The 142,251-nt window shown below is 45.6% G+C and overlaps 3 protein-coding genes across 6 annotated transcripts in view; 2 read left to right on the plus strand and 1 right to left on the minus strand.

Moving 5' to 3' along the window:
• The first annotated feature begins 4,447 nt into the window (after window positions 1-4,447).
• DCX (doublecortin) lies at window positions 4,448-73,942 on the plus strand. Of its 2 annotated transcripts, none has more exons than XM_066333761.1 (7): window positions 4,448-4,523; window positions 6,063-6,453; window positions 16,185-16,525; window positions 58,742-58,844; window positions 62,907-63,044; window positions 70,256-70,350; window positions 73,662-73,942. In XM_066333761.1, the coding sequence occupies exons 2-7, from the start codon at window positions 6,090-6,092 to the stop codon at window positions 73,716-73,718; spliced, it is 1,098 nt and encodes a 365-aa protein (XP_066189858.1). In that variant the 5' UTR covers window positions 4,448-4,523; window positions 6,063-6,089; the 3' UTR covers window positions 73,719-73,942. The 2 variants fall into 2 exon arrangements, with proteins under 2 accessions (XP_066189858.1, XP_066189859.1); XM_066333762.1 differs by having other exon boundaries at window positions 62,907-63,029.
• A 26,831-nt stretch (window positions 73,943-100,773) lies between these two features.
• On the plus strand, window positions 100,774-139,661 carry LOC136370497 (calpain-5-like). Of its 3 annotated transcripts, XR_010745191.1 has the most exons (13): window positions 100,774-100,938; window positions 120,427-120,558; window positions 120,871-121,079; window positions 121,944-122,136; window positions 125,732-125,925; window positions 128,009-128,086; window positions 129,239-129,434; window positions 132,686-132,808; window positions 134,601-134,803; window positions 135,781-135,902; window positions 136,787-136,923; window positions 137,794-138,760; window positions 139,131-139,661. XR_010745191.1 is itself a non-coding variant. In XM_066333937.1 (12 exons), the coding sequence occupies exons 1-12, from the start codon at window positions 100,774-100,776 to the stop codon at window positions 137,974-137,976; spliced, it is 1,935 nt and encodes a 644-aa protein (XP_066190034.1). In that variant the 3' UTR covers window positions 137,977-139,661. The 3 variants fall into 3 exon arrangements, 2 of the variants coding, with proteins under 2 accessions (XP_066190034.1, XP_066190035.1); XM_066333937.1 differs by having other exon boundaries at window positions 137,794-139,661; XM_066333938.1 differs by lacking the exon at window positions 100,774-100,938 and adding an exon at window positions 120,203-120,327 and having other exon boundaries at window positions 137,794-139,661.
• Window positions 139,662-141,580: 1,919 nt separating this feature from the next.
• The window catches only part of LOC136370394 (serine/threonine-protein kinase PAK 3-like), a 10,559-nt gene continuing 9,888 nt past the window's right edge, over window positions 141,581-142,251 (minus strand). The window contains exon 12 of the mRNA XM_066333763.1: window positions 141,581-141,744. Within this exon, the coding sequence (XP_066189860.1) occupies window positions 141,616-141,744 (129 nt within the window). The 3' untranslated portion in view covers window positions 141,581-141,615. The remainder of the gene's footprint in view (window positions 141,745-142,251) is intronic.

The following is a 142,251-nucleotide window of genomic DNA, read 5'->3' on the forward strand; positions in this document are numbered from 1 at the left end:
TACCTGCTCTCCTACCTCTTAATTCCTACTCTACTACCCTACTCCTATCCAGCTAATCCTGCAGCCTCTGCTGGGTCTGGGATGACATTTACCGAGGGCACTGAGTGAAAGTCTCATGGAAAACATTCTGAAACGGTCTGTTTTTGGGGATTTCTAAGCTTTTAAGATGAGCTGTTTGGGTGTCTTTGACAAATGCTTCTCCCATCACTTCGCTGTCGCTGCCTTCAGAGTGACACAAGAGATCTGTGTCTGAAAGGAAACATCTTGCACTTCCAACCTGAATGTGATGTGATCCCTCGTGATGGCTTTGATGGGGTTTTCCTTTCTATCACTCAGAATTCCATCAGGAAAGTCCTTCAAGCCAATGTTGCCCTCAGCAGGCGTTTTGAGAGAGGCTGGCAATCAGGTATTCGGTTACAGTTACTGTATAAAATGAAATCATCAAGAAGTTATTCAGATCTTGGCCACAAGTCTTCTAAATACAACTCAGCCCGTGGACAACCTTGGAAAAAGGAGCATTTGGATGTTTTGTTGCTCCATTTGTCATGACCTTGGCTGGGGCTCACAGACCATGGATCATCCACAGCTTGGTCAGCAAAAATGCGCTGACAACCTCAGAGAGGTTCTGCACATCCCCTGGGCACAGGCAGGGCACGAGACAGGCATCCCATGGATTCCTGCAAGCTTTGCACTTGGATTTTGAGGGGAACCTGGCTGGTGGAACTCTGGCAGAGTTCACCCAAAACACACAGAGGGTGTGCTGGGGTGGGGTGCTTCACTTCCTGCTGTCAGGGAATTTCTTTTCGGCTGGGAGAGATTCATTAATTGTGGTGGTTTGTTGTAGAAGAGAGGGGATTGAGCCAGAAGAGATCTAGTGCAGAAGTTATTTTTTCTTTTGGATGACTGTTGTGGGGTTTGATGCTTTGTCGTAGCTGGATGTGTTTGGAAATATCTTGAGTTGACTAAGCTGCACAATTCCCAGATCCTCGGCACAGAAAATGGCCTTTTCACTTCCAGCCTGCCTCCTGATGGTCCCCTAGAGGCTGCAAAGGCTCCCAGATTTCAGAAATACCCGAAGCTAAAATCACCTGCTGAGATCGAGGCCATCTGCCAGGGATGTGGGGCTGCCAAGCCCTGAGCCAGCACGGGCTGTGGGATATGGAGGAGTGGCAGGTCCCACCCAGGGGACACACCTGAGGGCTCCCACACCAAGCCCAGCTTCTTCTTCCACCCTCTCCTCCTTCCTGACACTGAAAACTTTGCTCCAGGCTGTGAAGGGTTCAGTCCCTCAGCCTCAAGAGCAGCCCCTGCAGATGTTACCAAGGCTTGCAGAGGGAGAGCAGCTCCGGAGGTGATTGATCCTCCACCCTTCTCTCCCCAGCAGCTGGGCTGACTTTGCCTCTCCAGCACTGGGATTTAAAAGACTTTCAGATGTGTGTGGTCCCTATAAAAATAAATCTCCAAAGGAAACAAATGTTATGTGGTGAAAGTCTGCCAAGTCCCCATTGCTTATTAGCTTGTAGTATTATGTAGGAGGAACTTGATATAGGAGAACTCTTTGATGAACCCTTCAGCTCTTTTGAAGATTCAGATTTAAAGGATGTTGCTCTACAGGGTCAAGGTTGAGCCATTGACTTTTTGGGGTTTCAGCTGGGAGTGCCCTGACACACTTCGTTGTGTGTCAAGACCCCTGGAATAAAAATCTGGCGTTTTAGAGAGGTTTGGTGTTCAAATTACATCAAGCAGAGCTTTGACAGTGGTGATCAGGGATGACAATTTCCCAACGGTCCAGAACAACAGAGGGAAAAATAAGAAAAATATAAGAAAACATGCTTATAAATAGACTTATGAATAGACTGACTCGAGGATGTTGATCCAAGACTTCCTTCAAACCCGGTGATCGCTTGATTTTTCCATGATTCTCTGGAACAGCCAGACCTTGGCTGCTTATCTCCCTAACTTATATCCTGTGCTGTGCTATCAGAGGCAATTTTTATAGAAGTCAGGAAGTTGCACAGCAAAGCAACTGGGCATTGACACAGAGTGTTTGAGACTGCAGCTCCTAGTGATGCCAGAAACTGGATTTTCTAGGTGTTCATGAAGAAGTCAGCACACAGCATCCACACAACCCCTGTCACCTGCAGTCTGTCCCTTCCCAAAGCGGCACAGTTGCTCAGCAATGTCAACAAACACGTATTTATTTATATGGATTTAGTTACACAGGCAAAAGTCTAAATATTTCCTTTTCCTGGAGGAAAAGATGATTCACCTGATTTAAAGTAGATAATTCAATCTGAAGAGCTAAATTTATCTTTCCTTTGCAGCTCGATGAAATTATTGATGGGAAGGAGAATTTTCTTTCCAATTCTCCATCACTCACACTGCCTAAAACTGTTTGGATTGTGATGTCTCAGAGGGTGAGTCTCTTCTGATGTAAATATGTTTTGACTGGCATTAACTCCTTCAGGCCAAGGAAGAAGCTCTGAAGAAGAAATGAAGTCAGGAGCAGGCCCTTGCTTTCCTCAAGAAACTGCTGCTTATTTCTGTGCCAACGTCTGTGGTTTGAGGTGATTCTGTTCTCACTTGGAGAGAAGCAAATATGGTGTGATTTCACTGAGAACATGAGAAATCAGTGTGGATCCAGGGCCCTGCAGCTCTGATGGTGCTCTGGCTCGTGAGATCCTCTTTGTCTTGTGGCAGGATTACAGGAGGACACTCTGGAGATGTTTTGGGCACCGTTTTGGAGGAACTCGAGGTTTTACCCAAGATGAATATTACCATGATTTGATATAGAAACCTTTTCCTTCAGTCAGGGCCCAATCCCAGTTCTCTTGTTGGAGTAAATCTTTTAAAATGCTGAATGAAGGCTCTCCTTTTCCTATTCTTGCTGCTGCTGTACTTGGCACATGCTGAATGATTTATATTTTTGGCAATTTTTTTAAAGCACGGGCAGATTTATATTTACAGCAGTGTTGTGTTAAAGGAAAGGATTGTTAATTCTGGACAGATGAAGCTCGTGGTGATGAGCAGCCAGGAATTACCTAATTCAGGATAGGATCTAATGAGAAGACAAGGTTTGAAGTCTCACATATTTCTTGCAACTGCATCCAGAGACACCCTGGAGAGGACAGACCTTGTTGTTCCCCATGGTCCTCTCAAGGGCTCATTCCTGAGGGAGGAGAGCAGATCTGTCTCCTCTGCACTGATCTGCCCACACACACAAGGGAGCAGCCAAAAGCTCCAGCAGAGGATGCATGGGAGCCTTTGAATAAAAGGGTGATTTCAGGGAATAAGAAACTTTTTACAAATGTCATGTGTGAAAGTTGCTGGCAAACAGAGGCGGGTTCTCAGTGGGTTTGTGTCAGTGTTGCCTGGACTCTGGTGCACAGGGCAGACAAAGCTGGAATAAATACTAACTCCTTCTGTGTAAATGTGATCCTGCTGTGATGTGCCAAAATGACAACATCTGATGTTTTCACTCGAAACAGACGCAGTGTTGTTAGGGAAGATTGCCTTCTACAGATGGGAAAACTCTCCCATTTCCAAATCCCATTCTTTTCTAAACTAAAGATCAGGCCAGCAGCAGTGGGGTTAGGAGCAGGGTTAGTGCCACTGCAGCATGGAAATCTCCACCCAGAAAGCAGGTGAAAGATTTTTTTGCTGTCAAAATGAAAGAGCCCAGTACAATTTTTTAACAGCTGGGTCCTCCTGTAGTGGAATCAGAAAATAAACTTCTCTAACTGTGGGATATGAGCCACGCTGGATCTGCTGGGTTTAGCTTGTGTTGAATGACTCCATCCCAAAGGCCCTGGGGATTTGAATGAACTGGGATTCAGCGCTCTGCCTTTGGCTTGTGTCCAATGTTAACAGAGAAAAAGTATTCAGGGGCACCTCATGCAGAACCACCAAGCGAATTCTCCCTTTCTGCCTGCCAGAGTAAACCACAGATGCCGTGTAAACCCAGCACAGGAGCAGGACTGTGCCCAGTTCCACTGGTCAGAGATTTTTCTCAGTTGCCTTCTAATGCACAGGAGCCTTGTGCCAGCACTGTGCCACACTGTGGGATTGTGACTGTGACCCCCCTGCACTGCTGATCCCGTGGGATTGGGGCAATTATCCTCGTTTTTTTCCTTTTTCCTTTTTTTTTTTTTTTTTTTTTTTTTTTTCAGTTGAGCCAGATGATTTCTTGCTACAACTGGATTCAAGGGAAAAAATTGCATCCTTCCAAACATCCCCCTCAAACTCGCCCCTCTAAACCTTTTTGTTTATTCATCTGTTGACTTAACCAGAGCTGGAACCAGCACCCCGTTTTCCCCTCAAACACAGCCTGTGAGCAGACGACTGATGGTGAGAGTGAGAATCACTGAGGCAAAGTTACCGCGGAGGGATGGAACAAGGCACTAGGACCTAGGAGGCGTCTCATCCACCCTGGCAGGAATTTCTTGCTTGGAGCTCAGACAACAAAGGCAGAGTGAGCCTGGTTTTCTTTCTCTCAGCATCTCCACCCTGCGCACTGCAAACCGGTGAGTAGAGCCTTCCCGAGCGACTTGCATGCAGAAAAGTAACAGAAAGGAGCAATCTCCTCTCGGTGCCTCGCAGCATCCGCAGCTCATTTTAAAAATCTAAACCTCTGCAGCCTCCGGTTCATCGCTGAAGTTGTTGGGTGTTGCATTGTTCAGTGCATGACACCAGGCTGAATTTACCCCAGCTGGCACCGTGGGGGGAACATCCCCAACTTGGGGTTTCTGTGCGGGTCTCCTGCATTGTCACCTCCCTCACCGCAGCCTGGCGACAATGATTTTTTTATTTTTTTTTTTTTTCTCGCGCGGGTCACGCTGACATTGTAAAATACAAGGCAAGGAGCTTCATTCCGGCGAGTGTGAAGGGCGGGGATGAGATAGCAACAGCTTTTGCTGGATTTATACCTGCCTGCCAAGGGCTGTGAATCCCCTTTCAGCCCTGTGTTAACACGAGAGCGAACAGACGTGGGGTGCATGTGCCTGGTGGTGCCGGGGGTCTCTGCTGCAGGGTCGGGGGGGTTCCCTTCTCCTTTTGTGCTGCGGTTTGGTGCAGCAGAAAGGTTGTTCTCGAGCATTAACTAGAGACAGTGCAAAATTCCTGCTGGCTGGGTGTCAGCTCCAGCCTCGGCTTTTCTGTGCTGGAAGCCCCCGGTGCTCAGAACAATGAAAGGTGAGGAGCAGGGGCGGCGTGTCCCTGGGGCACTTCCAGCTATTAAATCATTTAGGGTTGGAAGCGGGGAGGGGGGGGGGTGGAAATAGCCCCCTTTATTTTCTCCTCCTCATTAAACGGGAGCAAAAAATGCAATTCAGAGGAGGCTCGGGCTGAAAAGAGCTTAGCGAAGCTGCGTTTCAATGACAGATTTTTTTTTTTTCCCCTTTGCAGTCATTTCTTCTTAGAGATGTAGGCTGGTCCTGGGAATTGATTGATGGGCTAGGAGGGGGCTGCGGATAGGGGGAAGGGTGGGCTGGATCTCATTGCTAACCCTTATTGAACAGGCTGTCACAAAGAAACTGCTTATTCCCCTGTGACCATTCTTTCATAAATGCCAGTTTATTCTAATGTTAAACATTCAGATGCTCTGGGTCCTTCCGTGATTCGACAGATTGAAGGGCTGACTTACTGGGGTCTCCTTGTTTTCTGTTGCCAAAGGAAACCTCACAGGGCTCAGAGGTTTAATTCATTGCCAACTGGTGTTTGGATGAGGGTTTTTTAGGGGGCTGAGTTGTAATTGCCGTGTATCCCTTTGGCCCCAAGTCCCGATTTGCCGCACTTTGAAAACTCCCAGGTGCAGGAGCAGGCAGCTCTCTAGAAACGTGCTCCCTGCCCCCAGTAGTTGGATCCCTTTCAAAATGCGAGGACCCCTCCTACTCTCAGCCCCCAGAATCGATACAAATCTGGGTCAGGGGAGGGGGCGCTTCCCAAATGCATCTGTCCTGCTCCACACACAGCCTTAGTGTCATTCTGCTCTCCGGCTTGTGGCTGTGCCGGGCTCTAACCCATCCTTTTTACCTTCCTTCTCTCCCCATCTCCTTCCTGCCTAGCTTCAGCTCTTTAGGGTTCACCAAACTATGGAACTTGATTTTGGACACTTTGACGAAAGAGACAAGGCGTCCAGAAACATGCGAGGCACACGGATGAACGGCTTGCCCAGCCCCACTCACAGCGCTCACTGTAGCTTCTACAGAACCCGGACCTTACAGGCGCTGAGTAACGAGAAGAAAGCCAAGAAGGTGCGTTTCTATCGCAACGGGGACCGCTACTTCAAGGGGATTGTATACGCCGTGTCCTCCGACCGCTTCCGAAGTTTTGATGCCCTCCTGGCCGACCTGACCCGGTCGCTGTCCGACAATATTAACCTTCCTCAGGGAGTGCGGTACATCTACACCATCGATGGGTCCAGGAAGATCGGCAGCATGGACGAGCTGGAGGAAGGTACCGAGCATCGCCGCGGCCCGGTGCTCTGAGCGGCCGGGGAGGGGAGAGGGCGGCACGGCTCGGGGCTGGTCCTCTGCCGGCCTCGGGGGATGCTGAGCCCGCTCTGCCCTGCCCAGCGCTGCCCGGGGGGTACGGGCCCGGTGTCACCCCCCGGTGTCCCCTCTGCGTGTCCCCAGCGTGCCGCTTGGGGCAGATGTGCGGCCGGAGGGGTGTGTCTGGAGCGTGTGTCCGAATCGTGTGTCCGTGTATCCGTGTGTCCGTGTGTCCGTGTCCGTGTGTCCGGACTGTGTGTCCATGTGTCCGGACTGTGTGTGTCCGTGTGTCCCTGTGTCCGTGTGTCCGTGTGTCCGTATGTCCGTGTGCCTGGACTGTGTGTGTCCGTGTGTCCGTGTGTCCGGACTGTGTGTGTCCGTGTGTCCGTGTGTCCGGCTCTTGGGTGTCCCCAGTGTGTCCGGGTTGGCTCAGGGTGACCCCGGCTGTGTGCAGCGGCTTTCCCGTGGGGTGGGTGGGGATGAATGGGAAAGGAAGAGGGGCTGATTCCTGTACTGTGTGCCGGGGGTGGGCAGGCTCTGTGTGCTCTCACGGGGATTTTTGGGTGTGTGTGCCGGGGCTGGGCAGGGTTTGTGTGCTCTGATGGGGATTTTTGGGGTACGGTGCACAGGGTGTGTGTGCCGGGGCTGGGCAGGCTCTGTGTGCTCTGATGGGGATTTTTGGGGTACGGTGCACAGCGTGTGTGTGCCGGGGCTGGGCAGGCTCTGTGCCCTCCCACGGGGGTTTTTGGGGTACCATGTGTGCGCAGAGGGTGTGGTCGGGGAGGTGCGGGCACCTGGGGGTGTGAAGAGGGGTATTGGGGGCTCACAGAGGATGTTTCAGGGCGGGGTATTGGGGAGGGTTTCAGGGTTTGGGGAACGCGTGCAGGGATGTGCTGGGAGCCCACACAGCCTCATTAGAGAGGGGATTTAATGAGCGAGGTTTGAGAGCGGAGAAAGGCGTTTTGGACAGGTTGCACTTGGTGAAACTCTGGGTTCATGCATGTGTCTGTGAGAAGGGTTACTGACAGGGAGGTGTGGGGGGTTCTTTGGGTCGGGGTTGGTGCTCAGGAGGTGTGTGGGTGTCTGGAAGGGGCTCTGGGCAGAGCGATGTGTGCGGAGAGGGCACGGGGAGTTCATGTGCCGTGCCTTGGTGGGCATTTTGGGGAGTGTTCCCGCAGGGGCTGAGCCTGCAGTGGTCACTGTGCTGGGGGCAGCGTGGGGAGCATCCCTCGGCTGGCCGGTGCTCAGAGCAGGGGATGCTCAGATGTCCCCGAGCGTGTCCCCGTGTCCGGAGGGGCTGTGGGCTGTGCCTGTCCCTCTGCTGTCACTGTGGGATGAGCCCCAAATCCATCCTGCTCGGAAGGAGTGTCCTGCGGGAAGGTTCGCTGCCAGCTCCCTGTGCTGCCCTGGGTGCTGCCCCTCCCGGGAGTGTCAGGACAGCAAACCCTGGATGAAATTGGGCTGTCCAGCCCTGCCTCCCTGCATTGCCAGCACCGTGGACCAGCTCTGGTGGCAGCACAGCCAGAGCGGGGTGGATGGAGAGCACCCACAGCCACGCTGCTTTTCTCTTCCCCGAGCAATTCCTTCTTTGTTCCGACCTGGAATATCCTGTTGCAGCAGGAGGGGAGGTGCTCTTTTCCCTTTTCCTTGCTGTTTTTCTCCAAGCAGAACGTCCTGGCCGGTTTGGTAACTACCGAAAATCCACGGGGCTTTTGCCTTTAGTACAAGACAATGGATGTGAGTGTTTGAGGCTCGAACTGCGGAGGCAGCCTCGGCAGCGAGTCATTGTGTGACCTTGACTAAAGCAGCTCTCCCTAGAATTCCTTGTCTCTCAAGCAGGATGCTCATCTCCTCAAAAATACTTTGCTGGGACAAGGACGTGGAATAAACCTCGGTTTCCATAGGAGAGTATTCCTGGGAAGAAATTGCTGCCTTTCAGAGCTGTGATGCTTCCTAGTGGAGTTATTCTCAGCCCAATTACAGCTGTCGAATGGAGGTGTGGCCTCCCTTAATTTTAGAGATTCTGCCATGTTTTATTCTGGTCTCTTTAATATGGCCACAGCCTTTCTCTAATGGCAGCTCTCAGTCTTGCTTGTCCTAGGTTTTATGCAAATATTCAGAAATAACTCTAGGAGAAAATGGAGTTCTTTATTTTCTTTTTAAACTCTTCCTCCTCTTGTACTCTTGCTGCTTTTTGTCAGGGAAGTTAAGAAAGCTTTAGTTGTTACACCTGTTTTAAAAGGGTTTTGCTGCAGGTAAGGAGGTACCTAGTTCATGAAAATACATTTTGCTGGTTGAGGTAACAGACAGGAGATGCTGGCATTTGGGTTCTGGCTTTGTTCTGCCAGAATGGCATCTGGAAACAGCACTGAGGAAGAGGCACTAAAACCAGAACGGGATTGTCTGTGTGGCTGCGTCCTCAGCAGAGCATCAGCTGGGAAAATGAAACCTGAGCAGAGTGAAGACAAAGGAATTCATTTTTTGACCATGCCAGAGTAGGTCTGCACACTCTATTGATCCCACATTTCTAGGGGTGACCTACGCTTCTGTTGTAGAAAAGCAATTTACAGCACCGAGGTTATAACCAGCCTTGTGGTGAACTCTGCCCTTAGCTGGGGTGTTTGCATAGCTGTGTGCAAGGCACCTGCATGAAACTCCGAGTTTGGGAGTAATTCTGCTGTGACACACAAGGACAGTGCACACACAACCAGGGCATATCTGCCTTATAAATTGGCTTTCTGCTTTGGAGGCTGAGGGTAACCAAACCGGTGCTTGCTGCTATAACGGGGCTAATTTATCATTGTGATTCTCAAAAAACAAGTAGAATCTAGAAAAAAAGTCATCAAAGAGGCTCATCTCAGTGGTTTGATGGCAAAAACTTGTGAATTAGTTACAATATTTCACATCATGTTCTAAGTACTTGATCACTTCTGATTTCAAAATGTCCTTATCTAGAGTAGCCTGAATGTAGTTCTGGAGGGAAGAGAATGATATTGCACAGTGCCAATACCCTAGGGACAGACATTTCAGATGAACAAAACCCACATGGTGTGCTGCTAATTAACTGGGGCTAAGAATCACTCTTTTGTTCTGCAGACCCAGAGTTGTTCCTGGCACTCAAGGTTACTCTCATAAAGAGAATAAGTCATTCATACTCTTTTTTCACATTCCTTCCATCTGTTGGGGTGAGCCTCTTGGTCCTTTCCTGTGCTGCACCCAAACACCTCACATTTTGGGAGCCCTCAGGACTCTGTAGCTGAGTTCTCCCTCACTGCTCACAGGTTGCTTTTTCCATTCTTTTCCAGGGGGCAGTCTCATGTCCCAGCGACCTTCTCTCAAAATCCACCCACTTGATGATTTTTCCTTCCCCTTTTCATTCCTAGCAGCCATCTTCCACCCCTGTAGTCATTGTGTCAATCCTGACTTCCTATTTTCAGCATTCAGCTCTAATAAATCTGTAAATAACGTGCCTGCTGATGTTGATTAGGGCTTCATTCCTCCTTAATCTTTGTGCTTAATCTTTTAAATTCAAGGCAGCACCCTGCTCCAGCTCATGCTGGCAGCAGCAAACTCTGACAGCAACTCCCACTCATGTCCCACTGCCTTGGCTGGGTCAGGATGTTGGCCCAGGGTGCTGCTATTTGTCGTGGCAGGTGAATTTTTTGGAAAAGAGCACTGGGTGAGCTTCATTCCCCTTCATACATGACTGGTTCCAGTGACCAGGGCTTTGGGAAGTTGATTTATGGAGCTGCATTTACTGGTGAGTCACTTGTAACAGATAATTCTGTGATGAAACTTGCATATGAAAGATGCTGAAATAATCACGTGCCATCCTTTCCAGCCTTTCTCAAGATGATCACAGAGCAGCTCACATTTCATCCAGGCTTCAGCTAAAATTTAGTCCCTTTGGTGTCTGGATGTGGTGGTTTGGTCCTTGGTTCATTTTGAGCCTGTTCTTGCAGACCTGATGTGATGAGAAGTTGTCCCACCTCAGCTCTGAATGAGCTCTGAATGAACAAAAAAAATTATTTTTTGTCCCTGAATGGAGCAGGGCTGGGTAGAGGTGGAAGCTGATGTTGTGCATTGACTTCAGCAGCAAAGATGACTTAAGAAATGCTGCTCTCGGCCGCTTTGTCCCATAAATAAGTTCTTTGTGGGACAAAAAAAAAAAAAGGGTTTTTTAACCCTCTCCACAATTTTGCTGCTTTCCCATACTCAGCTTCTTGACATAATGAAATGGACAGTGAGGCACAACCTGGGAGTCAAGGCAAGGCCCATCCAAAGGTGGATTTTATGCCCTGTCCTATGCTGCTTGTTTGAAATTTGCCCTTGTTTCAAATCAAACACTAGAAAAAGCTGAGTAGGGTTTTGTTTTGCTCATTGTGGTTTCATTGCAAATGCTTTTGAGCTGTGTGAGATATTCCAGAAAGTGATTCCAAGCTTTTTGTATCCTGTCATGCCCTTGGGAATATTTTCCAAAATCTTGTCCAGGAGCATTTAAAGTAATCATAGGAGTGGCTCCACCCTGGAACTGTGCAGAGTCTGGTGTGTGCTGGGACTGAGGGGTTTATAGGAAACATCCTGGAATCTCCACCCAGTGTGTGTGTTCCAGTTTGCCTGGAAAAGTGGAATGTCCCTTAGTTTCATACTGAAACCTTGGTAACCTGTGGAATTGTTTTCTGTGAGTGTCTGTTGATAGCTCAGCTAATTACCTCCTACATAACGAAATTTGGCCGTGGGGTTCTGTTTCATTTGCTTGCTCATCCTGGCTGTCACGCTAGCACTGGTGTGGTCCCAAAATTCTTTATGGGCATGGCATGGTTTTGGAGGTGATTTCTCATCCAGCATTTCTTCCACTTCTTCGGCAGAACAAGAGGTGCCTCTGTTCATGGAGGAGCCAAGGGAAGGGAGCTCTTCCAGAGTTCGTTTTGCCGTGCTGGAGGAGGTCTTTTTAACTGGAGTAGATCTTTTGAACTCATAAAACAGCAGCAAGTTAATGCATTTGAAACTCAAGGCCTCCTCTGACACCATATGGAATGAACTCTGCAAGGTGTTAAGTCCACTTAAGTCCTGCTGCAGCCCTGGTAAATTCCTCAAAACACAAAAGCTGGGCACAGTAGCACAATCTCAACTTTCCAACTGCAGAGCTAATGGCTAAAATAATTGACTGCTGCCCACAGAGACTGTTCCTGGAATAACTGCTAACACTTAGACATTCGAAATGGCCTCAATCCAGCTTTCCTGATTTTTCTCCAAAGACTTCTGCCCGCAGTTCATTATCCTTGGAAAGTTGCTGGTGCATGCTGAGGAAGGATAACTTCTGAAAGCACAGCCTGTCATTTTTGGTATTGTCACAGGGAGCTGCTGTAAGAGGGTTGGAGGATTAGTGCTCATCTGGAGCTTAGGGTTTTTCTAAGGAACCTTCTCTAAGGCAAACCTTATCTTTGCTGAGATCATCCCTTCTTTAGGAGCTGAATAATCTCCTTGCGTTCCCATCAAATCTGGGAGCACTGGGATGTGTCATGCACTTGGAAGCCGCAGTAATTCTGTGTGATACAAGCCTGGCTTCAAAAGGCAAAATATGATGGTGATGGCAGGAGGTCTGAGGTCTGCAGTCAGCCCAGCCATGGCTGAGGGCAGGCAGGAGCGGTGAGGAGATGCCTTGGCTGGTTTGGTGGCACGTGTGACACGTCTGTGTCACCCTGGCATGGTGACAATGCACATCCCCCCTGGGGGCTCTGGCTCTGCAGTGTAAGAAGTGCTCTGAGCTGACCCTGCACTAAACAAACGGTGCTTGGCACCTCAGGGGTTTTGTCAGGATGGTTCTCCCCATCCCCAGCGTGTGGGTGTGTGTCTTTGGGACCTCCTTTTTGGGATTTGTTTGGGATTATTATTGAGGTTGTCCATTGGACCTTCTCATGGCGTGCAGTGGGATTTCTGCACGTGTGCACAGCTGCTTGCTGGCCCCAGATGTGTGTGTGTTCCTCACAATATCTGTGCACAGATTTTTGTGCTTAGGAGCAATATTCTTCTCGGAGTTGCTTCTTTTGCTCGTGACAAGATCTCACATCCACTTCCCATTCCTCAGTTATGCTGAGCACATCCTCTGCTATCACACTGTGTCTGTCAGTCACGTTTCCATGGCTGAACAGTTGTACACCTTGACTTCTCATTATAGGCTTAGCACAGACAGATGTGGCAGAGAAACCCACAGAGAACCCACTCCTCCCTCCATGGCAGCTCTGTTCCCTGGAAGATTTCTGGTTTTTATGATCTCCTGGCCACGCTGTGCAGTTAAAAGCTGGAAAGTTCACAGCTCTTCAGCCCATGGTTGCTCAATCCTGCTGCCACCACGGTCAGGTTTGGGTGAAAACTCCACTGTGGGAAGTGAAATCCACTGTGGGAAGTGTGTTCCTGGCTGGCAAATGCATGTGCCTCACTGAGGAACTTGAACGATGATTTTGCTGCTATTTGAAGGTCATAAACTGAGTTAGGGAAGACATTAGTTGAAGCGGTTTTTAAATGAAGTTAAAGCTTCAGGTCACATCCTTAGGTCAGGGAGGAAGGACAGAAAAGCTGCTCTTCCCTGGAGCTGTGCTGCTGTGACTGCAGAAACGATGCTGAGAAGAGCTGCTGCTCTGAACTGCAGTTCTGGAGTGACACTCCAAGGAAATTTTCCTCCAGTTTCAGAATCGAGCAAAAATATGGATTTTTATTTGCTGGGGTTTGGGTTAAATGACACAAGGGGAGAAAGGACAGTTTCCATTTTCCACTTGTGAGCGTGAGCACAGCTTGAGAGGCCAGTGTGTGGATCTGCACTTCTGCTTCAGAGCACATCTGCAGAACAAACCCTACAAGAGTTTTGCCTTGGTGCCACTGTTTCCCTTTGGTGGAAACACACAAAGAGCTGTGGTGTGCTGTGAGGAGTTCAAAAGGACTCAGCTGGAACTAAGAGTAATGGTACTCTACCAGACAGTACCAAGAATCCCTTCAGCTTACTTTAAAATACGCTTTTTAATAGAAAATAAACCCCAGCATCTCCCATGTCTACAAAAGACAGTGAGAATGTGTGAAAATAATATAGATGAAGGTCAGATGCAGATGAAATGCCACACTTCAGTGGCTTGATAGTCTACTTCTGTTTTTCAGGTGGGGAAGCAGAGGTGCAGGTGAGGTCAGGAGCTGGGGCAGGGGTGACAGCAGCATTCAAATCACTTAGTGCTGCATTTAAACAGAGAAATCCCTTTTCTCAGAGGATAATGCACAGTTCTGCTGAGCACACTTAGGAGGGCTCTGCTGCCCGGGGATTATGGGCTTGGGAGGGCTCAGGTTCTTAGGATGGTTAATTCCCTGGGAGCGTTCCAGACTTTTTACTGCCCTTGTCTCAGTCGTGGAACTGGAGAGAAGCCTGAGCCTGCTCTGCACCAGGTGTCACTTGGCTGAAACAGATGAATAAACCACAACTTATCACTTATTAATCAGAAAGATTTGAAGTATTCAAAGCTTCTGGAAAATGATATCCCCAGAGGGAATTTTGTATAATGTGTGGTACTCTGGGGGGAGATATTTGAGTTTCTATTGAGTCAGATTCACAAAATGTAGGGGATTAAGGAGCCCCAGCGATGGGCAGGGCTGCATGGTTGGTTTATTGAGGGGTGTTGCTGTCAGCAAATAGAGATTTTACTGTTTGTTCAAGCCAACAGAACCTGCTGGTGGGATTATTGTTAGTTTGGGGTACACTGGCTGACAAAACGCCCAACTGAGTGTTCATCATGAACCTTGTCAGCTCTCTTCTCTCCCCTGGATTTCTAGTCCATCTTTAGAAGGGGAAACAGAATATCTGCTTCCTGCTGATCCAGGATTTTGGTCACTTTTATACAGCTGATGGGGAAGAGCTGGAGTTGGTGATGTAAGCACCACGAGTGGGCATCACTGGGTACAAAGGTGGGATTAAATAAAGTAGAATCCTGCATCTTTTCTTTGGCTGCTTGTGACATCACACCTGATCAGTAACAAATACACAGAGAGCTGTTTATTTATTGTTTAAATCTGTTTATTGTGTGTCTGTTGTGGTCTCCCCATGGGGCTCTGGTGGCTCCATCAGAAGTGCAGTTTGGTCAGCAGAAGGAGTTCCAGTATGAACTTTATCCCGGGCATGTGACATGCCTGGGCCATGTGAAAAGCAGTGGGATGTTTGGAAATCCATGTTTTGCCAACTGGATGTCAAATCCTGTCCTAGAGATCCCTGGATGGGAAGCCAGACTTGGCTGTGGGATAGGTTTTTCAAAGATGTCTGAGCCTTGGAGTCTGCAGTCAGGGACAAACTAGGAAATGCAGCCAATCTGGTTTTTTCTAAAGAAGGAATTTTTTTTTTTTTCAATTTTTCAAAGCAGTTAAATCTGTATTTTGATTTCAAACGTATCATAGTACGTGAAGAACTGAATTCTGTAAGATCAGACAAAGAAAACACCAGAAGAGACTAAAATCCTACAGGTCCCCATGTCATGCCTTCAGTTCCTATTAAAATTTTATCTGATGGCGAGACGAAAGCTTCTTCCTCCAGCAGTGAGTGACTTTTTTTCAGTGCAGCCTGAGTCATTTCAGACCAGACAGCTACATTCCCTCAGGGATACTGGTTTACAGTCTCATTCTAGTAATAACTCATCCAACATCCATCAGCTTTGCAGGCCCAAAAGAAGCTCCTACAAATCTTTTAAGGTGCTTTTAAGACCTTAGATAGATGGGATCCTGTAAATTACAGACAAAGCCTGAAACTAATTTTGGGTGGGATAAGGAAGAGCTTTTTGTGAATTACTTAAAAGACCCTGTAACTCTTCTCTGCCATGTCTAAGTTTAGATTTAATGTATTTTTGGTTGGTACCAGCCATGTAAATCAAGGAATGGTATTTGGTGCAGTGTTTAATCTCAGCTGCCACTGGGTCTGTCCCCTAATAAACCACTGATGCTCTAATAGTGCATATTTGTTATGCCTGCTGAATTTATCACGGCTACTTTTAGTGGAGACTGTTCAGGACAGGATTTTGATTATTTTTCAGGCATGATGCAGAAGGCGCTTTATGGATGAGTGTTAATGTCCTCTTGGCAGGGAATGACACACTGGAGTAGTACCTAGGACTGTAAAGATAAAGGGGAAAGGGGCAAATTTATAAAATAATCGGGGTGGTCAAATGAATTTGGTGTTCTGAAGTTCTTGGAAAGCTTAGCTGCCTGTGCAAGTACCTGGGACTGTAAAGATAAAGGGGAAACTGGCAAATTATTTATAATTTAATAAATAATTATAATATATTATATATAATTATTATATAATAATTATAAAATAATAAATTGTTGTTTATGATTACTTATAAAATAATCGGGGTGGTCAAATGACTTTGGTGTTCTGAAGCTCTTGGAAAGCTCAGCAGCCTCTTCAAGTACCTAAATACCTTTGTGACTCAACCTCTTTTAACCCCTGGGTGGTGTGATTGTAGGTGCTGATGGCAGACTCGCTTACTTTGGGGAAACATTTTAAATAACCATAAAAATAACACTAAACCGAGGCAGAGCGTTTTAAGAACAAGCTGTCGAGGGAGCGCTGATGGAAATTCTTAAGATGGAAATAATTATTAGTGGCTTGCATGATTGATGGGGGAAGAGCACAGGTGCTCACTGCAGAATCTCGTTTCTTCCCTCAAGGGGAGAGTTACGTCTGCTCGTCCGACAACTTCTTCAAGAAGGTGGAGTACACCAAGAACGTCAACCCCAACTGGTCTGTCAACGTGAAGACCTCTGCCAACCAGAAAGCCCCTCAGTCCCTGGCCAGCAGCAACAGTGCCCAGGCCAAGGAGAACAAGGATTTCGTGCGCCCCAAGCTGGTGACCATCATCCGCAGCGGGGTGAAGCCCCGCAAGGCCGTGCGCGTGCTCCTCAACAAGAAGACCGCCCACTCCTTCGAGCAGGTCCTCACTGACATCACTGAAGCCATCAAGCTGGAGACAGGGGTGGTCAAAAAGCTGTACACCTTGGATGGGAAGCAGGTAAGAGGTTTTGCAGATGTTGCGTCTCTCTCTCCCTCCTGTCGCGCGGCTTTGCTGACTCAGAGCAGTTCTCTAAAATGAAGCTGAGGTGATTGCTGCCATCTGTTCCCTTAGAAGGATGGCTTCTCGTGCCAGTGGTTAGGTTACTAAGTTTTCCCTGGTATTAATACCAAGTAAAGAATGCAGCCGTGGGTCTGGGTGGAACAGATGCTCTCCCCTCACGCCGGCGTGCGGTGCGTGTCTTCTGGGCCAGCTAAATAAATAACAGGGGGAGTTTGGCTCCCAGCCACCAGCTGATCCAGCTCTGGACTGACTGCAGGAACTCTCCAGCCTTGGCTTCACTCAGTGAAAACGTGTTCCTTGACTTTCCTTGCCCTCTGGTGAAGGCTTGCTAAGATCAAGCGGTTGATCCAAGCACGCTCTTCTGGCCAGCTCCAGAGTGAGCAGGGAAAGTGTGGAGCTGTGGAGCTGTGGAGCATTCCCCTCACTGAATGCACGAGGGGCTAACGTGCAGAAAGAGTCAGAAATATTTAGCAGGTCATCAAAATGTGCTTCATGTCTACATGTTGCTGGAACTGAAGGAAACATCTGTCTCTTGTTAGCAGCTACACAGCAATGAGCCACTTCATGTTGCTGTATCTATGAAAAGCCTTAAAGGAATGTGGGGGATCATTTTTAGAGCTGGGAAGAGCTAGATTCTTCAAGGACAATTCTGAGCTTGAATGAACATTTCTGTTTATTGTCATTGAGGAACAGTCTTATTTTTGTCACTATTTTTCCTGCTCCAGATTCTGGAGTGAGGCAGCACAGCTCTGGTATGGGTTTGGATGCTGGCTATTCTAGGGATTGATGGTTTTGCTTTAAATTAACTCTGTCCTGTCTCTGAAGAAAATTATTCAAGTACTGGCTCTGTCCAAGAAAATGCAGATTTTATAAATAAAAATGTTCATTTCAAATGCAGGTTCCCACAATGTCCTGCACAGTTCAGGGGTGTAGTGTAGTGCCTGGGAGCTGAGAGCAGCGTGTCACTGTGACCTTATGGTCTGGTGTCCCTGCCCATGACAGGGGGCTGGAACTAAACGGTCTTTAAGGTCCTTTCCAACCCAAACCATCCTGTGATTTTTGCTTTGTCCCATCCTGTGTCCTGCACATCAGTTACTGTCGGGTTCCAGCTTTGGATACACACACACAAAAAAACCCAAACCCTATCTGTCTGCCAAACTTTCCTTTCCATTTGTCTCAACATAGCACTTTTCCTTCCTCAGTTTAAACATGAGAGGATGACTGCCCAGCTGCAGTGTCCACAGACACAGTGACCTGCTGGGAATGAGCAGTGACCCCAGGAGGGATGCAAACCTTGGGAGAGACCAGGGGGAGAGGCAGGAGAGAGTCAAATGACCTGTGCTCCCTGAGGTGATCACACCTGGGCACAGAACCATGCCCTTGGGGTCACAGCAGAGGGTTTCATAACTGGACCTGGCCTGAGAGCAGCTCCCTGCTCACTCTGGCAGAGTCCTGCTGTTCTCCCAGCTGGGAAGGAGGATCTCAATCTGAGCTGTGAGTGGCCTCAGTTCCTGGAGAGCTGCAGGCACTTTGGAGGTGAGATGTTGCTTTGGATGGTGCAGAAGTAGGGATGCTCCATGTGCTCCCATCAGACTGATCTCTTCTCCCCCTCTCAGCTGTTTACAGGATCAGGTGGTGATTCCATTGCACCTTGGAGAGCAAGACAGGATCAGCCCTGATATGACATTTAACTTGTTCCTCTGGCTTTACAATTCACCATTTTATGAAATGAGATATTTGACTGCAGGTTGGAGGCGCTGCTGGGAGTTTCAGTGTGTGCAAATGTACACCCAGTAATGCAGTTATTGCAAACAGCGAGGCTGTGATTTGGCTGTAATGGGGTGTTTGATATCTGTTTGCAGCACCAATTGCTGCTGAAGCTTCCTGAAGAGCAAACCTGGTTCGCCAAGGCTTTGTTTTTAGTGGGAGGTTTCCTTCAGTGTTTGTTCTTTATTATAGATGTTCTCAGTGTGGAAGTCAGAGCTAGAGGCTTATGCTGGCTGTTAGGGTTTCCATGACATACTGCTCCATAAAATCTGACCTCCTGACATGACATTAGGGGGTTTTGCATGTCTGATGCTGACATTAGAAAGAGATTACTGCCTGCGTGGTTCTGACAAACAGCACTTTATTTTCAGGAGGAAATATTCATGCAGAAATGCAAGCTGCTCAAAGCTGAAATGCTGACAAGAATCCTGACAGTCTGTCTCTTTGAGTGCCATCAGAGGCACGTTGCTCCCTCTGTTGTGAAACGATAAAATTTACAAAAGGAACGTACAAAGGGAAATCATCCTCCCTCAGTCCACGAGCTGGAACTTAATGAGGAGAGATGATTATTTTATTTATAGGCATTTCCACAGTGCTCATCAGTGGAGTAATCAAGATGCTTTAGAAGTACAGACAGTGGTGGCAGTGACAGGGTGGTGTGTGAATAATTACATTTCTGCAGACCTGCTGCAGTTGGAGTGCGAAAGCAGCTAATTGAGGGCTGGTGGGCTGTGTTTGAATAGATGTAGCACTCAAAACAACAGTGGGGTTAGGTTATTTTAGTGAAATTGTGTCTTTTTATGTCTTGGGTTGGCTGGAGAAATATGGCCCTTGAAGCTGCTAAAATAGCATCTTGTGATTAAGTCGTTTATTTAACTTGCACATATTTCCAATGTCTGTACTCAAGCTCCCCCTCTCCCTGCATCAGATCCTTACCTCTTGATGCACACCCCTAAACTCAAAACATTTTCCAAATAGCTGACCAAAAAGGAGTCCTGACAAGGGATCACAACAGAGATTTAACTTTGGAGCTTCCATGGCTGTACAGGAAATGGTGTGGGTCCAAGAATTCAGTGCATTAAACCAACGCTGTAATGGGCCAAATTCAGCACTTGGTTCCATGGCTCCAAATGTTGCCGTGTTGAGATGTGTAATCCATCCAATTAAAATCCATTCATTCAGGATTTAATTCGGTTATATACAGTTATTTTGGTAGATTCTTCCTCCTCTTTTAAACTCTTCTTTCTACCCAATGGCCCAGATGAGTCTGGATTCCTGGGCTGCTTTCTGGACACGTGCTGACAGTTCCTGCCTCCCATCATTAACAAACCAAATTAGAAAAGCAGAATTCGAGACCGTGGATGAAGTTGCATTCAGATATTTTGAACGCAGCAGGCTGAGCCAGGCTGTGCAAAGCTTGTGTAGATTTACTGCCCTGCTCATACAGGACAAAGGGTTGGTGTTCCCTGGGGAAGAGGAGGCTGCTCCATCACTGGCAGCCCAGAGCAGCTGCTGTCAGCACCTTGCTTTGCAGGTGGGCCTTGCCTGCATTCCTTCCTGCTTTTGAGGGACCTATGAAAGCTTCTGTGCACACTGAACTTCTCTTTCCCTGCCCTGTGTTTCATTCCAAGGTCTGTGAGTTGTTCAGCCAAGTGCCTGAAGGGATGCACTGACAAAATCAGTCCCTGTTTTTTTTTTGGTCATTGCTCAGTTTGGTGATGCTCTGGCATAAACAGAAATTCATCAGACATGTTCAGTTGTAATTTGGCATTAAGAATTTTTTTTTTTTTGTGGTGTGGAATTTCTTCTTTTTCTCCAGTTATTTTGTTGACATGCCGTAATTAACTAAACACCTCAACAATTACCATCACCAAAAATAAGCGGAATAGGTGCTGTTCAGAGCAGGGCAAGCTTGTATGCTTCAGCTGCACATAAATAGAGATATTCTGGTCAACAAGCAGGGAGCAGACTGTGGTTTTAGCCACAATGACATGCAGTGATCTCCTCTGGCCTTTGAACTCTTCAAACACAGGGAGAAGTGGCCCATGCTCTGCTCATTGGCTGTTCCCTTGCCCAGACACAGTGCTGCTGCTCCATCTGAGTGTTGGCTGTCTCCTCAGATGAAATTACATCCATTTCCATATGTCAGGGCACTTGTGACTGCGCTCCCGAAAGAATTTCCAGTCTCAATAAAAGGGTCCCCTCTAGCAGCCTGAGCTTTGATAAGGATATCGAGTGGCAGGTGATGAGGGAGTTCATTCTCTGTTTGCAGAGCTGATGCCAACGCCCCAGGGCCAGCCCACCTCTCCTGGCCAGGCAAGAAGCTGCCATTTCATTTTAGATTTCCTGCACTGGGGAAGGGCAGCAGCCAAAGAGGGAGAAGCTGGGAGGATGACAAAGTTTACAGCAAGTTTAAGGTTGAGACTTTGTGATCAGAGTCAATAAATTAGTTGATAAAGCATCTCCTAAATACTGTGCTAAGGCATCTCTCTAAGCTGCACTGGAGAAGCCAAACTTTGGAGTTGCTGCAGTGATTTTAAACTGGTATTAGGAAAAAAAAAGCAGTAAAATATTCAACACTCAAGTGTTGATACCAGCTGTGGACAAGACTCTTCCAGGGTAATGTGGATCTAATGACTGTATTAATGAAATTGTATCAATGAGACATGGAAGAAGGTTTGTCCCAAAATATAAAAATGCCTCCAACAGCCGTCATCTGTAATTGGTGCTCAGGAGGAAGGTGACACCTGTGTGACTGTACCCAGTAACATCTGCACTGCTGGAGGATCAGAGGGAACCTATTCCCTGCAGAGCCCTGGCAGGAGTTAACTCACCCCAGGAGGCACCAGGTTCAAGGCTACAAAGTGAGCAAATTGCTTTGTGCTATTGCACATGTTGAGGGGAAGGATGTATGAACAGCAACTCATCCCTCTAAGCTGTTGCCTGCCCTTTATGATACTGAAAAACCTCACTGAAGTGACCCCAGAACAAACAGCTTCACGCACTTGTGTAAAGCTGGAATTTAGCCTTGAAGGAAATCAGAGGGGAGAGCAGGAGAGGGGTGCAGGGTGTTCTGTATCCCACCTTCTGCTAAAGCTCCTGCAGCAGCCAGTGCCCAGGGGAGCAGCACCTTCCCTCCCTGCTGCACAAACAACAAACCTGAGCCTGGTTTGCATCTGTTCCTCAGCCCTTTCCTCTGCTGCTGAGATTTGCCAGGCGCCGCATAAATCTCCCATTTGGATAGCGAAGGGACAGATCTGGATGGGCAGAGGGATTGAGCAGGCAGGATCACTCGGGATGGGGATTAATTAACTCCCAGCCTCTCTCCTCCCCGGGGCTGTTGCAGATGCTCTGGCTTGAGGGTGCTTGCGTGAGATTCCTGCTCTGCAGCAGCCGCGTGTCATGCGAGGAGGATTAGTAATAATGTATGGGCTGGAGAACTTCTGAACCCAAGTCACTTACAGAGCCAGACAACACAGCCTAGTTCTCCATCTTCAGGGAGCTCTCAGTGGGAGCTGGAGGTTCAGCACTGCCTGATTCATGCAGTGACTAGACACTAACACAGACAAAACCAATTAGTCCGCAGGTATCCCACAAGGATTTTAGCGCTCACTCGAATGAATAAGTTGAGCTTCCGCGAGTGTGTATCTAAGTACTTACGATGAAATATTCAGAAGAACTTTCCAAGATGTTCTTTAGAAACCTGATGGTTATTAATTTCTGTTTCCTCGGGTCTGTGGGCCACGGAATCTGGGTGAAGAGGGGCCTGTCTGGAGCGCTGTGAATCCCAATTCCTGTGATTGTTAAAGCAGGCACAGGCTGATCTCAGCAGCTGAGCTTTTGATCAGCCCTGTTCTCCTGTGAGCACTCTGCTGACCTGTCTACCATCGGTGTGGTCTCTATCCAAACACAGGTACTGATGGAGACAGGGGGAATGGATTTCAGCTGTCAGGGGGCAGATTTAAATCAGATATTGGGAAGAAATTGTTCCCTGTGAGGGTGGTGAGCCCACAAAGAAGCTGTGGCTGCCCCATCCCTGGCAGTGTCCAGCTGGCACTAAATCAGCTTTAAGGTCCCCTTCAACCCAACCCATTCTATAATTCTGTGTGTAGAGCAAGGGGAGACAGTGGAGGAAAAACATCCTCCAGCAGACTTTGCTGGATGTTTTGCCATTGCTTTGCCTCACTCTCAGGTTCTGGAGGAGGTGTCATCCTCCTGCCTGCCATGCACAGGGCTCTGCTGTGTACTCCCTGGCACAATGCTGTTATGCAGATCCTGGCTGTGCTAAAAACCTCTGCTAAATCCTTTTTTCTCTCCAGGCAGCGAGGCTCCCAGTCCACAAGCAGCTCCAGAGTTGCTGTTTGCTGGAAATGGTTGATTTTAGAGCCATGCACTGACCACGCTCCACATGAACACCTGCTCCTCATGTCACAGATGGCAGGCTGTCAAAATTACTGAAAGATGCAGTCAGAGGTGACCTGGTGACCCAGGAGTACGTGGCCCCTGGTTCTGCATCCTGGTGCTATTCACACCCCCAAAGAGACGTATGCTAAAAATTCGATCCTCAGTAGCATCTTTATTTCAGCAGTTCTCTCTGTCATACAGAGTGACATGTTCCCTTTTCACTCTGAATCCCAAGAGAGAAGAGGATTATTCACTGTAGTGCCAGAGGGTTTATCTTGGAATAAATGGGCTGAAAATGAGCAAGGGAAATAAGGCTGGATATCTGGAGCTGAATATCTGGAGCCATGGACAGGCCAAGAAAGCCTTGTTGGTTTTTTTTCCATTGTGAGTTTGTGTCATTATATGAAACTTTAGTTTCTGGCTCCTTTTTGATACTTCAGCAGCAATCCCACCAGTGTGAATGAGAGTCCCTGCTGCTCTGAGAGGGAGAAGGTTACACCTAAAATATCCTGAGCATGGGTGTAGGGTCTTGTAAATGTCTTATTTTGATCAGCCGAAATAATCAAATATGTGAATTCCCCTGTTTGTAATGGGGAAACGTGTTCCCTTCTCTGGTGTGCCAGGATCCTCAGTGTTGGGCTGTGAGTGGCACCACACATTATTTTTTTTGCTCACCTCTCCTTACCTGCAGTAGCTCAAAGATTGAGCAAATCCCCCCTGAATTCCCTCGGGGGGGACACACCTTGAGAATCTCGTGGTGGTTGGTGCCATGGTCCACATCTCGTTGCAAGTTCACCTTTTTCTTGACTGCCTGAAACCACTTCTTCTTTCCCCTTCCCAGCCCTTAGTGGCCTTCAGCCCCGAAGCTGTTTTCACTCAGTGGCAGGTGAGCTGTGACACAGTTCACACTTTTCTCTAGGAAAAGCCTGCTCTGGGTGTGACCAAAGGCGAAGAACCAGGTAGCAGAGGCTGGTGAGAAATGGTGTGATAGAGCTGTCAGCATTTCCTTCTTTGCTGCCTCCGAAACTGCACATGGGCTGGAGTGTGATGATTCATTTTTGTGTGTAGCACCTGTATCCTGATGGAGCTCGGATATTAAGGAAATTAATCCCTTGAATATTAAGGAAATCAATCCGTGCTGCACAGGGCCCTGTGAATGTGGGAGGTTGTTAAAACCTTCCTCACTCTGTTTTTTGGCCACGATGCCAGTGACAACAAAGGTGTATTTATGGGCCAGCAAGGGAAGGAGTGATAGTCCTGCTCATGTGCAGAGGATGCAGCCTCCATCCACCCTCTGCTCTGCCAGGAGTGACAAAAGACACAGAAATCTCTGTCAGAACAGTGTGTCTAAAGGAGCTGGGGAGGAAATAAAAAAAAAATTAAAAAAAAAAAAGATTTGGATGCAATCCCTGGAGCTTTTCAGAGCTGGCTGAGGTAGGTCTGCACATGTGGGGAGGTGCAGAGAGGAGCTGTGAGAGCTGAGGGCTGTCCCAGAGCTCCTCAGGCTGCAGCAAATCGATTAAAATAGAGCTGGAACTGCAGGGCTGCTCCTGGAGATTTGCTCAGGCTGAATGGGGAGAACTAAGCAGGGCTAATAACCAGAGCATTCACTGCTCCGAGCCACAGGCACACCCTGTCCCCTCTGAATGTGCAGCCAGACCTTGCTGGATGTTGTATAGTGGATATATAATAATCATCTGTACCGTTAAACCCACTTCTAGTTCCCTGGTTAAGTGCAAGGACTGTGTGTAAACACATTTTACTCACACACATTTTACTCACACACATTTTACTCAGTGTTGTACAGCACAGCTCAATTTGCTGTCTAAGCAATCTGAACTCTTCCTGTAGTTAAAGAATCCCAGCGACTATTGTGCTCTGATCTCCTCGAGCCATGTTATTGTTTTTTTGTTCCCTAACACTAATAAGCCGAAGCCAAAGGCATCTCCCTGTGGTCTTAAACTGCATTTTCAAATTTTTGGCTTACTTTTACATTATTCTTTGGCAGAAATTAAAATCTCAGTGTTATTAACGGTTTTAAAATTATCCACGTAATCTAAAATAAGTGAAATTAGCGTGTATTAGCTCATGGTGCTCTTGTATTTATTATTTTGAAAAAGACCTCAGAACAAGGATTTTTCAGCTAGAGTGGGTGTAGGATCTATCCTACCCTTTACTGTTTCTTTTTTCTTTTTCTTTTTTTTTTTTTTTTTTCCCAGTGGGGGATTTATGTATGAATAAAAACCCAGCATGGGAAAGATGAGATAATATGCCCCATTCATTAGCAGGATTTTTCCAGGGGATTTTGCTCCAGTCAGAACTGGCATGAGAGGTCAGTCCTGCCAGTCCTCCAGGTCTTGAGCTCTGTTATCTGGAGGACAATGAGCTCAACGAGCTTTTATTGGCTCCTCAGGAATAATTATGCAGCCCCTGAGCCTGCGGGGCAGCAGGGGAGAGCAGGGCTGGGGCTCCTTCCTCACTGCCCTGCCCTCACCATCTGCTGCCTGCTGCTCCTCTGGTGCTCCATCCCCTGGAGCAGACAGCTCGGGTCCTGTGGGCATCAGTCCCTGGCTGTGGAAATCAGTTCCTGGTCATAGGCATCAATTCCTGGTCATGGGCATCAATTCCTGACCATGGGCATAAATTCCTGCCCGTGGGCATCACTCCCTGGTCATGGGCATCAATTCCTGTCAGTGGACATCAATTCCTGGCCATGGACAGGAATTCCTGGCCATAGGCATCAATACCTGGCCATGGGCATCAATCCGTGGTCATGGACATCACTCCCTGTCTGTGGACATCAATCCCTGGCCATGGACATCAATTCCTGTCCATGGGCATCACTCCCTGTCTGTGGACATCAATTCCTGGCCATGGACAGGAATCTCTGGCTGTAGGCATCAATCCCTGGCTGTGGAAATCTGTTCCTGGGCATGGACATCAATCCCTGGCCATGGACAGGAATCCCTGGTCATGGGCATCAGTCCCTGTGCTCCTGGCAGAACGGTTTGTGGCTGCAGGTGTTGTTTTTTCTGCCTTCATTCAGGTTCTCTGAACAGGGAACAGAAATGGGTTTAGGAAGGCATCCCCTGGCGCGTGCACTCTGCTGTGAAAGAAGCGTTTCCTCAAGTCCTTGCTGTGCCCCTGCACTCTTGACATCATCTCTTGTGCCCTTCCTCACTCCCTCATGCCCAGATTAATGCAGAAAGGGGAGCAGAGTGGACTAAGGGTTATTGCTCTCCTCTGTGTGTCTGGTGGTGAAAATGCACCAGGAAACTCAGCTCCTGTGCTTGATAAATCAAGTGAGAGAGAAAATTGTGAAAAAAACAAACTATAACATGCAAAAATCCCTTTCACCTTGGTGGTCTGTTAGTATAAAATAAAACCATGGGTGAGGGAGAGCCAATAAAACATTTGGACCTCAAAATTCATGAGGAAAGAAAGGCTCCTTCAAGAGCCTGTGAAAGAACCTGGGGTAGTGATAAGAGGCAAAAATATTATCACAGATTTGAAACTGGTTTAGAAGAAGAAACCAGGGTAAAAATAACTTCTTATCAGAGTAAAAAAAATAAATCAAGAAACAAATGGTGTTTACTATCTTAAGTGATCTGGAGGTGGAAGCACTTGGTGAAGAGGATGAAAGGATTGTTGTAATAAAAAAAAGTTGGGAGACTGATGAACAGGCAGTGTAATGGATGATCGTAAGTTCAAAGCAGCATTGGCAGAAATTACTCTTATATTTGTCTTTTTAAACTAAAAATAACTACTCTGGAGAGAGGATTGCCTTGCTGAGGCAGGCTAGTAAATAATATCTTAGGGGAGAATCAAAACAGCATGTTAAAGCATATGGTATCCATTCAAAATTCACGCAGAAAGGAGCAGCTTTTAGAAATATTGCTGTGTTCCATTTACCTTTCCACTTCACCTCCCCACAGTCTCAGATGTGTCTGAGAGTGAAATAAAGAGCTGCTGCAGTGGCTGTGCTGTGCTCCCGTCTCCTGAGGCACCCAGGAGGGCTGGGTTGGCTCCTCCAGGTGTTGGGAACTCGTGTTCATGCAGTGTTTTGGGGCTTTGGTGAGACACTGAGGGGGTAACAAATGCTCAGAGCCTGTTTTCTCTGCAGCGCTGAGTGCTCAATCACCCCCTGCTGCCCAGCCTTGCTGTATTTTTGTGCCTGCAGCTTTGAACCAGGGAGTTTGGCTGTGGCTGTGCTGTGGAGGTGACCTGGCTGCCAGGTTCACTTCTTTTGGGGACCCAAAGTTTCCAGTTACGTAAAAATCACAGAATCACTGGGTTGGAAGAAACCTTCAAGATCATTGAGTCCAACCCAGCCCCAACACCTCAACTAAACCCTGGCCCCAGTACCACATCCAGTCTTTGTTTAAACACATCCAGGGATGGTGACTCCACCACCTCCCCAGGCAGATCATTCCAGTACTTTATCACCCTTTCCATGAAAAGCTTTTTCCTAATATCCAACCTGTATTTCCCTTGGCACAGTTTAAGGCTGTGTCCTCCTGTTCTGTCAGTGCTGCCTGAAGGAAGAGCCCAACCCCACCTGAGCACAGCCACCTTCAGGGAGCTGTAGAGAGTGATAAGGTCACCTCTGAGTCTCCTTTTCTCCAGGATGAACACCCCCAGCTCGCTCAGATTCCTCACAGGGTTTGTGTTCCAGCCCCTCACCAGCCTCGTGGCCTCCTCTGGATGTGCTCAAGGGTCTCAATGTCCATCCTAAACTGAGGGGACAGAGCTGGACACAGCACTCAGTGTCCTTCCTAAACTGAGATCCCAGAGCTGGACAGAGCACTCAATGCCCATCCTAAACTGAGATCCCAGAGCTGGACACAGCACTCAGTGTCCATCCTAAACTGAGACACCCAGAGCTGGACACAGCACTCAGCGTCCATCCTAAACTGAGATCCCAGAGCTGGACACAGCACTCAGTGTCCATCCTAAACTGAGATCCCAGAGCTGGACACAGCGCTCAGTGTCCTTCCTAAACTGAGAAGCTCCAGCTGTAGCCCTGCAGATGGGGAATATGTTGAATTTCTACAGCCAGGTGACACATCTTACCCCACTGCATGGCATGGTGCAGCCTTTCTGTATAAATAAAGGGGGCTTATGATAAAGATGGGGGCACATTTTTATCCTGGGACAATGTGTAATGGTTTTAAACTAAAAGAGGGTAGGTTTAGATTAGATAAAAGGAAGAAGTTTTTTACAATGAGGATGGGGAGAGAGGATGGTTCAGAGAAGCTGTGGCTGCCCCTGGATCCCTGGGAGTGTCCAAGGCCAGGCTGGATGGAGCTTGGAGCAGCCTGGGGCAGTGGAATCTGTCCCTGCCCATGGCAGGGGGGTTGGATGAGATTCCCATTAAAGATCTCCTCCAACACAAACTGTTCAGTGACTCTGTGCTGGAACCTTTGAAATGGGTTTGTCAAAACTGCATGGAATGACCCTGCTCTTTACATGAGGGACATCAAATTTAGTGCTGGTGAATGTCCTGCTCTTGCTGGGTATGGACCTGTCCACCCTTGACTCACATGTGCTGTAGAGACACTAACTCAGCATTTGTAGCTTCTCTCAGCCACTTCTGTAACTTTTGCTCTTTTTTTATCTACCAGATAATACAAATGGAGTGGAGAGAAAAATACAAACCTTCACTTTCCTCCCCACCACCCAGTGTTAACAGAAACTCATAAAATATTTTAGTAATGGGAAAAAAAAGCAAAAATCCAGTGCAGCCATTTCGACTTGGTTAAGCATTTTAAACTTGAAAGATAAATTATTTGGGGAGAAATGCTGAGAAGCATTTGCAGGCAAGCAAAAAAAAATCTGTGTGTGAAACCCTAAACCTTGAGCAGCCTTCCATCATGGAGCTCAGCTTTAGCCCATCATGCACTCAACTTCTCTTTCTCAAATGTGCAGATATCAGGAACCTTATCAACTGCTGGCAGGCTGGAGGATTACATGTAAATGAAGTGTATCAAAGAGTCGAGTTAGGTAGCCAACATTAGGATCTAAGAATGTTATTCTTGCCTACTTGAAAGCCCTTCATAATAGATTATGGAACAAGAACTTACATCTCTTAATACCAGCTGAAATTTGAAGCATCTTTTTTTGCTTCTAGTGAATTTTAATATTTTGAGAGTAAATGGTACCGGGGATTTCCTTCATTTTAGACAACCCCAGTCACGGAGGTTTGCAAAATGATGTGTTCATTTCACCATCAAAATGAAAGCCATAAGGCTGAATTTTTTTACGAGACACTCCGTAGAGTTGTTGGCAAATGTTATTTTTAGCACTGTAGAGCAACAGAGATCTTTACAGTCTTGGCATTTCTTGCAGTTTTAAAATGGAGAACAGCTCTTGAAATGTCTGCTTTTCTCTCGAATTTTCATCCCTGTCATGAGTTTCTTCACAGAAGTTTTTGCACTGCTCTTGGCAGCGGGTAGTGATTTAGTGCCAAGCAATGCAGAACTGCTCCATTTTTACACCATTTCTGCAGAAGGCTCTTTATTCCAAAAAGGAGATGCTGCAGGAAATGCCGTCTGATCCTGATGGCCATTGTTTGGGCTCTTTCCAGCTGCATGTGTTCAGTGTAGTGTAAAACAGACAGCACATAAAGAAAAATAAAGTTGGGCCAAAAGTGCACTGAGCACCGTTTTACAGATCTCATAATGAGTGAAAACCAGCTTGGTTTTTGTTTTGTTTTTGTTTTTTTTTTTTTTTTCTTCCCAGCAGAGCTCACAAAGACCTTCATTCTGTCAAAAGTAGAAGGAGGTAATTGCTCCCCGGAAATATCTGATGTCACAGATGAGTGACAATGTGCTGCAGGTATTCAGGAGTGGGCCCTGGCATGAATCCAACTGCACTGTGTGACCACGAGGAAGGCAATTAATTTGCTGTTCTCAGGCTGGGCTGCTGTGACACATTTAAACTCACGGGGAGCTGAAATGAGTTTGTCAATTTGTCTTTAATGTCCAGGCTGGAAGAATTTTCACGCATCTCTGTCTTTAGCTGCCTTTAGGTAAAACAGGACTCATTTGTGAGCCTGCTGAGGCTCAGGGAAGGTGCCAGCCAGGGTTTCCCAGCCTTGCCTAAATTCTGCAGGAAGAATGTCTCTTGCCCCTCTCTGAACAGTGCTGTACAATCAGGAGCAAGCAGAGCACACTTTGAATGCTCATTTATCTCTCCATGTCCCCTCCTCCCGTTTTATTCACTCCCTGCCTGTGTGCATGGGGATTTGCCTGTTTGCTTTGCTTTCCTGGCCATATTGTTCCAATTATCAGACAATCTTTTTTTTCACCTCCACTTCACTTTCTCGTGGGTGTGACTTACAGCTGGGACAATGCAGTCATTCTGGCAGCTGCATCCTGGGCCACCTTCTGCTGTTTTTTGGACCACCAGCTAAGACTGATGGAGAGCAGAAGTCTCAACAGCATCGTAACAGCCTGAATCCCCCTTCTTTCCATTGCACAGCTTACAGAATGCCTGCTCTTATTTCTGCCAGGGTCTTGCTTCTGAAACAAAATAAGCATCCAGGTTCTGCCCCCTCAGCGGGAGAGATGCACTGGGGGCAAGCTCTGGTGCCACATTTAGGCAGGAGACAAAGCTGAGCTCGATTCAGCCCCAGCCTTCACGTGTTCCTCCTTTCCACAAGTCATGCTTTCACTTCTGTTCTGCAGCCTGGCAGCTGCGAGGGCTGGTTGCTTGGTGATGCTCTCAGCAGCACAAAGAGCTCTCAGCTGGGAGGCCAGGGCTGCCCGCCACAAACAGCTGGGAGCATTTTATTTGTCTTTCTCTTGTTCCCAGTAATTGCGAGGACCAGAATCAAAGTCAACATAATAGAAAAAGGAGCAGCAGCAGATACTATTTATGGCTTCTTTAGCGTGCACCTTTTTTTTCTTCCCGAGTCAGGGGAGTGACAGCCTGTGCCAGAAGTGGCCTGTTATTTCAGAAATGCAGGAATGAAATGAAAAGGTGTGATTTCCACTGCTGGTTCAGGCAGGCTTTTACCAGCTTCTATATAAAAGCAACATGTGAGACGAGGATTTGGATTTATGAATCATTGTTCCTTAATCCAGTGTGTGACTGCCTGCCTGTTCATTCTTCGTAATAATCCTGTGCTGTGCAGGTCATATCTGGGAAATAGCTGTGAATGACTCCTCCTCTGCCTCAGAAGAGCACACTGTTCCTTGGATTTCGTGGAAGATAAAACAATGAATAATATGTTGATCCCAGTCAGGTGTTAATGGCTTTTTGGTTAATTTATTTCTGCAAGGCGCTATGTGGTAACAAATAAACCCTGAATGTTTGCAGTTCACTGATGAAATGCACACTAAAATGGATAAAGTGATGTATGAATGTGCTAAGGCTCTGCTGTTAAACTCAAGACCACAAAGTGTTGTTGGTTTGTGGCATTTTCCTCCCAGATCAAAAGCCTTGAAGGTACCAAGAGGTAAAAATACCTTTTGAGAGTTTGGGCTGCTCTGCTCTCAGGGCTAAGGTCAAAAAAGATTGAGGAACATGAACTGAAGTGGAAACATACCTGCCTAACTCAGTGCTAAATGTAGCATGCAGAGCTGCTGGGGAAAAGGGCTACATTGGTGTGATCTTCTGATCTGATTGTAAGGATGAGGACTCCGAATTTTAGTGCCTCACACTCATGAGCTGTCATAGCAGGTGATGTAGTGGACACCTGGGGGCTTTGGACCTTTTATTTCTGCCCACAGGGCTGTATTACATGGACCTTTTCAGTGAAGAAACAGCAGCCGGGGTGGAATTTCTTTCTTAAAAAAAAAATCACATACTTAAGCCATAATCTCTTTTTTGCCCTGATTTTGTCACTCTAACAGAGGCACTTACGGCACAGTTTTCATCCCTGAGCTGGTGCTTCCCAGATCCTTTTCTGCACGCGTGGCATTTGCATGGATTTTGTTGATTCCAGATCCAGCAGTTTTCCTCACCCACGATGACTTTCGGATGTGTCGAGACAATAATCGGGGCAATCCCCTGGCTCATGCTTTGGGGTTTACAGCCGTCACCGAGGGGATCAGGAAGGAATTGGCCTTTCCAGGCAGCATGGTGCAGGGAGATGTAAGCACATTTGTGAAGGAGGAGCTTCCCTGCTCGCTGGAATATCAGCTGTTAGCCCCTCACCGACCGATGAACTGATCCTCTGTGTCAAATCCTTATGTAAATCCACCAGCCTAATCCCCTCGCCCTAATAGGAATTTCACACCTTAATCCTCACTGTGTTCTGGGGCAAAGCCCTTCCTACCAGGCAGTTGGAGGAGCCCATCCTTTTTGTGGGAAATCACTGGGTACAAGTTTGAGGTACTCGGGAGGCTCCAGTCTCCGATTTGTAGGGAAGACTGAACATGTCACTAATAAAAGAGAGGGGATTATGCTTCTGATTTGTCAGTGGATTTCAGAGGATTTGCCATACCAAATGAGGCCATTAACCTACAGAGTCCTTCATTTTCCCTCTGGCTGACTCTTTGCTTTAGCTGGAAATGCTCCCTGGGCAATACAGTGGGGTCTGCAGGAGTGGGAGGAATGGGATTCCCTCCCGAGCCCTGCAGCAATCCAGGTTGTGCCCTGCAGTTTGGCACAGCTCCCTGAGCCCTGGGCTCAGCTTGGAGGAAGTGTCCATCAGTGCAGGTGGTGTCATTCTGAATAAACCTGTGATTTACATGATTATGTAACCTCCAAGAAGTAGTAAAAAGGCTGGAGCACAGCACGTGGCAGGGACTGGGCAGTGCCTTGGAGTCACCTTTTCCTATGTAGATTTGCATGAATCTCTCAGGCATGGAGATTTATTCCTTGGCCAGCTGCAGAGCTTTGTCCAAAGCTCACTGAAGTCTGTAGAACACTTCCACTGGCCATGACCTCAGCCTGATGGTCCAAGGCCTTCCATGATGAGGGGAAAACCAGCGCTGCTCCTGAATTGTCACCTCTGACAATAAGGATGCAGTGGTTTCCCCTCACAAAAACAGAGGCTCCTTTCCTCAGCCTCAGAAGGGTCACATTTGTATCTCCTGTATCTATCTGGCGCTCCTGGTTGTGGAGATGATAATTTTGGGTGCAAATCAAACACCTGGATGTGCAGCTATGGAGCATCACTCCCCCATGCTGTTTGCTCTGCCTCCTCATGTCCTGATGTCTTGGTTTGGAAAGACAGGTGTCTGCCAGGGAGAAGCCAGACCTTCCCTGGGAATGGAGAATGTGAACCCTCTTCCTCCAAATTATTGTAATTTTGCAATAAGGGGCTTTCAGGCAAAGATGTGGGAATAGGAATAACAGCTCTTTACTAGGAATATCAAAAATACAAATGTAGTAGTATAAAAAAACCCAAGCAAACAAAAAATATCCTGGAAACACTGACAGAGTCAGAACACACCTGACCCCTGTTGGTGTTGTCAGCCCAGCCCAGCCCAGCCCTCCTGCAGGGCCAGCTGTGGTTCTGCTGAAGCAGAGATGATCCTGGAGAAGCTCCAGTGGTGCTGAGCTGGGGCTGCTCTCCTCTGGGAATCCAGTGCACACAGGCTGTGCTGGGCTCTGAACCCCAGGGCTGATCCAGGGGGGAATGCTGGGCTCCTCCCCTGGGTGGAGCCTGTCCCAGTGGGATGATGGGATTGTCTGATCCCTGCAGTGAGCCTGGCTGGCCCATGAACAGCAGATACCCCTGGGGGAGGATGGGTCCTGGCAGGGATAAAGAACACTGCCCTCCTGGTTTAAGAGCTGTCCATTAACAGAAGACACCCTCCAGCCTGGAGTGATGAGGGAGGGGTTAAACAAGAGATAAAGAAAAACACTTCCCCAGCCAGTTTCAACAGATGGCAAATAGAACACACACTTTTGGTTACACATTTTGACCCAAGATACCTGAGCAGGGTGGTTCTCACTGGGATCACGGCATGCCAGTGTGCTCAGCTTCCCAGGCAGCAGTGCTTAGCTGGCCATTTGGAAGAAACCTGTGTAAATGTGTCCTGTTTTGTCCACTGCCAAAGCTTTTCCAGCCCAGCCTTTTGTTTTACTTCATTCCTCACTGCAGAAGCTTGTTACTCCCTGCCTGCTCTCTTGTTGTGGCTCCAGATCTTTGGACTTGCTCTTTGGACTTGCTTTTCACCAGTGCAGAATGAGGCTCTTCAACAGTCAGCTCTTTCTCCCCATCCTCAGCAGAGTCCATCCTCCCCGTGCAGTCCTTGCAGCATTTGCATCCCAAATGCCAGCACACTGACTTAAATCTGCTGCTACACAAAACAAGCCTTGATTTTATGGTGTTTTTTTTTCCCCTCGAGCCAGCTGGCTGCAGAAAGTTTGGTTCTTTGTAACTCTAAATGCTTGTGTTGTTTTTAATTGAACTTGACTGTAGCTCACTTAAAAGTTTGTGGCTTTTCCTTAGTAATGATATCACCGTCCCAGCCAGCTCCTGTGGAGCAAGGGCTGGAAAAACCTACTTAAAGACAAGCTATAATTTAGGAATCAGCAATGTCTGATGTAGCAAGAAATGCAATTTTGGAGGGGAAACCATTACCCAGTCATTTAAATGCTTCTGTCATTTGGAATAAACCCATCTGTAACAGCAAAGGTCACAGCATCCCCAAGAGCTACTTTTATTTTCTATTGTTTTACTCGTGTCTAGCATTGAGTTAGTGACCTGTGTGCAGGTCTGTCCCCTCCTGCAGATCTCCCTGCCCTGGCTGGGCTCAGTTTGTGATTTTAAGGAACCCCTGAGAAATGCAGAGGCAGCTGTGGCAGTAATCAAGTCTCTGGGTGGATCCCCTGCAAATGCAGCCTTTTCTAATGGGTTTGATAATTGCATGCCATTTTTTCAGCCTGACTAAAGCAATTCTGATATTTTCTGGTCTTGATGCCCTGCATCAGCATTTTCTTGTACTAAAGGTGCCTAAGCAGAGCCTGTTCTCTGTTGCCCAGTGCTGTTTCAGCACTTTCTGCTTGTTCTCCCATAAAAACAGTGCATCTTGTTGACTGCAGAAATGGACATGGCTGGAGCTGCCTCAGCCTTGTTTCAGATTTTGAATAATATCTGTAAGAGGGAAAATATTCAAGATTAGGGAGGGATTAAGCTCTGTGACACTTTTCAGGTGGGGACCTTGGCCCCATACTGGGAGCATCCCCAGTGTCACAGTATATTTGTATTAACTAGGCATGATACTCGAGGTTTCTATCCTTTTCCTTCCTTTTAGTTAGGGGCAAACTGCTGAACTCTCCGTGGAGAGCTGTGAAAGAATTCCTTGTGGGTAGCACCCATGTAATGGATGGCACAGTGGTGGAGATGCTATTTCTGGTAGCACTCCAAACAAACATATTCCCAAAAGCACAGTGCACGCAGGTCTAGACTTTGCAGAAATCCATTAGCAGGGCTGGTATGGGAGTTGTCTGGCTGTCACATTTGGGGATATGTTTGCAAGAGAACTGTTAGAAAAATAGATCCTTCCTGACAATGGAACATCCCCAAAGCATGAATTTGAGACACTGTGAAAGGGGAGGTCTGAGGTGCTATTTGCAGAGGAAGAACTCACATAAACCTGGGTCACTCTATTAAAAGCAGTGCGGATTTATTGACTTACACTGGCTGATAATCTGTTCCTAAAGCTGCTTTTAAAACCAAAGTAATGTAGTTCATATTGCTTTCCCTTGTCCTTCCGAACAGTGTTGTCCCTTGTTTAAGTACTAACAGTTTAAAAATGCACTTGGAAAGGGTGAACAGAGGATTCTGAGCACGATGCTGTTAGCAGGAGCATTGCTCTGCCAGTCTCAGAAATTACCCAGTTTTCTCTTAGGGCAAATCTGCCATTTTATCCACTTAGGCACCAGACAAAACAACCTTTACTGTTTTCTTCCTGCCAGCATCTGAGGCAGCTCCAGGCAGGAGGTTCACTGTTTGTCCTCTTCGTGGCTGCAGAGGAAAAACAAAATGTGCAGAAGAAAAATAAAAAAAAATCTCTTCTAATTTATCTGGGCAGCTCAGGATCATTTCTAAGCAGCTGCATCCTTGTAGCAGAGTTCTGTGAGCAGAGGAGAGGAGAGGGCAGTGGGGCTGAGCATGCAGCACCCCATAGCACTGGGCTCACACATCAGCAGGGATGTAAACCCAGCTCGGGCACATCCTTTGTCTGAGAAACTGCCTCAGTGCCAAAGCTGAGCTGCTCAGGCTGGGGCAGAGGAGCTGCTTTTCACAGCGGAGAGCTCCAAGAAATAACTTCTCCTGCCTGCCTTAGAAGGGATGGTTTTCTCAGAGGTGATTCCCTAATTATTGTGTTTTCATTCTGGTCGTGCTGCTGGAATGGATCAGAGCTGGGCTGTCCAGGACATGGGCCCTTCCCTCTGCTGCATCACTGGAGGGTCACACAAGCACCTTTGGAGGTCCTGTTCTGGCTCATTAATTTACAGCCAGACTGGAATCCTGGGGTTCAAATCTCATCTGAGATCCTGTAAGCAGAACTGGACTTCATTAATCCAACCATTTGTCTGTTGACCTGCAGAACACAAGGCTGGCTCCCAATTTCAGGTTTCCCCCAGTTCTATGGAGGTAATTTCCAGATTTTTCTTTTACTCACTGAGCAGAACCTGCTCCAGCTTGATCCTGGCTTCTCCAATCATCAGCAATGGCAGCAAGAGACAGGGAAATGAACCTGGGCAGAGGGACCGAGGGATCCACTTGATGTGCTGAAAGAAAAACAGGAAAATGTCTGGCTGGACAGGATGAGGGCATTATATTGAATTTCCAAATATAAATGTCTGTGCCTGCCCCAGAGCTGCCACCTGTGGCATGGAGTGCTGCAAATTGAGGGCACGGCCCCAGTCTGATTGATTGTGAACTTGTAATCTAGCAAGAGTTTCATCCTCTTAGTGGAGGTGCTTTTCTGTCTTTTTTTGCACTCTGTTCTCACTTTTTGTTGGTGTAAATGGCTGAACAAAGCCTGGGGCTGCTGGCAGTGGGCTCTGAGCAGAGCTCTGGTGGTGCGAGGTCCCCAAAAGAGCAGAGCAGATCAGAAGTGGAGCAGATGCTGTTCTGCCTCGCTGTGGTAGCAGTGCTCTGGGGGCAGCCCCTGGGTCCCCCAGGTCACGGCCAAGGTGCTGCAGCAGCTCCCATCAGTGCAGTTCACTGCCAGGTCAGCACCAGCAGCTCCCACACGTCCATGCAGGGAGGCAGGTGAGGAAAGAGACGTTTTTGCACACCCCAGTGGGCAGAGGATTAAAGCAGATATCTGCACAGGCGAATGGAAGGGTGCCCGTGGGATGTGCCGCCTCCTCCTTGCAAAAAGGAATAAAATTGTTGTAGAAGGTCAAATGCTGGGGTGCTCTAAATGCAGCATGGCCAGTGAGCTGGACTGGGCAAGTTCATCTTCTTGTGGAGCTCAAGAGGGGCATTGTGAGGTCCAAAAGTTCATTTCCTTGGTTCTAAGAGGTATCCAGTCTGATGGTTATTTCAGCCTTATCAAATAGGTTGCCTGCATTTGCTTGCTGGAGCAGATCTCAGGTCTGAAGAGCCTTGGGTGAAGGGAAGCACCTGTTCTGTCAGTTTGTCCATGGGGATGAGGACAGTGAGCAGAGCCACTTGCTTGGCATCTCTGTCTGTGGATCAGTTCTGCTCTAAGAGTTGTCACTGGATGAATTATAACCAAGGGACCAGATATTGGAGTTTTTTGATCATAAAAATCTCCCCAAAACCTGTGGCAGGCAAGTATCCAGTGCCTTTTTAATACAGTGAATTTGACCAGATTCTTCTCCATTTTACTCCAGAATTTATATAAAATAGGTGGACTAAAAATTAAGCTCAAACAGGATTTGACCCTTGAACACCAGTAATAAAATTCACTTATAGGAAAGAATCAACATTTACCACCTGGGGAAGTGTTATAACCATTCCTCTTGCTTTCTATCCTTCTTACTCCCTGGAATAAGAAAGAATATGGATATTTTAGTACACAGCTTACCAATGCTTTGGGGATTTTTTTTTTTTTTTGTATCTCTTCAGAAGAAACAAAATAGTGCAGGAAATTTTCAGTGATGCACTAAGTTAATGCAAACTAGTCTTGTTCATTTGCCTGATGTAATGGGATAAAAAAAGCAGTGGAAAGGGAGCCAAGTCATTTTCTTGCAGTCGGCAGGAGGGAAGTTCAGTGCATCTGGGAGGCAGCAGTGTGCAGACAGAGTATTTGTAATTGAACTGGCACATGGCAAAAGAAATGTTGTGGCAAATCTGCGTCAAAATAAGGGCGGTGTCAAATTGGGCTCCAATTCAGTAATCACAGGTGCCAAATGGAGGAATTTAGGTTCAAAGTTTAGAATTGTTGTGATGACTGTGGTTATTCTGGGCTCCTCTTTCAGACGGTCCCAGCAGGCGGCATGAAAGATTAAAAATCTGAATGTAAGGACACTGATAGGGAAAGACACTTTCTCCTGCAGCAATTCGGAGTGGGAAGTTCAGGGAATATTGATGAAATGGAGAAGGACTTGTGATTCTGTTCAATATAGGACATTCTTTAAGTTTTTCAGCCCTCGAAAGCTGAGTGGTAACTTTGGTAACTTGCATAAATGGATTTATGCCTCAACAAGACAGGATTAGCTTGGCTGAGCACACCTTTTAATTTTTGGGGAAAAAAAGCACCTTCCAAAACAAGCAGTTAGTCAAGTGTAAGAATACTCCAGGCACCAAGCTTGATTAAATTATTCAAGGGCGAGTCAGACCCAAATCCAAGGAAATCAAGTCCATTTGGAGAATAAAAAGACTTTGGTGTCGGTTGTGGGAGGTGATGCTGTGTCCTCAGGAGGGACAGTGCTACAAATGAAGCCCTGTGCTACATCTCATTTTGTGGGTAGGATGTGGGCCTGATATTTCTGGGGCTGAGAGATTTTCAGCCTGCTAGCAGCTGCTGACTTTTCCCAAGGAAAAATCTCTCAAGAAAGCTTTTTCTCAAAACAATCTTGGCAAACAACTCTCTCCAAACAACCTTTCTCCAGGTGGTATTTTGATGTTTCTCTGGTTTAACCAGTGGCATTAGAGAGGTGCTGTTCCTATTCACCAACCATGTTAAGTCTGTGTTGGAACACCTTATAAAAGGTAGTAAGAATTAGACAATAAAAGCCTTTTTTCTATGCTCTTTGCCTTCTGAAATATCTGGAGTTTCTCATCTTTCTTTCGTGTCCTACAACAACTGGTAGGAGAAGTCACACTGATCCTAAAAGCAGCCAAGAACCCTTCTTTCACTGATCTCTTTCTATTTTACACCCCCAGTCCTCCTGGCTGGCCAGGTCACCCAGCAGAACCACAGCAGAGAGGTTTCAGCCTTGCCCTCCTCCCCTGTGCAGCTCAGTGCTCCTTTCCACACCTCTCTCGCTTCCCCCACTACTGTAGCCTGGTTCCTTACAGCCCTTGGAAGGTTTATTTTTATTTTTCCTTGTCAATTAATCAGGTTCCCAACTGCATTGTGCTGAACTGCTGCACTGTGTGCTCTCCATCCCTGCTGGAAATTGCTCTTCCTGGACAAAGCACGTAGGCAAATTTCATTTATCAAAGTAAGGACTTTGGGGAGAGCACAATTAATCTCCACTCATCCCTGGAGGACCTCCAAGTGGAAATGAGGCCTGTAGGTGTGAGCAGCTGAAATAACTTGATTTTTTTTTTTGCACAGCTCCAAAATGAAGAAGGAATTCCTCGTGGGGGATGTGTGAGTGGAGAGAGTACAGGATGAAAGGAGAGGGCAACAAACAGGCTGCTGACCTGAAGTTTGGGATCATCACTTACCCCACGTGTGGCTGGTAGAGGAGACTCTATCATTAATCTGCCACGGGGAGCAGAATGATTTGGAGGAGCAGGAGAAGGGAATTAGCTGAAATAGAGTCAGCAGTGCTTTTCCAGCATCCTTTGCAAACACAGATGCTTGCTGTTCAGCAGAAGAGGCTTTTCAAGCTGTTTTGCTGGTTAGATAAATGGCCTTAATGTGTTCCTGGAGCCCCTGGATGCACAGGGAATGTCCTGCCCATCCTGACACAGTCCCCTGGGTGCAGGACAGGAATCCTGGTAGTCACTGAGGCACTGCCTGTCACCTGCAGGGGTGACACTGGGCACATCTCTGAGGTTTGGTTGGTGTCAGTGCTGCGTGGATTGGGGATGGTGGGGACAATCTGGGTTATGTTCCCTTCAGTGAGAGAGCAGAATGACCGAGTTTAGCTGAATTCAGCCACTTCAGTGCCTGTGCTTTACTGGCCAAAGAGCAAAGTTTGGAGCCTGCCCAGACAGGATTCTGGCTGTGGCCAGGGAAGGGATGTGGACCTGTGCCTGTGTCAGGGACCAGGCTTTGTGTCTGTGATACCCTGTCCCAGAGGACTCCTGTGGCCATCTGTTCTGGGTCTCAATATGCTAATCCAGCCCTTTGGAACCTGCCAGCCTGGGCTTTGTTCTCTGCTCTTCTGCCCAGGGAATATCCAGAGTGGGGGAGAACAAACCTGCAGGGCTGTCCTTTGCTAAAAACACACTTTTCCTTCTCTTTTTCTTTCCCCACTCCTCTGTTACAAAAATAGTGCATTGACTTGGATTTTCAAACCTGCAGATATTTTGGGACATGAGCTCCTGAGAGAGCTGCTCTTCCCTCGAGTGCTGAGGCTCCAGCAAAGTGGGTGCTCTGAGGGCTTCCCAAATCCAGTACCTCAGGGGTAATTTTACCTTGAAGGCCCTCACATTTGGACACTTCCCAGTGGCCTGAAACACACTGAAAAAATGTCAGTGGTGGTCCTCACTCTTGTGATTCCCTAGGGATGGTTGGATCCACAAATCTGGTAATTTTATATATATATATATATATATATATATATATATATATACACACACACACACACACGTGTGTGTGTGTACGTGTAAGTTTTTTAAATTAGTTCCTGTAAAATCTGCCCTGAAGTGTGTTGGGAAGGGGATGTATTTTGTACTGCTAGAAATAAATACATATGAAATTTGTTTATTCGATTTCTCTTCGGGAAACAGCCTGAAATTCATGTGTTAAATTTGAATGCAAAAAAAAAAAAAACCCACATATGGCATTTGATTAAAAAGACATAACTCTGCAAGGGTATTGATTTAATTTAGATACATTCATGGAGCTTTATTCAAATGCTCCAAGTTCTAACACGGGTCATTAAAGCCACTAGTGATTTCTGTAGCCAGGAATCTATTTCCTTATAGGAACTAATTTGCTGTAGGACCTTCAACAGCTGCTTTGACATTTTGGCCTGGAGGATCTGATGGTGAAACCATTTCATCTGGGATAGTGTAAAATATGAAATTGTGTGTTCTTTCAAGATGTGAAATCATCTTTGTGTGCTTGCACATAAATATCCATAAGATATATAAACACATGCACAGCTCTGCAGACACGACCTTTTCTGCATTTTCAGGTGGCTCTTTATAGGATTAGCTTGGGCTGTGGAATGAACTGGATCATCAGACTGTGCTCTGCATCCTTCTTGCTGAGCTCTTAAAAGCTGGGAGACTTCTTTGGTGGGTCAAATAACATGTTGGGAATAATATACTGCAGAAATGTTCATGGTTTCCATTGCCTGATTTTGCAGAGTGTGGTGCAATGGCCAGCCTCTTAACTCAGAAAAAACAGCTCAGGGAAAAAAAACCTCACCGTGGTGAACGTTGGTTTATCTTTTGGGCAAATACTCATTTTTCTCAGTATTTTACCAAATAATAATCTGTATTTCTGTGCATAAAACTTCCTTCAATCAGGATGACTGTGGGTGAAAGTAAAAATTCCAGGATCTGGCTTCTCTTGGTAGAGTGGCCATGGATGTTGTATCTAAAAAGCTGGATGATGGAATGGCCTGAGAGGAGCTGGGAATGGGATCATTCTTCTAATGGAAAAAACACGGGATGAGAGACCCAGGGAGGGAGGACAAACTGGAATCAGTGCAGAGGGAAACCGGGAGCCTGGAAAGATCCTTCCCTCCTCAGGACTGGGGCAATCACACACTCACAAACACACAGGGCTGCATGCAGTCATGGGTTATTAGGCACCATTGCAAAAGCAAAATGCTGGAGGAATTGGTACAAAAAGTGCAATAAAATATGCATCAAGGTGATGAAATATGTATTGGAATGAATATCAAGTGGGATGAGTGTAATTCTCCACTGAGTGGTGGCCTTGGCAGGGCTGGGTTCGTGGCTGGACCAAGGGCCTGAAGGCTCTTTCCCAAAGTAAATCACTCTGTGATTCTTTCCTGTCAGGCAAAGCAGACAGGCTGCAACTTTGGTTGGAGATTTTTTTGATTCTTACTGCACAAAACACTCCTTCTCTAGGATGAGGCTGGGCTTTAAAGGGGAATTTGGCACCTCCTGATTTCCCCTCCACGAGGAGGGCAGGCAGGGGCTGTCACAGCCCCTGGGGAAGGACAAAGTGCTGATTTCCAAGCCACAGGGCTGGGCTGGAGGTGAAGTGTCACACGTGTGCCCACAGTGAGAGCTCTCCTTGTGACAGTCTGCCCAGAAAGGAGGGAGAGATGAAATATTTTCTGTAACTCATTCCCACTCCAGCACACGGAGAGAAAGAAGGAGGCAAACCCCAACAGGGGAAGCCCTGGGCTGAGTTCTGCCCTGCCTTATGTCATCTTCAATTTTCCTGGAGACACTGGACAGGGCACAGTGGAGGCAAGGCACTGCAATTCTGGCTCTGAAATGCAGCTGAGGTCTCTTGTTACCAACTCTTCACAGTGATGTTGAGGCTTGGAAAGACCTCCAGTGACAGTGGAAGGACACAGAGCTCTGACCACATCTCCACCAGACAAGATCTCTCCAGCAAGGAAACTCCCAGGCTCCTGTGGTTATGTTTATGGGTTTGGCCATAATCCTATTGTAACTATTACCATTAATCATATTCCTATCATATTCCTGCAAAGCACCAGGGAAGGTTTTCCTGAACAGATTAATTGCTAATGAATTTGTAATCTGGCTTTGATCAGTCATTCCTTTTGAATGCTGGTAGGTGGAGTTTACATGCCAAGCTTTTCTGGATAATGAAGATGCTGCCTCTGAGGACCCTTTGGAATTAATTTTTTTTCAAATTTGGATCTAATATGTAAGCTGGGCTCCCATAGTTGTCAAGAAGGGACTCCAGCAAATTCTACAGAGATGGAGGCTTCCACATGCTCCTACTGAAATAAAAAAATCAACAGTTGCTTTTCTTCTGGAGAAAGCTGGAGCAGACAGGTAGAAAAACCTGCAATCAAAAGGGCAGACAGGGTGTTAGCAGAAGAGTTTGAGCAAATAGCTCTTGAAAGGTTCAATCTCTGCTCCTTCCACACCGTGATTTCCAGCACGGAGCCCTTTTGCAATGTCAGCAGCACCTGACAGCAAATATCCAGCCAATAATTATGGTCAGCTTTGACAGCAAAGTATAAATCTCACGTCTGGTGAGGCGTGAGTGTCAGAATACAGTCTGCACAATAGCCAAAGGCAGTGCAAATGGTAATTAAAAGCATTTAATTTAAGTTAATCTTCATTAGAAACATAATTATGTCCGCACACAAATTGCTTCAATGCAATTGTCACAGTTGTAAATACCTAGTTCTATTAACCAGCTTTTCTTCAGGATAAACTGCCTGGGAGATTATCAAGTGTTTCAGAGCAAAAACCCATTAGTGCATCTGTGGCACGTGTGTGTGTGTGGGATGAGACCAAACTCAGCACCTTTGTCCCTGCAGAGTTGGGAGCAGCTCTCACAACCCCCAGGGCTCCAAATAATCCCCTGGGCAGAGATGAGGGGATGCTGCCTTGGAAGTTCATTAATTTATTAAAACTTGCTTGTAGAGAAGCAGAACAAATGGCCCACCCTTCAAAAATTTGGCTTTCTAAGGGATGTTTTATCCAGAATGGCACCGAGGTTTCAGCTTTGTAGGTTTGAGTGTATGAGGAAAGTCCACTTTCCATGAAGTTTTCCTTTTCTAATCTGATTATCAGTGAAATCTTTGTGTGGATTTGCTGTCCTGATGCCCCCAGGAGAACTGCAGGTTTTAGGAGCTGTGCTCCATCAGGATTGTTCCTCTGCTGCTGCTCCTGTGGCACCTACCAACACATTTCTGGAATTTTTTCCCTCAGGTCCTTGATTGCTGTGAGGATTTGGGGCTGATCCCTCTTGAATCCAGCAGGGAATTTCCCCTGTGTGGTCAGAAATCACACAGAGGAGTGCAGAACACAACACTCGTGGGGTTCTGCTGAGGGCAGCCTGAATCCAGAGAAGTTTCAGAGTGCAAGATTTATCTTGTAAAATTATCCTTGGATTTATCTTAGGAAAAGAACAATTCAGCCTTCTTCACTGCCTCAGGAAACAATGCCATGAATACAATCAAATAGCACTTGGGAGATGAGTAAAAACAATCCTGGAGGTGGACTTGAATGTTTGAAATGGATGTCCCAACAACTCACTTTGAAAGTACAGAAAGCTTTTAAACTCTTGTCAGTGCTCTTCCCAAATAATCTGCACTGGTGCTGCTAATTGGCATAAATCTTGCTGGTAATACCCATAGCAGAGATTTGCACAGAATCCACTGCTAATCCTATAAACTGGTGAGTTTGATAAAGTGGGTTGCTGTGGGCATTGCTAATTTTATTTCCATGCCTTCCCTTGGTCTCATTCATTAACCCCCAAAAGGCAGGCTGGGCTGTGTACACCAACAGGAGAGCAACATCATCTTATTAGGGGCTGCAACCACGAGTGGGGAATTGCAGCATGATGAATATATCCACAATTCAAATTGGATGCCTTTTCTTGTGGGCTGCTAGGATGCTACCTGCTGAAATAAAAAAATAAAAAACCAAAACAAAACCAAGTTCTCATCAGCAATTCAAAATTAATTTAATTTTGATTTAATTCAAATTTCAATTTTGATTTAATTCATAATTAAATCTAGTATAAAGAAATTTTTTAGTGAATAGCATTATTTTTCACCTGTACCCGAGGCACCACGACATGGGATACAGCTGCTGTTTGTATCCCATGATTTGTTTCAAAGAACCTGTGTCACATTGCTCAGATTCTGCCCCACACACAGCTCCAGGAGCAGCTCTCAGCATGGATCTTCTCTCCAGGGCTCAGACCTGCTCCTGATTCTCACTGGGTGTGGTGCTCACCAAGATAAATCCTAAATTCCCCCAAATTCCCCCAAATTTCCCCCAATTCCCCCAGATTCTGGGACATCCCTCATCAGCATTAGCTGCAAAGGATGGAATAAAAGCCCCCCAGGGTTCTTCAGAGATGTGCCTTTAATGCAGAATTGGAGGGGATGGCTGTAGAGCAGTGGCAGACCTTCCAAAAGTGATGCTTTGTCTCTAATTCAGTATAGGTGAGTTGAAATGGGATTAAATGGGCACCTTAAATGAGATTACAAAGGCAAAGGCTCAGGTCATAAGATAAGACTTCCCAGATTTCCATTTGCATCCTGAAGAGAAGAAAATATCTGTCCTGGAAAAGACTGGAAACTTTTTCTGCCACTCACTGGCCTAAATTTTGCGTGCAGCAGCCAGAATACCACTCTTTTTATTGAGAGTCAATATGTTATTGTGACACAATGCTCAGTTCTGTGACCACCTGAAATAAATCTGTATTTATTCAGTCTGGGTTTGCTCCCAGGGAAGGAGATTTGGGTGTAAAGCAGCATCTCACTGAATAACCAGGAGAGTTTTGGTTTGCACACAAAAAGCAAACCCCAGACAAGCTGTGGGTGCCCAAACTGGGATTTCCATGGTCAGAACCCAGCTGAATAAAACTGTGACTTAATCCAACACACCAGGGACCAGATCAGATAACCAGGGGAAAGGGACAGCAGAAAAAACTCAGAAAAAACTGAAATATAAGTCAGCTTAGATAAGTGAATTTAATACTTGCCTTGGTGTTACAAAGAAGTGGAAAGGAGCTGCAAAGAGAATATATCATTCATTATCTAAGGCTGATTTCCTAGGCAGGCAGTATTTTTGTTTTGTCTAAGGAGGCTGCCTTGGAACCACAACAAGACAATAGTGCAGATTATGTATTCCCTGGAGGAAAGAAACAAAATATTTAGCCTGGACTACAAAGAGAGGAGAGCGTCAGGTTTTTAAAATTACTTCAGCATGTTTGAGTTCAAGACAGCGAAAGCAAACTGCTTGTTAAGCTGCTGTAGTGTGCAAGTACCACGGCTGAGTTGATGTTCCAGGAATTGACTGCACCGGCATGTTAATTGTCAGGACATGATTCCCTAATTCTTTTTTTTTAAGGATGCTGGTGTGTGTTGCCTTATTTGGTTACAGATGTTTCACTGCCTGGGCACACAGAGGGAAATAAGAGGAAGTTGTTTTAGCACAGTGACATTTTCGTGACCCTCCAGCGCCATGTTCCAGATGGAGAGATATATCCTGAACAAGATTTCTTCAGAGACACCAAGGAAAGCGCAACACTGGTTTTGTCACAATTACCTCTCTCCACTCACCTCTTGCTCTCCCAAAGCATTCAGAAACGCTGCGTTTCTGCAGCTCTTGAGCCCAAGTGGAATTGCAGACATTGAGTGTTTCTTTAAAAAGCTCAGCCCTGACTGTCTGTGCTGGATGACTATGAGAGTGCTGGAGCAAATTGAAAGCACACCACCGAGGGCAGGGAGAGGCTGATAGAGCTGGATTACCTGTCAGGAGTGAGCTGGGTCTGAGATGGAAGGGGAAGGCAGCAAAGAGAGGCCATAAAACATTTGAGGGGAAAAACCTAAACCCACAAAGTTTCCGAGGTGCTGTGAGTGCAATCAGTGAGTGAGACCCGACTGATGCTCTGCTTCAGGGGGTTTGCACCACGAGGCTCAAGGTGTGTGGAAAGCGAGATTCACTTTTTGGTATATTTTAAGAAATAGGTTTTAATAAAAAGATAAGACAATTAGGAGATAAGGAAAAAGCAAAGTACGGCCGGCTGGGTGACTTACATTTAGCCAAGTCCACAAATTGCTATTTCATAGGTTTTCTTTAAATACCCTTTCTATTGTATCAATCTGTTGAATATTCATATTTTTCCATAAACTAGTTTCCATATTCCAGGGACTGTTTTGCATGGCCCCTCCTTGGGTCCGCCTTTTTAGAGCATTTGTGTTTCTGGGCTGTGTCTTCATTATCACCTCCAGATTGGGCCTTGGTTTGTGCTTTATTCAGATGGAAGATGCTGATAGCTGGTGTATCAATAGCAGAGTCTTTTTTACATGTTCACTGGATGTTATCCCAGCAGAAAATAAAAACTTATATCCTTACCACAAAGTTATTGATCATATAACACACATCTTGCGAAAAGCCAACTTTATAATAGGCATTTATACCAAGGTGCCTTTGGCCCTTCTATTTACACACCCCTGCTCAAAAGTGGATCCTCAGCCTCTGTGCAGTGCCCGAGTTGCTGTTTGTGTATGAGCAGCATTCCCATCGTGAGCAGACAGCAAAACCTCATTCCCTTCTTGGCATCCACAACAAAACTAAAAACCCCTGAATCAAACAAAAAACCCCTGCCATGACAAGCCAAGCCAACCCAACACCTGCATCTTTTCGTGGGTGTTATTAATGTGTCAGCTTTGCTGAACCTAACGAGGGGTTAGTTAACATCCTTTTGTTCAACTGTAGCTGTAAAGTCACTGATCACAGTCACAGAGAGGACTCAGGGTGCTTTGACCCAGGGCTGGTGGGCACATAATTGAGATCAGAAGCTGACTCAAAACCTGCCAAGGAACAGGAAACTCTTTTGTGCAGAAGTGAGGCTCAACAGGAAGGGTCGGGGGAGGAAAGAATCTACAATATCTACCCCTGGTGTAGCAATGTGTCTGTATATCTGTCCATTCTGATGCACCAGCCAAACTGGTTTGTGAATAATCTTATCAAACCACCTGCAGTTTTGTTCTGGGAGCTCTCAGGAATTCATCAAGGTCAATGAGAAAACAACAGGATGAAAAATAAGAAGAGAGCCTGAGAAAATGTCTGCAAAAAAATGTAAACCCTGGATAGGGGAAGCCCAAAGTGAGGATGGACCCTGATCAATTGAAGGATGTGTGCCTGCCTCAGGAAGAAGCAGCTCAGCCAACCCAGAGATACCCATGTGGACACAGACCTAGAATCTCTATCTGCCATGAAATGTGACCAATAAACAGCTTCTGTTGGAATCATATTGGTTCTGTTATTCCCATTTCCCCCCTGCACCCTGGAAGGGTGAAGACCGCTGTGAGGAGCTCCTGTGTCCATCACTGCCTCACAGCAGAGTGCCAGGGGAATGACCGGCTCAGGCCAGCTCCTGGGCAGGACAGGGAAGCCCTGCATGGCAGGTGCCAGGCTGGGGTCCTGCACAGCAGCAGAAAGGATCCATTTCCCATGGAAACAACCCTCAGTCTCCAGGGGTGAAGAGCTGGAGAGAGGAGGATAGGTGAAGAGCTGATGAATTCATGCAGCAGTGGATGGAGGAGTTAAAAATCCTGATGCATGATTTCTGTGGTTCAAACAAGCAAAGCAACACCCAATTACCCTGGGAGTGCACAAAGGGAATGTCACTGTCAGAGCTGTGAGCTCCTGCATCACCTCTGCACCATCCCAGGGCTGGAATGTGCTGTCTCCTGGAGCTGGGCAAAGAAACAGATACACTTCTGTGTGTGTGTAAGCCTCTGGCCACCTCCTGTTTCCATCATGGATCTCTTGGGGGAATCTCACAGCAATTAGTTTCTAATTGCTTCAGTAGTCTACAACCGATTTGATGAGAAATGCCATGCAAGGGGAATGGCTCTTGCACGTTTCACAGGAGCAGAAATTAATTGCATCATCATTTTACAAACTCATGTTCCTCCCATTCCCCCTTCTCCCATCACGTAATATTTCCTACTGCAAAAAAAGAAAGGTCAGATATTAAAAAGTCATATTTTTTTTTTGTTTGTTTCTCTAATCAGGTGCTCTTCTGCCACTGCTCAGTGGCACAGATCCACCCTGGTGTGCTGTGTTTATTACCACGCTGCAATTTAAAGCAGTGTGAACCCTGGGATGCCTCTCCCAGGTGCTGTTTGGTCGGGGTAGGAAGGTTTTCACCTCCTGCCTCCTGGAACGCCGCCAGTAAATCAACTGCATCTTGGGATCATCTCCAAATGAAATTTGCTGGCCACGCAGCAGCGGGGAGACGTGATGGGAGTGTAAAACAGGACGATTTTTCACCGCAGAAATACTTGAACTCACTCCAGACAATTATGCAGCCTGCCATTTTACACATCATCTATTCCACTATTCCTGCATCAATTATTCTATTAACGTTGCTGCACACCGCCTGTCACTGGCCCTGCAGATGTGGAAGGGATAAAATATGTTGCAAAAAGAGAGATTTTTATGTGAAAGGCTCTGGGACATCCACTTCAGCAGCCTCTCTACATGTGCTATACAAAGTATTTTTATCTCCCAGCCTGCTCAACACTGTTAATTTATACCCTAATATGGTTTAGCTCAGGACATAATGCTGAATTTTCCACTACTCTGTTCGCTGTCAGCTGAGTTGAAAAGACCTGTTAATTAGGAGGAAAAAAAATTAATAGCTTTATTCAAAGATTAACAGAAATTAGGGTGAAAACAAAACTCTTGTGATAGGGAGGGGATATGCATTCGCTGTAAATTCAGGATATCTCCCAAAACACAAAGAACAGGTTCAGAATTGTAATTAAGGGAGAAAATTTAGCTCCCTAGAAGAACAGCTTGATAACAATTGTTACTCTCCTTTAGATTTCATGTAGCATCTGTTACAATTTAATTTTTAAAGGCCGCCATTTTTAATTCCCATTAATCCCCGGAATTAACAGTGTGATAAAGATCCTGGCAAACACTGAAATTTAACAAGTCAAAATGCCTCTAGGAGCCTTTACAGAATATTTAAGGAATTGAGCAACAGCACTGATGCTTTGAGCGAGATGAAATGCAAAGCCAGTGTTAATTAGACACAGACCAGTTGCATCTTCCCGTGTAATTTGATAATTTTGTATCCATAGGCTGTGAATGAATTTGTACTGCTGGAGGATGGGAGAATTTGTCCCTCACCAGGCTTGGGGATGAATTAGAAAGAGTTACTTAGAAGTTCAATACTTGACACTGGTGTCTTTGGTTTTTTTTTTCCCCATGAAGGTTGATAGCAGGAAGTAAAAATATCAACTCCTCAGCATCTCCCTGGGTGGGGAAGTGTGTAGGATGTTACAGATGTAGAAAATGGAGGGGAAAACCCTGTGCCTGTGCCCCAGTCCCCCTCACACCCCAAAGCACTGGGGCCCACAGCCCCAGTGGGAGGAAATGGGAAAGTATTTATCCAGTTACTTTCTTGATTTATTGTGAGTTGTTTGGTTTTTTTGTCTATTCTATTCTATTCTATTCTATTCTATTCTATTCTATTCTATTCTATTCTATTCTATTCTATTCTATTCTATTCTATTCCATCCTATCCCTATCCCTATCCCTATCCCTATCCCTATCCCTATCCCTATTCCTATTCCTATTCCTATTCCTATTCCTATTCCTATTCCTATTCCTATTCCTATTCCTATTCCTATTTTATTCTATTTTATTACTCACTCTGGAAAAGAAGAAGGTTACATTGGCCAAACCAGGCCAGGCCACTGCGTCTTTTAGAGTGAGATTTGTGGTTTTTTTGGTGACTTGCTCAATCCTAATCAACAAAATCTGTCCCCTACAAGTGCCAAGGAGGATGAGGGTGTCCCTGACAAAGTGTGTCAGTGTGCTGCTGTGCCAGGAGAGACTCAGCCAGTGCAGAATTTGCTCCTTCAAAGGAGTGCTGGTGCCTGGCTTGAACTGAAATGTCCCCAAACTCTGCTGATGCTCTGATAAAAACAGCAAGTCTGACACTCATTTTCCCTTCTTTTGGAAGGAAGTTACTGATGTCAGCAGGACAACCTCAAATAACTCCATTTCTCGGCTGCCTCAGTGGGTAAAACACATCCACGTGTCACAGGGAAACTAAATCACATTTCGTATAATCTCCTTTGTCACTCTGGGTGACTACTGAAGGCAGAATTGTCTCTCATGTCTCTTTACACTGCATCATAGAGGATGTGGGAATAAATACAGCTACTCTGTGTAATCTCCATTTCCCCAGAACTTTATTTGTGCTGGGATGTTGCCCTCTCCTTCCATGGCTGTGTGCTGGCAGCAGTTCGAAAATAAAATAAAATATTTTATTTTATGGTGGGTTGAAAGGCAATGGGTTTACCCGGGAAATGCAGGATTACATCAGTTTTGTCCCAAAGCACTCCATTGTGGCCCAGTGTGTCTGTGTTGTTGTAAGTAGGGTGAGGATGTATCTCCCCAAATCTCCTCATCACTGTCAGTGCCTCACTCAGGAGAGACCTGCACAAAGCTGAACCTTTCCCTTTTATGGAACTGTGCACAACAGGATCAGCATCAGCTGTAGGTTTTGGGAGTTTGGGGAGCTGGAAATCCCATGAATGGACATTCCAGCCTCACCTTTACAGCCTCCCTGTGCTCTTACTTTCAAGACTCCCATTTCAGTTAGTGCAGCTTGACCTTGGCCATGCAGTTGTGCTACTTCCAAAGTCTCTGCTGCTCTTCTGTCTCCTAAAACTACAGTTTCCTCTCAAGAGTGGTGAGGGGATGCTGTTTAGGGTTCAGTTTTCTGAATTCCTGAGTGCTACCTGTTCTGGGGCTGTTTGTGCTGGCAATCTCTCCTTTCAAAGCCAATCTGTCCCCCAGAATTCCTCATTTTATGGTTTTCTGACTGGAGAAATGGTAATATTTTATCTGTGGGTTTGCATGGCTGTGCTCTTTGTTCCCCCAAACTTCACAGCACATTTATCCTCGGCGTAATACCCTCATGAATGCCAGAGCAAGCCTTTCTTCTGGTTAAAAAGAATCAACAGCCTGAATATCTGTTTCATAGTCTCCTCCATATGTATAGGGGACGGGGATAACAAACTAACCTTTCTCCCAGAGGCTAATTGGATTTCACAGAGTTTGGAAGCGCCACCAATTCATCAGATATATTCAAATCCAGCTTTAACATTCCTACTGGGTAGCTTGGCTATTGACCTCCTCTCCCTCCTGCTTTTTTGTTCCTTTCTGTTTCAAACTTACCCATTTCCAGCCCTTAAATAACCAGGCACCGTGTGCTGCAGCCCCCCTGAGAGCAGCATTTCCTTCATGCATGAACTCTTACAAGCTGCTGTGGACACACGTGCATGAATATTTCTTATTCCACTTCAATAAGCATCACAAATGCTTGTCCTAGACATAATGCATATTGGGCAGGAGCTGGTGTCCCTGCTCTGCTTTGGTTATCTCATGAAGTGGGCACAAGCACTCGTGATCAACCTGCTGGAGTTATGCAGCCTAAATGAGAGGATCTGCATCTGTCAGCAACAAAAAGGTGCAAAAATTCCTTCTGGCACCAAAGAAAATCTTGACTGGCCCAGGGTTTTCTCTTCTGTAGGTGAGGAAGGAAGGAAAAAAAAAAAAAAAAACCAACTCTGCAGGAGGATGGAATTTGATTGTTTCAGCCACACTGTGTGTGTAGGCAGGGCCTGGATGGTCTCTGTGAACACAAGTTGAGATCCCTGAATAATGCATGAAGGAGTGGAGAAATCTCAGCACTTTTCTGTCGAGAGGTCACAGAGGAACCCAGATGGCAGAGGTGGCTTTTTCCTGTGCCTCACAGCAGTGAGGGGACAGTGTGGCCATGGTCTGGCCAGGTCCCCACATGGACCTTTGGTGGCCCAGGGGACAGAGATGGAAGAGCAGGTGACAGAGGACCCTTCCCCTCCCTGCTGGGGGCTCCCCAAAGTGCAATTAAAATATCTGTGTGGCATGCAGGGTCCACTTTGTGTTAATATTTGTGATTTTCCTGCTCCTCTTTTTATTGTTTATCAGTTTTAAGCAGTGTTTTTTTTTTTTTTTTTTTTCCAGGAAAGCTGGTAAGTAATTCTCCTTCTGTGAATGCAAATGTGGACTCAATAGAGTGGGTGTGTGCATACTTTAAAGAAATAATTGAATCCAAACATCTCTTATTTTTAAATGCAGGAAACCAGAATCTAATAAAATGTAAATCAATTCAGTGTCTGCTTTGGGCTAGCAGCCTTCAGACTGTTAAAAAGAAAAATGCATTAAGTGCTGTGCATTCCAATGCCAACATCTTTATTTTTCATTGCATTCCCTTAACCCTTCAGTCTTCTGAAACCTTTTTCTTTGTGTCTGGGTGGTGAAGAGCTACATTTTTGATGAATTTAATTGATGAACTCCCCACGTCCATCAATTCCCATATTCCTTCTGAATCTTTCTGTGGGTCACTCTGAGTGTGTTTGGTTCCTGTGCTGTGCTGGTTGCAGACACATCATAAAGCACAATTTTCTTTGTGATTTAGGACTTTGGCTCCTCACACCTGAAACATGCCAATCTGACTTGGAGTAGAGCTGATGGAGCATAAATAAATCCCTGAGATTGCTTGGTGTGAGTTAAAACAGAGTTTAAAGAGGTTTTAAGTGGCATTTTCAGCCCAGTTAACTCTTGGTGCCTGTCTGGCTGCTCAGCTTAGTGCTGAGAGAGAAAACACATTAATTGTATTTTTCTGGTGGCTGGATGTGTTCAGTTTTACAGCCCTTATCAAGGCAGCCTGGAAAAGGAGAGTGTGCCTTAATTCAGCTCTGTTCTTACAGCCTGTGTGTGTGCATGGAGTGTAGTTATCTTCTGTGGTCTTCTTGGCCCTTTTGGGGCTTTTTCTGCAGCCATTTCCCCCCTGGTCTGACCTTTGGAGACCTACAAGCTGAAGAGCATGTGATGAGTCCATGAAAGCAAGTGGAGATCTGTTTTCTTTGAGCAGAATCATTGGATTTGCAGAAACTCGAGGGACTTTGGAGCTCCTCGTGTACTGCTGCCACTGTTCTGCTGTTTCTGGAACTCTGAAATCCCTAAAGAGGAGGGATACTGCAGACAGAATGCTTTACAGCACCATGACTGAGGGAGAGAGCTGAAAACACGAACATTTTCTGCCTGGAAAAGACTCTTCTCTGAAGGGTGGAGAGGACAGTTCACCCTCTGTCACTGCTGTGCCCACGTTTGGAGTGACAGTGAGGGACCCATCACCTGGGAGGGACAGAGAAGGGGCAAAAGGAGCTGGGAAATCCCACCCTTCAAAGCACCCCAGGCTCTGCTCTGCTGGGTGATTCACGCTAAGGCTGAAGCCGTCAAACTTTATTTTCGTTTGTTTTTCCTAATTCTTTTAAATAGTTCTATTTATTAATAAATTACAGTTTCCAAACACTGCTGCTGCCTCCTGGAGGAACGTGGGAGGAGGCAGTTCCTCTGAGCTGTGCCAGGGCAGATCCTGGGGTTCCACTGCTCTTTTTTTCCAAATGAACACAGAATTTCTGCCTGTGCCATCACAGGCATTTCACCAAAAACTGGGAGCTCACATCCAGGGGTGTGTGTGAGGCAAGTTCCATTTGGTCAAAATGCTGAAAAATGCTTAGTTCTACAAGAGCTGTATTAAAATGAAGCAGGGGCTCAGCAGCTCTCACAAGGCTGCAGCTTTTCCTTTCAGCAATTAAAATTGCTGCAGCAGACACTGATGGACTGGCACAGAGAAATCCCAGTTAGATTGTCCTCTCAGGGAAGTTTTTTCTCCTATGAGCAGAGAAGGGTTTAATTTAACAAGGAAAAACTAAGGAACTGCAAACTAATCTCTGCAAGCTTCTATCTCTTCCAGAATATATATTATTATAAAGGGTTTTAAAGCTCAGACCTTGGCACAAAGAAAAATGCTGCCATCAGATCTATTAGGAATAATGACTTTGTAAGAAATAAATTTGTGCCTCATGGACTGTGTGTGAAGATATGATTTCCTCCCTTGGAATTGCTTAAGCTACAGGAATTGGAGAGCAAACATTTCATGCAGTATGAGCCTTTCCCAGGTCAATATTGTCCTTTCAGTCCTGAATTTCAAATTCAATATTATCCCCCCTTAAACAAAGGTGGGCTTGGAAATCGATGCTGTTTATCTTGTCTGCTGTAGTTACATACACAAGTCGAGTTTTTATTAGAGGTGAAAAATGCTTGTAGACTGAAAGCTGCAGAAAGACAAAATCTTCTTCTTTTGCTGGTTCCTGGTGTCACTGCTGAGGGTGACAACAGCCACCAACAAAATCACCTTTTTCAAGTGGCGTCATTGGCCCTTGCACTGTCTGCCTACTATTGAGTTTTGTCTTGTGCTTTATTAAATTTATAACTAAAAGCAAAACACAGCATTTTAAAAAAATAATTTTCACCTTATCATCTGGGGTAAAACTTTTTTCAGTTTTTGTTTTTTGTTGTTTTTTTTTCCCCCACGGTGTTCCAGGTGAATTATTGGATATCATTAGAGTGGTAGGTCAGAGCGAGCTAAAGCAGAAAATATTCTTTCAGGAAGTCCACACTACTTGGAGGGAGACTCGTACTACATTTATTTATTGATAATATTTTATTATTTTAGTAATTTTATATATTTCATATAAACAAAATATTCAGGATATGTTTATCATTTTTTATATATTTCTATTTTTGTAAAATAAAACTTAATATTATTTTAATGAAAGAAATAATTTTTTAATTTTTTAAAATATTTATTTTAATGGTGAAAACATCAGAAAAAAAGACTTCTGAAGGATGGAGAGAAGACCAATAATATTATTTGGGAGTCACTAAAAGCCTCTACAACATGACTGCAGGTAGAGGTTTGGCCTTACCTGTCAAGAACCACCCTTAATCATTCCATGCTGGTTAATGAGGTCTCAAACCAGTTATCCCAGCATGGGATCAGCTCATCCAGGGCTTTTCCCTGCACCCCTCAGACAAGCTGCTCCCAGCTCCAGCAGTGAAGTCACAAGTTTTCCCAAGGAAAGTTTACTCCAGACACTTCCTGTGCACAGGAGCCCATCTGGGACGTGTTTCAGGGGCTCAGAGCAATGACCAAGGGCTGGAGCTGAATAAACACAAGGTAAATAGAAAATACCACACACGTGGTGAACATAAGCAACAGAGCCATGGCCCCATGGTACAGGACCCGGTTTTTTTCTGGATTTTGCACTGTTTAAGGAGAGTGGGGTTGGGTTTTTGGCTGCCCTTTCTGCTGTGTTGTGTGTGAGCTCTTAGTAGTGGGAGTTATGACAGGAAACCATAAAGGAGCAAATAAGGCAAGTACAGAAGTGATTGTTTCCTGAATATTCGGAGTTCAGCAAGTAGATTATTGAATTCTTTACCAGCCTCCAGAGCTCAGCCAGCTGAGCTGGCTATAAACTATCTCATAACTATAAAACACACATCATGTCTGCTCTCTGGAGGGACAGAAAAGTGAATTGCAGGTGTCTCTGTTTGAAATGCAGTCAGGTTCCTGTCCTTGGACACTCTGGGGCTTCTCCATCATCTTTGGACTCTTGGATCTGAAGATTTTCTTGATTTCCTGGGCTTTGTTTTTGCTTGGGGTGGTTGTGGGCAGTCAAGGACAGAATCCACACTTGGATTTCTGAACCTGGAGACGACAAAAGCATCTGTGGGTTCTTTCTGATTGCATGCAATGGGCTGGGAGATTTTTGAAGCCTTTTTGATGCAGCTTTGGATCACAGATTTAACTGCACAGTGGAGCAGAGCAACCCACGGGTCCTTTCAGTGGCACAAGTGGTGTTCAGATGGGAACTCGTGTTGAGCCAAACCCAATTATTTGCAAATGAATCAGTGGCACACATCCTCAGAGGGAGGGCTGTAATACCAAGGGCTGGTTTGAAATGTCATCTCTGCTTCGGGAGAATTCTCTATAGATGAAGTTTGCTATTTTCAGTCTAATTTTAGGCAATCAGAAATAGGAATTCACTGAAGTTAGCAGAGAAAATTCTAACTCTGATCAAAGGCACGGCTGATTTCAGCCTGCTTCATTTTGGAAGTCATGATAACATGAAAAAAAGGCTTTTCACTAAGGTTTGGCATTGCAACCAGTGCTGGCACTCACAGGCAGTGCTTTAATTATACATTATACTAACCAGTGTGAAATACTGAGCCTTATTAAGATAGCCAAAAGCCTTCTTTAGAGTTGATTTATTAGAGCTTGAAATTAACTTTTCACAGTCCAGCTCCAAGAGATCAGCAGATAGAGAAATTCAGCACTGCCTCTGGTGAGTTAGTTCCCCGTGGTGATCTGCAGTGCTCTCTCCAGTTCCTCCCAGTGCCCAGACAAACCCTGGGCAGCAGCAGCAGCTCTCAGCCTCTTCCCTCCTTTAGAAACATCAGCCCACCTTGTGCTTGCTTGGAATGGTTTCCTGGAAAAGTGGAACTTCACCTGGTGTGGTGGTTTCACGTTCACCCAATTCTGTTGTGCCAAATTTAGTGTAGTGGTTTGAGTGTCTGCTCTTTTTACCTCTGGGAGATAGGGTTTTTGGGAGAAAAAGGCAAAACAGGCTTAACTTGAAGGTAAGCAGATGGTTTATTAACACACACTAAGGAAAAAAAATGAAAAGAAAAAAGAAAAAAAATTAAACTTTCAAAGAAAATTTTTTTCCCCTAGAAAAAAAATTTTACATCTGTGCTAAACCATCACACCTGGAAAAGTGGAACTTTACCTGGAAAAGTGGAACTTCAGGGAGCCAGCTTGGCCTCTGCTGGGTGCTCAGGTGTGTGGCTGCCCCAGGCTGGCTCTGCTGGAGCTGTTCCTCTCTGGGGGGTTTGCAGATGAGTGTTTCTGCTGCTCCTGAGACAATATTTGTCTGGGATATCAGGATCTTGTCAGGAATTGTTAAAGCAAGTCCATCATCTGTAGAGAGCTGCAGCTCTCTGCCAGCTGAATATGTGGAGGAGCTCCCAGCCTGATGGGATTTTGAATTTTTCTCCCTGGATGCATTTTCACATTTCCCAACTCTCAGGTATCAGTTCTCTGATAAATCAGTGGGTCTGGGGCTCCCACATCTTGTGCTTTGTTTGTGTTTGATGCTGCAGAGTAAGGCAGAGTTTGGAGCTCCTGATAAAAGTTCCTCCTATTGAGGATGGCAAAAATGAGGAGCAAGGCACTCAGTGGCACAACATCTGCAGTAAATCTGGATTTAAATGGTGCTGGGCTGGGAAGGTTGTCCTGTCATACTTTGGGTCTCTCCACCAATGGCACAGATAAACGTTTTGGCGTTAAAATTTGTCCTCAGGATTGCTGAGGAGGCGTCACCTCTCCACCCCTGTGTTAAGCAAAGAAAATGTTATGAAAATGCAAAGAACCAGTGATTCTCTGGGGCTTTAGGCTCTGTAGGTACCAAGGCACCCTCAGCACAGGCAGGGGTGTCACAGCCCTGCCAGTGTGACATGGGGACACCTCTGCTGTGTCATTCCTTCAGATGGATCCTGTCAGCTGGGTGGGAAATGCCAAAGCTCCAAGAGCTTGCAAGGGAGTCGTTTGGGAGTTTTTATCTCTGTTTTTTATTGTTTTATTTCTTAATGACTCTCTTAGGCTTGGGTTGCCCCGGGAAGTTGTGTGATGGGCACCAGCCCTGCAGGGAATATTAATGTGGGATGGGGGAAGAGCAGAGAGGCAGAGGCAAAGCAGAGCTTCAGCCAAAGCTGAGCCACACCAGGGTGCTGCTGGAGCCCGGGTTCATGCCTGAGGTGGTTTGTTTTTCTGGAATTCTTTTCCCAGGGAATTTTCTGTAAACAGGAGAGATGTTTTTGTAACTGCAAATTTGTTATTAATTTCTTTTCCTAGGAGGGACTTCTTCTTGATGAGGACCAATGTGAGTGAAGAGGTTTGTCTTTGTGTCACCAATCAGATTGGTCTGTGTAAAACAGCATAAAAGGGAGACACATCCCAAAAATAAAGGAGTCATTTCGGCCTTCTGAAGTTGGAGTTTGTGTCATTGTGGTGTAAATCAGTGTTGTGCTGCCAATTAAAACTAAAATGAATGCCTTTGCTGTCTCTGTAGGTGACCTGTCTGCACGATTTCTTTGGGGATGATGATGTGTTCATCGCCTGTGGCCCAGAGAAATTCCGCTATGCACAGGATGACTTTTCCCTGGACGAGAGCGGTAACACCAAACACTCACTGTGGTTTTATTGCTTTGCCACTCACTTGTTCCTGTCTGATAATAATGCTGCATGCTCTTCTTCTTGGTGCCTGGCTTTTAACACCCAGTACGTGGAGTTTTAACATCCTTTTGTGGTATTTATCCAGTCAGCAGTATTATAATCAGGGAAATACTGACTGAGGTAGCCCAAGTCAGGATAAATTAATTCCTACAGGATTCTGACGTTTCCTGCAAAATCTAGGAGTGTTTATACTTTCAATTTTCTCTGGTCACAGTCAGATAGATGCAGTTTTGCAGTTTTCTTGAGAACTAATCATCCTTATGCAGACACATGCATATTAAAAATGGAAATAAGCAACAGTTGAAAAAAAAAATCAGATTTCCACTGTTATTTCTGCTGATTCAAAAAGCAGGGCAATAATTCTGGTTTTGGGGGCATGACTGGGACAGCACTGTTATTTCTCCTTATTGCCACTGCCAGCAGAAGTCTGTAATAGTGTGGATGTCTATGATCAATTAAGCCAAGAAATCTTTCATTTTATGGAATATGCAGAGCTTGCTTGTAGGACACACCACCCACCCCACCTGGTAACTGTACCCACCTGTCTGCAGGTGCCAGTGAGTGCAGCAAGGGGAAATTCATGTCATTTTGACCATTTAAACTAAAAAAAAATGTGGTCTTCAAGCATCTAGACTCACTTCCCAAAGCTCTGGGAGTGCTGTAGGGAACACAAGCCCCATCCTGTCCTATGAGCTGCAAACTTGTTCTGTATTGAGGACCAAAGAGGATTTTTGCCTGGTGCCAGGAAGCCAAGCAGCCTCTAACCTCCAAACACCGTGGTTTTTATGACTCCTTTGCGAGCCTGATTTTATTTTACTGCTGGCGCTTCTGACCTGTGTACTCCAGATGAACCCGTTTGATGGTCTTGGGTAATTCACAGAAAGTTTCCAAGGTTCAGCTGAGCCTTTGCAGGCAGAGGATAAAGCCCCTGTCAGGCTGGGGAAGCGAGCTGTAAGCTGAGCTTCGCATTTTTTTACCACTCAGCAGTTGAGTCAGCTCCACAGGGAGCTGCACGCTGGAAAACAGCTTGGATGCAGTCCTGGCACAACAACTGGATGGAAAGCCCAGATCCCTGCCTCCACTCCTGCTCACTGCTCTCTTCTCCAGCTTGGATTCCTCTGGCAGAAAGAAGCCAAGTTTGCTGTGGAGAAGGCAGCAAGGAAAAATTAAAGCGAGGAGCTCCAGGGGTATTTTCAGGGGAAATGCAGCTCTCAGGAAGCAGATGAGGAGCCTCAGCACCATTCTCCCACTGCACACCCATCACCTTTCCTCCTCCCAGGGCAGATGCTGCCAGGAGAGCTGTGAATCCTGAGGTTTTGCAGATGAGTGTCACTGACTGAAAGCTCCTCTGTCATGGGGAAATTTCTCTTGCCTGTTTGGATGACACACACCAGGATTGCTGGTTATTATGTTCACTCTGGCAGGACATCAGGAAACAAAAAGAGAAGCAGCACAAGGGAGGATTATGTCATCTTTTTCCTCCTGGCTGCCCACCACAGCTTCCACCCTCTAATCCCTGCTGCTGAGCACCTTCCAGATGACATTGCTCAGTCCCTGTTGTACCCGCTCTTTTCAGCACTGTGGAAATGTCAAACTTTGGGGACATTTAGAGGCCTTTTTATATCAACTTCAGCACAGCCAGGTTTCCACCTCCTGCAAAAGCTCAGGGATTGCCTCTCGTGTGCTGACACTTTGCAAGGGCTGAGCTGGAGGAATTCCTCAGAGTCAGCCTTTCTGTGCTGGAAAATGCAAAGCCAGGTCTCCTTCCAAGGAATTACTCCCCTGGAAGAAGATAAATTTGGAAGCTCTTGCGAAGACCTAAGTATTTTTATTTTTTAGGTTTATTTTTTTTTACTGAGTAACTCAAGTGACTAAACACAGCTGCCTCACACCCTTTGAGTCTCCTCACAACATCAGTACTGCTCTTCATGTATAAAAAATTGGGGCTATATTGGTGCTGGACCTCTACAAGACTTTCTGTGACATCATCTGTGATCATTCAAGTATTTTTTGAAGGGAAAAAAAACCAGTAACTTTTTCTATCCCTGATTTACAATTTCCAACATTGATTCAGCAGGAGGGAAAATGAGCTGAATGTAGGTTTAATTCTTGCCATGCAGCATCCCTGGGGCACAAGGCCTCCTCTCCTCACATTCTTGTGCTGCACCACCCAACAGCAAAACTCAAACCATCCAGAAGGAGCAGAGATGGACCCTGGGCTGGCTGAGAATGAGGAAAGCCTGGGGGAAAATTTAAGGCAATTACATTTTCGTAGATACACTGATACATAATTAAATACCACGTACATTTAGGCCAGACAGATTGCTTTTGGTTGACCAATTATTTATCTGCTCTGTGCTGCCTTAATTCCATTGAGGACTCCATTCCTGGGGGTCCTCAGAGTGGAGCATGTGGGGCTGAGCTGAACCTTGCCATAAAAAACTCCCTGCACGTGGAACACGTAATTCACATCTGTAAAAAGGACACATTTTCCACATCTTGGTGAGGACAAGCTGTTGGAGGAGATGAGGTGGGACCAGCTAACATTTGACAAAAAGGAAATCCCTTTTTTATTGCCTTCTTCTTAACTGGGTTAAGTTAATAACTCGAGGGGTGGAAAGTTCTTTTTGTGTTAGCTCTCAATGTAAATAAAGCCTGGTTCTGAAGATCAGGCATGCCTGAAATCCTGGGACACGTAGAGGTTTGTTAGCATTTCAGTTCCCCTCTGCAGGACTCCGTGGATCGTGTTTACATTTTCCACTCTTCCTGGCCTATTTAATTTTTAAGAAAGCACCGTTGGGGTTCTCATCTGCTCGTGTTCTGCCAGCACATAAATCTGCTGGGCTGGTTTATACAAACCTCGCTGAAAGGGGAGAGTGGCCAGGACAGAGGATGTGCTTTGTGAAACCATTTTGTCTTCCTTTGCTTTCTGCATCTGAGAAGCTGCAGCTTGTTGAGGACAGGAGAGGCTGATCCCAGCTGGGTGAAATCCTCCTGGGGCAGCTGCCCCATCTGCCACTTGGAAGCTTTATTTACATCACACCAAGAGCTGTTTGCTGGCTTTCTGCACCTCTCATCGTTCCTCTCACTGGGTACTCATGGAAGGGCTACAGCAAATGAGCTGGATTTTCTTGGCCTGAGTGTTCCCTCAGTCAGTGTTGGCTATTTTCATTGGGCTCATGAGAACCAAGAGAAGGGGAAGGGCAGAAAATGTTTGGTAGGACACCCACAGAGTCTCAGCAGCTCCTCCAGAGGAGCAGAGCTGTTCTCTTTGCCATCCCCTTGGAGAGTCTCCTTTCAGCCTCGGAGAATAAGGGATGAAATCAGCTTTTCTCTTGCCCTCAGTATTTTCTGCATCTCTTTGTAGACAAAGCACTGAGCTGCCCATGGCTGTTTCCCACCAGGGAGCAGCAGGGCCATAACCAGGTGGGTGTTGGAGCCCTGGGCACTGAGAATTTCAGACTTTTGTGCTGACCCCCAAGGAAATGCTGCATTTGACCTGAGGCTGTGGAAAAGGCTCTCAAAATGGAGTGACAGCACTGGGATTGTGGGTGTGGAGTTTGAATAGAAGTCTGTGATATCACAGGGTGGAAAAATTAGAGTTTAAGGGTTTAGAATATAGTAATATATATATAAAACAAGATGGAAGTTTTAGGGCTCAGGCTGAGTCCTTTTTCACCTTCTTCATGGGTCTGGGTGGTGTTTTGTAATTGGTAGAAAAATCTGCATTGCGGGCCAGGGGTGGTTGATTATTGGGTTAAAAGTAAAAATAGTTTAGGTGTCATTTATTAATTGGACAGTTTATCCTTAAAATGCCTTGTAGAGAAAGAGATGGAAGGGGTAATTTTTAGTTTGTCAGCCAGAAGTGCTGTAAAACTCAGAGTCTGTGAGACTGTGCTAGAGCTAAGAACCAACAAACACGAAATTCCATCTCGAGCGTTTAACCCCGAGCCTGGCAGAGAAGAAGAGGAGAAGCATGAGGCGTGTCTGTGTTTCCCCAGAGTGCCGGGTGATGAAGGGGAGCCCAGCAGGGGCCACGGGCAGCAAATCCTCCCCTACCCCTCAGAAGAGCTCTGCCAAGAGCCCCGCGCCCATGCGCCGCAGCAAGTCCCCGGCCGATTCAGGTAACCACCAAGATGGTGAGTGATCCTTCCTTGGAGTCTGGGCTTCTCCGTGCTTGAGGGAAAAGCACAAACTCCTCCCTGTGGGTGTGGGTTTGACCCAGGTTTAATGAATGTATAAAAAATTGGGGCTATATTGGTGCTGGACCTCTACAAGACTTTCTGTGACATCATCTGTGAGAATTCAAGTATTTTTGAAGGGAAAAAACCCAGTAACTTTTTCTATTCCTGATTTGCAATTTAATTCTTGAATTTAATTCAAGAATTAAACCTGGCTCTGAGGGCCAGCCTGGCAGAAGAGCAGCTGTGATTTTGAGTGGGAGTGCTCCTTGAAGGTGTTTTGTAAATCAGAAGGTTTAATAAAGAAAAAAAAAACCCAAAATAACGAACGTTACAGAAAACAAATAATAAGCCATGCACAGGTGCTTGAGAAATCTCTTGCACCTTGGTACAACACCTCAAGAAGCCTGGAGTTTCTTTGTTCTCTCTCTTTAGTACTTAAAAAGCTTAGGTGGGTTTTTTGGCCCTTTTTTGGGCCTTAGCCCAATGAAGGTAATCACAGTGTTTGAGTTACATTCTCGGAGTCCAACCCACACTTCTGGACTGACTCTGAGCTAATCTCTGTCAGAAGAGTATCAAAGTTTCTAGTTAAACTTCCTAAAATGTCAGAGGTAAACTGAAACTCTTTCCCTATTTGGAAGCACCTGCTGGGTGTGTGGAGGTTGCATCACTACACCTGTGTTTTGTGGAAAACTCTCCTTCCCAAAACTTTTGGAAACAAGAAGCTACAGGGACACTTAAAAAATATTGGGAAGGGATCTCCTGTTTGGTGAAGTGCAGTTGTGGCTTGAGGTTGTCTCACCCACAGTCTCACAGCCTCCTTGCCCAAAAATATTTTAATAGAATAGAAACTTCTACTCCCCAGGGAGAAGAAATCAAGGCTCACAGTGCTCCCAGATGTCCCCTGTAGATGCAGAAGTGATTTAGGGTAACCTCCTGTGCAAAGCAAATGGTGATTATTGCACAGGTCAGGAGTGGCTCCTTCTAATCATTATTTAAAGGAGACCAGTGACCTTGCAATTGCAGAACTGGTGATGGGTTTATTGATGTGACGCTGAGACACTCGTTCAGGAATGGAAGAGAAGGAAAATGGGAATCCTAATTTGCTGCAGCAGCTTGCACCATTTGAAATTGCCTCCCTCCTCCTTCAGCAGCAGCAGCACACGTGGAGAGCTGCAGAGCTGTCAGTCCATATTGCACTAATCCTGGTAATTGATGGGTTTTAGAGTCATGGAGAGTTTCTGAGGGATGATTATCTCTCACCTGCCTGCCTGTTCTGCTCCAAAACAGACCCAGACACAGCCTCTCACTAAAATGGCCAAATCATCAATTAAACCTGTCAGAACTCCAGGATAGCTTCGCAGCTTCAGTTCAGGTACCTCACAGCACCAACACAGGTGATAGAAACCAGAAATTCTTTTTCACCACTGTGCTAACATGCTGCATTTTTCATGGAGATGTCACACAACAGCAAACCACCAGCAGAAATGGGATTATTAGACAGAAAGTTCTCTTGGCAGTAGTCAGGTGTTCCCCCAGGAAGAAATTCATTTGTTTAGGGTGTGTGGGTCGATGTTCTTCAGCTACCTAAAGACAGTGTGAAACTGGTTGACATGCCCAGACTCTGTGTTTTTTAAACAATTTTTTCTTTCTAAGGTGGTTTTGCCTTCATAAAGTTTTTTCTTTGAGATTCCATTGTTGGCTATTCTCAAATTCAACATTTTCAGGCTGTTTTCAGGCTGTTTTCCAGCTGATTTTGGGGGCATTTGGGGGCAATCTGGGGTTGTTTTAGGGCTGTTTCCAGGCTGCTTTCAGAGGTATTTTTGGGGTATTTTGAATCACTGCATTCAATTCAATGTATTGATTGCCATAATTTACCCACTTTCACAATCCCAAATGTGTGCTGAAGCTGTGTGAAGGCACGATGGGAAACGTGATGTTGATTTAAAAACCAGAAATAACATTCAGTGATGTGGGAGTCAGCTCAGGCATGAGCAGCTTTAAACCTTCCCCACAAGCATCAGGTGCTGATCCCCACCAGAACCAGAGTTTACTGCAGGAACACGGAGTTTAATATGAAATGGCAATTATTGTGTGCCTGATTTAACTGATTTTAACCAGGCCCAGGATGGTGAGTCATCTGATGAGCTTTAATGAACACACTTAGCAGAGCTTTTCAGGGGGAGATTAAAACAACCAGCAAGGCTGAACAATAACCAGTTCCTGGAGTTAAGGTCAGTAATGAAGAGCAAATCAGGTTTCTTTAATGTGTCCAGACAAGGGTCTTTGGTGCTTTTCCTGTAATTTCAATAAAGGAAAGAACGGCACTTGTCCTGCTTAATGAGGATAAAAAAGACTGAGCTCTTTCAGTACTGAAAAATAGAAGACTCTTGTTTTCTCAGGACAGAGAGAAAAAAGAATACTGTTTTGTATTCTTGTGTTGAATTGGTAATAAGTTAAATGGATTTACACATCTTTTAAGGATCAATATTTACATTTAGATGGGATTTTTTGAGTTATCACATTCAAAAAGCAAAGAAAGCTGAATGAAGTCTGATTAATAAAAGATGATCTGACCTATTTTTTTCCCCCACAGAATCTCACCCATTTAATACATGGAACTATTTAAAAGCCGTTTTACTTCAAATATGTGCAATATTTCTGCTGTGTGTTTGCTCTCCTACCCATCTGTACCTTTTGACTTTGTTGTCTTTGACTCTGCTGTGGCTGTCATGTGGAAACTCGTGAGAGTTTCATTGGTTTTGTGTCATTTCTGTTCTTTCCAGCTCTTTTCTGTGCAGGTTTCTGAATCCTTTCTGCCACCAAGGTCTCCAAAGGCATTGTGACATATCTGGGCACTGATGTCACTGCAGGTTTGGGGGTGAATCTTTGGGTGAGAGGTGTCTGAACCCACCTCACAGGGAGGTGTCAGGGCCTCACTGTGCAAAGCTCAATCCCTTCAGGCAGCCAGAGCCCTTCAGCTCCCAGGGTATCCAAAAAAGTGAGGCAGCAAATCCACAGAAACAGAATAAATTGAAACATTGCTTTCTTGGCAAGGTGCTTTTCTCTGGCAGTCATTTCTATGAATGAATGAAAATTAAATGAACTAATGAAAATTAAATGAATGAATGCAGAAGAAAGAAGTGCCTTGCTCTGAGGAGATGGGAACACACCCCAGTCCAGTATTCCCAAGGGAAATCCTTTCTCCCTCCCCTCACTAACACCCAACCCATCTCTTCTTCCTGAGCAATGCCAGTGGATTTCTGGCAAAAACTGCAGTTACAAAGCTTCTATGTATTTCTAGCCTTAATTTTTCTTCCTAGGGAGTCAGCTTTGCTAAGACGCAGCTCAGAGAGTGAAATCCACACTAATCCACACCTGCACCATCCAATTCCTTCTCCTAACATGACAGAGGAAAACTGGGCACGAGGAGAGATGTCTCTGTGCTTCTGCTCTGATCCATGAGATTTAAATGGAGTAGGGTCAGCATGAAGTTTGGCAAAATTTCTTTAACAGACTGCTCCAATGAGGAGTCAGACGAAGCAAAAAGCCAGAGCTAAATCTCAGGGGAGAAATACAAGAGAGAAAAGAATGACGTCATTTGCCATTCTTTCTTTGTTACAATCCCCTGAATTTATCTTACACTAACTGACATACCAAACAAGGGTTCAGCTGTATAAAAACCTGTGCTGGGATAGGAAAGCACATGATTTTTAAAGCCAGGACAGAATCACAGGCACCTGAACTGAAACTGGAAAATATCTTTGCCTTGATTTGGCTTGGGGGAGAATACAAGCAGGGCTCTGAGGCTGCTGCAGGAGCTCAATGTCTTAGCCCACTAAAGCACAGAAAAAGCACATTGTCCAGGCAGCAGCAATCAGCAAACAGTGTCTGTGTGTCCTGGCTGCAGGGCTGCTCCCAGGGGTCATTAGGGATGAGTGTGTCCAAAGGCAGCAGATGTCTGGGGAATGCCCCATGAGACAGAGCAGCTTGTCCCCTGCTTGTGTCCCCTGCTTGTGTCCCCTGCCTGTGTCCCCTGCTTGTGTCCCCTGCCTGTGTCCCCTGCTTGTGTCCCCTGCTTGTCCCTGTGTCCTGCTCACTGCCAGCCCACAGGGCACACCCAGGAGAGATCCAAACAGGGGGAAAAGGTGCCAGCACTGCAGAGCTGAGTGCTTGGAGCTTTGGAGGTGCCTGAGCAAAGGATGCCTGTGCAAGCTGAGTCCTTCCACTCCTGAGGGTTGATTTTTCTGTCCTGTTGTTACATTTGCTTCCTGCTGTCCTTGCTCTGCTTGTTCCCTTTCTTTATTTTCTTGGGGGCACTTCAAACCCTGACCTGCAGACAGAACTATCCATGGATTTCATGGTCCTTCCTCTCACTCTGTGGTGTACGGGCTCCCCAGACTGGGATCTCGTTTGCAGAATCCTGGGAACCCCAATAAAACACGGATTATTAACCGTATTTAATGAATTAGTAGAAATGGACATCTCCACACATTCTGAGCACTCACTGTGAGCCTTGGGTCTTGCTTTTTCCAGTTCTTTTTGTGGACAGAAACGTGAGTTCATAAGATGGAGCTCACTAACCTCATTTGCAGGTCTTGGTGCTTGTCACTACTGGAAATTCAGATCCAGAGCCCAAATCATCCCAGCAAACCTAAGCAGCACTCAGGGAACAATTCCATCTGAGAAATCTGCCTGAAAAAGGGCCTCAAAAACAGCTGAAGAGGGACTTTTGACAAGGGCATAGAGCGATAGGACAGAGGGAGAATGGATTTACACTGAAGGAGGGCAAGTACAGATATTAAGAAGAAATTCTTCACTGTGAGGGGAGTGAGGCCCTGGCACAGGGTGCCCAGAGAAGCTGTGGGTGCCCCTGGATCCCTGGCAGTGCCCAAGGCCACATTGGATGGGGCTTGGAGCAACCTGGGACAGTGGAAGGTGTCCCTGCCCATGGCAGGAGGTGGAATGGGATGAGCTTTAAAGGTGCCTTCCAACCCAAACCATTCTGTGATTCTAAAATGTCTGTGGAGGGAGCAGAGAGAGAATTAAGTTTATCTGGATCTCTGATCTCAAACACATCAGGAATATTCTCCATCCTCCATCTCACATGCAGGACAAGGCTGATTTCTCTCCTGAGTAAAACTGCCTCAGGATCTTGTGGAAAAAAGGTGCAGGTGCTCCTGCAACTAAAGGATATGACACCAGCACTTTAAGGTGAATTGATGTTGCAGAATAAATACAATGCCATGAATAAGCCATACTGCACAAAGAATAAAATGGTGGGAAAAAAATCCCAAAGAATCGAAACAAAAGCTGGTTCTAAAGAATGGTTCCTAATAACTGAGTGTAGGTGAGATCCTGAGCTACCCTAAATCATCAGCAGATTTTAGTGGAGCAGCAGTGTTATGGACCACCTGGGACCTGCTCTTTGCCTCCTGTTATTTTCTTGCGTTTCAGTTCAAAGGAAATGGAGGCAAGTTGGCTTATGAACACTATTCTTCATTAGCAGGCAGAGAAAATTAAACTGGGCTTCTTCATTGTTGCAAAATTCTGCTCTATTTTGTAATGACATCCATTTGTCTCATTCCATTTCTGATTTGGATGTCACATCTGGTTTTTTGTTGATGCTCATAAAATATTTACATCCCTGCTGTAGCACTTAAAACTCTCATTGTATTGGGGAATTTCTGTCCTGCCCTGCAGCAGTTGCACACATTTTGCTGCACATTGGCTCTGCTGTTGTTCCAGTCTTGTTTGTGGAAGGGAAATTGGGGGTTCTTGCAGAGTTGTTACGTGGCATTCTTCAGCTTAGGAAGGACCAGTGACACTTGGAGACAAAAGAAAGAGGCATTTTAGAAATTGGAAATGCATTCTAACTAACGGAGATTATATCAATCCTCTTGTTCCCCACATTTCCTTTAATAGAAAACACAAATTCACTCACTGAAATAAAACATAAAAGAGATCCAAGTTCTTTTTTGACTGAATTCCCTTCATTATTTGGCATACAGTTAGACAACTCTACTTTTTCCCCCAGCAGCCTGGAGGCCAGCTCATTTTGTAGAATGGCCCAGCTCAGTGCAGGGGCCAGCAGGAAACAGCTTCTGCCTTTCCAGAACAGGTTTTTTTTTTTTCCCTATCAATAAAGAACAGTCTGAGGGCCACAGGGAGGTGAAGCATCACCCTGTTCCTCAATTACCTAGAAATCATTATTTCTACCACCTTTTAAAAATACCCATTTCCTCAGTGAGGTGCATTTGTGATAGGAAAAACGCTGTGTGTGATGAATAACCTCCTCTTTCAGCAGTGGAGGAAATGCGTGGAAATGATGGATGCGAAGGCAGAGGAGCCACATCACCACGAATTTCCTACATCCGAGCTGCTTTAACGTGCTGGCAGCTCCTCCTTTGCCCCTTTGAACACGTTTCTTTTCACACCTGTTTGAGCTCTGCCTTTGCTGCAAACCTGAGCTGCTCCTGTTTCTCACAGGGACATAAGAGGAGTGAGGTTTTCTCAGGCAGCAAAGCAGGAGCTGCGCTGGTTTTGCTCTTAAAAATACATCATTCGCACATTCTACTCTGCAATACTTTATACACCTCTTCAGCCTCCTCCAGACACTCAAGTCCTTGATGAGTTTTAAGTGACTGATTTGCAAATTCAGCTGTTACAATTGAGAGTGTAATTCCATCGGGCTCTTGGGTCACTAAATCCCACCCACAGCAAACTACAGCCAGGGCATTCCAATTGTTTGTCCAATTTTTAATGTGTGTAATTAAAGGACATCTGACATTGCTTGGGTAGGACTCAGGATATCTTCAGCCTCTGGTTTCCAGTCGTGCCCTTTAACAGTTTGAGAACACAGAAATTGTCTTTCTGTTCTGCTGGTGACGTGTGCCTCGGATCGGCTTGGTGAATATTTGTCACGTGTGAAATATTTCTCCCTCAATTTATTTTGTATCTCGCTGTGCTCTGCAGTCACCCAGAGCAGCTGAAATCCTGGAGTTAAGTTTATAACTACGCTGTCCACTTATTGGTGTTGGGTTTTTTACCCTTCCTGCCTAACACGAACAAACCACGGTTTTAATGTTTGGAGACCTTCCATCTCCCAAAAGGAGAAAGATCTTCCCTTTGCTTGCCTGATTCCCAGCTTGTGTCTTGTTTTCTGGCAGCAAACGGGACCTCCAGCAGCCAGCTGTCCACACCCAAATCCAAGCAGTCGCCGATCTCCACACCCACCAGCCCAGGGAGCCTCCGGAAGCACAAGGTATTACGTTTCTTATACCTTACTACACCTCCTTCTGCCTCAGCCCTCTGATTTGTGCAGCCCTGAAGTCACGGCCATGGAAAAATAACAGCAACTCCTGGTGTTCAAACAGCAGAGTTTGGCTCTTTACCTGTAAAAGTTGTGATTTTGGGCAAGGTGGTGAACAAAGCACTGGCCAGGCTCGTCCCCTGGAGTTGTTCATGTGTTGAGCAGGTGATGTTCTAGATGATGTTCTCCACCTCTGCAGCTTCCAGCCTGTGTCAGCTCACCTGCTCCTCACTCACAGCCCCAATTTTGGCACCTGCATTCTAAAGAGTCTTAGTTTTGTTGTGGAATGTCGCAGTATTGGACACACAAAGGACGAGGCAGGCAGCAGAAAGTCAGGCAGGGAAGTTCTATTTTAATATTTCTGACTCCATTTACAAACATTTTTTACAGAAGGCAAAAGATTGGCTATAGGTCACTTTTTATAGCAAAAAAAAAAAAAAAAATCAGTACACTTTTTATAAAGGGAAATCTTGTATCTGTGTTTTGGGAGTAAGGATTCAAGCTCCTTCTTTTTTACAGATGCTGGTAATTTTCTTTTGTTTAAAAAAAAAAGTACAGAAAAAAAAAAAAGTACAGAAAAAAAATCAGCCTCAACTGCAGAACAATAATAACAGCAACTCAGTTTAGAAATCTTGAACCATCCAGAGGGATCAGAGGAGACAGCCATGAGCCTGTACCAGTATTTGAAAAAATCAACTGATGGATGTGGTTCCATGGAAACCCTCCGGTCCTGAAAAGCCCCAAGTGCTGGCAAATCAGGCCCAATAAACAGCAGAAGCCATGCAAATGTTACTGGAGCTCTAAGACATCACTTTAATGATGCTCCTCAAGAAATTTTTTTTTTTTTTTAATTATTTAAGGCTGTGCTGTGTTTTACAGGAAGCAGGTGATGTGGTAATCGTGTTGTGGAACAGTAACTGGTCACAGACAGCGTGGCCAACAGGTAGCACAGCATCCTGGCAGAGATCAGGAAACCTGTGCTGCCTCATGGATAATTCATGCATTGATTTATTTAAAAGGTACAGCAGCTGTCACAGCTTTTTCAGTTCCTGTTATTCAGGGCCCCTCTGTGATGAGTGCTGACTTTCCTTTCTGTGGGTCTTTGCAGTTCTGGAATGGGCACACTGCTGCTCCCAGCAGTTTTCCCTTGATGGGGGAACTGGAGCTTGGACACAAACGTGGGTGTGAGAGGAGATATGGGGGTTTTTCTCTTTAACAAACAGAATGTACCTCTCAGCCCGACTTTCAGAGCATTGCCTCAAAATTTTTGAAGAGTCAATAAAAAATCCTGGTGGTGCTGAGGTTCTGCAGTCAGCAGCCACGTGGAGCCCACCGTGGGCCAGACTGCAGGGCTTGAACTAATTCTGTTTAACAAAGGCACAGCTGAATCCAAATGAAAACTCTGTTTTCTTTGGGACCTCACTCTGTTCTCAGCTGCTTAGCCTAAATTTGAGAAAACACCCCAAATTTAACACAGCGTGTCCAGGTTTATTATTCATTTATAATTGAGAACAGAATCTGCCCCATGTAATCAGTTCAGCAGAAGTAATGCTGCAAACTGCATCTTGAGCTTCAGCATCAAGGACACAAAATATCTTCCAAACTTTCCATCTCATTTAGAACTTTGGAGATGAGGATTTGTTTTGTGGTCAAGACAAGTAAAACTCACCTTTTGAATGTTTTCTGTATGTTTTCAGCTGGCTGATTTATGGCTTTCCAGTGCAGCCCTGAGACCATTTGTAATAGATGGTGACTGCTGAGGGCAAAGCCAACCCAGCTACGATTTTCTCCACTAAGTTAAGCCAATCAGCAAACACAAATGCAGCATTTTAGGTTACCAGAATATTCATGCATCATTGTCTTTCTCCCAGGAGCAATTTCCTGCTTAGGATGAAATAGCCTTTTTTTTTTTTTTTTTTTTTTTTTTTCCCTTAAAGCTCAGTGATAAATGGTTAGGTTGAGTTCACCACGAAGTCCTATTTTACCTCTTCTTATATCAAAGTTTCTGTGAATTTCCTTAATGAATATTTGGGGTTTTCTTCATTTTGCTCACAGTTATTACCTGTGTGTGGGTCAGAGTTTGAAAAATGTCCCAGGAGAGTTTTAGCCCTTGGGCTGGTTCCTGTATCTTGTCCCACACACAACTTTAAACAAGTGGAATAAAATGGTTTTCCCAGAAAAGCTTTACATTGAGCATTTGATCCAAATAATAAACTTGGGATTATTTTATTAACCTTTCCAACTGATTAGAAGTTACTTAAAATAAAGAATAAACCATGGAACTTGTGATTTTCCTGAAGATTTGTCCTGAGGCAACCAAGGTAAGACTCTTCATTGTGGACTCAGGTTTTAAGAGGTGTGTTTGAGGCAAGGGTGCTGCTCTTCCAGGCATGTACTGGAATGGACACATTGATCCAGAACAATATAAAACCACTTCTCATACTTATCCCTGAACAGTCATGAGGAACAGAGATGCTCTTGCTCCTCCATGCAAGGAGCCTGCCTTGGTTTTAGCCTGGAGCTCCCTGGATTCTGGGGAGCCCAGCCCAGTCACCCTCTGAGCTGCCCTCAGCTGAGCCACTCTGCTGCCTCCTTTTGTGTGGCCCAGGGAGGTGTTGGAACCCTGGAGGCTGAAATTTTCAGGCTTTCTCAGCCGAGGGGTGCTGACCCGCAGGAAATCACCACATTTGACCCGAGGCCTTGGAACAGGCTCCCAAAGTTGAGTGATAGCATGGGGGTTGTGGGTGTGTAGTTTGGATAGAGTTGTGTGATCTCACAGGGTGAAAAAGATTTAGATTTTAGATTTAAGATTTTGGTATATAGTAACGTGTGTGAGTCAAGATGGAAGATTAAAGTGTTGTCTAAGTCCTTCTTCTTTACCTTCTTCCTTCTTCTTCATGGGTTTGGGGGGGTTTCTGTAACTGGGTGGAAAATGTCTGCATTGCAGGCCTTGGGTGGTCATTATTGGGTCAGAAATATAAATAATAGAGGTGTCACCTCATTATTGGGTGATTAGCACTTAAATAACCTTGGAAAGAGTTAGAGACATCTCCATTTTTCCTCATTTCTCTGACTTGCTAGTTACAGCTCATGGCCTCATGAGTCTGTAAATAGATAAGGAACAAAAAACATCCAAGTCCAAACTCGAAATCTACATTTCCCATGTATCACTCATCCTGACCTTGGCAAGGAAAATCAGAAGGCAGAGCCATGGCAGGTGGGAGCTGGTGGTGAGGGTTAACATTTCCCCTTTCCCCCTACAGGACTTGTACCTGCCTCTGTCTTTGGATGACTCGGATTCCCTGGGGGACTCCATGTAGAGCGAAATCTCCGCGCCGCGTTTGGGATACAGCAAAGTACCTCTGCCAAAACGGGCAGACAGGTGACTGGTGCTTTCAAGTCAAAGGACACACACGGTTAAATGTCATTTTTGTTCTGTGATTTCTCCTCTCTGTGCCACAAACCAACACCTGCCAGTCTATAGAGATAGAGGGATACCATTCTTCTGAGTCACAGGGATGCAAAACGGGCGTTGTGAGAAATTTGGGGCGATCCTGTGCTTTTCCCATTTTCTTCTGTGATTTCTTCTTCTGCTGCAATCCATGTGGTTTTTCCTAGTGTCAGTCAAGTAGCTCCCCCGGAGGTGTGCAGGTGGAGCCCTTTGCTGGGCAGTTTGCAAGCTGGAGCAGGGCAGATGACATTCTCCACCTCTGCAAACTGCCAGCCTGTGCCAGCTCACCTGCTCCTCACAGCCCCACTTTTGGCACCCGCATTCTAAAGAGTCTTAGTTTTATTGTGGAGGGCAGGAAGGGAGTTTCTAGTTTGATGCTCAACACGCCAGCAGAGGCTTGGATGAGATTAGGAATGATTGTGTCAGGTCAGTACAATCATTCAAATTATTCAAATGTTCTTTGTGATTTTTATTTTTTTTTTTAATAATTAAGCAAAAAAACACCATAAATCAGCTGAGTTACCTGGAGCAGAACACCTTCCACATGCAATCCAAGGATGCTGCTAGCTGGTAACAAATATTTATACCTCCCCTATGGTATCTCTCTATCTCTGTTTGGAACAGTAATGCCTTGTGAACAGCCAACACTGAAAACACTGTGAGAATTTGTTTTCAGGTTTGACACCCTATAGGTCACTTTTTATAGCAAAAAAAAAAAAATCAATACACTTTTTATAAAGGGAAATCTTGTATCTGTGTTTTGGGAGTAAGGATTCAAGCTCCTTCTTTTTTATAGATGCTGGTAATTTTCTTTTGTTTAAAAAACACGTTCAGAAAAAAAAAATACAAAAAAACCCAACCACAACTGCAGAACAATAATAACAGCAACTCAGTTTAGAAATCTTGTCATCACTGCCAAAACAGACACGTGTAGGGGGGGAAAAAATGGTCGATTCAAAATTTTGAATGTTTTGATAGTTTTTGTAATGTTTAAACTGTGTATTTGGTTTTTTACACTTCAGTATTCCTAACTATGGCCAGATTCTCTACTTATGTAACAGATGAAGTGTTTTAAAACCCATATTTTCAGAAACTCTTCTATCTGAGACAAACGAACTCGCTGTATTTAGAGCAAGCTTTTGCTGTTATTAATCAGTAATGCCTCCTCCAGAATGCCAAGTTCATCTCCTCACGCTGGTGGTTTTTACTGTGCTGAAGCTTTGTCCTAGGCCAGCTGCCATTGCCTCCCTCCCTCATGAAATAAGCTTTGATGAAACTAATTCTTGCAGAACTTCACCGAAATGAAATCTGTGCAATCAAGTCTTTCTTTGTTGCTCTATTTGCCTTTTTTTTCTCTCTCTTTTTTTTTTTTTTCCCCAAACATAGACACCTACTCCCTGTTGCCTTGCAACCCCTTGTGATTGGGATGGATTTTATCCTTGTGATGTTTGATTCTCCATGAATGCTGGGTTGTTCCCAAAGCCACTCCACGTTTTGTTTGCTTGCAGTGCTGGGATGAAACAATCTGTGCAGGCTGCATCTTCCGAGGCTCGTGTGATCATACTTGTAATGCAACTTTTTAAAAGAGATTTATCAGAGAGAGGCCAGGATTGGGAATTGTTCAAGGGGTCAGAGTTGTCATGCACCAAATTTGCACCCAGTAGTCTTAGTGCATGATCATTTACACCCAGAGTTTTGCACAAGAAACCATTTGTTCTCACTGGTAGCTTCATTTGATTGAGAAACTCTCTGACTGCACAACTGCTAAATGGTCATTTTAAATATTGTAAATAGAATCCTGGGGTTAGTTCACAGGCTAAGGGCTCGTGTCGAGGGTCTGTGGGGGGAAGGATGGTGCTGTGGACAAAGCTTGGGTGCAGCAGTCAGCACACCTCTCAGCCCTTGGCATTGCTGAATTTCTTATCTGAGTGGGAGCAGGTCTCTGAGTAACCCTGTGCCTCAATCTGTCTGTCTGTCCCTGCAGGGACAGCTCTGTTCTACCTCACTGGGGGTTGTGAGGCCAAATGTTGGTGAACATTTGTCAAGTGCTTTCAGATCCTCTAACAGAAGGTGCTGAAATATTCTGGGTGCAGATTTGGTTATGGGTGCTAATTTTTGGCTGTTTAATCCTGTGAGTGCTACTGCAGACACTGGTCATGAACAAAAAGGACTTTTTTAAGCCTAAAGATGTCAAAGGCCTTGGTTATGCTAATAACAATATTATTCATCAGAGCTTTTGTCTTAATGAAAGCTGTAGTGGGACAGATAATTTGACATGCTGTTACCCTCTCCCCTGTTCTGGTGGTGGAAATCTCAGAGTCCCTCCCTGAGTCTCTCTTGCCTTTCCAGGGACCCTGAGCAGCAGGCAGCTATGGACTGGAGCTGCTGGTGCTGTCACAGGGTGACAGAGGCCATTCCTGTCACAGTCAGGTGAGCCTGTCCTGCCACCTGTCCTCAGACAAACCAGGAGACCAGCCCTGCAGCCCCATCCAGGTTCTCCTGCTGCTCAGTGTAGGACACTCACCACACATCCCCCAGGAATCCCAAATCCTTGCTGTCCTGGGCTGCCCTCTGCAGCCTGAGCTGCTGCTGGGAGGAAAGGGATCTGCAGATGCTTTCACCCAGTGTCTGTGAGTGCAGTTTGTGTAAGAGAAAGCAGGATCCTGAGGGAGGAATGATCCTTTGTCTGGCTGGCTGTTGAGAAGGGGTTCCTTTCCCTCCTGCCAAAAGCTCTGTTTGGTTAATTTGAGATGCTTTTCCTGGTGGAGAATCCCTGAGCTCTTCCTCCTGAGCTGCACCTGGTGACACATCTAAAACCTGATCCTGCCAGCTCTCCCTTGGGAGTGCAGCTTTGTTTGCATGAGGATCATCCTGTGGTGGGGCTGAGCCCAGCAATTCCTTCAGGGAATTAGAGGGGACCTTGAAAAGGCCTGAAAGAATTTTTAAAGAGAAAACTGTTCAGTGGGAAAAAATAGCCATTCAAACCAGCAGAAGCCACAAAGAAAACAGGGTATGAGGTCAAACTCCCAAGTTTCAAGAAGCAATTTTCTAGGCAGAAATGCCTGGGCAGTAGAAGTCAGTGAGCATTTCAGCTGTAGCATAGAGTGAAGTCTGTATTAATGCCAATATTGCATGAGTTCTTGTACAGAAATGCATGTGGAATGTTGCATACATTCAGAATTAGGTATCTTTGTAGGATCCCTCGTCTAGATTTGAGTACAAAGAGAAACAGTGCACAGGCATCAGACCTTAGTCATTGAAACAGAAGGACAGCCCTGATTCAGGAAAGAACTTATAAACTTAAATTTTAGCACGTGCTTTACTCCTGTTGGCTTTTCACGAGATTAAGCTTGGGTTTGGTCAGAAAGCTTTCCTGGACTGCTGTTAATTAATACTTCCAATATACCAGAAGCAATTCCAGACCCTGTGAGATCCTGGAGCAGATGATAGTAATTCCACTGTATACTCCAGAGTTCACCTTTCACTTTTTTTTATAATATATTTATGAACACATAAAGCTCCACATGATATGAGGATTTGCCATATTAATTCTGCTATAAAAACCCTTTCTAATTTGCCTCATGAGGCTGCCTTTAGTGCTTTCAGAGACTAATTGAATCACTGAGACTATATTGTTTTAAAACAATAAAGTATTTACAAACAAATTGGACAAACACTTAAAGTAGCAGGGTCTTGTTTCTTTGAAAGCAGCCTTTATTCAGTGTAATTTAGCAAATTTGCATATAAAGATCCCTGTGTCAGACACAGTCATTAGGAAGGAATATATAGCACAGACAGAGGGGTTTAACATTTTTACACTCAGGTGATGGTCTTGGCTGTAGAAAATGAGAGCAATGCAGCAAAACCTTCTGCCTTGGGATTTTTGTCACTTGTAAAGCATTGATAATCCTGAAGTTTCTGGTTTAAAACCTCATCTGGTATAAGATTTGGAGCTAGTTCACTTCCACCAGCTAAATATCTTGAAGTGATTCGGAAAGAGTTTGATAATGGGATTTTACTTTGTGGTGGGAGTTGGAAGCAGCTTTTCCCCACCACTGTCTGTGCTTCCTTTATCTGCACATTATTTATGGTCTTCTCAGGAGCTAGAAACACTAACTGTGTTATTTCCATAGATAATGGAAGAATCCTGCTTACAAAATGACTCCCACATCTCTCTCACCCTCAGCTAACACACAAAATCCCACACACTTGGTCGAGCTGCTATTCCTCTCTCATTTGCTTGTTCCGTACTTTTGAAAGGGAAAAAAAAGAGGTAGAACCAAAAATTGTGGCAAGCAGCAAAACACCCAGGCATTTCCAAAGGGAAACAAGGGCATTAAAGTGTTAGTTTCTCCTTATCCATTTGGATAACGTTTTCTAGGATGCTTTGTCTTTGCTTTTTCACACCTTTGAGGTCGGTGCTTCTCTTCCTGCTGCTTGCCAGCACACCCTGTGGGAAGCCCTGGGATTCCAGGCTGAATCCCTACCCAGACACTGCTCCAGGGACAACCATCCCTGGAAGTGGCATCTTCTGTGGATTTTTCACTCTGAGCCTTCCCCAGTGTGCTGAGAGCACCGGGGTGATTTTGTCGCTGACCTCAGTGGTGCCCCACAGCCGAGCAAAGCAACCAAGAGTTCCCTTTCACTGCAGTAGGGGCAGAATCCTTTTTTAGAGAAAAGGATAAAAAATAGTCAAGCGGAGTAGATATAAAATTAGTGTAGAAAACGTCTCCTCAAGCTAAGACAATCCATAACCAGAGAAAAGCTCTGTGGAGGTGTGTTTGTCACACGCCAGGTGCTGATCACGACCAGGAAGGAACAAACCAGCTGCTTTTTCCTTGTGGTGGCTTAGGCTCCAGGTAATTTTTCTGGTTGCTGATGGAAGCAGGCTGGGACAGTGTTTGGGACTGTGTTTGAGGTTCTTTGTAGAAGCAAATGGACGGCACGAGATGAGGATCTCTTTTCTGTGTGTCTAAAGAGTCAGGTCAGTCCACACAACAGGACGAGTGCTTTCCACGAGACACCTGGAAGAGATCCAGCTGAAACCCCCCCTTGGTGTGATGAAAGCAGGAAGGTGAAGACTTTTAAGTGCCTTCTAACATCCCTTGGGCTTCAGAAGCAGGACTGTTCATGTGCCCAGCAAGGCCTAAGGTTCAATGGCCTTGAGGAGACACGGCACACTTTAAGTCTCAAGGTTATTTGGCCCATTTATCTTGAAAATTGCTGTCTCCAGAACCACAGATTCCTTCTGGCTGGTGCCTCTGTCCCATCTGCATGAATCTGAGCCTCTCCACAGCGTCTCAGGAAATGCTGAACCTGAGTCTTGTGTCTTGCAGCTGCTCCTCACTGTGGAGTGGACTGGGCTGGGTTCTGCTGCAGTGATTCTGCTGGTCAGATGCTCTTCATCCTCCTCCTCCTCCTCTGCTCCTGGCTCAAGAGCTGCTTTCTCCTGGTGCCTGCAGGTGAAAGGCTGGGAGCAGCAATGTACAGACCCCTCGTTGTTTTGTTTTGTTTCCTCTGGAACAGTCAGCAATGATTGAAGGGCTGAGGCCAAGCTCAAACCCACATTTTCATAGGGAGAGGGGAGATTTCCAGGGAATATGAGTAGGTGGATGGAAAGGTCTTTTCCAGCAATGCCATTGCACAGCTGCTCTGACGGGATCCCAGCTGCAGGACATGGTATGAGTACTACACCTTCAGGTGAAAATGTGGAGGTTTGGGGTCACAGGCCACTGTCCATCCCTCGGGATGCTGCTTAGAGAAGGTTTGACACATCAACACCTATTTTTGGCCAATGGATGAACTTCTCAGCAAATAAGAATCAAACCTGGTGGATTCAGCAGTGGGATTTCAGAGCCATTGGGGTTTCAGAGCTGTTGGGGTGTGGCACAACTGGACAGATCACTTTTTGTGCCATGGTGTCCCAGTGCACAGAGGGCTGGTCCCAATACTTCTCTCCAGCTGTAGAGTGCTTTGAGATGAGCTGATACAAAGAGCTGGATTTTGGAATGTATTCCTTGCTCAGCAAAGTCTGGACACTTTACAGAAGCAAACTGTTATCTCTGGCAAGTCTCTCACAGAACTCTGGCTCTCTCAAAACTCTGCTGTAAAAATGCTTCAGTATTTCAGTCATGGTGAAAGACAGACAGCTCATTTTTAGTTCCCCATCAAAACCATGGGGGAGCCAGCAACATCCCTGGGAGGAAGGAGATGCCCTCATCCAGCAGCACATTTCTCTCCTGCCTGAAGAGCCCTCACTGCCCCTCTTTTTGTTATTTCTAAGTGCACATATCAGGGCAATTCCTTCTAGCAGTCAAAATACAGGCCTTCTGTTGACAAACAGTGACTAAGTCTAATTATTTCAGTGGCTTTCTACCAAGGAAACAGTGGGGCAGGTGTTGAAAACCTTCTTGTTTAGAAAGTGTTCATGGCCAAGTGGCTACATGGGAGAGAGCTGCCTTGCAGTGTCCCTGCTTAGTGCACTTGAACTCACCTCTTAGGACTTGCTCTTTATCTCCATAAGCTCAGGACTCTCGAGCTCTTTTTGAGGTTTCCTATTTCTGAAAATTTATCACTCAAAGTGAGGAAAAAGGAGGATGCCCGACCAGAATTAGCAGATCTTGGCAGTAATTAATCTGTCAGGCAAAAATAAAAAAAAGGAAAAAAAAGAAAGTTGGCATCATCAGGGAAAGATGCCCTGATGGAAAACACAGGAAATGAAGGGAAAAGCCTGTTCCTCAGAGGAATGCTGGGGGATGTTTGTTGGGAGGTAGGTACTGAGTCCTGAAATGAGCTGGAGCTGCAGAGAAAATCCAATGGCAGGGAGAGCACAGGACACAGCACTGGACATGTCAGTGCCACTGGGAACAGTAAAAGACAAAAGCCAAGAAATTCTGGGGACAGACAAAGAAGGAGGCTGGGGCTAAGTGAGGATCTGCGGCTTGGTTTGGACACAAGAGCAGCAGCAGCAGCTCCTGGCTGTTTGCTGGGAGGCACTGTCAGGCACCTAGGCCACAGGGAATGTCTGTCCACAGCAGTCTGCCCCTCTCCCCTGGGCAGAAATAAAGCCAAACCTGGCTGGAAGCAGGAAAACTTGGTGTGAAGCTCCTCCTCTGCTGCTCTTTACCTCTCCTGCCATCATGTGCCATCCCTCAAAGGGAGAAGAAGGAGGATGCAGCCCTGAAGGACAGCACCAAGCCGTGGGTTGGGTTATTTCCAGTCCTCCCTGTGTCAGATCAGAAACAGCAATCACTGATCAGCACGCCCTGGCCTGGGCAGGACAGACCTGGCACTCTGGGGAATGGAAGAGAATAACGAGGGCAACACCTCAGAGCTTCCCATCCCTTCCCACAGAGCTCAGCAAACTCTGGGGAAAGTGGCAACCAGGGGGAAAAGCCAGGACAGATCCTTGGGGAGGTTTCCTGGGTTTGCTGAGAGGGCACAGAGGTGATGCTGATCTTGCCCAGGAAATGCCCAGCCCCTGTGAGAGCTGCTGCAGCCGCCACAGCAATGGGAAAGCCTCTGCTGAACAAGGGCACCTGTGCTTAACACTGGTTTTGTCATGAGATCTTTTTCCTAAATTCAGTTGAGTTACAGTGCTTGTGAATTTAATCCTAAACCACAAAATAACTGACTTATCCAAACACTTTTTTGCTATATAGTCTCAAATTTTTTTTTCTTGTTGCATGACGATTGCATCTCTTTTCATTTCCATAAATTCTCAGACACTCAATATAAATCAAATTAAACCCAATACACCTAATTTTCTGCTTCTTTAACCAGGCAGAAGCTCCTCTGTAATTAATTTATGAATCTATTTGGTCTAAGGTTGGTCTCCTATTTCCAAGATTGATTACTGTTGATAATTCTCGTGTGGTTGATTACTTGAGTGCAGATTCAGTTTCCTGGGTGACAGCTGCAGCCTTGGCAGAGAAAACCTCACTGAGCCCAGTTACAAAGTGATCTCTTGTATGGAGCTCGAAGAGCAAGTTATAGATAGGAGATATTTTGTATAGTTTAATTATAGTTAATGATAAAGCTGAAATAGTTTGTTGAAATCCCTTAGAAGTTTTAGAATTGAAAATTAAAGAAGGAACCTCAGCAAATCAGGGCCTCCTCCATATTTTTTTTGCTTCTCAAGAGTGTTGGCTTTATCTCACTTTACTCTCACTCAGTCTTACCAACAGATATGCCCTGAGCCCAGCAGGTTTATGGAACTAGAAGTGGTATTTCTATTTCTAACAAGATTTTTCTGCTCTAGTCCCAGGCAGAATAGAGATTTATGGTTGGCTTGGTTTTTAGAGAAAAGCATTGCCAAATGTCTCTGAAATAAAAAGGAAGTTCAGTTCATTTTAGGTGACTCATCCAAACTCAAGGCTGCTTTTGAATTTTATCCAAGCTGGTTCTTTCATCTCTCATTACAAGAGTTATATATAGGAAATGGAGCTGAATTGGAGCTACATTTGCACAGTGGGGTTGTGCAGAGCCCTGGGACTCAGGTGGCACGTGAAGTGAGGATGGAACGTGGTGGTGGCACCTGCTCAGGGGGAGCCAGAACCAAGCCCTGGCTCAGAATTTGTGAGTTCTGGGAAACCACACACAGGGTCAGGCTTGGGAAATATCTGTAAGGGACCAAATGGAGCCCAACCTTGGGTACAGGCCCAGTTCTCAACGTGACAGATTTCATTTTCGGAGAATCCCTAAGAAACATTTTGTGGGGTTTATTTTTGTTGTTGTTTGGGGTTATGTTGGAGGAGTATTCTGGGGTTTTGGTGGGTTTTTTTAATTACAGAATGACTGCTTTTTCTCCATCTGCTTCTAAACATTGCAGAGCAGGTATGGATGGACTTTTAATTCACTTTCCTTAGCAGGTGGCAGGTGAAATCCTGTGATATTGTTCCCCTCTCATGCTGACCATACAGTCACAGGTGGGTTGCAGAACACACAGCTTTTTTTTTTTTTTTCTTTCTCTCCCTCTCTTTAAGACAGAGGAGCTTTTTCCAGATTTAGTGCGACGTCTAATGATGCATCTGCCTAAAAAGAAGAATGTCTAGGGAATTAATTGCACTGCTAATTGGTGTTTTTAGATATGGTGAAGCAGGAGTATTGAATGTAAGAACAAGGAAGCCAGTGAATTATAATTACATGCTGAATTCTGACACGTGAAATTGTTGTTAGTTTGCTTCTTATTTAACTGATGGGTGATCCAAGCAGCTTTAGCACCGTGGCAGTCTAACACATCTGTGATTAGCCATTAGAAGACACCCAGGCTCTTTTGGAAAGAGGAAACCTGTCTAGCCAAATCTCTTCTATTCTCTGAAATGACACATTCCCCTCCGTAATGCTCTGGATTCTGTGGCACTGTCTAGTCTGGAAGGGCAGGGAAGGAGGATCAGCCTGCTGGCTTTGCTGTCACTAGCCTTTGTCTGCTTTCTCAGTTACAAATCCTGTCCCAAGCTGAGGTGAGCAGCTCCCATCCCCTCAGCCTGAGCTCCTCACGCTGCTCTTGTGTGGAGAGCAGGAGCTGCCTTTGCTCAGGACCCTGGAGCTGCAGAGCCACCAGCCCGTGGTGCTGAGGGAGGGAGATGTGCAGCTGAACTGGAACCTGATCATGGATTACTGTCTTTAGGTCATTCATCGAGTCGCTATGATTTCCTCATTAACGACAAAGCTGCAATATAATATAACTGAGAGGCCACAGTGGATTTTCTCTTGTTCACAGGGTGGGGGTTGGAGAGGGGGGGGCAGCTGGGTTTAAAGTTTAGCTGGTATACTTTAAACTCTGTGTAAATAACCTTGGAGGACACGGGGGTGGGGAAGGGGGTCCGTGGTTATTTTGGTGGGATCGGTCAACTTCAGGATGTTTTTGTTTAAAGAATAAGGTATTTAATTAATGACACTGTACAAAGAGCTGTTAATTTAAATGGTGCTTTCGTTCTCCTACCCCAGACCTGTCTAACCTTTCTTTTTGGCAAGCCTGCAGCAATGCTGATCGCGTTGACTTTTGTACCTTGGGGGAGTGTGTGGAAGGGGAGGGGAAATGCTTTTCTCTTCGGACATAAAAACGTTGCTCATAATTAACTTCCTGCTTGGATACATACCTTGAATCCCCTTTATGCTGAATTTTTATGTGAAGGTCTCTTCAAAGGGACAGAACAAGCAGAGGTTATTCCAAAAGATCTCAACTGTATCATCTTGTAATATATTGCAGCTTTATGCCAATGATTCCTTGCTTACCTGTACACAGTCCATGCATGTTTTGAACTAATTTTGCATTCTCCACTTGTGGTGAGTTATTTAGCATTTTAACCACCTTTTGTGCCATTCAACTTGTACAGAAAACATTTTTATTGACGTTTTAAAGGGAGGGGGAAGAAAATAAAAAGACCCCTTCTGCTCTTCTAGTTGTAGGTGGAACTCAGTTACTTAGCAAACAGATGTAGATGAGTGGTTGTAGTGTTAGAAATGTTGGCTTGCTCGTGAACAAGCTCTTGAGAGTAAATGCATGGTCCTGTACCTCTCTTTTCTTAATTAGCTCTTCCTTTCCTCCTGGAAAGATTCTCTCTCTCTCCCTCTCTCTTACTCTGTCTCTCTCTCTCTCTCTCTCTCTCTCTCTCTCGTGGTTGTAAAGTACAGATTTGGGCATAAATAAAACAATGAACGACCAGGTTTGAAAAGCAGTTCTCAACAGGTTCTCTGGGGGAACGTATTTCTCGCAGTGCCTTGCCCTTGGCACGTGGATCAGACCCAACTTCCAGGGTCCAGCAGGTGGAGATCAGCGCCCTGCTGCCTCTGCTGGAGCTGGGGGCGAGCCCAGCCTTTGGAAGCTTGGCTCTGGTGGAGGGTGAGGTGCTGCTGGGCCACTGCAGCTGAGGCACGAGTGGTGTTGGCCGTGGCCTCCACTCCTGGTGGTGGTGACTGTCCCTGGGACTCGTCCCACGGCCCCTGACTTGCGGAGTTTGCACACACTTTTGATTTTCCTGGATACACAGCGAGGGGCTGGGCGTGGGATATGGCAATTTTTGGTGAGGGGTGGTCTGTGGACAACTCCTTCTCCACACTCCCGAGCTCTGGGTTGAGTACAAGGGGCTTCTTGTTCATTAGCTGTGGTTCTGTTGGCAGCGGAGGACAGGAAAAGTCTTGGAAAAGATGGGGTCACTCACAAAGATGCGTTTTGTAAGAAATGGACTTAAAGAAACCCCAAAAAGCCGTGCCACAAAATCACTAAGTGTACCTAGATCCACACCTCTATTCCCTATGGCTCTCCTCCCTTAACAGAACTTCCTTTTGTCAGAAGATTTGACTAGGAAAAAAATTTCCATTTTTGTGAGGTGTTGTGAACTGTTTTTACTACTTGTAATAACCATCCCGGGTCTGAGTATTCTTGTAATGCAATGCCATGCAGCAGAGAACCTGTCCACTTTATAGCTTTGCTCTCAATATTTGTTACTCATTGTTTTCTCATCTAAATGTACATTTGCAAGATGTGTGTAATGTCATTTTCAAAAAATAAAATTTGGTTTCAATATTTAGGCCGATAAAACCTTTCTGAGCCTTTTATTTGTGCAGTGTGTGTTGACTGAGACGTGTGAATTGTAGAACGCTTGTTCATTTTGATACCTCAGCTTTCCCAAATCTACCCCACTTGTATAAATACAGAAAAAAAAAAGAGGCTAGGGAGGAAATTTGATGCCTCTGAATTAATTAAGATGCAAATCTGCCTGACTGAAGCAGCCCAACCTGTGCAGAACCCATCCTTTTGCCTAAAGGGATGAGCTCTATGTGGGTCCCACTCTGGGAGAAAAGGAGAAAATAAGGGCAGCTCTTTCCCTGTGTGAGCACTGCAGATCAAACTGTGGATTCAAAGCAGCAAATGTGGCCCCCCTCTGAACTCTGCCCTGGCATCCAGGGCTGGGCAAGGCCTGTGCAGCCCCACATGAGTTTGGGGAAGTTTGGGGAGATGTGAGAGCTGCTCTGTGTTTGTCCTGTCTTCCTCACACAGGCCTGAAAAAGCTCCAAGTTGTCCTTTCCCAGCCTCTCTGTCAGAACCACAGTGAGGACAAAAGGTTTTCTTCCCTGTGAGCCCTGAGAAATGATAATAAGGCTGAGGTTACCAACCTGAGTGCTGGCACCCACTTGTGCCTGGACAGGCCAGAGCAGCACACACAGTGCAATTCTGTTTGCAGGGGAAAAAAATGCACTTCCCATCCTGAAACCAGGAGAAAACCACTCTCAGGGCAGCCTTTATGTGAATGTGCATGGGCTGAAACTGGAGGAAGTGTTTTCAGAAAAGCAGAAGGAGTGTTGTAGAAAACTCTTTGCTTGTGTCCTTGTGCACTCGAGGAGCCAACCAAGCACCCTGTGTCTCTTCCAGGGGCTGTGTGTTGGATCAGGTCACTAAAATCCTGGAGGAAATGCTCCTGCCCATGCAAAATGTTCTGAAAATGGTAGGTTTAAAAACCTGCTGCGTGCTTCTATCACTATTCCAGGATTCATCTATCATTCATCTATCTATTCATCTATCACTATTCCAGGGACTCCAGAGAGAGGTAAAAGGAAATCTAAATGCTGGTAGTGTGGGCCCCCCAAGCAGCACTGCAAGCCTTTGGAAATGAGGCTGCTGGCTTAGCAGGAATTCCTCTGGCACATACAGAATCACTCCAGATTCACTGTCGTGTCAGTGAGAGTAAAATCGAGCTTCCACAGCCCGGCCTTCCTGCTGCATCAGCCTGGATCCAGACAGAAATGAACAGCAGGGATCCTGGAATGTGGTTGGTACGTCAGAGCAGCAAAAGCGGCTGCTCCTGAGAAGTCTGAGTGCTTTATGTGGTATCAGTTGCTTGGACTGAAGTAACTTCTGGCCTGGTTCAAAACCCCTTGGCTGCTGTCTTCTGCTTGTCCTGGTTTGTGAAGACAACACAAAGGAGGATTTTAGATCATTGGAAATGTTGCTGAGCATCTGTGTTCAGACTTTGGGCTTCTTGAGCCTGGGGTATCAATCCAGAATTTGACCTTGCTTTCTGCTGCTTCCCTTTCACCATCTGCCATCAAACCTTGTGATTTAAAAGCTTTTTTCAGGTTGTCACCCCAGGCTGGCTCTGTGCTGTGCTCCAGACAACACACCAGGCAACTTCTAAAGCAGAGGTGTCCCAAGGATGGGAGTGACCATAACCACAGGGAGATTCTCCAGGGAGCTGTGAAAACCCCTGAGTGGGATAAACCACCCCGAGACACTGCTTTAATTGTATCAGTGCTCTGTCAGCCTCATCGGGCTGACCTGCATCTTTAGCTGCCTTAAAAGCTTATTCCTATGTTTTTAATATTTATATATTCTGAACATAAGAGACCTGACTGAGAGTTCTCTGGCCTGGTTTTGGCTGGGAGAGAGTTAATTTTCTTCCCAGCAGCATCAGCTCCGGTGCTGTGGTTTGGAGTTAGTGTGAGGATAATGTTGATACACACTTGTTTTCAGTCATGGCTAAGCAGTGTCTGTGCTCAGGTTTTACAGCTTCTCCTGCCCTGCCAGCGAGGAGATTGGGGGGCACAAGGAGCTGGGAGGGGTCACAGTCAGGACAGCTGACCCCAGCTGACCCAAGGAAATTCCAGACCATCTGGAGTCATGGTTATCAAACAAACTGAGGGGAAAGCCATCCATGGGCTGGACAACTGCCTTGTGTATCACTTTCTTTTTACATTGTATACTCATTTATTTTTATCATCATCGTGATTCGTTTCTTCCTTTCTGACTTAACCTCAACCCACGGTTCTCTCACTTTGACCCTCCTGACTCTGTCCCCGTGCCCTGGGAAGGATGTGAGGGAAGGATGTGTGGGGCTGGGGCTAAAGCAGCTCCCCTGAGATCATCCCCAGTGTGACAGGGGCTGAGCTGGCAGCACTGCCTGGAGGCAGCACAGCTCCCTGCTCTCTGATGTGGCCTTTGGGGACAAGGCAGGGACCCTGTGAGTGCCAAAGCCCGTGGAGGAGAACACCAGAGGAAGCACAGAAATCTTCTAGGGGCACTGGGGGTCTGCTCATGCCTTCAGGGTTTAGTGGAACAGGAGAACTCAGTTGCTCCTCTCGGGGACAGGAGGGGACAAAGATGCCACCCTGATATGGCCTCAGTTTTGCTGAAAAATAAGGCACCAATGCCAACATAAAGAATTAGCACAGAGGCCTGGCTGGAATAACCCACAGCCAAATCTGTCATCAGCCTGTAAATGGTGTTTCTTCCAGTGCTGCCTAGGAAGGTGAGCAGCACCTAGAGCAGGGTGCAGCAATAAAACCTTCCTTTTAAATTACCACATGACCAGCCTGGCCTCCGGAGAGCGATGCATTTGTGCAACCAGGGGAAGAAAATCTTCAGAAAAATGCCATTCTGTCACAAATTGTCCATGCTTTAATTAAGGAGTCCTCATCAGGGAGGAAGATAACTATGGGATACATGATCTATAATGAAATCAGCTCTCAAATGAGGTCGCCCACCCAGGCACTGCTTGTGCACACGCAGCAGGAGCCAAGTGCAGGGAGATGAGGCCAAGCTTTTGTAGCTCTGCAAATGAATGGGTGGGGAGAGGACACGAGGGACATAATGCAGTTATGTGCTGGAGAACTTGAGGACAAGGGCAAATGTGTCCTCCCGTGCTCTCCTCTTAAAGGACAATTCCCTAATTCCTGTGTCTCGTGACTAAGTACCCTGGAACAGGCTCCAGGCACACAGGGGCCAGTGCAGCATCCTCTCATGGCTTACCCCATTAAAATAGAAACTAAAAGCCACCCTTCTGTCCCCTTGACATGGATTTAGGTACATAAAACCAAGCCTGCCCTTAATATTCTTAAATCTTTAAATGACTCAGGATACTTTGCTTTCTGGCCAGAAAAGAAGATCAGCTGTGACTTAAATGCCAGGCACCAGCACTGGGGAAATATTAGAGCAGTAGGCTACAAATCAGGAGACTTTCAGCTCCTGATGTGGCCACAGGTTCGTGTGTCACCTGGGGAGTCACCTGGGACCAGACAAAACACAGCAAGTGCCCAGAGTGGGCTTAGAGTTTCTTTGGTCTGCAGCTGCCAGCAGGATGGGGATAATCACAACTTCAGACTCCATGTAAAATTTCACCTGGGAAACAACAACAGCACAAGAAATCACCAGCACTGTGAGAGCAGAGCTGGCATCTGAAACTGCAAGACACATCTTCACTGAATAAAAAATATCATTGCAAGGTAGCCAAGGTGAAATGCCCCAGGTTCCAGAGCAGATGTGAACTGCAGTGAGCAACAGCCTAGGCACTGCTAAAACCCCTAAAGCTTGGTGCAGTGGGTTCTGTCTGGAAGTGCAGAGCTGCTCCCATGCTGGGGGAGGCTTAGGGCAATGTTCCTGCAGCAGCAGCAGAATCCCACAGCCCAGGATTAAACTGAGCCAAACCCCGTCCAGCTCCTGCCAACATTAAACAAGGCTCTGATTTCAGGCTCTGTGAGAGGGACAGTGCTCCTGGAGGCCTCAGCATCTCTGTGGGAGAAGGGGAAAGTGCTAAGCCTGAGCACATTTTCCTGACCCTGAGACAGGAATGGCTTTATCCAAACCCCACCGAGGAACAAGAGTGCTACAGGCAACGGTTTTAAATATTTAATCTTACACAAACACTCGGAATACAAACGGCAATTCAAGAGAAGGGAACTCCTGTCTCTGTGAGCTCCTCAGGGAGTTTTCTCTTCATGTGTGTTTTTCAGCTTGATTGACACCTACCCACACAGATGATGAATGGGAGCAGGGGATGTGTCCTGTGTGCCCCAAAAACACTGCACAGGGCCCTCACACCCTGAAGTGTAAGAGAAGTGGGGAAGAACCAGTGATTTCAGCTCCTTTAGTCCCTATCCCAGCCCCACAAGCTTTATTTCACTGGCAGCTCTGCCGATTCAGCTTGTCCCACATCTTCCCACTGCCAGCAAGGTGAAGGTTGTCTCCAGGTTGTCACAGCAGGATCTTTGCTATAGCCCCAGCCCAGCCCCACAGTGAGCTCCACCACAGCAGCTGCTCTCCCATCCCGGCCCCACAGTGGTTTCAGCTCCAAAGTGTTATTTCCCTGCCAGTTCTGCTGTTTCAGCTCCAACTCTGATCTCCCACCACCGCCAGGTGAACCCACTCCTGGTTCTCACGGCAGGATCTTTCTGGTTGCAGCTCTCTGAGGTTTCACCCCCAGCTCTAGAAGGCACACTCCACCCCCAGCATCACAATTTTACTCCAGTTCAGTTGTTCTCTCTCCCGCCCTACAGTGATTTCAGCTCCATCCCCTAGAGCCCTACAGTCACTATCCCAGTGATTCCATCCGCTCCTTGCCACCCCTTCCCTCCCCCAGGAACCCCCAGTGACCTTTCCTGACCTTTCAGAGAGCTGCCTCTGGCACACAGGGCACGGGAGGGCAGCAGGACAAGGGAGGGTGGGCAAGGCAGGAAAGGCACGGGACAGGGAGCCAAGGGCAAGGCTGGGCAAAGGAAAGCAAAAGGGGAAGGGAAGGTTTGGGAAGGTTTGGGAAGGTTTGGGAAGGGAAGGTTTGGGAAGGGAAGGTTTGGGAAGGTTTGGGAAGGGTTGGGAAGGGTTTGGGAAGGTTTGGGAAGGGTTTGGGAAGGGAAGGTTTGGGAAGGGAAGTGTTTGGGCAGGGAAGGGAAGGTTTGGGAAGGGAAGGGAAGGGAAGGGAAGGGAAGGGAAGGGAAGGGAAGGGAAGGGAAGGGAAGGGAAGGGAAGGGAAGGGAAGGGAAGGCAATAGTAGGCAAGACAAGGGGTATATAAAGGCAAGGGAAGAGTAGGCAGGGCAAGGCAAGGAAACACAAAGCAAGGGAGGAAGATGCAGGGCAAGGCAAGGGAGCGATCACACCTTAGCTATGCCTCCTTTGCCTTTGCCTGCCTTTCCCACCCCTGTCCTTGCCTTTCCCACACACCCCCTTGCCTTTCCCACCCATCCCTTTGCTTTTCCCACCTCGTCCTTGCCTTTCCCACCCATCCCTTGCCTTTCCCATCCCATCCCTTGCCTTTCCCACCCTCTCATCCCTGGGCAATGTCGCCACCTCGAGGCCGCGGGTCCGTTCTCCCTCTCCGGGCTGACGGGAGGGAAGGAGGATGGATTTTGTGGAAATTAATCCTGGGCCATCCCCCTCGCAAGGGTGTGCCCCTGCTCCTCATTCCCCCGTGACGACCTTGCCTGAAAATAACTCAAACAGCAGCTTCAAACCCTCGGGGAGGCTGAGCGATGGTAGCACTGCCTTGTCTGCTTAGAAATTTTTCTTGTCTTTGTGGTTGTGGGATAAATCCTGCTCTGTACACTTCAGCTTCTGTGACAGTTGTAGGCAGGGGCAAAATACAGCATCTTCTGTGTCTTCTGTTTTAGGGACTTTTCCTTTAATTCAGTGCTGTGCAGAAGGTTCAGTGCTAGCAAGACCCTCAGTCTGGGGCTGATCCCTTACTCCAGCTCCTCCTGTCGTTTATGGTTTGGGAGACAGTAGGAAGGAACCTGTTCTTAAAATTCCACAAAGCAAAGGATGAGTGATCCCGGTTCAAAATGCTGTTGTTGAGCAAAATCCAGTTCACAACTGGATACACAGCTCTGAAAGTTTTCAGTGAATCTTGCTTAGTTTTCAGATTCTGCCTCTTGGGCTCTTCTTTGTTCAGACTGCTGAAATTAGAAAGAGTCGAGTAAACATGGAGGATTTAAGTCGAATCTCTGCTGGAAACCACCTCATGTTTCATTAATGAATTGCCCCATGAAATTAAGTGAATAATAGATGAACGCATCTCTGGTGGGACACAAGAACCTGGCAGTGCAAGGTGATGGGCAGGAATTTCTGGAGGTGTGAGTGGGCTCTGAGCTCAAGGTGCTGAACGTACAGATTTGGGGTGGAGAAGACCTTGTGAAGGAGCAAGTTCTGGTGGTGACTTGTGCTGTGGTGCCTCTTTACAAAACAGGCTGGCTCTGAGCTCTGGTTTGCTGCTGAGGGGGCAGGAGGAGCCAGGTTTGGAAAGCAGCAGGTCTGGAGCAGGGGAGGGGTGTGCTGGGACACTGCTCAGGGGGTGCTTGCAGGCTGTGCAGGAGAACAGAGAGCAAATTGGGACACCAGGAGATGCAGCACAGTCCAGAGGAGGAGACACATCCACTGAGGAAGCCAAAGGCTGCAGGGTTCATTCAAAGATTCCAGGTACGATGTTGTAAGGTTAAATGGTTCACAATAAGTGACATCTCTTTTCTAGTTTTTTTTTTTTTTTTTTTTTTTTTTTTTTTTTTTTTTTTTTTTTTTTTCCCATTAGTTGTCATCTGTGTGGCTCATCTTGCTGCCTGTCCAAAGGAATTTCTGTTTCTGACAAGACATCCAGTGCTAGCTCCTCCCCAGCCCAGACAAATCCCATCCAATTCTTGGATTACGCTGCTCACATCAAAAAGTTCTCATGGTTTTGTTCTGCACTGGATCAAAGCACAGGCAGCTACTGCTTAAGAGAACACATCTTATTAGCTGTGAATATTTATTATCAGCTCGCAGAGTGGAATTTTGTTGTGCTCTTTGTGGGGGTTTTCATGTTCTTCCCTCAGCTGTGTAAATGAATCACAGTGTGTGTGTAATAAACACGCATCAGCTTTTTATTACGATTTAAACTCTGGGCTATTACTCACTCAGGAATTGGAAACACATGGCTTTATGTAAGGCTTTTTTACTCACGGAATAGTAAAGCTGTAGTGGCAGCTTCCAGGGGCTTTCAGTCCAAATTTCAGCGTGCCTTCAAAAGGAATTGGGGTAAAAGAGCAAATAGTCCTGCGGTGAACCTTGCAGGACAGAAATTAGTGACGCTTCTTAATCAACTTCAGAGTATTTTGTGGATGTAACTCATCCCCTGAGACCCAGTCTCCTCTAGGAAATTTCTCAGTAATAACGCTGAGGAGAAGGAATGAACAGATTTGTAAACTTAGACCAGTTATGCTAAAATGAGGATTAAATGGAGGGAGAGAACTGGGGAGAATATATAAAACTACGGTGCAGACGAAATTTCGTAATGCATTTTGAAATGGTGTATATTCAAAAATGGGACTGCGTTTACTAAAATACAAATAAAAACCACATCATGCAAAATAATGGTGTTATTGTCCTCGAATCAGAAAAAATTCAAGCCAAAATAACCCAGATGTTTAGGATTTACCCAGAAGGAAATTGAGGCTGAGGAAAGTATGGAGAGAAGCTTGTTTTCCCAAAGCCATTTCTTGTTGAGAATTTCTTTGTGTCCTGCTTTATATTTTGCCACAGCACAAGGAAATGGGTTATTTTCTGGGTTCTAAACTTTGTTACCCCCATAAAGTGACACCAATCCCTTTACTAGGACAGAGAGAAGGCAGGAGTGTTGTGTAGCCTAATAAGGAACATAACTTTTAACTTTTTTTTTTCACTGTGCACATTAATCTGTTTTCCCTACCTAAAAATAAAATAAAAAAAAAATTCCAAACAACCCCTGCGACTCTTGCCAAACAGCCTGGCCTTATCTCCTTCTTCAAGAGTTCATTCACAGTTCCAGCCACAGGCACAGCTGAGAGTTTGTGTGTCAGGAGCACGGGAGGCTCTGCGCTGTCGGTCAGCTCGGAGCTTTCCTGGACAGAGTCCCTGGGACATCCCCGGAGGAGTTATCCCAACACACCCCTCTGGAGATGTGACTGCTGCAGCCCAGAAAACTCCAGGTTAAGAAGCCGAGGGAATCACTTTGGAGTTCGATGTGCCCTGAGCAGCGTTTGACAGCAGCCAGGTGCGTGCCTTGACTGGCTTTACTGATTAACACCTTTGTCACCAGGAAGGAAAAAAAAAACCTCTGAGTGAACGAAAATTAGACAGCACAGTGAGAAATGCTTTGGGTTACTTGGGTTTCTTTGGTATATGGTTCTCTCAGAAAATCACAGCTCGGTGCAAAACCTTTATTGCAGGATTTATTGCTGAAGCATGGGTGCTCTTCTCTCTCTTCTCTTCTCCTTCTCTTCTCTTCTCTTCTCTTCTCTTCTCTTCTCTTCTCTTCTATTCTCTTCTCTTCTCTTCTCTTCTCTTCTCTTCTCTTCTCTTCTCTTCTCTTCTCTTCTCTTCTCTTCTCTTCTCTTCTCTTCTTCTCTTCTCTCTCTTCTCTTCTCTTCTCTTCTCTTCTCTTCCTCTCTCTTCCTCTTCTCTTCTCTTCTCTTCTCTCATCATTTACAGTTAGTCCAAAGAAAGGGGCCAGACTGATAAAGCATGATTTGATCTCTGCTCATATAATTCCATTTTCCATCCTGTCTCTGATCTTCCAAAATATTGTCAGTTCTCATCGTGTATTCTTTCACTGTGAAATTCAGGGGTTTTTTTTAATTTTTTTTGGCATTGTGCTTGTGAAGGAGAGATTTTTGTACTGTATCTAAAATAATTGATAAATGGATGTGTAAAATAATGGAGTGGCCTGATAAGGAGTTACTGATTAATTTGCAATCTCTTTGTTTTAAAACTAACTTTTATGAAAAGGCAGGATGGAGAGGTACTGGAATTCTGAAGGAAGCTGTTTCCTGTGGTTCCAGCACAAAACCTTGGTTTGAATGAATCAAGTGACAGTGCTGTTTGCATTTTCTTCAGAGCTTTTTATAGATCACTTGACTGGATTAATACTAATTGTAACAATTGGCATCTACTGTACTGATTTTTTTTTCAAATATCTAATTGGAATTGTACCTCTCTGATGTTAACTGAAAATGTGTCTGATTTTGAGGCTATACTGAAAGCCACTGAAGGACAAGGTTTCTTGAAACATGAAACAAACCTGTGCACTTTGGAAAAATCCTGAAAGGAGCCACGGGTTTTGTCTCTGCTTGCAATGATCATATGAATGTCATGATTCTGTTGAAGGTTTTGCCTGGAAATCAGGTGGAGGCAAAACTCTGCTGTGCTGTTAATCCCATTGCTTTTTAAATCTTTGCCCTCGCCTGAGGGGAGAGAGAGAACAGTTAAAAGTGTTTCACCGGCAGCGACTCGGGGATAAAGTCTCGTGGGAAAAGCAAGGAGGGGAGAGAGTCCAGCCAGAGTTTGTCCCTCTCAGTGTGTTCTGGCTGGACTTCAACTATGAAATCAGCAGTGTGCTGCTGGACAGTCACCGGTGTATATTGATTTCACTCACCTCTCAAGCTGGAAAGGTCCCACACTACGAATTTGGGGGGTTTCTGCTCGTGGCAGATGCAGTTGTTCCCCCTTGGGCACAGTCACCTGCAAGGACAGCTTTTCTCAGCAGCTGTTTGCTTCTGTACTCCCATCCTGAAGGGTCAGAGTGAGTTTGCACTTTATCCCACCAGGAACAGAGCATTGGAGAGAGAACAAGCTGGGAAAATCCGTGGCAGGTTCTTGGCTGAGCTGCTGCTCCAATCCTGGGCTTAGGAAGTGTCAGGTTTGGTCCTGACCCTGCACCCACCTTCTGCAGGGCACCCTGAATTCTGACTCCCGGCTGAAGGGCCACAGAGCCTCTCCTACCCCAGGAACAATGTCAGAAAATCTGGTAAACACCGTGCTGTTGCAGCACAAGTGTTGTGATTAATTTTAGGGTAGAAAAGCTTTGGTTTATAGCCTGCTGACTCTGCCAGGCCGTCTGTGAAAGCAAACAGGCTCTGGACTCCTGATGTCCAGTTACTCTCTCTCCCCACATTCCTGCTCAGAAGTGATGGGCAGATATTCCCAGATGAAAAGATGTGGTTTCCTCTCTCCGTTTCAAGTGTGGCAAAGCTGCACAGCAGAAGAAGGTTGGCACCGTCGTGTTTCTGCAGGAAGGTAAATGCTTGTGTCTCCTTCCACTTCAGCTAATTCTTGAGCTAATAGAGAAACCTTAATATGCCTATAAAAGTCCTGAGTTGCAGAGGTCATAAAATAGTCAAACTAACCTTGTTTTGTTGGAAAATCCAAATACTGAATGAAAGAATCCAAACACTGGATGAAAGAAGGGCTAATGCTGCACAATAAACTTGGTGTTTCACTGAGTCAGGGAGAGCACTGCCACCCAAAACAACTGAGAAGCCTGGATCACAGTCATTAATACTGGACAGGGTGCAATTAAATTATCCTGTGCAGCAAATTTGATTAAAATTGAATATATGCTTACTAATGCAATGGCATATCCACACAACACGGATTTAACACTGACTTTATACATTTTTTTATTGGCTTCTGCAGAGGAAGAGAGGATATCCAGTCCAGCATAAAGCCTCCCAGTTAATGTCTTGAGTGGTTAAAAGAATTCAAATGAGTAAATTTGCCCAGAAGAGATGCTTCTGCTGCAGCAGTAGCAGTGGAACAGCCAAGATCATGAAACCACAGTGTTTATGAAGTGGAAGCTTTTCAACTGCTTTAAGTTTCCCCTGCACTCTTAACACAGATTTGCAGTCATTACATTGTAAGGACCTGTGATCACTCTGCACAGCAAGAAAGAGCAATAACCTTTTCCAGCTGGAGCTCTGCAAGTCCTTTTAATTAGTTTTACAGAAAACCAGTTCAGGGTAATTTAAAGCTTTTGGCTGCTGGGCTGCTTTTTTGGAGGCACTCACTGGTTTGATTGTTCTGAAGCAAGCTATGGAGACAGAGATGTTTGGGAAAATGCAAAACTGTGTTTGCAAACAGTGAAATACTTGAGTCCCTCTTTTGCTCTGGTAGTCCAAACAGTGGCTTTGAGGTTTGGTGAGGAGTCAGTGTTGAAGGACCATAGTTGGGAGCTGGGAGGTTTTTGTGTGTTGTCAAGACAACTGCAGGTACAAAAGAGAAACCTGAGAGCCAGCTGTGGGTGGCTGTTTCTGCTGCTCGAGTGACAACTTGGTACCTGCAAATGGACAGTTATCTTCAGAATGGGTTTGTACAACAACAGAATGCTTTGGGTTGGAAAGCTCATCTCATTCCTGGGCAGGGATATCTTCCACTATTCCAGGCTGTTCAAAGTCAATCCAACCTGGCCCTGAACACTTCCTGGGATGGTGAGCCCACAGCTTCTCTGGGCAACCTGTGCCAGTTCTCAGGAAAGAATTCCTTCCTGCTTTCCTAATCTAAACCTCCCCTCTTTCAATTTAAAACTACTTCCCAATGTCCTACGCTGTCTGCCCACGTAAAAAGTTGCTCTCCCTCTTTTTTTATGAACTCCCTTTAGGAACTGAAAGCTGCTCTAAGGTTTCCCTGGAGCCTTCTCTTCTGCAGGCTGAGGCAGCCCAGCTCTGTCAGCCTGGGAGGATACCCCAGAGCATGGAATCTGCTGTGTGCATCATTTCCATCATCTCTCCATGGCCCTCCCAGACAGGAATGTGAGCCTCAGGCTGGGGTGGGCCTGGACTCAGGATCCACTTCTGGAAGAAGCAGTTTCATTTTTAAAGCTGTGCCCAATTGTAGCCTTAAATCCTGCCTGGAAACGCACTTTGCCCTTTTAGTCCTGGTGCTGTGCTTGGAAATTCCTTGGAGTCCTGCAGCTGGAACAGCAAAGTGGAGTGTGTGATAGAATTGATGTGTTACAACACACCAAGCCTCCTCCTCCTCCTCCTTGCAGAGGAGTTTCATCTGGCACTGAGGGCCCTCTGCAGCTGCTTGGCCTCAGGGTCTGAAAGTGCTGGGTTTGGTTAGGAAAAACCCAGCCCTGCTGTCCCTGCACCCCAGGATGGGAGTGGGAGGGATGGCTGGGCTGAACTAACTGCTCTGCCTGGAATAACAGATTAATAATAATATTATAATATAATAATATAACCAATAATAATATTGAACTGCTCTGCTGGGTTTGTACCCTGCATGTAGAACTTGGTTACGCTGAGTAACAAACCGGGATGAGAGCAGGTGAATTCTGTTCAGGTTTGTGTATTTATTGCCTGCACTCAAGGATAAGGAGGGCGTAGTTATCCCTCAGACGCCTGTCTGGACAGTCAGTGCTGTTTGTTGTGGATCTCCTGTGTAGCAGCTGAGTGCATCATTTAAGAGGCACATTTAAGGTCATTTAAGACAGGGAAATGTCAGTGTAAAGAAACACTGTGGGAGAGTTTAACACTCGAAGCTTATCTCAGTGCTCTGGTGAAGACCTGGATTTCGAGTGAATGTCCCTTTAATTTATGGCTGCTCCTAAGGCCAGGAGTTGGTATTTGCCCAGTGCTGAACAGGATTTAGCTGTGCTCTGGCTGGCTCCAGCAGAGGAATCGTCTCTGAGGAGAAACTGTAAGTAAAACTGAGATTGTTCCGTGGTTAGACTGAAGAGGGGATCTGCACCAGCTCCACTTCACTCTTCTGCTGAAACCCTTTTTCTAATTAGGATGGGAACCTCTCTGGAAAAACAGAGGGGCAGAGAAAGACTTAAAAGCTGAGAGGCTGACAGCTCAGTGATGTGAAACCTCCTGTAGTTCTGCTGATACCACAGAGGATTGGGTGACCTGTGAAGCTCTTCAGGGTTTTTTCCCCCCTCTTCTTTTCTCCTCTGTCCCTCCCCTGGACTGGTCCCTTCTCTCTGCAGAGTGACAGTCTCTGAGGTGGGGTGGAATATTTTTAGGGCTTGTGTTTCAGAGCAGAGCAGGGGCCCTGGCAGAGCAGCTGAAGCCCTGCAGTGTTTGCCCTGCAGTGCCAGGGGAGCAGGGCAGGGCTGGGGGTGTGAGCAGGGGATGCTCTGCTGCTCTGTGCCCTGACTGAGGACGGAGTGTGGTTCTTCGTTTGGGAGCTTCAGTCATCAACTGAGGATCAAAAACGGGGAGCTGCTTCAAAAATAAACCTTGCCATGGGAGGCAGGTCTTGGTGGGTAAACACTGCAGGAGAGGCAGGCCAGTTGTGCTCCCCACTCCTCAGTGTTCAAACCACCAGGCTGTTGTATAGAAGCTGCTCTGGCACTCTTGATGGGGGCTTTTCAAGAAAGATATATTTTTATTGAGTTTAAAGTGGGTGACTCTGTGTTCCTGTGGAAGCGAGTTCCTCCTGGTTCTCCAGATGGTGGTGGGACTTATGTGCCTCCTGAGATATTCAGCAGCCAGGATGAGCAGCCTGGGAGCCTGAGCCCCTAAAACACACTGCAGATGTCCCAGGGAGCCTGGGGAGGGGCAGGGTGAGAGACTGGCAGGAGAAGCCTCCTCCTTTGCTGGTGTTCCCCTTGTTGAGCACTGTGCAGCCCAGGGCGAGGCAGGCAGTGTTTTATCACCACCTTCTGTGCACTGCCACAGAACATTCCGGGCTGTGGTGGAATGGAGTGTTAATCCTGGAAGGACTCACTGTGTGGCCGATAGGTGGGGAGGAAGGGCAGGGGAATGAGGTCATGAAAGACCTGTCTCGATGAATTAGGCAGTGACAGAAACCTCATCACCCAGGGGCTACTTTAAAAACAAATAGACCCGGTTTAGAAAGTTAGATAGCTCATGGAGACTTTTTAATGATCAAGAATGCCAGTTATCATGAAATAATCTATATCCCACCCAAATTAGTCAGACTGTTTTGATGTGGTCCCTGAGGTACCTCTGTAAAATCGACAAGTTGTTCTACAGTTGAATTTGAAGAACTGGTTTTTGGGGGGAAGCAAATCTATTTGCCCTGTCTTGGGAGGCCACCTGCCAAGTGGGAGGCCTTGAGACTTTTGGGGGTTTTTTGAGACAAATAAGTAACCAGAAAGTAATAGAATCACAAAATGGCTTTAGTGGGGAGGGATCCTAAATCCCATCCAGCCCCACCCCTGCCATGGGCAGAGACACCTTCCCCTATCCCAGGTTGCTCCAAGCTGCATCCAGCTGGCTTTGGACACTTCCAGGGATGGGGCATCCACAAACAGCTTTCACTCACAAGAACAAAGACCACGATAAATTTGACATTTCCACATGTTCCTCATTTCTCTCCTGTATTTCTCTCACTGCTCACTTGCACACCTGCAAAAGCTTGGTTTGCTTTCCTGCAGGTCTGTGCAATGTCACCCCGTGTGGGCTGCAGGAGGCTCAAGGAGCAGGATGTTGGTTAATTCAACCTGCTTTTGTCTTTATTGCTGTAGGCAAGGACGGGGAGATCCATCTCTAATTCCAGCCTGTGTCCAGAAGGGAGAGGAAAGGAGCTGACACACAGGACCTTTCCAAACAGGGTGAGTTCAGATGCTCCCACCACTCCTTCTCTTGAAGAAGGAGGACATCCTTCATGTCCTCCAAATATCAAACTATCCTGAGTGATTTCTGGAATTGATTTCCCATTTGTAAAATGTTTTAAAGCAATTTATTTCAGCTCCGTGGGTGCGACCATAAACTTGCCAAGTTTGATAGTCAGGGTTCTGGGAATTAAAGTCTGAGAACACATTGTTTGTGGGTTTTGTTGTCGTGCTTTTTAAAAATACTTTTAGTTCTCATCAATTATTTGCAAATATTTTCTCCTTCTGGGAATTCCGTTCTCTGAAATGTAACATAAAATTGGAAGACAATAGTGCAAGCCAAAGCATTGTCACTTAAATTAAGATGGAGAAATGTGGAAATCTGCTTTTGGTTATTTTAGGCATAAGATTTGGAGTAGATAATTCAAGCTCTAGTGGCCAGAAGAAGAATGTAGGACAAAAAGATGGCCCAGCCCTTTGCACATGGTGCAGACTGAGAGCCAAACCTCACTCTGCTACCTTCCCAATCCATTAGACAAAGCAAAGTGTTGGGTTTGTGCCTAGTCTGGACTCTCCTGATAAGAATTCTGTTCAGACAAAAATATGATCCTTTTTTTTTCCTTTAAGATCCTAAAAGATCCTTTTAAGATCTTTTTTGGTTTCTACTTTCCTAATCTTTAACATAATCTAATTTATAATCTGGTGGGGGTTATTTTGTTTTATTTTAAATAAACCAGTCACCTCATCTAGAACAAGTTACACACTCTCTTGTTAAAGACCAGGGAGTGGTATGGACCTTTATGGAGCCTTCAAAGTTTGTCCAATATTGATCTTATCCATCAGGAAGATGTCCTCCTCAGTGCAACTCTTCCGGGATCAGAGGTACCAGGAGCTGAAGGAGCAGTGCCTCCAGCAGGGCCAGCTCTTTGAGGATCCCGAGTTCCCAGCCTCTGATGAATCCCTGTACTACGACTCAGCAGCCAAAGGGAAAGTGGAATGGAAGAGGCCAAAGGTAAGGGATGGATGTGTTTTCACTCCTGTCTCCTCCAGCAGAGACACTTCCACCAGGAGGTGTCGGAGCAAAGGTTTGTTCTCTGGTGAGCTGTTCTCTCCCTCAGCTGCTTCAGTCTGGTTCTGGCCAAGCCTCAGCAGCGAGTTCTGCCCAGAGAGAGAGGAGAGATTGCCTTTGTTGATTGATGCCAGCTCTGCTCTCTGTGGCTGTGCTGAATTCACAGTGGGTTTTGCCTCTGACTTGTGTAAAACCTCCATTACCCACCAGTGATTTTCACCCACAGTGATTTTCTGTGCCAAATGAGCAGCTGTTATCTGTAAGCAACCAAGAATGCTTGTGTCTATTTGCCTCTTTTACTGGCCTCTTAACAGGAAAACAAAGATGTCATTTGCTTTGCATTGTGGCTAATGGAGTAGGCATTTCAAATCATTAATACCACCTATATTCAGGGTCTGTCAGTTGGTTTGCTCTGAGGTTTTATGCTTCACATGTACTTTTAAATCAGTTCACAGCCATAAACAAACAGTCCAGAAGAACACAAACCCATTCCCATCTGGCTTTCCATCAGTGTCATCTGTTCTCTTACAGTGACAAGTGAAATGGAGAGGACAGTGGAAGCCTCAAGCCAGATGCAGGCAGCATTTTTGCCCTTAAGCACGATGAATTTCTCCTTTACTTCACCCATGTCCACTTTTGGGATTAGAATTAACCTTCTGGAAGCACAGACTTGGGTGTCTTTCCTTAGAAAACACAATTCCAATGTGATGTCCTTCATATGCAGCTGGTGCTGTTCTCTGTCCTCTGTGACAGGGGACAACAGATGAGGCTGACCAAGGCTGGACTCTGTTTGCCAGGATGGCCTCAGGCTGCTTCTCTTTTCGGCTTCTTCTTCTTCTTTCCTGGTGGTGCTCATTCCTCACAGCAGCTCCTTGACTGGGATTTTAGTGAGCAGCCCAAGGCTTGCTTTCCTACTTCTCATTTCAGTTTTTCCAAGTAAGACATGAGACTGAAAAATAGGGAGAATGAATTTGGGAGAGAAAAAAAAGAAGACATTCCAAAGTCTGTGGGTTTATTTTTATTTCTGAGCACTTTCCTGTTTATTGGGAGTCTTTCATCCCCTCCTAGAAGAGGAAATACTGCACAACCAGTCACAGTGAGGTCAGGAAGAGTGTTTGTTCTTCATAAAAGAGGTGAAGCAAGAGCTCAGCTCTAGCCAAGGATGCCATTTTGGGCCATTCTTGTGTGTCTGAGTTTGTTCAAGGTGATGGTCAGTGGTTTGAAGTCTAATTGTAGGTCAGTGATTAGGTTTACATTCAGTTATTACCCATTAAACACGTTAATGTAGGGAAGCTCACATATTAATTAATGTTTATTCACGTAAATTTAATTGTCATTTATCACAAAACCGTGCACAGACTGACCTGACACTCCTGAGATGTTGAACCATGTCCCTGCAGTCCCTGACCTCTGCCAGCCAGGAGCTCAGAGGGTGAATTCTGGTGTTGATGCCAACAACACAGAACCATAGAACCTTCCAGGCTGAAAACCACTTTTATGTTGGAAAAGACTTGAGTCCAACACTTTCCCTGACACTGCTGAGTCCACTGCCGAGCTTTGACCCTAACACCACACCTACAAATCTTAAAAAAACCGCTTCCCATGGCAGTCAGCTCCAGTGCTTGACAACCCTTTTGGTAAAGGAATTCCTCCTTATATCTAATCTAAACCTGCCCTGGGATGTGAATCCTTTGCTGGTGTTTCAGAACACTGCTAATACCCCAGTTCCTCTGAGATAAACCTGTGAAATAACAACAGAGCTGAGCACGACCATTTCAAAGATGCAGCATCTTCCAGAGCCCTTCAGCTCAGGCAGGAAGCCTCCTGGGGAGGTTTTCTGTGGGCAAAACCTGCTGCTTTGTTGGAAAAACAGTAAAAAAAGAATCCCTCTGGTTAGTGGATATTCTTTATGCCCACTGATATTAGTGTCAGAGCCCATCCTGCTCTTTTTTTGTGATTTCCCTGGAGTTTCTCCCTCTGCCAGGCTGAAGTGGGGCTGAGGACAGCTGTGTCCTGCCAACAGGAGATGTCCTTGGCCATGTGTCCTGGTTGACACTGCCTCTGTGTGGTGGTCCTGCTCAGCAGGGGCTGAAAACACCCAGCAATGACTGTCACTGCTGAATGGATACTTTGTCTGTCTTATTTTTAACTAAACCTCGGGTTTCTGTGAACTTTTTCATTGACCCTGCCAAAAAAAAAAAAAAAAAGGATGGAATCTCAAGAACATCTTTGTCAGTGTTAAACAAGCAGCAGTGACCCCCCAAGCAGGGCAGGCATGTGAAGAAAGAGTGGGTAAGCTTGCTTAGAGATAAACAGTGTTTTTCAGTAATTCACCAAGGAAAATGGTCTGATCCTACAGAATGAGACTCTTATCATGTGCTTTCCTGGTCTCCCTGTTTGACCCTGTGTTTTACAAGCCCTGATTCTGCTTTCATCTGCATCTTCTCTTTATGAGAGGGCTGTGGCTGCACCCTGATGCTCTGGGAAGACAGAGCTGGTCTGTGTCCAGGGAAACAGCACAGAAAGTGAGACAGGGCTGCTGAGCTGCCTCCCAAGAAACCCCTCCTGTGTCCCAACCCAGAGGGACACTGCTCTGATTAAATTCCCATTAACTCCAAAGGTCAGATACCTGGCTGAAGGGGGAGAGTTGCATCTGCACAGCTCAGTGTCCTTTTTCCTACAAACACTGGATGCCACGGGCCCCATTCTCCACTCCTCTCACCAGTCTTGCAGCATTGTCAGGGGTGGTTATCACCATGCAAGTGAAAAGCCCAGGAAATAAGGCAGTACTGTGTTCTGCAATGATCCAGTGATAAGAATAAATGGGACAAGTGTCTCCCCACTTCCCAAACTGGGCTGTGTGGGATGAGCAGGTTGGTGAGTTATCCAGGGCTGAGGTGCCAGAGAATTCAGGAGCTCTGACTTCTGCACCTTCATGCGTTTACTGGAGGCAGCACCAGCTTTTGTTTGCTTCTAACTTGTGGAAAATGATCCATTGCCTCAGGAACTGAAACATCTTCAAATTTACAAGTGCTGATTTAAACGCTACACCCTCCCCTACCTTGCTAGCTGTTTAAAATTCTGCTCTCATTTGGAAGGCAGGGGAAACCTGGGGCAAATCCCTGCGTGGGCACTTTAGTCTGGGTGAGCTTTGCAGATTGTGCCTTCACCTCCTTTACTCCACAGTGACAGAATTCGTGGTCTCAGTGTCCTCCAGAAGGTTCAACAGCAGCCCAGTTGTCATAAAATTCATGGAATGAGGGTCATGAAACACTTGTCTGTCAGGTGTAAGCACACTTGGGTTAAATGTCCCTCAGATGTAATGTCCCTCAGATGTAATCCATCACTGAATTCATCTGGCTCCTCTGGAGCTGTGTCACTGCAGTCTGACCCTGTTTTCCAGAGACATCTGCTTGTGTTTGGGCCTGGTGTGGAGCCCAGTGGTGCCTGCAGCACAGGGAGGTGTCCTGGCACTGCCTCAGGCTTTCAGCAGTTGCATGACCACTGCAAGAGCTGTTTTGGAGCATGGAGTGGAGTGACAGCTCATCACACCCCGGGATATCTGCCAGGATGGGGCCTGGGGGGAAATCCAGAGCTGGAGGAGAGTGGATATTAAAGGGCAATGCCATCAGCTGGTGTGGCAGTGATGTGCCCTCCTCTCAGAGCAGCTGCATTGCTGCTTTCTGGGTGACAAAGTGATGGCATTGTAACAGCCCCTGGGAACAGTGACATTTGCCTGGTTTGCCAGGTCCACTCCAAACCAGGAGTGTGGCTCGCGGTTTGATGATCATTTTTTCACATCTGAATGTGCCCTTTTAATTCCTTCAGCCACTTTTTTTTTTCCAGTTAAAAACATGGAGCAACAGCAATCCTCTTACTTAATCAGAATAGGGGTCCCTCCCCATCTCTCCTCCTCACCCCTAAAGCCTTGCACTAGATAATTAGGGTTTTCCTGAAAGAATTACATGTACTACATGTACTGACACAGCTGAAGTTTAGGCTTCTGTTTCCCTGCCTATACCAGAGTTGTCCACATTTCTCTGCTGCTGCTGGTAGCTGACTCGTGTTCAAGTGTAGCTAAACACAAATTGCAAAGCTCTGTGTGCTGTGACACTCGTGTTTGCACAAGAAACAATGGCCCATGTGGCATCTGGGAGCTGAGGAAATGCTTTGAGGGACCTCACAGATCCTTTCATGTGCCCCAAGCCCAGCTGGGGACTCAGGGGTGGTTTCAGTTTGGGGGCTGGTTTGCTTGTTTGCTGTGCTTCTCTGGAACCTGCTCGTAGCAGAAAAGGGCTGTGAAAGACCCACCTCTGCACAAAGATGAAATCAATCCAGAACTGGCTTCTTTTCCTTATGTGTCTGCCACATCCTGGATCTCAGCACCATCATGTTGTCCTCCACAGACAGTCCAGCATCCTTCAGTGGGTGACTTTCAGACATTCACCCCATGAGTGCAGCTGGACAGGAGGATTTTAGGGCTTCCTGATGACCATTTCAACAAGCACTTCTGTGTAGTTAGTGGTGAGTCCACTCACAGGGAGGCTCTTTGCCATTGTTGCAGATAATTTTCCTTGCCATTAAAAAAGCAGATTTAGCCTGTGATCTTCAGCTACAGCTCATTATCTGTGGAAAAGTTTAAAGTCAGATATTCCTTTGTTAACTGCACGTGTGTGTTTATAAAGGGAATGATTGTAGTGCACCTTAATTTTTATAGACGGGCTTAAGCCTTGCAGGCTCAAAAGTGGTCTAAAAGGTCATAGGCAAAGCAGGCTCTGACCTAAGTTTAAACCCTTCATCTTAAAGAAACAGGAAAACTATTAAGAGCTAAACTCTGGGCAGCAGTGTGCCCTGGGAGATAATCACAGATTGATGGGGAGATTTCTCTACACATTATTAATAATGATTTTTAGGTTAAAATCGTGGAGGCAAGCACCATGTAGTCCTCCAGCCAGGATGCAGCCTTCTGTTAGCGCAGAGGGGACACCAACAGGCAGGTGGGAAACCACCAGAAGTGAAGAATACCTAAACGGTGGTGAAGGATCTTTCCTTTCCTCACTAAGGACAAACCTCCTGCAGATGGAGTGTGGCCCTGCTGCACTTTTGAGAGGAGTTATCGCAGCAGCCTGGCTGCTCGGGCTGAGCTGCAGCCACCTGTCCCCGTGTGCAGGGCTGGACCTGCCGAGCAGGAGCGGGACAGAGGGGACAGAGGGGACAGAGGACAGCAGGCTCCGGGGAGGAAGGCGTTAAAGCCACCCCAGCTGCAGGGTTGGCACACGGCTCCCGAGGATGCAAGAGGCAGCACAGAAGCATCCTCCTCCTCCTCCTCCTCCTCCTCCTCCTCCTCGCACCCGTTGCCCTGGCAACTGCACATCCACACGGCGGGGTCCTGCAGGAGACGGTGCAGTTGCAATTAAGTGGCATTTGTCTTCACGTTGTTAGAATGAATTTTGAGCTGCGAGGGGAAGGGGAGGGGTGGTGGGTGTGTGTTAGGGGTAGAGCAGTGATCTGTCAGCCCTCCCATACCCCGGGGCTGGGCAGAGCTTCATCGTGCCCTGTGCTTCTTCTGTCAGGGTGAAATTACTGCTGCCACTTGGCTTCTCAACCCTGTTTTTTTGTTTTGTTTTGTTTTTTTTGTTTTTTTTTTTTTTTTGTTTGTTTGTTTTTTTGTTTTGTTTTGTTTTGTTTTGTTTTTTTGTAGAGAGACAAAAAAATCTGCCTCTGGAGCTTTATTTGTTTAATGAGGGTGGATTTGGATTTGGTGGAGTGAATTTCTGTGCAGCTATTGCTGTTCTTGCATCCTGGGGATCCACAGACTGGAAGTGTGGGGTTGGTTCGTGCAGGGGAAAATGGGCAATTGAATAACAGAATCAACATAATTTCAGCAGAAGCCGAGTTATTGCTTACATTAAACCCCAGTTATAGATTGTAGCACTACTGTCCACATGTAGAGGTGTCACTGAATTGGCAAAGCCACTTCTCCACGAGGCAGGCACACATCCTTCAGGGCACCTAACTGATGATAGGTCAAAAGTCTATCATCATGTTGTCTGTCCTCTGTCTAAGTTTTGCATTTTTTGTAGGCAGTTTCTCAGGCTCTTGGTCCTTATTTTGCGTCCTGTTGTTGTCTCAGTAGCCTTGATGAATTCCTGAGAACTCTGAAAACAAGACTGCAGGTGGTTTGTTATCTACAGACACTTTGGCTGGCGCACAGAATATGGCCCAAGTTATTCAGAGACATCATTACAGGTTCACAAAGGTCCAGGGAACTCTGCTCCTAGGAGGAAGCGTCCAAAAGTGGAGGGCAAAGTCTTCCAAATCCACATCAAAACAAGTCTTACCCTCCCTGTTTGGCTGCAGCTCTGCATCAGCTGGGTTCAGAATCTGCTCGCTGGTTTAATTTGGTGAAATCAGTTGATTTGGAACATTTTCAGCAGCAGCTGGAAATGTGATGGCGTTTCCAAGAGAAGTGTGGCCACCTGGTTTTGCTCTGGAGTGATGAGGTAAAGGAGGTCAGTTCTGATTTGGTGCATGAGATACACAGAAATTCACTGAAATTCAAAACTTTCTGAAGCCCTTAGCAGCCAGGATTCCGGAAGAGATGTTGAAATCTAAATGTGATCTAAATAAGAGTTCTAATAACTCAAATATATATAAGATACACTGATGTACAGAGATCAAAAAGGTAACTGGAATTCTCATTTTACCAACCAAGAATGGAATTTCTCATAGAGCACATCATGATAGAATAACACTGTCATTATTTCTGTTACTCTAATAAGATTCTATAATAATTGTGAAGTTAAAAATAATCCCAGCTGTTCCCAGTAATTGATCTTTTTGAGTAGCACACACATTTTGTAAAAAATGGAGGGGAGAAATAGTGGCTTTTTTTCTGTGGGGGGAAAATACTGGGTTAAAATACTTTTTGGTTTTAGTTTAACGTTGTAACTTTCCCCCAAATATGCTAATAAAGCTGAAATATTTCTTGGAGGCAAGGAAACATTTTTCAGCTCTAAAGGGCTTTCCCTCGTTGGTCTTTTAAGGTACTTGGAACAGCGTGTTCTGATGGTGTCCAGCCAAACAATTCACTGAAAACACTGTGGGCTTTGTTTTGCTTTTTTCCCTTCTCCCTTTATTATTTTCTCCTTGGATTTTGAGGTTGGGTTGGGATTTTTTGGGTTTTTTTTTTCACTGAACATGTTCTGAAAAGAAAAGACGGTGTGACACCTTCTAGCACCCTGGCAGGTGAAGGTAGGGAGTTCCAGGCAGCTGTTTCCTACAGCCCATTGCCCAAGAAATAGCAAAGGTGGGGTTTTCTGGACTCTGTTTGTGTGTTTCACAACTGGGACGTTCATTTGGGGTTTTTTTTCATAGCTGGGTGGGAAAGGATGAACCAAGCAGGACGACATTTGTTACATCAGGCATGTAAAATGTGCTTGACAGCTCACATCATCTGAGAGCAGCCTCTTGAAGAACCAGGGAGATGTCAAAGGAGTCTCCTGAGTTCCAGGATATTATTATTTATGTGTTTGTTAGCTGATCTTTTATGGAGCCAACTGTAGTGCAAAGGGAAGGGCCTTTATTACCACAGCAGGAGGGTCAGCTGCCACAGGAGAGACCTTGTTGAATACAGTAAAAATACACAATAATCCATCGAGGAAACGTTATGTTGATCCCAGCAAAAGGGGATGGGAGGGTTGAAATGCCACTGAGCTAATTCAGGTTCAACATGACACTGATCCTTTCTCAGTGGCTATGACATCTCTGCTGCAAGCCCTGCCCCAGCTCCTGCAGGTGTTCTGCTATCCCCAGACAAACTGAAAAATGTGTGTTGACTTTGTCTGCAGGTTTGGCTTATTTATTATTCTAAAGTAACCTTTGTCACCAAAGCCTCAAAGTAATAATTAACAGGCTTGTCTCTGGAAATCTAATGGGCATTGGACCCTGAGAGAATCCCATTAACAGCAAATATTTCGTGTTGGATTGCATTTTGCTGAAGAGAATTTTAAATTAAAAGACTTGATAATGGGCATTTATAACAGGGGCCGTGTCCAGCTGTGTGAGCCTTGTCCAGGTCCCATTTCCCCAGGCCACATCCAGGCTGAGGTGACTGCGGTGTACCATGGGTCTAAACAAGAAACCCTGAGAACCTGGGCTCCATTTCTGTGTCTGTGAAGCTCCACCAGAAACAGGATCAGGAATTCTGCATTGTCCCAGGATTTTGGGTCTCTCCTCACCTTTCTGCAGCAGGCTGGTGATGCCCAGCTCTGGCAGAGTGCTTCACCCTGAAGAGATCCTGGGTGTTATTTTGAAAATCAAAAATATGGGAGCACACAGTGCTCCAGAACTTGGGAGGCCCTCACTGTTTTTGAGATGAGTGAATAATTTAAGAAGCTCTGTTGAGACTGAAGCAGACACTATTTTGTTCTCTTCGAGATGCTATTTTATGAAAGTGTCCTTTTCTAAGCAATAGAAACTTATAAACATAGTTTAATTCACTTTTATTCCCACCAGTGATTTCTGCTGGTACCCCTCAATATTAATATCAGGGATTTTGGTCCCTGGCTCCTTTCAAAGCTTTGGGAATCTCACTGTGCTCCGTTTGTCACCTTCTCTGTCCCCCAACAGGCTGAGCATGGGAGGCGTCATGAAAACATGGTTTGGCATGTTTCCATCTGGTTTCTGACTGGATAAAACATTCCTCCCATAATATTTTGCCCTTAATGTTTTCAGCTGGGTAAGTTGTGACATGTTTCTTCTCGGAATCACCAAAATGTTCCCAGAATCGAGCTGTTGCTCACCCTTATTCTATGAAATCCATCATTTTATTTTTATTTTGCCTGGAAAAGCTTGTTATTGTAGGGCTTGTCCAGGAGAAGAGATGAGCAAGGAACTATAAAACCTCCAGATCTGACCTCTCCAGCACAGACTGATGATTGAGTGCAGCCCATATGATATCAGTTTGATGGCTCAATCCCATTGCTGGCGTCACGTTAGGAAATTCTTTGGTTTCAGTTGTGTCCTTCATTGCTGCCTGTGTCATGACAGGAAGCAAAAACCCCACAGTGGTCACCCTTTATTTCCACTGGGTGAAGTGGCAGCGTTTGGAAAGTGGCAATTTGCTCAGTGGTATAATTCACCCAAGTCTTCCAGGAACGTAATTAAAGGCAAACATTTGTAAATGACATGTGTGCTTGCCAAGCAGACAGCTCTCCAGATGCCAGCATTTTGTTATCTTCTCTCTTGGCACTTTGTCCAGTTTGTATTTCCCTCCCTCAGATTGGATGAAGGCTTTCTTATGTTGTTGTGGTTGTTCCTTCTAAAGGAAAAAAAAAATATTAAACGACCTCAATGTCGTGTCTAGAACACAAACACTACAACTCCAAGGCTCTGAATGTTTCTTTAAAGTTTAAAATGTCAGGTTTTATTTCGTTCTGTTGTCATTAGATGAAAATTGGTTTCTCAAACAGTTTCTGTTTGCCCTGAGGCAGTGTGGTGATGGTAAGAACGACATGGTAAAATTCATTTTGAGACTGTAAAACAAAAAGCCTGAGGATCATATCCCCAGCTAGCATAAGTCTTCTTACAGTAATTGTTAGTTCATTGATTTAGTCTTCCAGAAGAATTAAATGTCTGACTTCTCTGAAGGAAAAATTACAGCCTAAACATGCCAGTTGCAAAGGAAATTGAGATATTGTTCTGTCAACACTTTTCAGCAAGAGTGGAAAGCATCCACATCCAAAAAATGCTTTCTGCGTGAAGAGCTTCATTCTTTTGTCATATTATTTCCATATTTAAAAGGGTATTTGGGATGAGCTGGAATTGGAGGTTTAGTAAGCCATTCTGCCTTCGATTTGCAGAGTAATTTGTTTGGATTTCATGCTGTGTTCCCGTGATCCAAATGTATGTTTCCTTCAAGATTAATTCTATTTAACGATTAAATTAAAATGTATGTTTTCTTGGCTGAAAAGAAGCTTTTAAAAATCCTTCACAGCTGAAAGAACCTTTTAGAACTGCTGTCTTGCCTGTATGTGGCATTGTTTCTAACTTAATCACAAAGGCTAAAACATTTTGAATTTGCATTTTTTTATTTCCAGCTTTCAGGAAATAAAATGTTCCTCAGGAAAAATACACTTTTTGTTGAGACCTTACAATTTTCATGCACTGAACTTTGGCCAGTGCTGGAGGTGGCAGAGGCCACTTTGACCTCCTGATGTACATCAGGAGATGGAATCTCTGTCTGGAGCTGTCCAGGACATCTGGGCACAAGTGGCTCCCCGAGGTCTGGTTAATAAAGAGTGTCTGTGCTGTATAAAGCACATTGAAGTCTGATTTTTGTCTGGAGACAGCACTTTCTAGTCTGATGAAGTGAATAATGATCAAAAATAGGGTTGCTTTTCTTCCTCAGACTGTGCTAAATCTTCAGATGGTGAGTAAAAAAATTAAAATCTCATTTAGCAGTGATCCACATGCGGGCTGAGCTTCGGTCTGCACCTTTGGAGATTTATTTCTGCTGGAAGTTTACCACAGGAGCTTTAAGGAAGCACTTGTGAGACTGATAAAAGACAAAAATCCAGGATTTTTTTCTCCCTGAGTCAGTAGAATAACCCTATGGATAATCCATTTTTGTGCAGAGCTGCATTTGCTGTTCATGATCACTGCAGTCTGTTTCCTCCTCCCGTCAGATAAGGGCATTTAAGCCTTGGAGATCTGATTTTCCTCCCTAAATGGAGATGTGAATGCAGCACCTCATCCTCTGGCCTCTCCTCCCTCCTCCTTCACTCACTGACTCTGCTCTCCACAAATAAAACTCCTCAGAAGTGACAAAAAGCTGCTTTTCTCATTTGGGCACGTGATCCAACTGGTCAAACAGCTGGTGTCTGCACTGTAAGAGGAATAACTCAAATTTAATCCAAATGTATCAGATGTAATCCCACCATGGCGTTTCTCCTTCCTGGTCTTAACGAGCACATTTATTTCTCTAAAATGATGAATGTCTCATGAACCAAACCAAAGGAGTGGACTGAGGGGACTTGAACATATAAAGCAACATCAGCCCTTGGTTTAGCTAAAGTGGTGATTATTTTATACCTGTCTTGGTTTGGAAACACTGGTGTCTGCCAGGGAGAAGCCAGACCTTCCCTGGGAATGAAGAATATAAACCCCCTTGCTGTGAATTATTATAAATTTGAAATGATAATAATTCAGATAAAGATGTGGGAATAGGAATAACAGTTCTTTATTAGGAATATTAAAAATGTAGTAGTACAAAAAGCCAAACCAACAAAAAAAAAAGAAGAAACACTGGCAGAGTCAGAACACGGCCTGACCCCTGTTGGTGTTGTCAGCCCAGTCCAGTCAAGTCCTCCTGCAGGGCCAGCTGTGGTTCTGCTGGAGCAGAGATGATCCTGGAGAAGCTCCAGTGGTGCTGAGCTGGGGCTGCTCTCCTCTGGGAATCCTGTGCACACAGGCTGTGCTGGGCTCTGAACCCCAGGGGTGATCCAGGGGGGAATGCTGGGCTCCTCCCCTGGGTGGAGCCTCTCCCAGTGGGATGCTGGGATTGTGTGAGCCCTGCAGTGAGCCTGGCTGGCCCATGAACAGCAGATACCCCTGGGGGAGGTTGGGTCCTGGCAGGGATAAAGAACACAGCTGGATTTAACAGCTGGGTCATTAACAGAACACACCCACCCCCTCCAGCCTGGAGTTAGGAAATAAAGAAAAAAAACCCTCTTCAGCCAGTTTCAACAGATGGGAATAGAATATGTCTTGCACTGCAACCCAAGACAACAGCTGAGAATCTGCTCTGCATTTGGGTGGAGTGAAAACTGCATGCCCTGAGGGGCAGGGTGTGCTTGGAAGACACAGGGACACCGGGTTAAGCTACTTGTGCAGACATTCCAAAATCTGCAAAAAATTAAAACCCAGCATCGTCCCCCATGAACATAATGGCTGAACTGTAAATACTTATGTTGTAAGACAAGGAAAATGCAACGCTGGAAAACCTCAGCATTATTAGAAACAGGCCCTTCTCCTGCCTTTTGAGAGTTAAGAAATGTTTCCTTAGGTTTTTCACTGATTTTACTTTAGCTATTAGTCCCTGATTAAATAAAAATGATGAAGTTCTCACAGCTCGCAGCAGATATTCATAGAGAATATTCATAGATAATAATTAGTAAATAAATGTTCCAGATATTCACAGAGAATCTTCGTCTTTAGAGGAAATTCTGTGGTGCTTTGAACACACAACAGGAACCAGAGGTCTGGATCCCTTTTGTTTTACCCAGAATGTAGCTTGAAATCCATCATTCCAAATCAATGTATTATCTGGGAAGTGCTGGGAGGTTGGGCACTGTGAATATTCCTATGGCTGCCATAGTCTTTGCAGAAGATAGGAGGGAGATTATTTGGATTCCAAAGATTTCTAAGCTGGTAAATCAGGAGGGTAATTTCTCAGTGATGGCACTGATGTTAGTGTGTAACAGAGAAATTTGTCCGAAATGAAGTGGGGAATTCAACTCTGTGTATTTATATATCACATTGGGAAAATCAAAAATTAGCTCAAGCAGTGAAAGAGCTATGGAGAGAGACAGCATGATAAAGAAAAGAGTTTCTTACACTGTCTTTGCAAGCACAAAGTCTCTCAAATGTCTGAAGAATTTAATCACAAAGATGAAACTCACTGTGCTTCAACTGGGATAAGATCATGACCAAGTAAATATTCTGACTACTCCCTGACAGGCTGAGTCCTCCCAGGCAGCCAAAGGCTCTTGGATCTGTCTGACTGAATCTGCTCCAGGCTTTGTTTTGGGTTGAAGCAGAAGAGAATCCAAAAGTAATTATCATTAATGGTGCTAGGAAACTTATTGGCTGTTCAAACAGTGATAGAGCTCCACGTTTTTAAAAGTCCTTAAGTGATTAAGGCATCCAACTTCCTCTGGTTTTTCAGTGGTTTGGGCATTTAAATTGCACAGTGAGAATATCCAAAGTGACATGCAGAGTTTGTAAAAGCATTAAAGCCCGTTCAGATTGGTTTATCCTGGAAATTCTCTTGAGGCTGAAAAGAAGAAATCGTCAAGATCACTTTGTATAACAGCATGTTATCCAAACATGTTTTATTCATTTTAGTACTCTAATAGCCATGTGTGCAAGACAAAATTATCTACATAGAGGGAAAAGGATGGGCTTGATTGCCTGGTAGATACACTGACTGTGATTTTGCTTAATAATCTTTCTTTGGAAGTCACTGATGTGGGTTTTTCAGCGTCATCACTTGAAACTGAAGACACTTATCTCACATGCTGATAACTTTATTGCTAAATGAAAATCTGTCCAAGACAAAGTTTAAAAAGATGTTGTAGAGATAGAAGCTGATGTTTGCTTTCAAGATGTGTAAATAAAATCCTTCCTGGTAGTTACTGTGACTTTATGATTCTGTGGCACACTGATTTGGCTGAGTCATAAAAGTGCTTTCAGTATTCAGGAGTAAAATGAACGCTGCTGTGTCACTTTTGAGGCAATGTTTGTATAGCTTAGAATTTGGACTCTCTGTCTTCCTAAAAGGAAAATACTCTGGTTTACATGTTCAAAGGCTGATCTTTGCCAGAAAGGATGTCCAGACTGGAATTTCAAGTCTGATAAGTGTTGTGTTGGGACAGAGACCCTCCATAGACTCTGACCTTCATGGGCTCAGCAAAGTTGTGTTGTGCTGGCTAGAACAAAACTTCTATTAAAAACCAATTCAAAATCCAAAATTTGATACAGCTCAACTCATCTCATAGTCTAAGAAGCTTGTGCCTTGTGCCTAGGGCTTTATGTCATTATACAGTTCCTCTTTTTATGTTATGGAGCATACATCTAGTCCAGAATGGTGTGGAGTGCATCCCAATTCCAAGGTTTCTGTGGAAGGCACTGGATATGCCTTCAGCTGTTATCCCAGGCATTCACATATTTTTGCTTGAAGCAAATAAGTGGCAGAACACCTCAAGGTGCTGTCTGAAAAAGATGAAGAGGATAAAGGATTTTTATCCGTAAGAAAGTGTCTGAGATAAATGCCATGATAGTAGAATCTAGGCTGAAAGCAAACTCTGCTGGAAAAGGGATGTGGAAAGGAGGAACTTGTTGCTACTAAAGGGGTTTATGCTCTTTAATGTGGTGTTTATACTCATGTTTTTTAATCTCTGATGTCTATGCATTGGCACTGGGCAAGGAAGAAATATCTCCTTTCAGGAAAAACAAATCATCTCCCAGATTAATCTGAATTCTCACTCCAGACAATGTTTAGATGACTTGACTTTAGTTTCGCCACAAAATACTCAATGTAATTAAAAAAAAAAAAATCAATGTGACTTTGCTGAAATCTGCCTGATGCTCTTTTGTAAACAGCAAATTCCCTTTCTCATAAAAGGCAGTGCTGGAGAATTCCATCTGCATCAGTTGCCAGCCCCCTGAGACACAGCACAAGGTCAGACTGGACAAGATCATGGCTCCTGAGCCAAAATGATGCTCGTTATCAGGCAAACAGATATTTCCCTCTGCAGCCAGGGCTGGACAGTCAGGAATACTGACCTGGGAGTAGTTTATTCCACACTGGTCCAGTGCTGAATATTTCAGTGCTGCGAAACAAAATGTGCGTGTGGCTTTTTCCAACCTCCTTTTCTTATTGTTTTTATTCCCCATCTGAGGCAACTCGTCCAAGGATTTGATGGACAAACATGTTTTGAGGAAGCAGAAAAGAGATGGAGCTGAACAGTGGGTGGCCTCACAGCCATGTCTGACCTCAGCCACCTCAGGGTGTTTCTGGGAATGATGTCAGGGAGTTGCTTTGAGTTGCCTTTGTCCCTGGCCATCCTCTTTTATTGCATTTAAGGCAAAAATATTTCCCCTCTTTTGGCATGGCCACATTCAGATTTTCTTTAAGATGTTGCCACTGCATCTACCTGTTTTTCATGGAGCATCACCACTTCAAAATCAGAGGAAATCCTTGTAAAAGCTTTTTGCAAGAAAACTTCAGATTAAAGACCCCCAAATGGTCCCTTTAGGATGGAAAACTATCGCTTTTTCCAGGAAGTTTGAACAGAATAAACAATTAAATTGGGACTTTAATTAATTATTTTCCCCCCACATTGTGTCACAGTTGTTGTAGCTTTGGAATAGCTGAAGAACAAGTTTCGCAGGGGTTGGAATTGCTCTGAATTATTGGTTTATATCATCAGTAGAGACACAGCACCGTGGCAGGGTAATGTCTGTGCTCTGCCCTCTAAAAGGACCTGAGCTCTGCTTCCAGGGGAGTTTGCACATCTGGCTGAGAGAATTTGATGTTGCCTGAGGTGAATCCTGTCCCAAGGATGGCATTTCTGATGGCTGCTGGTGAGGAAAAGCCACACAAATTGTGGCACCAAGTTTGGAGAAGGGAATGGGTACAAGGGGAAGAAGGCAGGAGGCAAAGGCTGAGATAAATAAGTGATAAGTTCTGGTAAATTCAATGAGAAACAAAGTGTTGTTCTCAAACAAGGCAGCTTTTCTCTAGAGGTGTTATGGATGTGCTGTAGTTCTGGAGCATCACAAACTCAGTGCAGCAAGAGGTGATTTGGGGGGGTTTGCTCTTGTCTGAGGGTTCTGGGAGAACAGCAAATCCTTCATTGCAGTCTGAAGTGATTTCTGGATGTGGCCGAGGACTGGCAGAGCTTCAGCAAACACTTTGTTTGGAGGTTCAGGAAAGGGTCAGCCCACTCAACCCATCCCTGAGCCCTTCCCAGCCCTGTCAGCATTCTGCAGAGAGCACTGTGGTGCTCCAGGGGTCAGGTGAAGCCTACAGGCAGCCAAGATCCACACCATGTTGCCCAACTGCAATTTTTTGGGTTTGTTGTTTTGGTTTTTTTTCTTCCAAAACATTGATTCAGATCCTCCCCAAACACACGTGTCCCATAGGCAGGGCAAGGCTGAAAGCCGTGGACTGAGTATTAGTCAGCACTAGCCCCAGACTGGAAATGGAAAATAAAAAAAGAACATTATAAAAATGTCTGTGATGCATTTGGTTTTGTAACAGGATTCCATGGAGAGGGAGGAGGGGGAACTCACAGCCCCAGGCCTGGGTGCTCAGGCAGCCAGAGAGAGAAGGGATTAGGACTCCTGAAGCGCCAGGATCACATCTCACATCACTGTCTCCTTGTAACTCCTCTGGTCCTCAATTGGGAACATTATGTACCGTAACTGCTGGGAGCATTATAGAAAAATATATTTTTAAGGGTTTTTTAAATATATTCTTTTTTATTTCTATTTTTTTACATGCTTGGAGCAACCAAAAATGCTTAAAGATCCTCACAAGGACTGGCAGTAAAATATATTGAAACAGCACATTTCTAATTTGTGTTGGGGGAATTGCGGCTTAGATAGATAAAAGTATTCCTAAGGATTTACTATATGGCATAAGTGTGAAAATCACCAAGCCCAGAAGAGAGCAAAGAGCTGAAATGAGCTCTAGGTTGTGCCTCAGTGTTACTGTGTCTCATCTGAGCAGTGACAGTCACCAGAGAAGCTGTTATAAGGATGAGAGAATTCATGACAAAGGAAACAGAACTGGTGGCATTTTCTTACTCTGTTCTTTAGCCCCAGAACTCCAGGGCTCTTGGGTGGTTTAATCAGAAAAGATTTGTCGGGCAGGACCCTGGAGAATTTGGTGACCCTGGTGGAAGCAGGGAAGTGTTTCTGAGCTCTGCTCTTCCATGTTTGCTTTGGACCCCGGCACTCAGCAAATGCTGATCTCGTCCATAAATTCTGGCAGTTGGCACAAGTTGCTCTGTTTTTCCTCTGAGGACTTTGTGAGATGCGAGACACACACTTCAATTAAAAAACAGCAGTTTAATGTGGTTATTTTTATCAAAACAAACCAAATAAAATCTTCTTAATGCACAGCAGTGCTTAATTTCTTTCTAAAAACTAATTAAAGTTTTGGCTTCCACTAGTGACGGAAAAGTTTGGACAGTTTTAACCCCAGTGGCTCCGTTTATCTCTCATTTATTATTCTAACAAAATAACATTTTGAAAGGAAAAACAAACTAGAAATTATTGATGCCGGAGATGCCAGAAAATGGGATATAAAATTGAATCTAGCCCAGGTGGATGTGGGATGGGAGAGCCAAGTGGCCAACTGATGTCAGCCCCAGCAGTGAGGTGGATTTACATCTCTGAAGTGATAGCCTGGAGCTCCTGCTGCCATTCCATGTCAGAGCATCCAGGGAGGAATGACTCTCTCCATGATGCTGAGGAGCATCTTGCACGTGGTCAGTTTTGCTTGTAGGCACCATTTTGTTACTCAGATTTTTGTTAAGAACTCTTAACAAGCTTTGAATTTCCTCTAAGTGCAGAATCTTCCTGACAGAAGAGCAGTGTTATGCAGTGATCAGTTGCTTGTCTCCCCAATGCCATTTAAAATGTCAACTGGTATTGAATGAGGAAAATCTCATTACAAAAATGTGATTTTCTTAAGGAAAAAGCTGCAGCTCTATGAATTCCATGCTGGGAACTGATTCCAGGTGCCATTGGCTAAACCAGCCCAGGATAACCATCAGCTGAGCACTGGGGTGGTGCTTTTCTCTGGCAATGAGTTCCTCTGGCACTGATTTGTTAGGGTCACATCAGAGAGGTGCCTGTGGTCTGTAGCAGGCTTGGGTTGCAGTCCTGCTGTTTTGGGATTGTCATCTTTAGCTACCAAAGGGCAGAGAGAATCCCCAGGTAAGGAGCACAGCTCCTTCCTCTGCTGCTGATGGCAGAGAGCACAGACTGCAGGAAATCTGGGCTCTCCTGCCGTTTGGAGCCGAGATGGAGTGATTTATTCTGCATTTCTAATGCTTGGATATAGGATCGTTTCCAAAGGGTTGAATTTTAGGGTCATTAAACTGTGAGAGAGCAGAATTCCTGTCACTGCCTGCTCTGCCATCCCCTCAGGCAGTCAGGAGGAGCAGTGACTGACAGGAGAGTGCCAGGAGGAGTGACTGTGAGCCCTGCAGGTTCCACACCCCTTAGGGATGCTCCTATTTCTTCCTGCTGTGTGTTGGTGGGAGGTTCCCTCTGCATTCAGCAGGACACCTCTGCCAAGGATTTCATGGGGACATGTAGGAACAGGATAAAAAGCCACCCTGTCATTTCTTCTAAGTGCAGCTAAAAAGCAATCTATAAGTTCCCATGTGAAGCTGCTTTGAGGATGAGAAGTTCCTTTAACACAACAATCTATTCTGAGGGTGAAAAACAAATGCACCTGTAACAACAAGGGATTTGTCCCATGAGAATCAGTAAAGAAAACATGTAAACAATCCAAGAATAGATAGATTTGATGGACAAATAAAATAACTTTCACTAACCAAGAGGATAATTAACAAGAAAACAATTAACCAATTAAAAGTTGCCTTCAAGGGTTGTAAAGACTGTATAAATGACAGCACGGGGCCATAATAAAAGAGAGCCTTCTGAAAACTTGATACTGTGTCATTCTGTGTGTCGTGTCTGCCCTAACAGTGACAGGGACAAACCCATCACTGCTGCAAAATGCACCCCTGTGGCCTTCCCGTGGTCCATGGGACGGAGAGGTTCTCCCTTTAGTTTAGTTAGCTAAAGGGGAAATCCAGGGAGGAGCAGGAGACATCCCAGAGAAGTCAGCTGTGGGGATAGAGATGCAGCCAGGAAAGGAGGGATAAAAAATTCTAACAGGAGCCAAATCCATGAGAATTATGAGACCCAGAGAGAGTGAGAGGTGTGCTTCACAAAGAGCTGTTCTCTCCCCGCTGTGGGGCTGGGGTCACCGCAGTGACAGGCTGAAGGAGGGTTTCCAGGGAGTGAGCCAAAGGAACGGCAGTGAGGATGATGCCTTGGGAGGCTCCCTAGAACAGAGGCTGGGCAAAGTGAAAGGATAAAGTGGGTATTGATTAAAGGCCTTTAACAGGTTCACCTTGGGCGGTTAAAAGCCTGGCAGAGGCTACACCCAGGATGGATGATGGTCACGATCTTTTCAGACAATTATAAGTTTGGTCTATTGGTACATCAGAGGTTAATTGTCCAATTACAGCTTCAGGTAATGAAGTCACATTCCCCCAGTTTGCTCCCCCCACAAAAATTCACTTTTGTTTATACTTTTCAGGGCCTGAGGCTGTTGGGTGCCCTTGGATTCCAGCCCAGAGGAATAGTTCCTGACCAAACTGAAGACAGTAGTTAACACTTTATATGAAATGTAGAGCTATGCACTATTGCAGCATGGGATTTGATAAAGATAAAGACTGAAATCTTAAGGCATCATTTCCCACCCTTTAGAGGTTTGACCAGGAGAAGCTCAGAGCTCAGGTATCAGCAGCATCGATTCCTGCTGCTTTTCTTGACTGGAAGGATGCTGTGATCATTCCTGGAGTGGAGTCTCCAGCAATCTCTGCTTTGCTTTGCCAGGACCTCTGTGAAGACCCTCACCTGCTTGTGGATGGAATGAGCTCCCACGACTTCCACCAGGGCAAGCTGGGGAACTGCTGGTTTGTGGCTGCGTGCTCCTGCCTGGCTCTGAGGAAAAGCCTCTGGCAGCAGGTGGGTGTTTGGTGTGTGTGGGGCAGGAAATAACGCAAATAAACCAAGATAACCTTGGTTGTTCCCCTGCCTATCAGCCAGTGGTTTTCTCCCTAGGACTAAGAAGAGGTGAATTTTGGTGGATTCAGATTATGGGCTCGATGTTTTCTGAGCCTGAGAATCTCTGAGCTCTTCCCAAGGGAGACTTGTCAGCAGTTTTCTTTTTCCCAAAAAAAAACCTTGTGTAAAAAATACTCCTTTCCCATAACAACAGGAGTTGTTTGCTATTTCTTTTCCTATAGCTTTTGCTGTTTCTTCCGTGCTTTCTCTCAGGTGATCCCAGACTCCAAGGAGCAGGAATGGGACCCCAAAAACCCAAAGAAATACGCTGGGATTTTCCGTTTCCGCTTCTGGCGCTTTGGAGCGTGGACAGAGGTGGTGGTTGATGATCTGCTGCCAACAGAGAACGGGGACTTGATCTACTGCCACTCCAACGTCAGAAATGAGTTCTGGAGCGCTCTGCTGGAGAAAGCTTATGCTAAGTATGAGCTGGTTCCTTGCAGTTCTCAGTGTTGTCCCTTTGTTTTGTCTTTCAGTTCTATCAGACTTCGCATAGGGTTTGGTTTTGATGCTGGTGGAGTGATACAGGGTAACACCTGGCCAGAGCCTTATGAACCAGGTGTAAATGTATCATAGGGTCCAGCCCTTGCAGATTGGTTTAAAATAATTTTAGCTCTTCAGAGGTGTTTTGTAAAGCAAAAGGTTTAATAAGGAAAAATAACAAAATAACAAACAGTACAGAAAACAAAAGAAAAGCGGAGAGAAAACCTCTGACACCCTGCTGAAAACACTCCAAAAAGCCTCTTCTTTTTTGCTCATTCCTGAAAGTTTTAGGAGGGACAATTTGACCTGCTGCCAGTAAGGGGAGGTACAGGATTTGAAGATCAGTGAAAAGGTTCAATAGATGCTTCCATCTCAGCACTGAGCTAATCACTGTCAGAAAACCACTGAACTTTCTAATGAAATTCCCTAAAATGTCTAAAGGTAATCTAAAACTCTTTCCCCATTTGGAAGCAGCTGCTGGGGCTGTGGGGTGCATCACCACCGTAGAGAACCTAAAAAAAGACTGAAAACTCCTTCTTTAATCTCTTTTATCTTCTTTAATCTTCTTTAAAGTTAAGGATGTAAATAATAAAGGAGTGCAATGCAGTCTACTTCTGCAGCCTAAATCCTTAAGGATCCTTAGAAACCAAATTTCTCTGCAGTCTGCTCAGGCTGTTTTTGGTTCTGGCCTGTTTTTCCCTTGATGAAACACAAATGTGTTCCGTACCTTGAAGCCAAATTAGAGCACTTATTCCTGTAAATTAGCCCCCTGTAAATTAAAGGATATTCTGTGCTGTCCCCAGGCTGGCTGGATCCTACCAGGCCCTGGATGGAGGCTGTGCTGCAGAAGCCCTGGTGGATTTCACTGGAGCAGTGGCAGAATCCATTAATTTAGAAGAGGGCAAATACGGTGAGGTTATTTCTGAGCAGATGAAGCTGTTTGAAGACTTGATGAAAGTGCATAAAAGAGGAGGGTTCATCAGCTGCTTCATCTCGGTGAGTACAGAGAGCTGGATTTTCAGGGTTCATTTCAAGGAAAATATCCTGGAAGAAATAATATTATTAGGGGTTTGAGTATGTCCTTCCTTTGCATGTTTGGAAAAGCTTCGTGTGGAGAAATCCAGCACGAGCTTCCAGCTCCAGGAGCCACTGAACCACAATTTCTTGTGCTGCCACGTCACTGTGGGTCTGAAATTCCTTTTTTCTGAATGGCCACAGTTGTGAATTGACCTGAGGTAAATCCACACTAATTTACAGAGCAGACAGCAGCATTCAAATGCTTTATTTCTTAGAGAAATCTCTTTAGAGAAAAGGGTTCTGGCATGGAGACTTCTTGACTTCGGTTGTGCCAGTTCAGCCAGGGTAACAGTGGAGCTGAGCTGAAAGGCTGAGCTCACCTGGTTGTTCAGGTAAGGCTGTTTTACACTGAATATATTGAATAAATTTAATATATTGAATATATGGAATAAATCGAATATATTAAATATATTTAATATATTGAATATATGGAATAAATTGAAAATATCAAATATACTATATATATTCAGGTATATACACTATATATACTCAGGTAAGGCTTTTTCATGTTGAATATATTGAACATATTGAATATATTGAATAAATTGAATATATCAAATATACTATATATATTCAGGTAAGGCTATTTCCTATTGGATATGTTGACTATATTGAATATATTGATTATGTTGAATATGTTGAATATATTGAATATATTGATTATGTTGAATATATTGAATAATCTCCCCACTGGAATTAAGGTGCAGAACTCACCTGTGCTGGCTCATGTGAGGCTCAGGTAACTCAGTGCCCCCATTTAGGAGGCCACAGCCCTGAAATCAGTAGAGAGGAGATGGTTTCTGAGGAAGATTTGCCCGTCTCCAGTCCTGTGACACTGACAGGACTGAACCACTGACAACTGGGCTGAATGAACTCCCCTTCTAAACAATTCTGCAGTGTCAGGCCCTGAGTGAGCACTGCTGAAATCCTCACCTTGCCCAAAGCTGTTATCACACGTGGAGGGCCAACAAACTGCAATGGCACCTGAATATTTCCTAAAAGATTGCTTTTAAATGGTATTTTTAAATCATTTATCGTAAGCCATTCATCCAGCAGCCCACAGAAAAGGGATGATTCCCTAGGAGCTGCAGCGTTGGCATCCAAGTGCACTTCAGTATCTTCCCCCCACGGCCCCTGCTTCATTTTAAGACCTTGGCTAAGGCTGATCTCAGTTAAATCCCTTAAACATTTTGCTTTAATTTCCCTATCTGTGAATGGAGATGATTCATTCAGAAATCCTTGTGAGTGTGAGGAGGGCTGTGGAACTGCCAAGAATGACAGAAAATCAGCTGGTTTTGGAGGTTCCTGAGAACGTCACCTTTGGGGGTTTTTTTACCTTTCTTTTTTTTTATCAGGCCTGAATTTTTTTTATTGGACAGAATTCCATCTGATTTGCTCAGAGCGGGCTGGCAGAGCAGAGTGCCTGGTGGGAATTGTTAAATGCAGACACTGTTTCTGGCATGACAGGTTGCTCTCAAATGCTGGAGCAGTTCTGTTTCTTAACAGGAATTTGGTGAGGTGATTGACTCAGGACAGGAAGCTCTGTTTTAAAAAGCAATTAATTAGGCAGTGGTAATGCTTTCACTGATTGCTGGCGTTATGTTTCTGCCTTCCAAATTAAACACAAATGCTTCTAAACATTGCTCCCAGAGAGGGCAATCCTAAGTTTGCCTGCATTTGTCACTTTTTGATGTATTATAAACACAGTGGAGCTTGCTAGGTGTGGAATATTTATTACTCGAGTGGCTTCATTGCTGCCTTACAAACACATCATCGTTTTCCACGGATGACAAAACGGCCCTGAGCATCACCGTTCGGAAATCTGAACAGGCAGGAGATGCTTAAACATCTCGTTTGAATAAAGAAATAAATAAGCATCTCCAGAAGGAGGTGGGAAAAGCCAGCAGTGAGAAAAGCCTGGGGGGGACTGAAGGCAGCACAGACTGTGGTGGTGTCAGGGACTCCTTGTTTGCTTTTTGCTGTGAAAAAAGGGAGTGGAAGTGTCACAATGCAGGGAGCCCAGAGCCAGGGGAGTGCCAGCCAGGCTGGGGAACTCTTGAGCTGATTCTTGGGGAGCTCTTGTCAGCGAGAGGCACAGAGGGCTTGGTGAGACTCTCACAGTTGCCAGACCATCTGTCAGTTCCAATTGGACAGCAATTTCTCCTTCCTCCTCCATTTTTATTTTTTTTTAATGTGATTTTTTACCTTTGGGGTCTGAGCACTGTTAGATCAGTGCAACATTTGCCTTAGGACAAGGACCTTGTCTGTTTAGACCAGTTAAATTTTGAAATTGCTAAAAATATCTGAGGAGGCATGATGTGCGTTTTATAACTGCAGTAAGTCCTTATTTGTATTTAAATATTCATGTATTTATACTAATATATTAATGTGTAATGATAAATAATATATTTCTATTTAAATATTTGCATTAGTAACACCAAGAGGCCATGCCTCTTGCTCTCTCCTCCATAGCCAAGGCTTGATTGAGCATTAATTAGGTAATTACAGGTTTACACACCAGGATTTGCACTGAATCAAATCTTCCTTCCTTGATGTCCAAGGGAAGGAGTGTTTCCAGGCCCGGTGGGTGATGGATGAGAGAACCTCAGGGTGGCTTGGCTGGACTCAGTGAGGGAGAATCTGGGCCCAGGACCATCAAAACAACTCCAACATCTTTGTAGGGTGCTGCTTTTTTGGGGTTTAGATCAGGAGATTTGGACGCATTAAATGAAATTGTATTCTTTTTCAGAGCTTGATGATTTTTATGTGTCCTTAGATCAGCATCTGATCAGGCCTAAGGTCATCAAACAGGACAGTTTAGGGTTGGTTAAGGGACAATTTAGGGACAGCCTGAGCACTGCTGGAAACTGGGAATCTTATGTGGAGCTCATGATGAACAAACCCAATTCCTAAAGCACTCCACAGATCTTCCCTTCGCCAGGAGAGAGCCCTGCCAGGAGTGGTGAGGTGCAGGACAGGCTTCACAATTGGCTTGGGAGTTTTTTCACTTGTGCTTTCACTTGTGTTCTCCCACTTTTACCCACTGCCTGTAGTTCTCTCCTGAGTACCAAATTTACTCCAACACAAGAACAACCATTGGACTCACCAGCTAAATCCAGGAGTGTCCTGGTGAGGACAGCCCCAGGACAGTCTGGGCACAGTGTCCAGAAGAGCCATTTGGTAGAGGTGACAAGATTTTGGCAGGGCTGATAAAGATTTTCCATCAGCCAGAGTCTATCTCTGAGGCCAGGAGGAGATGGCAGAGTGGCTGCAGCAGGCAGGATTCCCCTGTGCTCTGGGACTGTGGAATTGTCTGGCACTAACATCAGACCAGTGAGCCCCTAATTCCGAGTCCTAGGTTCAGATTCAGTGCTGTTATTTTTCCTGCATGATCAAATCACTCAGGAGAAGAATGAAAACCAAATTTTTCTCATCCTTCCCCTTGAACTTGGAGCCATCAGGCTCCTCAGAGACATGAGTTCCTTTGCTTTAATTGTCATTTTTGCTGCCCAAGGAGTCCCCAGGGCGCCCCAGTGAAGCAGAGACAGAGATGGGGCTCATTGTGGGCCATGCCTATTCTGTGACTGCCATCACCAAACTGCGCCTCGGGGAGAGGCTCCTCTTCTCCTTCAAGGCTGAGAAGCTCTTCATGATCAGGCTGAGGAATCCCTGGGGGAAGAAAGAATGGCACGGTGCTTGGAGTGACAGGTAAGAGCTGCAAACCTGTGCTGGAGGTTTGTGCACGAACTGGATGGAACCACTGGGAGATGTTCCTTGAGTTTTATTGCAGCATCAGCCTCATAACAGGGTTGGAGACAACTGGAAGATGGCAACAGCTCACACCTGCCAGCAGTAGCCAAAGATCTCTTTGCTACAGGGCATTTTAAAGGTTTCCAGCCAACAGCACATTGCTGAAGCTTACAGACAATTGTTCTAGCCAGTCACTAAAAGCACACATACACCTGCTTCAAATGATGCTTGCTTGTGTGCTTTCTATTAACAACACACAATATTCCATTATTAAGTTTAAAACTTTCTACTGTCTTGCTAAGCGTATTTTTCTGCAGTCTTAAGGTGTATCCTGGCCAAACCTAAAACCCCAAACTGTTGTTTCATGTTCTTGCTTGCTGTACTGTTGTAACTTTTCCTACCTTCAAGCTTTGCAGTTGCAGCTGATCCTAAATTCTTCTGCTCTCTCTGTTCCTGGGGCCTGCCTTCACAGCTTTCTGAAAAACTTCTTACCTTTAATATTTCCCACAACAGCCCCAGTGCCAAAGGGGTGAAACTCAGCAGGGGCCAGTGGAATTTGTGATTAAACACTGCTGAGACACACCCATACCTGGAGATGGCTGAGCCTCTGTGCCATCTCTGCCCACTGTCCTCTGAGAAAATGAGCATTTCCTGGAGGAGTTTGTGGCTCCCTGGACCTTATTTCCTGCTTACATCATTCTCCTGGCACACTGGAGGATGGGAAGAAAAACAGCTCATGAGTGAAGAACATGAGCTCACTCCCAACTTCACCACTGAGTGTGTCTGTGGCTCAGCTTCTCATCTGTCAGCTCCTGGGGATGGCAAAACTCTTGTAGATCATTTAAGTGACTGCTGAAAAATGCTGTACAAGTGCCATGTTTGTGATTTCTTTCTAATTAACCTCCTAATGAATTTTCATGTGGGCCATGGGCTTAGCAGGGACCTCCACAGCAAGAGAAATGATTGCTGCAGGGGATGTCTCCCATCATGGGTGATTTATACACCAAAAATATGTGACAGTTCAGCACTGGGCTCACCAGCTAGCACTCAGAATTTAACAATGCAGTGTTCTTAACAGCAGCATATTAATTTCTTATAATCCATGCTTTAGCTAGCAAAAATCTGCTACTTTCAGAGAGATTGGTCCAGGTGAAATGCAAAGAATGCACAAAAGAGCTGCTGTGTGTTTGACTGAAGCCCTTAGGGTTCTCCAGTGGCCTGTGTGTGTCTCTGATGATGCCTCATGGCTTTTAGTCTAAGAATTAAATTGATAATTTCCAACTAGGTTAAGAAAATATCTGTGAGGGTGGGCAGTCTCCCTTCCCTCCTTCCAACCACCTTCAGCTTTAGCCTCCAAGAGCTTTTGGAGGGGCAGGGAGGAGCTGTGGCTGTGTCTGTGTGGTGTAACTCCTCAGGGATGGGGTCTGGTTGGGGTTTCAGCTGCTGGAATTGGGGGTCTGTGCTCCCCTGTGTGTCTGTGCACTGTAATGCTCCTCTGCACACTGGACACTGTGCTCAGGCTCCAGCAGTTTCTCCTCAAAGGCCCCCCCGGGGAAATCTCAGAGCTCAGGCCTGTTTTATTAAGGTGATTAAAAGACAAAGAGATTACTCTGGTCTAAGTGAAGTGTTCAATAATCTCCCGAGGAGAAAAACCAGGTTTCATTTGAGGGGCCTTCAGGGAATGGAGTCAATCTCCTGTGACCTTGGAAACCAGCTGTTTAAGTGTTTAGGAGTCCTAATGGAGGGTGTGACAAAGAAAATCAATAAAGTTCTGCTCTATTTGAACCTATTTCCTATTAATCTCTTTCTTTCTAAATAGCTTTCAAATCAATTGATGTTTTAAAACTGCTCCTGAAAGCCTCACACTTTCATCAATATCATCCTCCCTTTCAGTACTCTGATATTTCTTTTAAAATCATGGACCAGGAGAGATTTTTTACTACAATTGTTGTCTTTTTTTTTTCCAGGTGAGAGTTTTTACTTTTAAGTTGTTAAAAATCTTTATGGTTTTGATTTTTTTTTTTTAATTATTACCTTTAAGTTCGGAGGAGTGGAAGAAAGTCAGCGATTCCGAGCGCAAGAATTTGGGGCTCACTGTCAAGAACGATGGAGAGTTCTGGTGAGTGGGAATGATGTCAAGGGTTTGAGACACTGGCTTTACTGACACTGATTTACTGTCATTAATCTGCCATGTAACAGCTTCAAAACCCGATGGATAAAGTTATCCCAAGGTCTGTTCCTTTCCAACTCCCAAGGGATGACAGGGAGGAATTATAAAAAGGGGTTTAAAAGTGGTAGAACAAAATCGGAATCTCTTGTCTATATTTAGGATAATCTCTCAGAAACCAGGAGAACACGTGCTGGTTTACATGACACAATGCCCAATACTGAACGCTGTTTAGACCAGTTACATTTTGAAACGGGTAAAAATATCTGAGGAAGCACCATGTGCATTTCACACGCCGTTTTACAGACTGCTGTGCCTGTCTGTAGGTCAGCCAACTCTAAAAATAGAGTTTCATCCAGTGAATTTTGATATTTGTTGGTGTTTTCCGGCATGGGAATGAGAAGTGTTCACTCTCTATAAAATGTCTAGAGCTCCATTATTTCTGACCTTGCTCAAGGCTTAGATCCTCAGCCCAGCAGGTCCTTCAGGAGATGCTCAGTATGGGCTCAGAGTGAAAACAATCCTGTTGGCTTTGTCAGGGCTGGCAGCTGCAGGGTTTGGCTCTGGGCCATGACTAAGGCAGGCCATGACGGTAATTCAAAGAGCCAAGCTGTTTTCCAGCTGCTCTGAGTCCAGCCCATTCCTTTGGCAGGCCCGGGTGAGATGGGGTTAAATAAAACCTCTGTCCAAAGTGCAGAGGATTGAGTCGTGCTCAGGGACAGATGTGACAATAAGGACTGTAATAATGAGGAGGGGTTCCTGCTTTGATTGCAGGTGATTTCTTTGGCCTTTGTAAAATATCAAATCCAGCCTGGGAGGTCCAACCAGTCCTTTGGGCTGAGGAGATGCAAAAGAACAGATCCTGATCTGACCAAACTCACTGAGTGAAGCTGCTCTGAATTAAGCTCTAAAACCCTGTGATTGTGGCTTCACGAGTATTTCCACATGGAAAGCTTTCCAGTGAATCAGTTTGTCCCCTGGACAGCTGAGCAATGCCTCCTCTTCAAATTACTGGAAGGTTTTGTGTTTTGTTTTGGCTCTTTGCGTGAATATCACTGTTTATTTTTAAACAACCCATTACTTCCCTGGTGTTCCGTGGAGCAGGATGACCTTTGAGGACTGGTGTAAGAATTTCACGGATGTGGACATCTGCAGGACTGTGAACACCTCCTACTTCAGCCTCCACAAGACCTGGGAGAAGGAAATGATGTTTGGGGCTTGGGCAAAGCATCCAGAGCCACTGCTGAACCGATCTGGGGGCTGCTTTGATAACAGAGAGACCTTCCTGCAGAACCCCCAGGTGGGAATCCCTGTGTTTGGTGAGGTCCTGTGTATTTTGTGAGGTATCTGATACCAGAGACCATCCTGCAGAACCCCCAGGTGGGAAGTTTTGTGAGGTGTTGAAGTGTATCCACTTTAGCTGGGGCTCCTGAATTATCCACCCTGCTTAGGAGTTGGCAGGAAACACTGGACAAAAATCTCATCGCCCTGGGAGTGTGCAGTGTGCTGCATGTTTTGGTGGTTTTGATGCAATTTCTCAGAAGGGTTTAGCTATTTCTTTAGGAGTGATCATGCTTGGGGCTGCTGAGTCACACACACAGCAGAATTACTGACGTCCTGCCTGCACTTCTTTCATCTTCCCAGTCATAGAAAGGCAACAAGTCTGATTTTCTAATGACAGAGCTCAACCCCTTAAACAGCTTGGGGATTTGATCCACTGTGTTAAGTCAGTATCCCGTGGCGTTAATGGAAGATTCACATATCTGGTCTCTTCCCCAAGCTCAGCCTCTCACCAGCATTACAGAATGTTCCTTGTCTCACCCTACCTGGTCATTTCAAGCTATTCAGTTTATCTCTTCATCCATTCCTCTTCCCTTTCCCACCTTCCAGCCCTTCTCTCTCCCAGCACGTGCAAATTCAGGCATTTAACTTCTGTTACTGTCCATGGTGTCTGGCCACTTACTCTGTTAGTTACTGCTTTGAAAACAGATCTTTCTGTCCAGGTTAATTAAAGATGAAAATGGATCTTTCTGTCCAGGTTAATTAAAGGTGAAAATGGATCTTTCTGTCCAGGTTAATTAAAGACAGTCTTGGATCTGCTTCTCTGCAGCTGCCAGGGAGGTTTCTGCCTGCAGCCTCTGTTCTCAGAGCAGGAGGCTGGGGCAGTGCAGCCTCTGCGGCTCAGATCAGATCTCACATTTCCCAGCTCATCCTGCAGCTCTCCACTGCTCTGCCTTCTGTCAGTGCCTCATTTCCAGGGAGTGATTTAATCCAGGTATTGCCCCGTAAGGTTCTGGGTGTGTTCCAAGTGCTGGTCTGCTCTCATTTGTAAGTGTTCAGCTGCCTCAGAGAACAAAATACCCAGCTGAGTGCAGAGAACAAAATACACTCAGCTGAGTGCACAGAACAAAATACACCCAGCTGAATGCAGAGAACAAAGTACCTGCTGTTCCAGCTGAGTGAACTACCTGATGCAGTGGAAGGCCTCTGGATTCCAGTGTTATCTCCTGGCCAGTTGATTAAAAGGCTCTTAGCAGAAGCGCTGGAACACATTTATGTTATCTTAGGGCCATTACAGGTTACTGTGGCACACCCCATCATAACCTAGAGATGATCCCCGTCTGTCCTGAGGCTTCCTGTGAGGTTTATCTGTGCAGGGAGGGATGGTCACACTTTCCAGTCCCTTTGATAAGGCAATTTCAGACAAGTCTTTGTGTATTCTACAGTCACCTGCAGACTTCTGGATCATTCACCCATGGAGACAGCTGAAGTGCCATCACAAGAAGGTCACAGCTGCAGAGCTTCATCAGACCAGGAGAATTTTCCTGGTTCCTCTTTTCCCCCTCTCACACCTCCATGTCCTTGGCACCCTCTGGGCTGCCTGAAGGGATAACCCTGTGTGTGGGACAAGAATTACAGTGTGCCTCACTGGGTGTTGACACATGTCTATATCTCATTTTTTAGGTTCTCTCACAACCCCTGGGACTATCCCAGGGCCACTGTGCTTTCTCTGCTGTTTTATAGGTGACATAAAACACAAATCTGAGCTTGGATCGGTCATTGTTCAGCAGAGGGATGTGGATGGTTCTGTACCCAAGGCAATCTCAATATCTACCTCAGAGCAAAGCTCAATAATTCCCTTTTTACCAGTCGAAGGAGAAGGGAGGGGGGAATTGAACCAGTGATGATATTCCTCTCCATGCCACCAGGGAATTTCTGCTGAAATCAGAACATGTGGTGCACATGGCACCCAGCTGGGTGCTGCTGCAGGTTTATGTTTCTATTTATTTTCTCACATTTAAGTGTCTTTGAGGAAGGGAGAGTGCAGCATCTGTCCAAACTTGGGGTAAATAATGTGCCTCCACTGGTCCTGACAGCTCAGATTTGCCCTCTGCATGCACAAAGCAAAAACTAAAGGAGTCTCTAATAAAGAACAAATTAATTAAATTTGTTTTCATATAAAAAAACACCTGGTTGACCTTCTTTTGTTCATACTTACTTATGAACTGGTCTGGTAGTGATTTCTGGTAATGTAACTGTTCAAGCTGGGTTTAGTAAGATGGGAACTGCTGCTTAAACTTCAGATAAGTTCCTTTGATTTGTCTTAAGCCTGAGTTGACTGTAAACAGTTTGGATAAAATATTTGCATGTTAAAAGTGCAGGAGTCTTTCTTAGCTGTTTTTTACTGGGTACTCAGGAAAACTGAGAAGTCCAAAAGCAGAATTTCTGCCATTCTCATTAAATAGGAACTGTAGATACAGAACAAAGTGCCTTTTAAATAAGATTTAAAATATTCCTTCGTTTGCCGGCCCTGTAAAAAGATGTTTGAAATTTACAGACACTGCTCAGTTAACAGCAGAATAGAAAATTATCTAAGACCCCATGGGGAGTCTGTTGGTTTATTTTTTTAATCTCAGTCCTGATTTACAGCTAAATAAAACTTCATCTTTCGTATTTTACTTTCAAATGAGGTGTCCTCCTGCTGACTCCAGTGATTTTGTAGCTTTGTCCCAAGCTGTCTTTGATGTGAGTTCATAAAATCCGAGAATCCCAGAATGGTTTGGGTTGGGAGGGACCTTAAAGCTCATCCCAATCCACCTCCTGCCATGGGTGGGACACCTTCCACTATCCCAGGGTGTCTCAGATCCCATCCAGCCTGGCCTTGGACACCTCCAGGGATCCAGGGGCAGCCTCAGTTTCCCTGGGCACCCTGTGCCAGGACCTGCCCACCCTCCCAGGGAAGGATTTTTTCCTGATATCCAGTCTAAGCCTACCTTGCTTCACCTTGAGGTCATTCCCCCATGTCCTATCACTAAGATTACCATTTCCATCAATACCTTTTATTAACCTGACACTTTTGATTTTAAGATCCTTATTATTAGCATTGATTTTTTTCCAGCTCTGAACTGCAAGGAATGTGGAGAACTCTCCTTCCTCCCCCGAATGTATTTCCATTTCCCTCCTTTTACACACGTATTTCCTTGCTGATGGCTTTTCCCTCAGCCTCCTGAGGCAATTCCAACAGCTCTTCTCTCTCCTCTCTCCTCCCAGTACCTCTTTGATGTCAAGAAGGCCGAGGACAAAGTGTTGGTGTCCTTACAGCAGGAGGATCGGCGCAAGTACAAGAAAGAAGGGAAGGGAGACAACATCACAATTGGCTTTGAAATACTCAAGGTAGGCAGCTCTGCACTCCTGGTGCAGAGTTTGTTCAGTTGGTTTGCCTGTGGGACTGATATTTCTGGGGCTGAGAGATTTCAGCCTGCTGGCACCTGCTGACTTTTCCCAAGAAAAAATCTCTCAAGAAAGCTTTTTCTCAAAACAATCCTGGCAAACAACTCTCTCCAAACAATCTTTCTCCAGGTGCTGTTTTGCTGTTTCTCTGGTTTAACCAGTGGCATTAGAGAGGTGTCATTCCTATTCCCCAATCATATCAATTCTGTATGGGAACACCTTATAAAAGTAGTAAGAATTAGACAATAAAAGCCTTTTTTCTATGTTCTTTGCCTTCTGAAATATTTGGAGTCTCTCACCTTTCTTTCGTGTCCTACAACTACATTTGCCCAGTCCTGCTTCACCCAGACATGAGATTTTTTGGCAGATAGAGCCAGGATTATCCCAGGGTCTGGCTCTGTGCTCAGACTTTGTGTGGGCACTGCACTCAGGCCATAGGAACTCAACTGAATTTAGTTCAGCTCAAACTCTATTTGAATACATTTCATTTATTTGAAAGAAATAATTTTTGCCCCTTGCAAAAGAATTTTAAGTGCTTTTCCTACCCCTAAAATTTCTAGAGAAAGGGAAAATCATATTAATGCTTAAAACATGGAGGGTTTTTTCTCCTTCTTCTGCCTCCATTTCATCAGCAAATACATCCAGGGGAATTAAGTTGAAAAGTCTGAAGTTTTTCTGTTGCCACTTAGGAAAATAAAATGTGTTTTCAAAAGCTGGACTAGAGAGCAGGAAATTAATATATGGGAAAAGCAACCACAGGGATCCCCAAAAGGTAATTTAATTGCACTCTCAAGGCAAATTGAGTAAAATGGAAACACTCAAACTCAGAGAAAGAACGAAACAAAGAAAGAGCGATTTTTCTGCTCTTCCACTGTGGGTTGGGCAATCCTGTCATCTGTTGCTGCAGCTCCTGGGACTACATTAAATCTATGGCTTTGCCCTAAAAAAAAGTCAAATTTTTAGCAGTAGGTTAGATCTGCTGACATCTGCATCACACCTACCCATTTGCCAATCACCTGTTAACTACACACATTGAAAAGTGGCTTTGCAGAAAGCAGAATAATTTCCCTTGTTCACACCTGTAATTTGGAAAGGCTTGAAAAAGAAAAATCACACCTTCCTAAAGGTTGCAGTGCTCTATTTTTATCTCTCTGATCAATAATTTTTCTATTTTAGACATATCCTAACACACCGAGCTCATTAGCATGACTAAAGGCCTTGGGAAGAGAGCTGCCAGGAAAGATGAAGGGCTGCTTTTGCCCCAAGAGCCGCCTGAGAGTTTAGTTTAGATTTAAACTGTGCTCTGGCAAATAGCAGTCCCCTGGAGAGGATGTTGAGTTAAGCACAGCTTCAAGGCTTAGAACAAAACATGAAGGGTTATTCTGTGGCTTTTGTATTCAGGAAAGGGCGAGGAAAATCCAGCTGTGTGCATCTGGATTGGGAGAAAGGCTAGAGAATGGAGGCAGAGGGATCTCAGCCTTGGCTGAGCAGGGGCAGTCCTTGGGCTGTGTGTCCATCTCTGGAAGTGTTCCAAGCTCTGCAGTAGCATCACATCATCCCCTTTCAGCGGGTCCCTGTCTTTGCCAGCCCCAAACTTTCACCTGCCACAGCTGAAGTGGATGAGAAAACCCTTGTCAAACGATTTGTTTTTATTGCACCGGTGGTTTTACTGCCCTGAAAAGCCGTGTGATGCTCAGGCAGAGCCCTGCTGGCGTTAACCCCTCTCCTGCTGCAGGTGGAGGACAACAGGAGGTACAGGCTGCACAAGCTCACGGTGCAGGAGAGAGTGGCCACGTCTCCCTACTCCAACACCCGCAGCGTGTTCCTGAGGAGGACCCTGCAGCGTGGCCGCTACGTCCTCGTCCCCACCACCTTCATCCCCGGGGTGCCCACCACATTCATCCTCAGGCTCTACACTGACGTGCCCTCAAAGCTCAGGTGAGTGGTCAGAACGGGGATTCTCAGGCTCCAGGCAGTGCCTTGAAGCCTGTGGAAAGCCAAGGACAGAACTCTCTCAGTCTGGCCTGGGAAATCATAAGGAGGAACCCAAAACAACCTTGTAGAGCTTCTCCTCCTGACACTTGGTGTTTTTATAACTTGTTTGCTGCTAAGTTTCCAAACTTTTCCAAAAAGGTGGCGCCCTAAAGGACCAATCCTATTCATTGTACCCAAACACTGTATAAAAGAATCCGTCTTTAAATAAACTTTGCTCTAAGCCCTCTGAAGAAATCAGAGTTCTGTGTGTCACTCATGAGCCCTGGTGAATTGTAACAATAGTGGCACTCCCAGCTCCTCCTCAGCCCCCAGGCTGCAGCTCCGTAGAAGGGGTTGGCAGGTTGTCCCCCAACCCCCTGAATCTCTCATGTGGCTCCAGACCTGGAGACATCAGGGGCACCTCTGAAAATCTCCAGGTTTGTGCATGGTCAGTTTTTGGTTTATTAACCAAAATATTCAGTGTTTAGTTAGGGACCTCTTGGACTATTCATTTTTGAGTCTTTTGGCTTTTTTAGTTCAGTTCTTGTAGTGGCCTCCAGTTCCATGTCAGGACACTGAGCACTGGTGATACTTTTTTTCTGTGACCATCTCCTCTGAAAGCAGTGGTTGCTGCTAGAGTAGAACCAGTGCTTCATGAATCAGATCCACTGCATTTATTTCTTGATTTGATAGTATTTTCCATTATTTAAAATTGGGAATTTTTTTTTTCATCACTTTTGCTTCCACGCAAAAGATAACACAGATTTGTTTTACCTTGCTTTGCTCTATTTTTGTTTCTCACATCTGTCGTTTCTGAATTCAAAAACAGCAGATGAGGAAAAAAGTACAAATCTTGTGTTCAAAAAATGCCAGATTTCCACAACCATTGATTGTTTGCTTGACATCCTTTGCTTAGGTTGTTTTTTTCCATGATTTTTCAGGGAGCTGAAGGCAGACAGGCCTGAAATGACATGTTGGAGTCTTCTGTGTGGCTACCCACGCAGAGTCACCCAAATCAAAGTCCACTCTGCAGAGGGTTTGCAGAAACAAGACGAATCAGGAGGTGAGTGGAAAGAGAGTCTGGAAGAGTGGAATTGGCTTTTCAGTCCTCTAAAGATGATTTGGGTTGGTATGTCAGCAATCAGAAATTACATAAACAGAGGATTTATGGGGTTTGTTTTTCCACCGTGTTGTAAAACCTGCTCCAGTGGAGAGATGAGATGGATATGGGGACGCACAGCAGCAAGTTATGGGCAGGATAACTGCTCAGGGTGGGCAGGAGTCGCCAGACCTTTCTGAGGAGCTAATTGTGGGAATTAGTAATGTTCTTCTGTCAGGGCTGTGTATTTTCTAAATGGAAAATATCCAGGAGGCAACTGAATGGCACAGACTCAGGTAATGTGTTATTTACCTCATTAGAACACTTCAGGGAGGATTTCATGGTTTTCAAACAACCATTTTCAGCTGGGTAAAGCAGAACAGGGGTCAAATGCTTTGTACATAACTGTGTATCCATCAGAAGAAGTATCTTGGAGGATACCAAAATGTCTTTATAGCACTTGATGTTAATTAAGAAACTTGCCCAGTTATCATTCGCTTTTTCATTTTCTACTCCTGCTCTCTGTGCTGGTTGTTATCAAATCCCTGTTCCTGGCCAGAGAAAATTTATTTATCTTTATTTTAAATGTTGATTGGCAAGCTCCTCCTTGGTGCTGTCTTTTGCACCTTTGGGAGGTGTCCCTGCTGTGGCAGGAAGTGGAACTGGATGGGCTTTAAGGTCCCTCCCAACCCAAACCATTCCATGATTCTGTGTTTTCCCCTGAGCCATGGCTGTGATGTGCTCTGCTGCCCTGTCCTGTGGTGCTGCCAGGCACAGGATTGTCCCTGCTGGGTTTCTGGGCAGCTCTCAGCTGTGTGCCCAGAGCTGTGCTGCTGTTTGTGTTCCAGGAGCAGATCCCTACGTGCTCATCAAGTGTGAGAACCAAAGGCGGCGCTCCGCGGTGCAGCGCGGCACCACCAGCCCCGTCTTCAACACCCAGGTGATCTTCTACAGGAAGGACATCGACAGTCCTGTCACCATCCAGGTGAGACAGCCACAGGGCAGCTGCTCAGGGCAGGGAGGGCAGCACAGAGCATCCCTGGGCTTCTGTGGGCCAACCCTTCCTTGGTGTGACTGACACCCAGGAGAGCAGAGTGAGAGCTTTGCTGGGCTCTGCCTGGAGATGTGCTGCTCCTTCCCCCACAAACACCAGCTGAAGGCGCTTAGGGAGCAGAAGGCATGCTTCATTCCAAGGATATTTAATTCCAAGGCATGTTTCATTCCAAGGCATGTTTCATTCCAAGCCACATCTCATTCCAAGGCTTTGAAAGGATTTACAGGATTCCTCTTGCCCCGTGTGGTACCTGATGAAACAGAGACAAAGAAAAGCCAAGTGCTGTCCAGAGTCAGTGTTTGAAGCAAAACCAAAGCTAAGGATGTTATTAAGAAGCTGTTGTTTTTACCCTGAACTCTAGTCCCGTGAGATCTAGACCTCACTCTTTACCTCGGCACTAGCTGGGGAAATAAAGTTTGGTGTTGAGATGATGCAGTCCAGGAAAACTTTGTCTTCGGTCCAGTCTGGGGGCTAGACTCTGGAACTCCAGCACTGGGGAGGTTCAGAGGGCAGCACAGACAGGCTCTTGTAGGTAGGTTTTCCTGCTGATGAGCTAAAAAAGGCCATTTTTATTCCTCTCCTAGGCAAGCTGTGACCTAGAAAGCAAAAAGCTGATTTCTCTCCTTATTTGCATAGTCTATGTAAATGAGCATGCAAATCCAGCCTCTCCCCTCCCGCTCTCTAGACAATCAGTTATATTTAGGCTCTCACTCCTCCTCGCTGCTTTTCCAGGGGGTTAAGGGGGGTGTGTGACCCTTCCCGGCGGGCAGCAGCGCCTTTATCCGTGTGTCCTGCCGGCAGGTGTGGCACAGCAGCCTGCTGCGGGACGGGTTCCTGGGGCAGGCGGTGCTGGCAGCATCCCCCGGAGAGCCCCGGCAGCGGCAGAGGCTGCGGCTGAGAGCCAGGGGCGACGGGGACACGGCCGAGCTGCCGGGTCACATCAGTGTCACCGTGCTGAGCAGCGAGGACCTGGCCGAGCTGTGAGCGGAGCGGCGGAGAGCGGGCGGCACATCAGCATCATCGCTTTAATAAGGGGGAAAAAAAAAAAAAGAAGAAAAAAAAAAAAAAAAAAAGCCCCGCAACTCTTCTCGTTATCATCGGTAATGGGCGGAGAGGCGCTGGGAGAGGGGGGAAATGCATTTTTATACGTGTCTGTGCTCGTGATGCGGTAGCAGAGGGACCAAATGGGATGCTGGCAGATGAGTCCGTGAGGATGGGAGCATCTTTGCGGCAGCATCGGGGAGGATGCAGGCAGGAAGGGCTGCAGCTCCATCGGCCACCCAGCCGCAGCTTGGGGATTGGCAAGTACAAGGGGCATTCATCAGGATATTTTTTTTCCTCTCCATATAAATTTCTTGATAAATTTCACTAGAGATTAGACATTTCTGTTCTTGGTGAAAACTCCAGGAGCTCATTCATAGCTTGTGGCCTTAGGACCAGTCTTGCCAGGACACATTAAAACAGAGGGACAGATCTTGCAGTGCTTATTTGAGCACCACAGCAAATAAGAGCTTTTTCCACCCAAAGGCTTTCAGATTGACTTTCTGGTTCTTCTCTTCTCCACCTCGAGCTGGTGACTCACAGTTTGGTATCTCTGTCCAAGGGCACCTCACAGTTCAGCGGTGGCTTTGCTCAGAGCACAGATCCAGCAATGGGAGCCTCCTTGCTTTGTTTAAGCCACAGAATGCTAAAAATTGGAAGAACAGCCCTCTTGGTTTGGTAAATGCAGCACCAGCCTGAAGGAGGAGAAAATGAGCTCAGGAGCAGGGTGAGTTTGTAAAAGCAGGGTGCTGTTCTCTGGCAGGTGTCAAGTCTCACTCTCCAATTTTTGCAGTCATTTATTGCTGGCGCGGCTGATGTTTGATGGAGTTTCGCTGGGATACCACGGGGGATGGGTGTTATTTCACATTTTCCTGACAGCAGGGGCCTGGTGCCAGCTCCTCCCTTCCCCTGCAGCCCATGGCAGGGTTCCCTCAGCAGCTGTCTGGGGTGGGCACGCTGGGCAGTGACCCTGGCACTGCACGGGGCTCTCTGTGCCAGACTCACAAATGGAGTTGTACACAGCTGCAGATTCTGGGTGCTAAAGTGAAGCTGAAGGACTATTCTGCCTTTTTTTTTTTTTTTTTTTTTTTTTACAGCCAGGAAATTGGGATTTCTATGAGCCTCGAAGCCACTTCAGCCACACTGTGAGATTTTTACAATTTATGAAATGGCCCTTGACAGAGTTAATGTTTTCACAAAAGGTTTTGAAGTCTGCTCAGGGCTCCAAAAGGATCATTGCTGTGGTATAAAAATTCTTTCTCTGACATGATGGGTTGTGGGGCTGTGAATGATGCTGCAGTGCCAGCTTAGCTGCATGTACCACAGACATAAATCCAGCTCTTTTCAGACAGTTTGGGCTCAGGCCGTTTGGCACAGCAGAGATTTTGTCAGAGGTGTGAGCTACACGCCCCACAGGCAAGTGACATTCTCTGCAAGCTCGTGCCTTCAGGGCTGCTTATTCTCATAACTGTTTATAAACTGAAAATTCTCTCTTTAAAGCATAAACTGTCTCATGCAGACCAGAGCTTGGATGAGGGGAATTGCAAGTGTCAGGGCTGCCCCCGTCCTGCACTGAGACCTGTTTGCTTTGCTTTTCCTCACACACTCTTCCTTGCTGTGGGATTCCTGCAGTGAAATTCCAGTGTGGAATTCCATGCTGTGGGATTCCTACAGTGTTCCCTGTGGGATGGGGCCATTCCCAGGGCTTGGCTTGCCCAAGAGTCAGTGTTTAGCTTGAAAAAAGTTCCACTCCGAGATGGCACCACGGGTTTGTCCCTCCCTGCCCCACGATTTGGGTGAGAAAGCTCCTGAGGGCACAAAGCCACCTCAGCTCCAAGCTGAGTCTCGGCTCTTTCCTTGGAGCCCCACAGCCCTGGTCCCAATGCCAGCACCATCACCCTGTCCCAACCTCTGTGAAGGGTTGTCCCCAGCATCAGTGGGACAGAAGGAGTGTGACCAGCAGTTCCTGGGCATGTGTAGCCCGGCAAAGTGGGAAGTCAGGGTGGGGAGCACAGACACGGTGATTTTACAGCCTTGAGCATCCCCCAGTTTGTCCCCGTGGCATGGGGACAGGCACTGCTGGCCAGTGCTGCCCTGAGGGACTGGCAGTGCTGGGAGCTGCGGCAGCCTCAGCAGGGTGCCAGGACCTCTGCAGGGATTATTTTGGGGAACCCTTTGGTTTCCCCATCAGGAGGAGCTGGTCCAGCCTGGGAACACAGCTGGCTCTGCTGGCTCACAGAGGTTTCTGCCTTCCCAGGTGGAGCAAGGCCAGGGCAGGCTGACAGGGGCTTGTGCTGCTGCCTGCTCCTAACAATTAGTTCAAATTGTTAATTTTTTAACAAGTAATATCACCATGTGGGAAAACATGTCGGGGTTGGTTTTTTGGGAGGGAGGGGAAGGACTGCGTGTATGTACACACTCGAGCCACCTGAAAAATGCAAACAGATGGAAATGGGTGTAAAATGTTTCATTGCAACTTTTTGTAACTTTTCAATACGAAGCGACCTAAATAAAATTTTTCAAAAAAACCAAAAACAAAACCCATTTTAGCCATTTCTGCGGCGGCCGCGAGAGGGTGCTCGGTGTCCACCCACACAGGTACCGACACGTTTATCCGCAACACACCCGGATAAAAACGGGGTTTGATTTATAGGGGATGCCACACGTTATCCTCTACACGCTGTTAGATCTCTCTGTACACTGCGTGCCTCTTACAGAAGTGCCTCTGACTGTATATAAAAAATTATGTATATATATATGTGCACATTATGTATAAATATACACATTATATATGCACACACCACACACACATATATATATATATATTTAATATATTTTTATATATTTCTATATATAAGGAGCATCATATAGAGAGAGCAGGAGAGTTATTTAGGGGGTTGTATAGGGGACAATATGAGCTACAAAGTAAATATATGTCCATAGCTCTATGACACACTATCTATACATATAATTGTAAGTATATAAAACATATAGAGAGCTCTATAATAATATCTATGTGCTATAAATATTTATACCTATAATAATTATACATATATAAAAATATATACCTATATATTTATACATACAAAATATGTACATATATATACACACATACATAATTATTGTGTGTCTATGTACATTTGCACACCCCCATTTAGTAATATATATTATATACATATATTTCTCTATAATCTCTATATGTTATATATTTTTTATGTTGAAGGGTTCTGCCAGGTGGAGGGAGGACAGGGAATTCTCTGAACATTCCCCAGTCCCAGCTGACTGTGTGCATCCAACAGGATGTTTTGGCTGCCCCATTTCTTCCATGTTTTTGGCTGGAAATGCAATTGCACTTTCTTCCTCATCCTGAAGTGCCATGGCTGGGCAAAACCCAGCCCATGGGCATTGCAGAGGCAGCGTGGTCTGGAGCTGATGAAGGAAGGATTCCCCATTTCCAAACACCAAACACCAAAAACCCCCTATTTGAGACTTCCCATCTTTAAGAACCAACCAACAATTTAGAAGTGAACGTAACCATTGAGTGAGAAGGGAAGCAGATCTCCCAGAGGAGGAGTGAGGATTTTATTCCTGGTGTTGCTCTGTGCTGGCACTGTTGGTGTGAAGGGATTCCATGGCCTGGCAGATTCTCCTGGCGATACGGATCATTTCAGGCAGGACGGAGAGACTCACGGCTGTTTTTAAAAATGGATGCTGCCCAAAGGGGAAAAAAAAAAAAAGAAAGAAAGGAACCATTAATTTCCAAACCCAGTTTCTCACAACAGGAAGCAGGATTCCTCTGCTTACCAGAAATACACATAAATAGGATTGAGGGGACCATCTCCACCTCAGTCTTAATATTCAGGACCTTGCTGTTAGAGACAAACACGGCCCAGTAATCCCAGTAATCAATTTATCAAGGTGTCTTCAGCTTGCTGGGATTTTGGCCCTGCCAGCACTCTGGGAATGCCACTTGCTGCCTCAGGGCGTTTTACATTTCAGGAAACTCAAAGGACTCACTTAGGTTCCTTTTCTCTAAAGGTAGGGGCTACTTTAGCTGTCAGAAAAGATGAGTGCAAGCTGTTCCACAGGGAACTCCAGCATCTCCAAGGAATGTTGATCCCATTAGGATTTAGGCCTCTGCTGTTCTGAAGAACACTGAGGTGCAGGTTTTCAGCACCAAGACAAGAACAGCCAAATCTCTGACAGCTGGGCTGGGAC

The sequence above is a fragment of the Sylvia atricapilla genome, chromosome 21, assembly GCF_009819655.1.
Source record: "Sylvia atricapilla isolate bSylAtr1 chromosome 21, bSylAtr1.pri, whole genome shotgun sequence".
Taxonomy (NCBI): domain Eukaryota; kingdom Metazoa; phylum Chordata; class Aves; order Passeriformes; family Sylviidae; genus Sylvia; species Sylvia atricapilla.

Coding starts and splice junctions, on each gene's coding strand:
- DCX (XM_066333761.1), top strand. CDS start 6,090: ATGGAACTTGATTTTGGACACTTTGACGAAAGAGACAAGGCGTCCAGA. Junction 58,845..62,906: donor CTTTTCCCTGGACGAGAGCG/GTAACACCAAAC, acceptor GTGTTTCCCCAG/AGTGCCGGGTGATGAAGGGG. Junction 63,045..70,255: donor TTCAGGTAACCACCAAGATG/GTGAGTGATCCT, acceptor GTTTTCTGGCAG/CAAACGGGACCTCCAGCAGC.
- LOC136370497 (XM_066333937.1), top strand. CDS start 100,774: ATGTCCTCCTCAGTGCAACTCTTCCGGGATCAGAGGTACCAGGAGCTG. Junction 100,939..120,426: donor TGGAATGGAAGAGGCCAAAG/GTAAGGGATGGA, acceptor TTGCTTTGCCAG/GACCTCTGTGAAGACCCTCA. Junction 136,924..137,793: donor ACAGTCCTGTCACCATCCAG/GTGAGACAGCCA, acceptor TCCTGCCGGCAG/GTGTGGCACAGCAGCCTGCT.